This window comes from Ziziphus jujuba, chromosome 1, assembly GCF_031755915.1.
Source record: "Ziziphus jujuba cultivar Dongzao chromosome 1, ASM3175591v1".
Classification (NCBI taxonomy): domain Eukaryota; kingdom Viridiplantae; phylum Streptophyta; class Magnoliopsida; order Rosales; family Rhamnaceae; genus Ziziphus; species Ziziphus jujuba.
In genome coordinates, this window is record NC_083379.1 from 39,648,349 (window position 1) to 39,786,412 (window position 138,064).

At 33.1% G+C, this 138,064-nt stretch overlaps 20 protein-coding genes and 1 long non-coding RNA gene across 42 annotated transcripts; 9 read left to right on the plus strand and 12 right to left on the minus strand.

Moving 5' to 3' along the window:
* The first annotated feature begins 7,669 nt into the window (after positions 1-7,669).
* On the plus strand, positions 7,670-9,086 carry LOC107404270 (uncharacterized). The gene is made up of 2 exons (XR_001580428.4): positions 7,670-8,112; positions 8,581-9,086. It is a non-coding gene; the product is annotated as an uncharacterized LOC107404270 (long non-coding RNA).
* Positions 9,087-9,395: 309 nt separating this feature from the next.
* LOC107408203 (small ribosomal subunit protein eS8) lies at positions 9,396-11,633 on the minus strand. The gene is made up of 5 exons (XM_016014973.4): positions 11,498-11,633; positions 11,245-11,317; positions 10,624-10,960; positions 10,140-10,318; positions 9,396-9,656 (listed from the first exon to the last, which is right to left on the minus strand). Exons 1-5 carry the CDS (start codon positions 11,499-11,501, stop codon positions 9,581-9,583), a joined length of 669 nt encoding a protein of 222 aa, XP_015870459.1. The 5' UTR covers positions 11,502-11,633; the 3' UTR covers positions 9,396-9,580.
* A 159-nt stretch (positions 11,634-11,792) lies between these two features.
* LOC107407678 (probable cytokinin riboside 5'-monophosphate phosphoribohydrolase LOGL10) lies at positions 11,793-14,968 on the plus strand. Of its 4 annotated transcripts, none has more exons than XM_016014972.4 (5): positions 11,793-12,243; positions 13,676-13,804; positions 13,940-14,124; positions 14,209-14,485; positions 14,787-14,968. In XM_016014972.4, exons 1-5 carry the CDS (start codon positions 12,040-12,042, stop codon positions 14,826-14,828), a joined length of 837 nt encoding a protein of 278 aa, XP_015870458.3. In that variant the 5' UTR covers positions 11,793-12,039; the 3' UTR covers positions 14,829-14,968. The 4 variants fall into 4 exon arrangements, 3 of the variants coding, with proteins under 3 accessions (XP_015870458.3, XP_015870456.3, XP_048335353.2); XR_001580671.4 differs by having other exon boundaries at positions 11,795-12,243; positions 14,209-14,666; XM_016014970.4 differs by lacking the exon at positions 14,787-14,968 and having other exon boundaries at positions 11,795-12,243; positions 14,209-14,756.
* Positions 14,969-16,087: 1,119 nt separating this feature from the next.
* Positions 16,088-17,334, minus strand: LOC107404255 (heavy metal-associated isoprenylated plant protein 32). The gene is made up of 3 exons (XM_016011204.4): positions 17,066-17,334; positions 16,869-16,944; positions 16,088-16,752 (listed from the first exon to the last, which is right to left on the minus strand). Exons 1-3 carry the CDS (start codon positions 17,084-17,086, stop codon positions 16,373-16,375), a joined length of 477 nt encoding a protein of 158 aa, XP_015866690.2. The 5' UTR covers positions 17,087-17,334; the 3' UTR covers positions 16,088-16,372.
* Positions 17,335-26,366: 9,032 nt separating this feature from the next.
* On the minus strand, positions 26,367-26,845 carry LOC107435493 (uncharacterized). The gene is made up of 2 exons (XM_016047118.4): positions 26,818-26,845; positions 26,367-26,683 (listed from the first exon to the last, which is right to left on the minus strand). The coding sequence occupies exons 1-2, from the start codon at positions 26,843-26,845 to the stop codon at positions 26,367-26,369; spliced, it is 345 nt and encodes a 114-aa protein (XP_015902604.4).
* A 1,176-nt stretch (positions 26,846-28,021) lies between these two features.
* Positions 28,022-30,820, minus strand: LOC107404257 (chloroplastic import inner membrane translocase subunit TIM22-2). The gene is made up of 5 exons (XM_016011206.4): positions 30,458-30,820; positions 29,226-29,290; positions 29,002-29,074; positions 28,868-28,921; positions 28,022-28,443 (listed from the first exon to the last, which is right to left on the minus strand). Exons 1-5 carry the CDS (start codon positions 30,675-30,677, stop codon positions 28,184-28,186), a joined length of 672 nt encoding a protein of 223 aa, XP_015866692.3. The 5' UTR covers positions 30,678-30,820; the 3' UTR covers positions 28,022-28,183.
* Positions 30,821-31,431: 611 nt separating this feature from the next.
* Positions 31,432-37,838, minus strand: LOC107404259 (kinesin-like protein KIN-12F). The gene is made up of 16 exons (XM_016011207.4): positions 37,374-37,838; positions 37,117-37,254; positions 36,548-36,631; positions 36,325-36,450; positions 36,160-36,219; positions 36,019-36,072; positions 35,802-35,894; positions 35,610-35,705; positions 35,149-35,300; positions 34,760-34,912; positions 34,460-34,589; positions 33,391-34,365; positions 33,204-33,299; positions 32,959-33,108; positions 32,070-32,861; positions 31,432-31,927 (listed from the first exon to the last, which is right to left on the minus strand). Exons 1-16 carry the CDS (start codon positions 37,695-37,697, stop codon positions 31,688-31,690), a joined length of 3,663 nt encoding a protein of 1,220 aa, XP_015866693.3. The 5' UTR covers positions 37,698-37,838; the 3' UTR covers positions 31,432-31,687.
* Positions 37,839-45,220: 7,382 nt separating this feature from the next.
* Positions 45,221-48,156, plus strand: LOC107435507 (uncharacterized). Of its 5 annotated transcripts, none has more exons than XM_060813970.1 (3): positions 45,221-45,579; positions 45,772-45,863; positions 46,608-48,156. In XM_060813970.1, exon 3 carries the CDS (start codon positions 46,629-46,631, stop codon positions 47,907-47,909), a length of 1,281 nt encoding a protein of 426 aa, XP_060669953.1. In that variant the 5' UTR covers positions 45,221-45,579; positions 45,772-45,863; positions 46,608-46,628; the 3' UTR covers positions 47,910-48,156. The 5 variants fall into 5 exon arrangements, with proteins under 5 accessions (XP_060669953.1, XP_060669952.1, XP_015902620.2 ...); XM_060813969.1 differs by having other exon boundaries at positions 45,221-45,565; XM_016047134.4 differs by lacking the exon at positions 45,772-45,863.
* A 434-nt stretch (positions 48,157-48,590) lies between these two features.
* LOC107435506 (protein TORNADO 1) lies at positions 48,591-54,214 on the minus strand. Its single transcript, XM_016047132.4, has 3 exons — positions 51,700-54,214; positions 50,358-51,601; positions 48,591-50,159 (listed from the first exon to the last, which is right to left on the minus strand). The coding sequence occupies exons 1-3, from the start codon at positions 53,210-53,212 to the stop codon at positions 48,771-48,773; spliced, it is 4,146 nt and encodes a 1,381-aa protein (XP_015902618.3). The 5' UTR covers positions 53,213-54,214; the 3' UTR covers positions 48,591-48,770.
* Positions 54,215-57,451: 3,237 nt separating this feature from the next.
* Positions 57,452-61,552, minus strand: LOC107435514 (heterogeneous nuclear ribonucleoprotein 1). Of its 2 annotated transcripts, XM_025067976.3 has the most exons (6): positions 61,242-61,552; positions 60,951-61,072; positions 60,758-60,852; positions 60,419-60,646; positions 58,912-60,109; positions 57,452-58,078 (listed from the first exon to the last, which is right to left on the minus strand). In XM_025067976.3, exons 4-6 carry the CDS (start codon positions 60,638-60,640, stop codon positions 58,065-58,067), a joined length of 1,434 nt encoding a protein of 477 aa, XP_024923744.2. In that variant the 5' UTR covers positions 60,641-60,646; positions 60,758-60,852; positions 60,951-61,072; positions 61,242-61,552; the 3' UTR covers positions 57,452-58,064. The 2 variants fall into 2 exon arrangements, with proteins under 2 accessions (XP_024923744.2, XP_015902638.2); XM_016047152.4 differs by lacking the exon at positions 60,758-60,852 and having other exon boundaries at positions 61,242-61,550.
* Positions 61,553-65,328: 3,776 nt separating this feature from the next.
* On the minus strand, positions 65,329-68,157 carry LOC107404253 (leucine-rich repeat receptor-like protein kinase PXC1). The gene is made up of 2 exons (XM_016011202.4): positions 66,870-68,157; positions 65,329-66,135 (listed from the first exon to the last, which is right to left on the minus strand). Exons 1-2 carry the CDS (start codon positions 68,056-68,058, stop codon positions 65,486-65,488), a joined length of 1,839 nt encoding a protein of 612 aa, XP_015866688.4. The 5' UTR covers positions 68,059-68,157; the 3' UTR covers positions 65,329-65,485.
* Positions 68,158-70,592: 2,435 nt separating this feature from the next.
* On the minus strand, positions 70,593-72,528 carry LOC107404260 (probable serine/threonine-protein kinase WNK11). Of its 2 annotated transcripts, none has more exons than XM_016011208.4 (3): positions 72,318-72,528; positions 71,406-71,909; positions 70,593-71,299 (listed from the first exon to the last, which is right to left on the minus strand). In XM_016011208.4, exons 2-3 carry the CDS (start codon positions 71,907-71,909, stop codon positions 70,895-70,897), a joined length of 909 nt encoding a protein of 302 aa, XP_015866694.3. In that variant the 5' UTR covers positions 72,318-72,528; the 3' UTR covers positions 70,593-70,894. The 2 variants fall into 2 exon arrangements, with proteins under 2 accessions (XP_015866694.3, XP_015866695.3); XM_016011209.4 differs by lacking the exon at positions 72,318-72,528 and adding an exon at positions 72,002-72,307.
* Positions 72,529-78,699: 6,171 nt separating this feature from the next.
* On the plus strand, positions 78,700-83,648 carry LOC107404251 (FRIGIDA-like protein 1). Its single transcript, XM_048465237.2, has 3 exons — positions 78,700-79,692; positions 80,449-80,624; positions 80,734-83,648. The coding sequence occupies exons 1-3, from the start codon at positions 78,795-78,797 to the stop codon at positions 81,319-81,321; spliced, it is 1,662 nt and encodes a 553-aa protein (XP_048321194.2). The 5' UTR covers positions 78,700-78,794; the 3' UTR covers positions 81,322-83,648.
* A 1,931-nt stretch (positions 83,649-85,579) lies between these two features.
* LOC107435508 (probable WRKY transcription factor 20) lies at positions 85,580-91,618 on the plus strand. Of its 7 annotated transcripts, none has more exons than XM_016047137.4 (7): positions 85,580-86,072; positions 87,782-87,946; positions 88,466-89,009; positions 89,125-89,290; positions 89,376-89,534; positions 90,716-91,197; positions 91,356-91,618. In XM_016047137.4, exons 1-7 carry the CDS (start codon positions 85,845-85,847, stop codon positions 91,382-91,384), a joined length of 1,773 nt encoding a protein of 590 aa, XP_015902623.2. In that variant the 5' UTR covers positions 85,580-85,844; the 3' UTR covers positions 91,385-91,618. The 7 variants fall into 7 exon arrangements, with proteins under 7 accessions (XP_015902623.2, XP_015902625.2, XP_015902628.2 ...); XM_016047142.4 differs by lacking the exon at positions 85,580-86,072 and adding an exon at positions 86,155-86,492; XM_025067969.3 differs by lacking the exon at positions 85,580-86,072 and adding an exon at positions 87,274-87,312.
* A 711-nt stretch (positions 91,619-92,329) lies between these two features.
* On the plus strand, positions 92,330-94,438 carry LOC107435505 (uncharacterized). The gene is made up of 2 exons (XM_016047131.4): positions 92,330-92,819; positions 93,702-94,438. Exons 1-2 carry the CDS (start codon positions 92,615-92,617, stop codon positions 94,307-94,309), a joined length of 813 nt encoding a protein of 270 aa, XP_015902617.2. The 5' UTR covers positions 92,330-92,614; the 3' UTR covers positions 94,310-94,438.
* Positions 94,439-101,652: 7,214 nt separating this feature from the next.
* On the plus strand, positions 101,653-104,404 carry LOC107435495 (uncharacterized). The gene is made up of 4 exons (XM_060814258.1): positions 101,653-101,873; positions 102,419-103,059; positions 103,434-103,497; positions 104,346-104,404. The coding sequence occupies exons 1-4, from the start codon at positions 101,654-101,656 to the stop codon at positions 104,402-104,404; spliced, it is 984 nt and encodes a 327-aa protein (XP_060670241.1). The 5' UTR covers position 101,653.
* Positions 104,405-108,786: 4,382 nt separating this feature from the next.
* Positions 108,787-112,204, minus strand: LOC107435509 (scarecrow-like protein 21). Of its 4 annotated transcripts, none has more exons than XM_016047143.4 (2): positions 112,020-112,204; positions 108,787-110,840 (listed from the first exon to the last, which is right to left on the minus strand). In XM_016047143.4, the coding sequence occupies exon 2, from the start codon at positions 110,619-110,621 to the stop codon at positions 108,981-108,983; it is 1,641 nt and encodes a 546-aa protein (XP_015902629.2). In that variant the 5' UTR covers positions 110,622-110,840; positions 112,020-112,204; the 3' UTR covers positions 108,787-108,980. The 4 variants fall into 4 exon arrangements, with proteins under 4 accessions (XP_015902629.2, XP_015902630.2, XP_015902632.2 ...); XM_016047144.4 differs by lacking the exon at positions 112,020-112,204 and adding an exon at positions 111,827-111,958; XM_016047146.4 differs by lacking the exon at positions 112,020-112,204 and adding an exon at positions 111,842-111,955.
* Positions 112,205-116,445: 4,241 nt separating this feature from the next.
* Positions 116,446-117,651, minus strand: LOC107435503 (uncharacterized). The gene is made up of 4 exons (XM_016047129.4): positions 117,239-117,651; positions 117,010-117,059; positions 116,818-116,899; positions 116,446-116,705 (listed from the first exon to the last, which is right to left on the minus strand). The coding sequence occupies exons 1-4, from the start codon at positions 117,471-117,473 to the stop codon at positions 116,659-116,661; spliced, it is 414 nt and encodes a 137-aa protein (XP_015902615.3). The 5' UTR covers positions 117,474-117,651; the 3' UTR covers positions 116,446-116,658.
* Positions 117,652-117,842: 191 nt separating this feature from the next.
* Positions 117,843-121,537, plus strand: LOC107435498 (transcription termination factor MTERF9, chloroplastic). Of its 2 annotated transcripts, XR_001583017.4 has the most exons (6): positions 117,843-118,303; positions 118,977-119,064; positions 119,142-119,314; positions 119,396-120,085; positions 120,297-120,908; positions 121,176-121,537. XR_001583017.4 is itself a non-coding variant. In XM_016047125.4 (5 exons), exons 1-5 carry the CDS (start codon positions 117,962-117,964, stop codon positions 120,612-120,614), a joined length of 1,611 nt encoding a protein of 536 aa, XP_015902611.2. In that variant the 5' UTR covers positions 117,843-117,961; the 3' UTR covers positions 120,615-121,104. The 2 variants fall into 2 exon arrangements, 1 of the variants encoding a protein (XP_015902611.2); XM_016047125.4 differs by lacking the exon at positions 121,176-121,537 and having other exon boundaries at positions 120,297-121,104.
* Positions 121,538-123,027: 1,490 nt separating this feature from the next.
* Positions 123,028-127,773, minus strand: LOC107435497 (zinc finger CCCH domain-containing protein 18). Of its 3 annotated transcripts, none has more exons than XM_016047124.4 (8): positions 127,626-127,773; positions 125,580-126,509; positions 125,318-125,485; positions 125,039-125,218; positions 124,520-124,596; positions 124,127-124,300; positions 123,895-124,012; positions 123,028-123,624 (listed from the first exon to the last, which is right to left on the minus strand). In XM_016047124.4, the coding sequence occupies exons 2-8, from the start codon at positions 126,494-126,496 to the stop codon at positions 123,555-123,557; spliced, it is 1,704 nt and encodes a 567-aa protein (XP_015902610.1). In that variant the 5' UTR covers positions 126,497-126,509; positions 127,626-127,773; the 3' UTR covers positions 123,028-123,554. The 3 variants fall into 3 exon arrangements, with proteins under 3 accessions (XP_015902610.1, XP_048329474.1, XP_015902609.1); XM_048473517.2 differs by having other exon boundaries at positions 127,557-127,695; XM_016047123.4 differs by lacking the exon at positions 127,626-127,773 and adding an exon at positions 127,376-127,550.
* A 5,806-nt stretch (positions 127,774-133,579) lies between these two features.
* Positions 133,580-135,790, plus strand: LOC107435499 (vacuolar protein 8). The gene has a single exon (XM_016047126.4). The coding sequence runs from the start codon at positions 134,222-134,224 to the stop codon at positions 135,629-135,631; it is 1,410 nt and encodes a 469-aa protein (XP_015902612.2). The 5' UTR covers positions 133,580-134,221; the 3' UTR covers positions 135,632-135,790.
* The last annotated feature ends 2,274 nt before the right edge of the window (positions 135,791-138,064 follow it).

The window sequence follows — 138,064 nt, forward strand, 5'->3', positions numbered from 1 at the left end:
AGGTTTGAATTTGATGCCTTAACAACAAACCCTTGTACTGTCCACAGTTTTATTAGATTTTGTACGTAAAATTCATGGTCTTTAGGAAATAAGCTGCAATAAGCAAAACAATGCTTCAAATGTGATGGGAGATGATCATAACTAAATTTAAATGTTAGGATAATATCTTATGCTTCTTGAGATATGTTTGGCAGTTCATTTTCATCAAAGGACCACCACTCTGTTTCTGGATTTTTGAAGTACAGCAAGCTTCCAATTATCTTTAATGCAAAGGAATTCCTCTACACTTACTTTACAATCTTCATCCCAATTTCCATCACGTCATTGTTAGTTGGCTCTTTTCCTTCCTCGAAAGACCAAGATTGGTTTTTGTCCAAAACTCCTAGTTCATATGGCTGCATTGTGCCTCCTATAATCTTCGCAACTTTCTTGCTTCGAGTTGTAACGACTATTCTGCTTCCCTCTGCACCAAATGTCAATCATTTTTTTAGGTCAAGCCATTTTTGACAATTCTCATTCCATATGTCATCAAGCACAAGGAGGTAACGCTTTCCATTTATTTGTTCTCGAACCTCTTTTTGGAATGTTTCCATCTCAATATTTGCTAGGCATCCTATTACATGCAAATTCAATGATTTTCCTAACCAATAGTTTCACATCAAAAACATCAGAGATACACACCCACATCCTCAACTCAAAATGTTGTTGGACTTTTTCATCATTGAAAACGAGTTGAGCAAGTGTAGTTTATCCCAATCCTCCAATACCAACTATAGGAATGACTTGCACATTTCCTTTGACTTCAAAGTCCAACAAAAGTTCAGTGATTGCCATTTTATCATCTTCCCTCCCAATAACCTCATCACGACGTACAAATGAGTGAGTCTGATGTCTCACTCTGCTAACAACACCAACAGTTTCTTCACGACGCTCCATCGAATTGAGCGGATTCTATCCACTGCAGTGACATCTATTTTCTTCTTCAGATCTTTTACTTTGGAAACCATCTTCAACTGAAAAGCAATTTGGAAAGTACGCACCTGCTTGCCCAAATTGTTTCCAGGTAACAGACTTCTTCGCAAAGCTTTAGTTGAGAACACATCCATCAAGTTATCAACATCATAAACTACACCTTCAAGCCTTTTAAGCCAGTTTCTAACTTGATGGTTATCGACCTGCGGCTCCTCTGCATCAAGAAGCACATCCTTGATTGTTGAAATGGTGCCTTCGAGTTCTTGAAGCTCCTTTTCTACACCCCAGAGCGAGCCAATCTCTTGGACTACTGCAGAACCCAATCTCCCAATGATCCAATCAGCAATACCAAAGATGATTGCTTCTGCCATTTGCTTCAAAGAAAGCTAGAAAGAGTTGAACAAAGTTTGCAGGGAGAAGGAATGGCAATGCAATTGCTTTGTGTACAAGATGATTTACTGACACCATTGGAAATAGATACTTTTCCTTTCTCCATTCAATTTTCTTAATGATAAAAGCAACTATTGATTCCCACTGTAGCATAGTGGAGAAGTCACCAGCTTTGGTTTCTTTCAAGGTCTGATTTATTAAATTTCTTGTGTCAAATATAAAAGTAAACGTTGTTGGTGGAGGTAACATGGTATCATGTAATGTGCTAATTAACAAATCAGCCAATGTTCATTTCCGAGTTAACAAATTGCAAAAATCTGAAACAGTCAATCTAAAAGATGGTTCGTTACGGATAAAGGCCCATGGGTGGCCGGAGCACTTTAGATTATATTTTTGAAGTATTAGCGGCGGCTTAGGGCCATATGCATATTATTAACTTTTATAAGTAAATTAGCTCTTGGAAATGGAGGAGCTTTAGCCCCCCATTAATGCAATCATAACCAGGTCTCACCTGACAAATAATAATGCGGTCCAAAAACGTGAAAAAATGACCAGCTATTAGATTTTAACTTATTCAATGAATGGCTCAGATACTTTATTGTCATACCTGAGAAAATTGCAACTTCAAAATTATTTTCTTCAACCTTCATGCTTTAAAATATCATTTTCTTTTCCGTTTGCACCACTGTTTCACATAAATTTTATCATTTCAAAATTCCCAAATAAAATCCACAAATTCTCACCGTTTCAAAATTCCTAAATAAAATCCACTATTTCAACCCCAGATATTATTCTATTGCTTCCACCGCCCAGGTCTTCTCCTCGACAATCCAAAATCCATTTAAAGCTTGGGTTAAAGGTTAGTATTTTTGAGCCATTGGCTTTTTTTTTTCTTTTTTTTTTTTTTTTAAGAGCCTTTGGTGGTTTTTTTTTTTTTTTTTTAATAAGTGTGAACAAAAAATCAAAAAAAAATAAATAAATGACATCGATACCTACAAAATGCCACCGGCTTATGTACCAAACAAGTGGCCATTTTCCTTCAGATTAAAAGATGCTCTTTCTCGGTGGTCCAGAGTAGTCTCGACATGGCCGAGAGCGAAGTCCCAGTTGTGACTGCATCGCTGTCCCGAGTAGAAAGGGCATCTATGGCCTTGATAATTGAGTCTCATTTGGCGGGGTTCTTTTGAGTCTTAAGGCTCCGATCTTAATCGAATATGAGGTTGAGGAGTTCCTACTTGGAGAGTTTTGATTAAGCTATGAGGGATGAGCAGGCGATCATAGAGGAGTTAGAGTGGTAGGGTTTCAGAGAACAAGAATTGAAATGGTAGTGTTGTGGGTTGAATTGAATATTGGAAATAAGGAGGTTTAAGGACGTAGAGTTCTGGAAATTTTCTTTTTTTAATTCCTTTGTAACTTTTTTATACTTTTGCAAGTATTATTCAAAATAATACAATTAAAACATAACAAAAAAAAATTCAAGATCAATTGATAATTACAAAATTGAAAAAATAATTTAAAAAATTAGGGGACCAAAGCCAACGCTATTACATCCCAGCAAAGTTGGCTTTAGTCTCCCAATTTTTTAAAATTTTTTATTATTTTGTTTTTTATTTTTTTAATTTCTTTATAATTTTTTTATATTTTTGCAAGTATTATTCAAAATAATAAAATTCAAACTTTATAAAAAAAATTAAAGACCAATTGAAAATTACAAAATTGAAAAGATAACAAAAAAAAAATATTGGGGGAAAAATTAAAAGCATTAGCTTTGGTCCCCCAATTTTTTAAAAATTTTTATTATTTTTTTAATTCCTTTGTAATTTTTTTATATTTTTACAAGTATCATTCAAAATAATAAAATTCAAACTTAACAAAAAAAAAATTGAGGACCACTTGATAATTACAAAATTGAAAAGATAATAAAAAAAAAAATTGAAAAACCAAAACCAACGCTATTACATCCCAAAAATGTTGCTTTGGTATCCCAATTTTTTAAAATTTTTTATTATTTTCCTTTTTTAATTCCTTTGTAACTTTTTCATATTTTTACAAATATCATTCAAAATAATAAAATTCAAATTTAAGAAAAAAATTGAGGACCAATTGATAATTACAAAATTGAAAAGACAATAAAAAAAAAATTTGGGAGATCAAAACCAACGCTATTACATCCCAAAAATGTTGCTTTGGTATCCCAATTTTTTAAAATTTTTTATTATTTTCCTTTTTTAATTCCTTTGTAATTTTTTCATATTTTTACAAATATCATTCAAAATAATAAAATTCAAATTTAAGAAAAAAATTGAGGACCAATTGATAATTACAAAATTGAAAAGACAATAAAAAAAAAATTTGGGAGATCAAAACCAACGCTATTACATCCCAGCAACGTTGGCTTTGGTCTCCCAATTTTTTAAAATTTTTTATTATTTTATTTTTCTTAATTTCTTTGCAATTTTTTTATATTTTTGCAAGCATTATTCGAAATAATAAAATTCAAACGTAAAAAAAAAATTGAGGACCAATTCAAAATTATAAAATTGAAAAAATAACAAAAATAAAATTGGAAGACAAAAGCTAATGCTTTTACATCCTAAAAGCCTTGGATTTGGTTTTCCAATTTTTTAAATTTTTTATTATTTTTTTCTTTTAATTTTTTTGATGAAAATATGATAATGAACCCAAAAAAAAAAGGGGGGGGGAGGGGAGTTGTGTTTAAAATTGGATTAAAAAAAAGAGAAAAAAAACTTTTGATGAAAATATGATAATAAACAAAAAAAACAAAAACAAAAAAAAAAGAGGGTTTGTTTTCAAAATGGGACCCAAAAAAAAAGGAAATTTGTTTTTATGAAAATAAGAAAAAAAAATTGGACTAGAAAATAAGAAAAAAAAACTGTCACAAAAAGGAGCAAAACCGATGCTATTTTCTTAACAAGTATTGGCTTTGTACGGGATCTAGCGACGCTATTTTAAAATTACATCGCTAAAAACCAAGTATATACTTAGTTTTTAAAATTTATATACTTGGTTTTTAGCGATGCAATTTTAAAATAGCATCGCTAAAGCCTGTACAAAACCAATACATGTTAAGAAAATAGTATTGGATTTGCTCCTTTTTATGATAGTTTTTTTTTTCTTTCCATTGTTTTTCATTTTTAGTCCAATTTTAAACAAAAATCCTTTTTTTTTTCTTTCATTATCATATTTTTATTAAAAAAAAATTCCTCTTTTTTTTGGTCCAATTTTAAAGAGAAGCCCTCTTTTTTTTTTGCCCTTTTTTTTTTTTTTTGGTTCATTATCCTATTTTCATCAAAAGTTTTTTTCTCTTTTTTTTTTTTACAATTTTCACCAAAGGAATTAAAAAAAGAAATAAAAAAGAAAATAAAAAAAATTAAAAAATTAGGGGACCAAAGTCAAGGTTTTTAGGATGTAAAAGCGTTGGCTTTGATTCCTTATTTTTATTTTTATTTTGTTATTTTTTCAATTTTTCAATTTTGTAATTTTCAATTTTTTTTGTTCAGTTTAAATTTTATTATTTTGAATGATACTTATAAAAATATAAAAAAAATTACACAAGAATTAAAAAATAAAAAAGAAAATAATAAAAAAATTTTAAAAATTAGGAAATCAAAACCAACGCTACTGGGATGTAATAGCGTTGACTTTGGTCCCTTAATTTTTATTTTTTTTTCAATTTTGTAATTTTCAATTGGTCTTCAATTTTTTTTGTTAAGTTTGAATTTTATTATTTTAAATGATATTGCAAAAATATAAAAAAAAATTACAAAAAAATTTAAAAAAATGAAAATAAAAAAGAAAATAGTAAAAAATTGTGGGACCAAAGTCAACGCTGCTGAGATGTAATAGCGTTGGCTTTATTATCTTTTTAATTTTGTAATTTTCAATTGGTTTTTAATTTTTTTTTGTTAAATTTATATTTTATTATTTTAAATGATACTTATAAAAATATAAAAAAGTTATAAAGGAATCAAAAAAATAACAAAAAAATTTAAAAATTAAAGGACCAAAGCCAACACTGCTAGAATGTAATAGCATTGGCTTTGGTCCCCCAATTTTTTTTTTTTTATTATTATCTTTTCAATTTTGTAATTTTCAATTAGTCCTCAATTTGTTTTTTTTTTTTTGTTAAGTTTGAATTTTATTATTTTAAATGATGCTTACAAAAATATAAAAAAAAAATTATAAAGGAATTAAAAAAAAATAAAAAAGAAAATAACAAAAAAATTTAAAAGTTGAGGGACCAAAGCTAATGCTGCTGGAATGTAATACCGCTGGCTTTGGTCCCCCAATTTTTTTTTTTTTATTATCTTTTCAATTAGTCCTCAATTTTTTTTGTTAAATTTGAATTTTATTATTTCGAATGATACTTGCAAAAATATAAAAAAATTACAAAGGAATTAAAAAAAAAAAATCCAGAACTCTACGTCCTCAAACCTCCTTCTTTCCAATATTCAATTCAAGCCACAACAGCATCATTTCAATTCTTGTTTTCTGAAACCCCACCATTCTAACTCCTCTATGATCACCTGCTCATCCCTCACAGCTCAATCGAAACTCTCCAAGTAGGAACTCCTCAGCCTCATATCCGATCAAGATCGGGGACTCAAGACTCAAAAGAACCCAATCAAACGAGACTCAATTATCAAGACCATAGGCTCCTTTTCTACTCTGTGCAATGATACAGTCACCACCGAGACTTCACTCTCAGTCACGTCAAGACTATTCTGGACCACCAAGAAAGAGCAGCCCTTAATCTGGAGGAAAATGCCCACTTGTTTGGTACCTAAGCTGGTGACGTTTGTAGGTTATCGATGTCATTGTTTTTTCTTTTTTCTTTTTTTTTTTTTTTTTTTTGATTTTTTGTTCACACTTAAAAAAAAAAGGCTCAAAAAAAAAAAAAACAATGGTTTACAAATACTAACTTTTAACCGAAGCTCTAAATGGATTTTGGATTGTCACGAAGAAGGCCCGGACGGTGGAAGCAACAGAAAAATTTATGGGGCTGGAACAGTGGATTTTATTTAGGAATTTTGAAACGGTGAGAGATTGAGGATTTTATTTAGGAATTTTAAAATGGTAAAGGCTGTGTACAACAGTACTGCTAGCGGGAAAGAAAATAATATTTTGAAGTGGGAAGGTTGAAGGAAATTTTTTTGAAATTGCAATCTTCTCACGTGTGACAGAAAAATATCTAAATCATTCACTGGATAAGTTGAAATCTAACAGCTGGTCATTTTTTCACATTTTTGAACAGCACCATTTTCGTCAGATCGGTCCTGACCATAAAAGGATTCTATGTATATATATCTAACTTTGGTTACATAAATGTGCATTCCAATTAATAAATATAATAATCTTGAACCTTGCATTTTGGTGGAAAACTAGGAATTTTTTTATGTTATAATTTTTTTGTTTTGGTTCAAAGGGTCTAAAAACCATGACAAAACTCTGTATGCATGCACCTGATAATCATTAATCACTTCGTTACTAGATGAGTGAAGCATCACGTCCACCAAACTTGGGACGCAAGGAAGCTGAAGACACAAAACCACAAAGTGTATCAAAAGGAAGGAAAACAAAAACAAATAAACAGATTAATTGGAAACCAGCTTTCTAAAATATACTTCCGAACTTATATAATCTTTCTTCATCCAGTTAGAATACTTAAGAACCTTCAAATACTACAGAAAAGTTCTTCAGCAGCATGCACACTGATCCATTTGCTAAAGAACTTGAGAAACCAGATGGAAATGCCAAAGTCGACGTGTTACTTGCGTCACTTACTTTTGTATAAAGGCATGCCATAGGTTTTGTAATGAGTTCTATTTCAGGCACAGCTATGATGATAATTACTTCAAGGTAAAATTCTAGTCCTGTCATCTTGTTCTTGTTCCATGACCTTAGAAGTATTTAAAAAGAAAAGAGAATTGGGTTCAACTGTCAATGGTAACAAACAGAATCAATTTAATGTGGATAAACGGAGGATAATTAGTTTAGATCATAGTGCTCTAAGCTCAATATAGTTTTTGCATTTCACTAAACCATGCAATGTAAATTAATTAGAAGTTTGTCATTGCAAAGTGATTGACAGTTTATATATAATTTACTCGAACAAGTAAATGGTTTAAATCATATCTATGTAAAAATAACTCTATCTAATAATTAAAAAAAAAAAATTACATGGATCCGAAATTTTATGGTTCTTAAATATAAAAGTATATGAAATCCGCGTATGGATCCACCTAACATGATTTTTTTTTTTTTTTTTTTTGGCTGTTGTCTCGGGACATAAAATCTAAGAGGCCATCCAATATTTGCTCCATTTCACCCAAAAAAAAAAGGGGTAATATTTTCAAACGTGTACTTTAGTGGGTCCTACCGTCTGTTTCCGTGAAGGTGATTATAAAAATGGAGGGGGTGCCGTAGTTGCCTTTCATCAGTGATCTCATCGTCTCTCATCGGCTATTACTCTGTTTTCTCTGATCCCAAAAATCTGCAATTCGGATTGAATAAGAGTGGTATTGGGTATTTCAATTATACGATAATTGGATCGACCCTCGAAAATTTTTAATTCAGATCGTCTGGAACTGAAATTGCTTTTTGAATACGGTTATATATTATATTAATACCCATCTTTTTTCCCACCACTAAAACCCCACCCCACTTGGCTTTTTGGGAGTTTTCGTTCCTCCCCCCCAACAAAAAAAAAAAGCGCATAGCTCTCTTCAGGTATGGATCCTAAATTCTGTTTTACTATTTGTAACTATAGACATCTACAGGCCTGGTGCATGATTAATAATAATAAAATTGCCTGCTATATGTTCGATAAAATGCCACTTAAAAGGCTCTTCTTCCTTTCTCACATTTTGTTGCACATAAGTTCCTTCTTCCGAGTGATGATACTTGATTGTAATATTTTTGAGGCGGTTAATCAGCTCTTAGAGAGGCCAATCACCATGTATTGTGTTATCTTTTGCTATTTTATTCTAATGAAATTACACGGTTGCAATACATATTTGGTTGGTTAAAGAATTGATGAATCATATCTTTTCTTTTTTTTGGGTATATATTTGATGAATTAAATCTTCATTGTTCCTTGTTTACCATGTTGTATTTAGATAATTTTATGTGGGTATTCATGGAATGATGGTTATGTGAAAGACTAATGCAGTTTTGTTTTATTTTTTGAGCGTAAAGAAAACATGGTGCTGTGTTATCCCTCTACACCACAGAAGTTGGCCATGACAGTAGGATGCTTCATCTCTGGTGCTGCCCTCTTTGCCATTGGTGTTCATCTCTCCTATCTCAACGTTGCCCCTCAACAAGCACGAACCAAAGCTCGAAATGATTTTGTTAAAGAGCGGATTAGAAAGAAATATGGCAAACTTTAGAACTTGCTCCTCTATGGACATAATGTTCACATTACATTCTCACTTTGCTTTTGAATGAATTCTTTTCACACGAACAATCTCTCACAATTGATATTTGAAAGAATTCTTTATACAACCTCCCTCTCCTCTAGATGAGCTAATGTTTCTTCCAAGTGTCATCTTCTCCGAGAAGGATTTGTGTATCGTGAAGTTGCATCCTAGGCTTTTAGAGTTGAAGAACCATTGCAACTTCAGTCTTTTAATTTACTTCCCTTATAATTTGGACGGGATTTTCCACTCATATTAAATAGCAATAATCATTTTTGTTTGTTCTATTTATTTGTTAATGTTTTCCAACGAAATGACATACTAAAAAATACACAGTTTTATGTCACAATTACGGACTAAGACATGGCTGTACAAGAACGACAATCCAATTTTACATGATTGTTACATGCAACTCTACATTATCAACCGAACTTTCCAAGACCACCACGCCTCTTGTAAGGATGCAAAGGGTATTTTATGTTAACCGGATTGTTAAATCAATTTTCAAAACATAGTAGGCGTGCTTTCGGTTGCATCACTTTCCAAAACCACCAGGAACATACAAATTCAGGCACAAGTGTTTAAAAACTCCCATCAAAAACAGAATAACCATTTCTCAAAAAGAAATAGTAACTGAAAATATGCTACTTCAAAATTCAACAATAACACAATGAAAGTTTGTTTCAAGTAAACTGATCTTCAACAAATTCATATCAGTACCTTCCAACATTTGAAAGGATAAAAGTAAAAAAATCTCAAGATGAATAAGTAACAAAATTTTAGGCAGCTCCCTTCCCCTTCTTACGTTGGAGCTTCTTCATGTAGAACTCAAGCTCTTTTCCCTCCAAGATATACCTGCCAAAAGTATGTAAACACAAGCAGGTCATATTGTATGACTGAAACAACTAAGCAACAAAATTTGCTACGGGTTACCACTCCCCTTCAGAAGTTGATTGATATGCAAAAACTTATACAGAATCTGAAACATTATCACCACAAATTCAAACTTTTTCCCTATAGACATTCTAAAATCAAGGATTAACTAGCTATAACTTGTAAGTTAGAAAACCATATTCTTAAGAAGCATGCTTTCTCAATTTCTGTACATAATTAATAATAATGAAGCACAGTCTTAGTTAGATCTCGAAGAAAGAAAGTGACAAAACCATCAGCACAAAATTCAAACTTTTTTCCCTATACACATTCTAAATCAAGGATTACCAAGCTATAACTGATACGTTAAAAATCCATATTCTTAAGAAGCATGCTTTATCAACTTCTGAACCTAATTAATAATAATGAAGCGGTCTTAGATCTCAGTGAATGAAAATGACATACCCATCAGCACGACCACACTGACCAGGTCGTGATGAGATGCAAGCCAATAGACGACCGCTGCCAAATTGCTCTTCAATATGTGGGTCAAGTACCCGATTTTGTTGACGCTTCTCCAGCTTCCTCACAACATGGTTACTTTTTTTCACCTCCTCAGTGGCAGGAGCAGTGGCATCACCTTCCTGTCAACCAACACGGTCAAACCTTGTAAGAGGAAACATAACCATAAAGCTGTATCTCATTTGTAAGATCCAATTTTACTCTCCAGTCCACATAATCAACAATGAAAATTGCATTTTCCTCATCGAATGGTTTAACATATAAAAACTTTTCCAAATAACATACCTTTAGCGCGAGTCCGACCTCTGCGCAAATACATTCTACATTGGAGGATAAAACCAAGCCAAAAGAAAAAGATACATATATATACATATATACATATATATATATACACACACACACACACACACACAAACTAGGTCCCTACCTCTCCTTCTTTCTTGGCAGCAGCAGCAGCAGTCTTCTTCTTGCGTCCGATATCAACACCATAGTGCTGGAGATACCACTGCTTGAAAGGTGCAGCATCAACCTGGACGATGGCACTCTTCACCAAAGTTTGAGTACGGACCAGCTCGTTGTTGGATGCATTGTAGACCACATCAAGAATACGAGTCTTACGGGTCACAGCCTCGCTTCCCCAGGAGTAGTTTCCAGTGTCAAGCCTCAAAGCACGCCACTTCACATTACCACCTCTAACCCTAACCCTTCTCACTGTCTTGTTGCTTGACAATTTCGTGTTTGCTGGTTGCCTTCCAAGCTCGTACCTTTACAAAAACAAAATGAGCAACTTAGCAACTAAGTATACCAAGTTCGACTCGGTTTGTCTACCCAAAAAAAAAAAAAAAAAAATTAACAGAAAGATCCAAGTACAAAGCTAAACCACTAAAATTCAAAAACATTTTCTAGCCTCTAAATTTTCTCACCCACCACAGGGAGATAAAAAATAAAAAAAAATAAAAATAAAAATAAAAAACCCTGAAAAATGCCCCAAATACAAAGGAAAAAAAAACCAATAAATGAGAATTTTTAAGGGAATAGAGGGAGTTACTTTCTCTTCTTCCTCCAAGCCTTCTTCTTGCCACCAGTGGCACGCCTCTTATGCATGGAATCCCGAGAAATACCTATCAAACCAAGCAAACACTCAAGATTAGCGTAATGAAAACCAGTAAAAACTATCTAATTAGGAAGATAGTGCTTCAACTAAAGCAAATTCAGAGATACCCATCGCCAAAAAGATATTTGAGAACGAAAAATCAAAACTTTCCGAAGAGAATGAGAAAACAGTTAGAATAGACGAATACCCATTTTGGAACTCTAGGCTTAACTCTCCCAAGGGCTGCAAATCTCGGCAGACGATGCTAAGTTTTTGAGAGAGACAGTGATGAGAGGCGAGCTAGGATTTATTCCAAACCCTAGTTATCGAAAGTACCATCTTGCCCCTGATTTAAGATTTATTTGGGCCGACTTGCTCTCCAGAGCCCAAAACGAGGCTTGATATTGGGCCCATTTGGACCTTATGGCCCAGATTAATGGTAAATCTGTCAAGCCCATAGCCATCGATTTTGTCCACAAGGACGAGAATATCCCTGATTTGGTTAGAAATTCTCTTCTCCTTGCCACCATAGAGAGAAGCGTTGCTCCTTTAGGCAAATTATGGAAGCAAGTTGACCCAAATGGAACCCTATTCGCCATCTCTCCATCTCGTCAAAATCTGCAATCTTCAGTGCTCAACTTGTTTTCATCTTCTATAACTCTCTGCATTGCGTTCGAAAAATCACAATCAGATTTTTCTTCCAAGTCTATCCAATAGAGCTGTTTTGGACACCTTTGGAGGATTTGGGAAATGGGGTTTTCAATGTTGGCTTCACTGGGTTCTCATGTATTAGCTAGAAATTCTTGTGAAGGGATTGTAAAGTTTCAATATTTGCCTGCAATGGAGAGACATAACGTTAGCTTCAAAATTTCGAAGTTCAGGTGTCACTCGGGAAGAATTGTTTCAAGCAAGCATGATCCAATTGATCTTGAAGAAAGAGCAAGCCCAAGTGAGGTAGACCCAGTTTGGCATTTTATTCTTTTTATTGGTTTTTTTTTTTTTTTTTTTTTTTTTTTTTTTTTGTGTGTGTGTGTGTGTGTGTGTGTGTGTGCGCGTGTGTTGTTCAAATTTTTGTGTATGTTTATTTCGTTTGTTATTTTGTCATGCTGTATTTCTGTATTTTACTCTGCGAATATACATTTGCTGGGTTATCTTTACTAACTTTCTAATTCCCCTCAAGCTTTGTAATGTATTCATAGTTTCCCCGCGTTCTGTTTCTTTATTACTTTATTTGTAATGACTTCATAGTCGTGATCTTCTTGTCAAATTTTTTTTTTTTTTTAAATGGAATAGTGAGGTTGAAAAGTTATCCGAAATGCGTTTTATGGTTTTATCATCATCATAATAATTGTTCTTGGACCAATTAATTTAATGATCATTTGAACTGCATTTGGTTTACTAAATCCTGGGTGTTTTATAGTTGGACGTTAACACAGTTTCTAGAGGTTTAAGCATTATAATTGATCATTCGTAGCATCAGGAGAATAAAACAAACATTGGACATGTTGTAGAACAAACATTTTTGTCTCCACAGCGAGGACCTCAAATATATGTGGCAACTTGAGGCTGAGATATCTGTATGATGTTAGCTCTATGAGAGTGAGTGATGCCACGCTTTAACACCAAGCTAACAGCTCAGGCTACTTATTAGAAGCCTTGACTGACACTAATATACAGTGTTTTGGTATGAAAACTATTAGTTAGTGCTCAAGCAACCTGGATTTCATTTCTACTTAACACAATACAATATTTGTCTAGTGTTTGAATTGTAAATGAGTAGATGTAATTTTTGAAATATGAGCACATGCTGCTCTTTATAACCAATTTTTCTTTGAAAGAAAGGCCTATATACATTACATACATATACATATGTCAATGATCTTCAAATTTTCTATACTAATTAAAACATCCCTCAACTGGATTGCATACCTTGATTTGAAATTCTTGTGAAAAGATTCTGAAGTTTCAGTATTTCCCCGCAATGAAGAGGCATAAAATTAGTTTCAAGCTTTCAAAAGGTAGGCTTTTTTCGAGCAAGCTTGCTTTAACTGAACTTGAAGAAAGAACAAGCCCAAATGTGGTAGATGCAGGTTGCCTGAGAATGAGGATCCAGATGTCTGTCTGGAACATGTCCCTCAATGTATCCTATTAAACTAGTCCTACATGTTGATTCTTTTGCCTCACAATTTCATAGCGAATTGTGTCGCTAATAGTTGTTTATTAACCAAGAGTTTTACCAACCTTTTATGCTTTATTTCTGGAGCAAACAGGAAAGCTTTACTTTATTTACTTTGTAGTTCTGTTATGCTAGACTTTTACAATGCTGGAAATATTTGACAATACCATTAAAGAGCTCATATGTAAATTTGGTGTTCATGTTTGAAAGGTTAGAAAAGAAATGGAACAGTGTTATGAACTCATACACAGACTTGGGAGAGGAGTCATTTATTTGGGTTCATCAAGGATGGGACCAACTCATTCCCATTACTTGCAAGCACTAGAGTTGGGCAGAGAGGTGAGTCATTTGTTTCAGCTTTTTTCTTGCTAATTCATATTCATACAAGAATCCTGGCTGTGCACAAATACAAATTACATTATCAAAGTTTGATTATTAAATGAGTAATGAGTGAAACTTTCAAATTTCAAGCAGATTGCAAACCTTTTGGACTGTACTTCATGGTCAGGGGCTGGTCCTGGACTAATGGATGCCGCTACTAAAGGTGCTTTACAAGCAGGAAAACCAGTTGGTGGGTTTAAGATTGGTAGAGAAGCTGGAGAATGGACAGCATCAAATTTTCATCCATATCTACCTTTGGAAGTATATTTTACATGCAGGTAATATATTGCCAACTATAAGAAAATTTACAAAAACAGCATTTAAGGGACTCTTGAGTTGCTCTAGATGCTCCAAAAATGCAGGTTTTTCTCTGCTAGGAAGCACGGATTGGTAGATGCTGTGGTGAGAAACTGTAGTTCTGATAGGACTGCTGTTGTTGCGCTTCCTGGTGGGATTGGAACTCTGGACGAGTTGTTTGAGATATTAGCATTAATTCAACTGGAGAGAATTGGGTCACAGCTTCAAGTTCCAGTCTTGTTGATGAACTATGATTCATTCTATTCAAAGCTGCTAGACTTTCTTGATGATTGTGAGAACTGGGGTACAGTCTCCAAAGGAGAAGTTGCATCTCTATGGAAGGTTTGTGATAGTAACTTAGAGGCTTTAGCTTATTTGGCAGAATTTTACGGTCTGCCTCTTAGTGAAAAAAGCAGGCAAGAAACTGAGTCGCGAAGCGCACATTAAACTGACTTTTGGATGAATAATTTGACTTTGTGAGCTGGTTGCCGAGAAATTCTTCTCCTACCTGATGTAAATTAATGTATAACATGATTTCTGCTGCATAAACTACACATTTTCTTTAAAAAGAAGTTAAAGTTGATTATAGCAAAATGATCTTATATTGGATTCATTATTCCTGATGGAACGTGTTATATTGTAGGAAAAGACAATGCCCTTAAACTCTTCAAGGACCAAGGTGTAGTAGTATTATGTAGCCGATTCATATTTCATCTCTTTGTGGACGATTATTTCAGCAATTGATTTGTATGTGGAATAATGATGCTGAAAAGGTATCTGAAACAAAAGCGAGCTTTGGAATAATAATGTATTCATAGCAAATCAGTAACCGAGTAGGAAAATATAGTGCAAACGAAGAATCACAACATGTAAGAAAGGTAAGGTTGTTTCTAAAAACAGGAACAATTTGATTGCTGCGCAGTAAAAGAAAAGGAAAATAAAATACTATTTTATGTGGAATAATATTTTTATTTGGTCTCAATGGGGATTATAGTCATTCTTGGTACGTACTTCTATCCATATTTGTAAAACCGCATTACAGACTAATCTCTCCATTAGTAGTGTCAGTTCAAATTTGCATATACAGTATGTAGTTCAAATTTGCACATACAATAGATGTTTATATAATATATATATATATATATATATATATATATATAAATTAGAAGAAGGATTTCAGCACTAGATCTTAAACCCTAGACTGTTCCAAGGTGACTAACATAAGTCACCAATATCTCCAAATCTCTCCCAAATAATAAGGAATCTATATTTATTTGTTTTTATACAAAATCAATACAAATTTAAATAAAAAAAACTAATATCTAATACAAATAAACAAAATATAACCTACTATCAGTACAGATATTTCTTTCCTTTTTGAACACTTTTCTTTTTTCTTTTTTTCTTTTTTTTTTTTCTTTTTTTTTTGAAAAGAAAAATAAATAAAACCATGGAAATTTTTATTCTTCATTGATTGAGACTTTATTGTTATTATTTATTTTTAGCCTGCAATCCATTGATTAAGACAGGTATTCAATTTTACAAATTTTATTTATAAAAAATAAAAAAATTAAAAAAAATAAAAAAGAAAAAAAATGTAAGAATTATTTTACTCTTCGGTTTTCCATTTCCTTGTAGAATCAAACTATAAAAGTTCCAAATATACGTAGCCTATAGTTTTCAATTTCAATTGTCGATTTGTCAATTATGATTTATAATGGTAATAAGTTTTTTTTTTTTTTTTTTTTTTTTTTAAGATCTGGTCATTATGGTTACCTTAAGGAAAATGATATCATACAAAAACACGATCACGTTGTTATTTGGCAATAAATTATATCAAGCTAAAAATCTCAACAAGAACCGATAAAAAGAAAATGAGACTTATAAATAACAAATAAATATCCAAAAAAAAAAGTTTATCATAATTAAATACACTTCCACACATTAATTACTAGATAATTCAACTCCAAAACGTCTCCCTCAATGCAAACGTTAATTTCTCCAAAACGTCTCCCTCAATACAAACGTTAATTTCTCCTTTAAAACATGGAGAAATTCAAGCATAAAGTCTTAATTATACTTCTCTCCTTATAAAATATGGAGGAAAAAATAGTATTCAGTATACTAGGCATCATATAACAATACATATAATTATAATATATATATATATATATAGTTCATATATAGAAATACCGTAAGATAAATGATTAGCTTTCATCACCATCATCATCACATAATGGAGCACTGCGCATCTGGATTATAGAAAGGGCTAATGTCCATTGGAGGTGGTGGCTGAGGAAAACCCTGAACAGGAGGAGCAGTTGGCTCATAGTATGAGTAATGATGAGATTGAGGATGGCAATGCTCCATTAATGGAGCTCCATAGAAATTTTGATGATACCCATTTCCATATAAATATGGGTCTTGATAATAACCATAACCAATTTGCCCTCCTCTTGCTGATGCATATTGATGATGTTTTCCAGAATAAACCCTCAGCAATTCAGCATGTTTCCCTGCTTTTGCCAGCATCTTCAGTAGACTGTCTGGGTTGATTTTTCCACGAACATATGCTATTCCCGCTTGAGTATCAATGCTGTAAGATACTCCTAGACAAATTTTAATAAATATGAAAAGAAAATTAATTAAATCTGCAAAAAGAAATATTTGTATATTAATAAAAACATGAATTGAAACTGCGAAAAAGAATGAGAAATATACATACCCTTTACACTCTTTAGCACTTTTGTCATAGTCTTGTGCCATCCAGTTGCTTTGGTATCAAGTTTCAGTTCACAACTCTGCCAAAAAAAAAAAAAAAAAAAATCATGACCCAGAAATTATAAGAATATGCTGCACAAAAAGAAATTAAAAAAAATGAACAAAGAAGATAGATGAGACATATATATGTTGTGGACTAACCATATAGCCGGTGAAATCCATTGAAAAATACAAAGAGATTATTTTTTCTGTTTCTTTGACTAAATGTTTGGTTATTGGAAGGCTAATTTTGTTGCTAACTTGCTTTTGTGATGTTATTAGAAATGGTGGAAAAGGATTTTGTTGTGCCTCTGCTTTTTTTGGTAGCAGAAACCAAAATGGTTACTAAAAGAATGACCGTTTCTTGGGAAAAAATGGATTTGAATGCAAGAGAGAATTATTGTGTTTAATTTTCAAAGTTTTGGTATTGATACAAGAGTAGAGGGCGGGTGATTATATAGAAGAATTGGGCCGGTCATTTTAATCACTTTTGGATTGGATTTGATTGAGGATGGTTGATTGGCTTTGAATATGAAATGGAAAAATAACTAAAAGAACGTATCAACCATAATCAAACGGTTAAGGTAAGCGGTTTTATATTCTTGTGATTTTTTTTTCCTCGCTTTAACATGTTGAAAGGAAGTTCTAGTCTCTGTTTGGCAGGATTTTTTTTTTTTTTTTTTAAGTTTTATTGAAATACTAAAAGCTCTTTTATCCAAAAAATAAAAATGTTGGACAAAACTCAATAAGTATTTGTTAACCAAAAAATAAATTTTTTTAAACTGTTTTAGAAAGTCCGAATTTTGAGTTTCTCTTAAAAAGTTCTGTTTTTTTTTTTTTTTTACCTTATATGAAAATTTAATGAACATTTAATACAGTTTAATGAGCATTTAATGCAGTTTTTTTATTTACAACCAAATACTTATTAACTTTTTAACAAAAAAAAAATTTCAAAAAAATATATTATACAAAACTCTACAGATTAAAGTTTTATTTTCATCAGCTATACCGACGGATCCTATAAATTTTGTCTTCATCATTGGAATACTATTTGAATTTATTTATTTATTTATTTTTTTTTTTTAGTGGAGGATACTAGGAATCTGAGCGACCCGAGATGATCATTTTTTTTTTCTCCTTTATATGCTATTATTTTTGGAGTATGATATCTTTTGGTATATTAGGATAAAATTCAAAAAAGGTCTATACGAAAAATTAATGTGCTGAAAAGCCAACACCCACTTTATTGGTAGTGAATACATTACAAAAGTTATATATCACTGATTTAATTTAATTGTGAATAATGAATTGAGTTTTGCCGAATTATAAGCACAAGCTACCGTTTATATACCAGATTTGCTTTGTTACGAAAAAAAACCTTGATATATATAAAATCAAAAAAAAAAAAAAAAGACTATATATAGGAGAAATTTATAAATAGATTTTTATATATGCCATTGATCTTCAAATCTTCCATATCACTAGTCAGATGAATAATAAATATTCTGGGTTTTTTAATTTTTAATTTTTATTTTGTCCGCATATTAATTAAGTTGAGTTCAAATTTTGCAAATCACCAATTGATTGTATCCTATATACTCTTCCTTCCATAGAAATAGTTAAGGTTGATGTTGATCAAATTCAAGGGACATATAGAAATATCACCATAGTAACCCTCTTTAGCTTACCACCTCTATTTTTTATTTTTATTTTTTTGAGATTTTAGTTGATAATAACCACTAATGATAATTTTTAAATTCTCAATTTGGTGATGAAATTATAACAATTGAAACATCCTTGTTGACAATAACCAATTCTCTATTTAGTGATGAAAACCCCTGTTCCTAATGTTAAAAAGGCTTGCATCTCTATTAGTATTGATTTCTATCTTTTATCTTTTTTTCTTTTATATTGTATATAAAAAGGCTTTCCATACATATAATTGCCATACATAAAAATAACCTTTTGCTAAACTTTGATTTCTATCATTTGTATAAGTAGCATTTTAATATATTTAAAATTTTTAATACCAAAAAAACCATGTTACGTATATGTAATGGACAATATATATATATATATATATATCAACTATGTAATGTGTTATAGTGAATATTTAGAATTAAATCCAAGCATAAAATAAAGAAAATGTAATATATTATATTTTTTAAAAAATATATAATATTATATAACATGAATCTTCAGTTACTTTTATCTTATAAAAATTGGAATATCCCGCAAATTTTGGTTATTTTTGTTCAATTACTTATTTAAAAAATTATTAATTAAGGACCCGCTCCGTTAAGTAAGAATCTTAATTAATTACAACCTTTACTACGACCTTTATTACTGCAACCCATGTGGACAACTTATAGAGTGCCAAATATTAAAATAAAAGGACGAACAATACTTCTTCACACTGATTTATAAGCAATAATATTCGCCTATTATTAATTTTTATAAATATTATATATTTTAATTACAATTATTTATTTATAAAAAAATTATTGAATTTATAATAATAATAAAAATATATTGTATACATTTATGTTGAAAGTACTTTTATAATTATATTCCCAAACACTCAATTTAACATTGACATAAAATTTATATTGCCAAACACTCAATTTAATATTGACACAAAATATTTTTTAAATTAATAATCAAACCGTAATTAACTTTTTAGTAAAAGTTTTTTATTTTTTTTAAAAAGATTTGTTATAAAAAGTTTTGCAAACAAAATCTTAATAACTAAATATAAACCAATAATATAATAGCATTTGTCATACTAAAATGTTTTTTTTGGTATCTTTAGACTTTTATTAAAATGTTCACTTAGTTTACAAAATAATATAGTAAAGCAATCTATAACGGATAATTTTTTTATTTACTTATGCATTGTGTGTGTGTCACACACACGCACACATATGCACAATTAGACTAAAATTAAATATTTAATAATAGGATTAATGTTAGAATTTTCTTTTTCAATATTTAAATGTATTAAAATTGTATTTATTAATAAAAAGAGTGCAAAAAAAAATCAATAATTATTTGTAAATAGGTTTTTAGGATGTAATTAAATTCATATTAATTTTTAATTTTAAATCTTAAACTAAAAGGCATGATTATCAAGCTATCTTGATATAAGCCTAACACTATATATATAGATATATATATATAAGTTATATTAATATTTTTAGTAACGCTATTATTGTCAAAATAGTTATTAAATTTATTTCGTAAATAATGTAGAGAATGTTGTGATAATATTTAAATTTAAAAACAAATCAAATTAAAAGAGAAGAGAGAGAACACTCCAAAGAAAGAAAAAATAGAAGAGAAAACAAGTACTATACTATATTGTTCTATTATTTCTCAATTGAAGATCCATAACATATTTAAAAACTCGGAGGCAAGCAAAAGCAATGAGAAAAACTTAAACATTAAATAGGGACCTAAATCAAAATAAGCAGAAGCAGCGTTTCTTGGGGCACGTCATGATGAGATGATCACCAGCCAGGAAATTTGTACCTTAGCCAAATTCATAATTAAACTGCTGCTAGCTAGTAGTGCTAATAACTGCATCTTTTGCATAGTATGGAAACCCTACAACCAAAAATCATATAAGAAATTAAAACCTAGAGAATAACTAACCCAACGCGAAGGAGAATAGTAAAAAATGTGCTGAAAAAAATTATTAAAAAAATAAACAAATAAACCTGAAAAAACCTTGGATGGTCATTGCCTTACCGAGTCGGTGAGTGAGAACATCTAATTTCATTTTGTTGCACTCATGAAGTATGGTATTAGTACAATGCAAAATACCAGTATCATAACAAAAGGAAAGTAGAGAAAACCAAGAATTATAGCAAGAGGCAACAAAATAAACAATATGTCCATGGAATCAAACATTTTTATGTGAGATAGAGGAGAGGTAGGGTAATTTTGTTCAAATAATGATGATGGAGAACAATACTAACTAGCAAAACGCATATATATATATATATATATATATATACTGACAAAAAAAAAATTTGCCATATATATATAATGATATATATATTTATATAAAGAGAGAGAGTGAGAGGGAAACCCATAGATATATATATATATATATATATTCTCTAACCCTTTATATACGGTGCTAATTTGGTTACGAATAATTTCACAAATAAAGAATTGGAGGTCGAATAAGGAATAATTGAAATAAAATCTGACTAAAATTACCACTTCAATTAATGAGAGATCGTATTCTGCTTCAGTTTCCTGGAAATTAAATCGTCTTCACCTATATATATGCATATCTGCATGTGATTTCTCTTTTACTTTATGCGTCTTTTGAATATACATATATAGTACGTATCGAAGATTAATTTTTTTCACTTTCCATTCCTAGACCGTAAACATTAATTCAAAAATATGTTTAAATTTGACCAAAAAGATCCTCCAAAATCCAAGAACAGTCCCGCTGCATTATATCGTACCATTTGTTGAAGAAAGAGGGTCCATATACCCTATCATTATTACCTCGTGGCTTTTTGTTTTGCGTGGCCTTAACAGTGGTTTCATAGCCAGCCCTTCTGCTCTCTTTTTTTTTTTTTTTTTTTTTTTAATAACCAATTTGTGCTAATTTTCTGCCGAGGGGATGTTTTATAAAAGCTTAAATGAGATGGGAATCATATGAGAAATTAAGTCGCATGTTTTATATTTTCAGTTTTCAAAATAATTATTTTAAAAATAAAAAATAAAAAATTATTTTTATTTATTTTATAAAAATAATAGATATTTAGCCATTAGTATTTAAAAATAATTTTTAAAAATAAAAAATATTATTTTAATATTTTTTAAAATTGATAGCAGAACGAATTTATTTTTGTTTTAGAAATAATCTTCTATTTTATAAAATCAAAAAGTGTTTCAAAATCAATTGGTCAAATAGGATTCTCATAGTATAGGAAAGTAGGTTGGAAGATGATTTTTCCAAAAAAAATTATAATTTTAAAATTCTCCATTAAAATGCTTTTATGTATATTCTGTGACGGACAGTGGCATGGACGTAATTTGTGATTTCGTAATTACTTCTGTCATATTTGTAAAGAGGCCTATATGTATCAGACTACTTACTTCATAAGATTATTTTATTTTAGGGGCTTGCTGGATATAATATGACCCATTTACTTAGCAGGATAACTGATGCCGGGACTGGTTAGTCCTATTCGTTGCCAAATCTCTGTTGTCTTTTTGGGTTAATCTTTGACAATTTTAAACGTTAACATGCCCTTTCCTATCAATAATTTACCTTACCTCCTTGGACCTTGGGATGAAACCTCTTTTCACCTCGATTAACTTAATTATGACTATGTTTCTGTGTTATGAACTTCTAAGCACTGCCATGAGTTCTTTAACAGTAAATACCCATATCAATCTTAAATTTTATAAAATAGTAACGGTGAACTGAATTATATTTTAATAAAGGTTAAATACATTTTTCACCTCCAACTATTATACATTTTAAATTTTACCATTTAAACTTTAAAAAATATCACATTAGCACCTGAGCTATTATTTCGTTGTCTATTTTGGTGCAATTCTTCAATTTTTCAAATAAATTTGGCAAAATTATGCCATAAATATTTGTTAAAAATCAAATAAAATAAAATTGTTTTCCAATAGGATTACATTAGTTATGTAAAATTAATTTTATGAAATCCATCTTTCAAAATAGCATAATTAAAGTAAAGTGATAGAAAATTAAAGTTCATATGGTAATGTAATACTTTTTAAAATTTAGATGATAAATGCAAAAAGTTTAATTGTTTAGGAGGATAAAGTATATTTGATCCTTTTAGAAATTAAAAAGCAAAATAATATTAACCACAAAGTTTATGATAGTGGAATTAATACAATGCCAATTGCAAATTTGGAAATAAATTTGACATCTAACTTGCTTTTGGAAAAATTTGCAATTCCCTATCGGAGGGTCCAAATAAAAGATTATTACTATATTTAAGCAATTGCATATGTCTAAATGGCATCCCATTCTTTGAGTTAATTAGATTTCTTTGTCTTGTTTTTCTCTCAATAAAAGTTTAAAATTAATGAATATATATACATTTATTTATATATACAAAAAAACAAAAAAACAAGAAGACAAAAACAAAAATTTGATTATGGGATCGATTTGCAAAGTGCTTTTATCACTGGGTTTGAACATGTAATTTTTTCTTGACAATCCAAAAAGGTTTTGTAAAAATCATGACTCATGGAGTGTCTGAACTCTTTCCAGGTGGGTATTAATTATGCGAAGGGAGAAATGTACACCCTAAACATAATATAACATAGTTTCACTAAGAAACTCAAAATAAATCATATATGCAATTATCATTTCACATCATACAGCAATTAGTTCGCTTTTTATCAGGAACTTTGTCACCATTAACGTCCCCATGGCCATGATCATGATCATCATTACCCTGCATTTTTAGGTGGTCTCCGCTGGTGCTGGGTTGATACATGGAATCTATATGCCATAGGTCTGCATGTTGCCCTGCTTTTTCCATGATCTTTAGTAGTACATCCGACTCTACTTTACCTTCAACATATGCAAAATCTTGGACAGCATCTATGGTGTATGATACACCTAAACGACAATTATACCCCAACAAATAAACAAGAATTAATAGTCTTACTGAAGGCATTCATGAAGAACAAAAACCACCACACTTTTTTTCTTAAAAGCTTAAAATGTTAGGAATTGGACCAATTATGGCTTACTTTTGGTTGACCAAATAAATTCCCCCCACACACACACACACAACAACAACAACAACAAAATAAATAAATAAAATAAAAAACCTTGAACACTCGTCAACACTTTGATCATGGTCTTGTGCCATCCTGGAGAATTAGTGTCCAACTTCAGAACACATCTCTGTGAAATACAGTTAAAGAGAAAAAGTTAATGACTTAGTCACTTAAAATGAAAAAAGAAAAATAAAATCAAAATGAAAAAGCTGAAAACATAGAGAGAAGAAATGGGTAATTTTTATATGGCGTACCATGTATGGAGGAGTATCCCCCATTGAATCAAAATGTCAAAAACGTACCCAAGAATTAAAAACTCTAAAAATCTGTGAAAGTTTCCAAACGACTGAAAGATAGTGTTTTTAAAGTTGCAATGAAAAATAAGATAGGATTATGTGCATATACGGAAAGTGGCTCTTCTTCTCAATAAATCAACCCAGGCATTAGGATATATAATTTTTTGATTAATTAATATATACGGAAGTTTTAGATTCTACATCAAAGAATGATAACCAAGGGAAAAAAAATGTATTAACCACAATCTCATTATTTCAAGTAATCTTTTCCATCTTTGTTTGGTAAGTTGAGATAATATTTGCTTTATTTGATCCTAAAGTAGCGAGCGATATAAAAAGAATATGATATATCGCAAATAGTAACTATTTGTTTGCATATATATACTCATTAAGATTTATTTTCCACTAATTGCTCCAAAATGAATGGAAGTTGGTGAGAAGAAATACATATATTTGGTATAAAATCCGGCTCTAGCGAGAAAATTGGAGTAATTGTCAATTAGATACATATCAAAGGAGTTCACATGGCATTGCAGATATAAGGCTTTCATTCATCGGTTGGTCCACTTGATCAATTGAAATTGTGTGCAAGAAATGGCACCCAGGTCTTCAAAATTTACTTTCCAACGTTAGAAGAATCAAAACTCACCATAAATATGTAAATTTGAGTATTTATGGATATTCGTCAATTCATCTTTTTCCCCAATTTATATAATCTCAGAAACAATTGAAGGGTAAAAATTAAATGTCAGTGATGTTTACACACTTTAATTATCATATATGCATATTATATTGTCACATTTGACATCTCTTTCTCCGGCTCAACACTATTAATTTCTTCCCGCCGTAAAATTTGTTGGAATTCTACCAAAGTTGACATATCAAAGGCTAATTTTCCAATATCCTTTACGTTTTATTTTTTGTTTTATTTTTAATTTAGTTTCCCTCTTTAAAAAGATAAATAAAGCAAGAACATTAATGTTTTGTTTATTAACATTTAGAATTTTTTTTTTTCCTCTTTAAATTGGGAGTGGCCGCCTGGCCGGAGATTCCAACTACGGATTGTGGAGGTGATAGAATTGAACTATATACAAATATATTAAATTAGTGTTTGATCATGACATGCATGCCCTGTATTTGCACATGCATTGCAACTCTACAAAACTTGAATTTGCAGAACTTAAAATTTCAATTACTTATATTCAATCAGATTAGATCAAATCACTAATGTTTAGGAATGCTATTTAAATAATCAAAGGAGTCATGTTTTATACAGTTTATTATATTCTTGAACGTCTATAAAAATCATACAAGGAAAGGAATACAGAGAAGATATACAATATATGAAAATTGAAGTTCTAAAAAACTTATTTTTACAAATTTACAATACAAGAACAGGAAGCTTTTTTATTTCCAATTGCTGGCTGAGAAATCATTAGAAGCAAGCTTCTTTGATCAAGGAAGATCCTATAAACATATAACAAATATACTAAATATCAGCAAAATTACCAGCAGATCTCTCTATACCAATGAAATTCTTTAGAAAGAGATCAAAAAATGATAACGCACCGTTAAAACTTTTATTGAGTTTACTGGAGAACTCAAATCGAACTGCAGGCGAAATTGGTCCACTTCTGCATTAGTACCTAAGGTAAATCAGTCACAACAATGGCAATGAAAGTATAAATATCTTAACTAAGACTATATACAATATATATGTATATATATATACACACACACATTACAAATTTTGTTGCTGACCCCCCGATCAATAGTGTTAGCTACCAAACCATGAGCGATCTAGATGAAAGTGCAAAAGTTAAGATACCAGCACTATGCAAATATGAACTCACTAATCAAGGCAGAGTACTAAAAGTTAAATGAATATCTCAGTTACGAAAATGTATATAAAAGATCTTCCAATTTCTAGCATTCAAACCAAATTCAACAGTTTCAAGTAAAAGTAATATTCAAACGCTATAAAATGTAAAGGACTCCATATATTTATGACTAATTGTCCAAACAGTCCAGCAAATACAAGAATTAAGAAACCCCACAAACTTAAGTTTTTACCTTGATCCTCTCTTATCATCTATGTGTATAACACTAGCATGTATATATATATATATACATATGTATGTATATATATATATATATATATATCAAAAACATTCAAAAATCTCTAATTCCAAAATAAAAAATGTCTTCTTATGCAACTCCATTTCATGTCCATAAATAGCTAGCTAGCATCCAATTCCAAAAATCGATGGATACTATTAAGCATCTATGTGTATATATATATATATATATATAAGAGGGTCTTCTTAATTATAAGAACCCCTTATTAATCAGGGCAATAATCTTCAATAGTGGTAATTGTGGTGTGGATAAGAGTAAGAGCCATGATGAGGATAGTAATGGGCCATAGAAGGATTGTAGGAATAGTTTCCATGTTGATTGTGAGCAATATCCCAATAGTAAGGATCTGATCCCTTATATGAAGTATGTCTAGGATCTTCATAATAACCATTGCCATAAGTATACTGATCTCCTCCAGTCTTGACCCAGCAGAGTTCAGCTTCTTTCCCCGCATTCACCAGCCTCCTCAACAGTTTTTGAGGGTCTACTTTCCCTGAAACGTATGCTATTCCTTCTTCTGCATCTATGCTATATGTTGCTCCTAAACAATGATTAATTTACATCCAAAACCACATTAATTACATCAATTTCATCATTCAAAGGAAAAAGAACAGAAATTGATTAACATGGTAGTTCAAATGATCTGCACTTTTTAAAGGGTTTAAATCATAATACCTCCGATTTTTTTCAGCACTTTCGTCATGGTCTTCTGCCATCCACTTGATTTGGTATCCAATTTGAATGCACAAGTCTGGAAAAAGTATAATCATCGAGAAATATGTAACAAAATCAAATGCATGCATACAAGAGAATAACAAACAGACTAAAAGGTGTAATAAATGCACAAGTGAATGATAATTTCATATATATATGTATATATTGTTAGTATTCTAACCATGTAAGAATTCGAGCTCATTGTGCAAAATAGGTGAATATAACTTCACAAAGCTAGGCTAGTTAATCTAAAATAAAGCTAGTATTTTCTCCTAGCGGTGAAGAGTTTGTGTTGGCCAAAGAAACAGAGGAGACAATTTGCTTTTTATTTTATTTATTTTTGGGTAATAAGGAGACAATTTGCTTGTTAGGCTAAAAGGGTGTCTTGTCTGATGTTTGGTATTTTATAGAGTTTTATGAACGCTTTAATTATTATTATTACTAATACTATTATGGTATTTTAGGGTTTATTTAGTATTGCAATAGGTCATTTCGTTGAAATGGTAAACAAACGTTAAAAGCGTATTGATTTTAATAATAATAGACCATTAAAGATGGAATCTAAAAAGGCAAATAAAGATATATAAGGTACGTAATATTCAAAGATACACTCTAAGTTTAATAGGGAACTGATCTTCTAATATTTTTCTTCCATTCTTTTTACCATTTGGAGATACGAATGTTTGAGCTTTCTATGGATCTCAACCCCTTTCTGCTGCCATTTCCTTATTTCTCCTCCATATCACACTTTACCATACTTTATGCATATATCCTAGGCTGATTGGCCATACGAGTCCATATGATCGCATTCCCTTTTTTTCTTTCTTTGGACAGTTATACGTTCATACTCATTAATACATATATCAATATATAAATCTTGTTGCTAATTACCAATTAGTACAGTTTATTTTATTATGTATAGCCCAAAACCAGATCATGAACCATATATTGATTTTTTATACTTAAATCCTAACTAAGCCTTTTGGAATAACCACTTAAATTGCCAAATAGTATCCACTAGTGAACGGTTATCAACGTTGATAAATAGTATTTTTATAATTTATTGCTACCCTGGCCACATAGAATTAAGTTAAAATCCCACCAGATGAACACCTTTGGTTGCCGGGCGTTTAATTAAGTTGTACTACTAACAAATTTTGAGACCTTGTCTTACTGATAATGGCCCGTCTTCACCAAAAATGTTATAACAAGCGAGAATTCAACCAGCGAGAGCCATTTCAACTAAAAAATTTACAGACTGTCTTTACCAATCCAAAGAAAGTACATTAAAAGAAGATGGAAAAAAGACAAAAGCATAGACAATCTTCTAGAAGGCTGTGGGAAAAGCACCCTTGTTCTGTTTCTTCAAGGACTCGCGAAATGAAGAGAATGCCCCTTTTAGTTCAGCCGGAAGAGGGAGCTGCAGAGGAAGAGCAAAGGAAGGACGTAAATGAGAATTAAGTTGCTCACTTCTATTTCTTGTGGAAAGCGATTGTGCCAGAGCTGGCTGCTGCTTGTTAAGGCCTTCAATGATAAATGAGAATGCTCCAAAAGTGACGCAGCTCTGTAGAAGAGCCTGGGGTGCACCTGAAAAATAGAATTCATCCATATGTACGCACAAGAAATGTATCTAAGAAATTAAATAAGAAGCTTTGATCACAAATCCTTCATGATGTAAGTATGATTCCAGAAATACTCACTAGCCAAATAACCATAACCATGAACTTGGAAGAAGAAGAGTTTAAATCCAAATAAAAAGATGCAATTATTCAACTCAGTGAAATACGCTTGCTTATGGAAGACGGATGTCATAAGTTGCATGAAACCATAGAGCACTGTGTCTATAAATGCATGATATGAGAAACGACTAACAAGATACTCAAAGCACCTGATAGGTGCACATGCTGTAATTTGGTGGATTTTATATCTCTCTGAGATGGGGGAGGAAGGGGATGCTTGGGTGGGTTACTGGTAAGGCATATCATTAACCTAATGCGAAGATGGTGCATACCTGGAAAACTGAGAGCCAGACCAGTGCAACATCCAGCTACTCCTGCATTAATAACTGCGGAGAAACAAAGCATTATCATCAGATAAATGAATGTATAAGGTTAAAGCATCAATTCCACATTCAAGTTACTATACCATCATCCTTTCCTCGAAGCCTCTTCAAGATGCACACAACCAAACTGTGCACTCCAGATAAAACTGCAAACGTCTGACAAAGAAAAAGTGTGATTTGAATTCGACATAGGCAATTAGTTGTGGAATTTTACCATGTATATCGTACAAAATAAAGGAAAAAAAAACTTAATGAACTCCACTTGTTTAACAAAAATATTTAAATAAGAAGAAAGTCTGTTTCATACCTTGGCAGAGGATCCAGCCTCTGCAAATGATCCTTTAAAACCCTTTTTCTTTACCAGCCCCGCACCTGAAACATAACCATACTTAGGCCCTTCAGCAGCCATATTCCCAGATATGTAAAGGTAAAATAAATTAGCTTATAGGGCCATACACGAGCAGAATCATGTTGAGGAATAGCTTGTCCAATGTCAATTTTTCAGTCAAATGACATCAATTTACTTCAGATATCTCAAAGAAAGCTCAAGTAGGTTGGTTTTCAAGAGTAAAAATTTCAGGCCAAGGGCCACAGACTAGTCACAGTTTGTTAAAGTGCTTACACATTAAGCCTAAATTAAGCCTAAATCGAGTAAGCTTGAGCGGCATGGTTTAAAAATTAACAGCACATCACACACATGCACAACAACAAAAAAGTGGATGCATCCATACTTGATCAACTGACCTTGACTAAGCTTTAATCACCATAAACAACCCAATAAACAATGAGACACGCAAAGTTGCATGTAAAAGTAGCACCACGGTCTAATTTAAATTAAATGTCATAAAACATGAAATTTCCAACCTTTTCAGTTTATTTATTAATACAAAAAATATAAGCATAATTAAAAGCTCAAATCGAATCCAACGGAGTCTTAATGCGTATACAATTAATTAATTCAGTGGTGTCTTTACTTAATACTATCGAGTTCATCCAAAAGCCAGTTCTGGTTAATGAGTTTTACAACCCTTAAATTTTAATTATCAACCTGAAGCCATTTCTGTTACTTTTCAAATCCCTCACTTGCAGCACGCACGAAATCCACACAAGTTATACTCCCTCAAAAAAGGACTTAAGCAGGTTGAACACTCAATTTAAACTAAAAACCACCACTATTCATCCCCAAATTTATAGCATTAATTTACTTCAAGCAGCGTTATAGAACCAAAACGAAACAAAAACAACTGGTATATTAGGGTTTAAAAAAAAAATGAACATAAAAAGAATAAACTATAAGATTAAGTTTTCAAATCTTTGCTTAAATATCCCAAATCACCACAGCCAAACTCAAGACGCGCATGGAAGTTGTAAAGTCAAGAAAATTGGTAGGAAACAACCAAAAGACGCACTTGAGTTCAAATTTTTCTACACAGCCAAAGAAGAAAAAAGAAAGAAAGAAAGAAAAAATTATATGGAAAAGAAAATGATGCAAAAGCACGTATATGTGTAAGCGCGTAGTAGAGGAAAAGAGAAAAAAACCATAGCCGAAAATGGAGCCCATGAAACCGCCGGCGGCGGAATCGCCAGCGAACCTGAGAAGACAGACGGCAGGACCAGAGGTAGGCGTAGGAACCAATGCATTGGAAGGGTTAGGGTTGGAGTTTGTGTTTGAGTTTGGGTTTGGGTTAGGGCTAGGGTTTGGATTGGACTCGGAGTCGGAGTCAGAGTCGGTAAGCGGAGAATCCGACGTCGTTGCCATGTCTGTGTATTGTATCGTATATCTCTTTTTTCCAATCCTTTTAGCTGCTGAATCAAATCCGAAAAAGTCACTGAAAAACCTCTCTCTCTGTCTCTCTCTCTCTCTCTCTCTCTCTCGCTCTCTCTGTCTGCTTCTTCCAATTTTTTATTCTTTTTAATTTTTACGACATTGTTTTCCCGACCTTAAACGACAACGTTCTTCTATATCGCCTTAATGTATTATCCGTATTCGGTTATTCCGTTTTTGGATTCTTTCAAGGGTTTAATATCAATTTACCTCCAAAATTTTGACTTATTTTTCACTTTTGCCTCCTAAATTATTACTTTTTTTTCATTTTCTCTCAAAGTTTTCTTCTTTTGTTTTAATCACTTTATTTATGTAATTATTATGCAACTTTTCTAATGAATTTGATCAAATTAGTCATAAACGCTATGCAAAAGCAAAAATAATGTAATAAAATTGTTTCCAAAAAAGTATGTACAGAGTTTTGATCAAATCATCATTATTTTGTTGGTAAATGGTCAAATTCATCAATAAAATATGATTACTGGACTAAAATGGGACCCAAAAAAAATAATAAATAAATAAAAAAAGATTATGAGGTGAAGTGAGAAAATTTATAATCCATGGCGTAGAGTGAAAAATATCCACGGGTTCCTACGAGAAAGCCAATAATTTGAAGGACAAAAAAATAAATAAAATTAAAAATTAAAAAAAAACCTTGAGGTACATAAATAATTCAAGAAACTTTGGATACATGGAATTTTCAACTATGGTAATTTGAGTAATATGTTTCATTTTTCTTAGATGCATCTTTTATCATAGTTCCAGTATTGAATACTCATTTACAACTAAAGAATAAAATTCATTACATTATTAGTAAGCACACCAAACAAATCATACATGAATGTTTTTAAAGGACCCAAGTAGGGTCATGAAAATCAACAACACTACCTACCTTACCATCATCCAGCAATCCTTCCTTGGCTAATCTCAAAGTTCATTCACAGTCAGTAATGATCTTGGTATATTGCTCCAAATTCAGCTCTCCATGCTTGATCATCATCTGGGATTGTGTTCTGTGCAATGTTGGAATCCTCATGATAGAGTGGTTGCAATGCTGACTCTGGCAATTTGCTCTCTGCCAAGTACTGCTTCATGGTAACCAACTCCATCTTGTGCTTTCGTTTAAGCTTCTCCATTTGCTTCTTCAGTTTTTCATTTTCTTGCTGCATATTTGTGAAGTTCTCCTGTGTAATAGCACAATCAAATAATAAAATTTAAGTTAGACTGCTATAGCACTAAATTGTTACCACCACCAAACTCTAAAACTACAGCAAGATTGTGAAATGTCGTCCTAAGAAATAATAGATTTCTTTGTGTAATATTTACCTCTGCAACTGATGCTGCATGTTCAGTTTCTCTGAGCCTTACAAGAAGTTCTCCAGCAGCATGAACAGCTTCTGCAGTATCCCTCAGTTGAATTCTGAGACTCTTGTTCTCTTTTTTCAAAAGTTCTCTCTCCCTCTCTCTTTCCACTCTCATTGCAGAGAGCTCTGCAGCAAGAGATTTGGCAAAACGAGGTCCATGACCCTTTTTACCAGCCTTTGCCATTGCCTTCTTCACCTCTGCTATCCCTTCCATGATTGCACGGTGCTTTCCAGCCAAGTCGTTATACTTCTCTTGCAGTTCTGCATAATGTTCAACAAATCTAGCATGGCCAAGGACAGATCTTTGAAGTGCATCATCTAATTCTTCAGTACACTGCTTCTCTAATTTCAATTCCATCTCCACCTTCTCTGCTCGTCGACGGTGAGCATCTAGATCAATTCTCAGCTCATCGGTTAATGAAATCCAATCGCTCTCCATTTCTGTCCATCTTTCTCTTTCTCTCTCCAGTTCTTCTTGGCTGAAATTTTGGTATGCACCACTTTTTCGCAGTTGGATGGACCGCGACAATAGAGAGGACCTTAGCTTCTCAGTAGACTTGTTAGGAGATGCATCAGTTTGTGACTTCAACTTGCTCCTTAAAAGTTGGATTTCCTTAAGAAGTTCTTCCTTCTCATTCGCATCAAAAGATATATTATTTCCATACCCCAGAACCGACTCATTCTGAACTTCCTTTATTTCATAGTTCTCTTTGATAACCTCTGGATGCTTATCAAGAGAATTGCATCTGAAATGCTGCACAAAACACCAGGAACATAAAAGAAATTTTCAATATGTGAGAGTGGATGACAAGGTATAATACAATTTTTGCATATATTATATTATTATATACCTTGGTTTCATCCTTCAGAAAATGAATGTCCACATCTTTGGACTCCTCAAATGGTATTATTTCATTCTTTGAAGACAAAAGACAACGAGAGTTACTTTCTTGACCATCTTCAACAATGGAATTATGTTTCTCACATTTGTATTGCTCTATCTACAAATTCAGAAAAATTCAGCATTTTTGTCATGTAAGGTGGACAGACATAACTAACAAATTATTGAGCAAAGTCCAAAATAAGTTTACATTACCAATTGATTTAATTGCTCAATTTTCGCTGCTTGCTCCATACAACGATTTTCAAGCTCCTCTCTCTTGGTAACTTCTGCCATTGCATTCCTTGCATCCTGATTGGGAAACAAAATAACCATACAAATGTAAGAGGACATGTATTTTATGATACAGTTTATTAGAAGATATGAGCATAACGTAGCATGCCTTAGTTGCTTCGTCAGTCATTGGCTTCCCTGCTCCATCAACTGCCACAATCCATGTCTTCAAGCTATCCTGGACTTCATTGGAATCTGTTTCTTGAATCTGTTTTCGGCAAGATGCACAAAGCAATGTTGTAGAAGCATTGGTGTTATCGACTTCAGGACAAGGTTTCAGTGTCAAGTGCTCAAACGAGAAGGCAACTGGAGTTCCATTTGATGCAGAGTTCCTCTGGTGGTAGTCAATTATCTGTAAGCCTCTCTGAAGGCTGGCAGCCAATGACTCTGTGGGGCCTGGAAATATCTTGCTTGACTGCAAAGAAGACCTGATATTTTCACTCTGACTAAGTGACTGTCTTAAAACATCTGAATTAATCTTTGAACTGTCAGAAACATTATTCCTACTAACTGAATGACTTGATGAGATTGTCACACTTTTCCTATGGTTTTTTCCAATTTTTGGAGACTCTGACAACGTTGGCTCTTGGAGAATTGAAGGCCTGCAGGAGCTGATTGAGATGCTGCTTCTAAATCCTGGATTCTTAGCCTCCAAGGTTTTAGAAGAACTTCCGAGATTCTCTGTCAGCGTGATGTTTTCCTTGTGAGGAATTTCATTTTCAGATGTCTCAAGATTAATTTCTTCACACTCTGTTTCTTCTGGATAATTGATATCATCTTGACTCATCAAATCTGTCTCACAACTTTCACCCACCTGGATGGAGAGCCTATTAAGAGATAGGTCCCCTGAATTCTCTTCATGAGAATCACGCAACTCATCTAGCTGTTTACGAAGTTCATTTACATCGTCCTCATCAACATTAACCTCTTCATCAGAATCATGGTCAATGCGAGGCAATATTAATGAGCGATTAAGGCTAACTCTCAATTGATTCAAGCTTTCACGTACATTCCATCCTTGAAAGTGTCCATATTTACCACCAACTGAATTAGAAGCAGTGGACTTTGCTCTAATAAGCTCTTCCTGCCAAAAAAAAAAAAAGTACACGAATTTCCATTGTTCTCAGCCACCATCTAATCAAACAAAGAATACAAATTAAATCCACAGGATTTAGTACCTTCAATTGACGAATTTGATCACTTAGATCATTAACATCATCCTCTGTTATTTCATTTACTACTGGCTCATTTCTAACAGATTTCACACGTTCTCCAAACCGTAGTGTTCTTAGTATTTCACTATTGTTGCTGCATTCAAGAAGCACAATCTTTAACCATTGTTTAAGACAAAATGCACTCTAGCTTAGGGACTGCATTTTAATCACCATGTCACAGAGTATGTACATATTCATGCATGTACATCCAATGGAAAATTAAAGTATAAATAAGAAGAAAAAAAAAATATTAGAGTCAAATACTTTTTGTCTGGAGAGATGGCACAGATGACTGTTAATTTTGAATTGCCACCAAGTGATTCCCGCAACAATTGTGTTAAACAGGAGCCTTTGTACAGACTATCTTCAGATTTTCCAGACTCAGGTCCCTTCGTAGCTAGAGTATTTACCAATTGCCTACAACCAAATGGGACAGCAATGATGAAATTTCATTCCAAAAGAAATATTATGTTATATCCATTTTAAAATTATGATGTTGTGAACCTTATAAGCCACACAAAATTACTTGTAGCTAGCAAGAAAATGTGATACATAAGTTTCAACCATTACATCATAATCACTCCATAATATCAGTAGTCTGCATTAAGGACAACTGATTAAACAAATATGAAATATAAGTTATAGAATCCTACCCAAGCCGTAACAAGGACTTCTTGACATTTTTTCCTTCCCTGGCACACTGTCTACCTGCATCATCGTCAATTTTATTTTTATCTAGACCAGCAAGATCAACAAGGCTGATTCTGCTTGTTTTCGAACTACCAAAACACTTTGATGAGGTCTCCTGCAAAATCAATTAGCAAGACTACTTTTAAGAAAGTCAAAAACAGTTTATATTAGAAAAAATTTAGCTTCCAAAAACTTAAAAGTACCTTTTATCCAAAAAGCACGTTAAAAAAGAGCAAAAATGACCATCATGTCTCACAAGGACAACATGTAGAGTGGTAAAAATATAAGCATAAAACCACATAAAATTGTACCCTAACTACTGCAAAAAAAAATTCCTAAAAGAGTAATCTTATCCAAAGAACTATCATTCTCAAAGCAATTGTTTCTACTAGTAACTGAAAGAAAATCCAATATCCACTCATACCTTACACCAAGATTCAATGAAAAAAGTAAAAACAATATGGGATCTAGAGCTCTTGGAGTTCACACTAGTTGCACCTACTTTCCTACTTGAAAGCCCCTGCATTATATTCAGAGAAATTAAGAAAATAAGCATTAAAAGTGAATAATTTAAGCATTCGTGAACAATTTGGAATAATGCATGTCCATCACTTACCTTGATCAGAATCTGTATCACATCCTCATAGCTAGTCACATATTCTTCTGTCAAATTCTCAACAAACAGTCCATTTTTGGGATCATCCTTAATCTGAAACAGTTTTATCAGACATGCTGTTACCATTATGCATGCACTTATGAACAAAAAGAAAAAAAGAAAGAAGAAAAGGAAACAGACATCAACAGAATCACTCCATAATAAAGTAAATTTCTACCTCAAGTCTTCTTTGGGTTGGATCAAGTAAATCCCCTATTTGTTCATTGTATATCTGTGATTAACAACAAGTAAACAAACATCATAAATGAAGCAAAAGGCATGGATTCCAAAACTTTAGCTCAGAGTGGACATAGTATACCTCAAGAAACGAGCAACGGCACTGATAATTAATCTGTTTCCCTTCAGAGTTTTGCCGCTCCTACATATGACAATCCAAATAAAACATTCACAAACCTTAGTTTAAGACATTAATATTTCACTTGCCACTTCCAGAAGAAAAAACAAATGGAAAAGAGGTTCATACTTTATCAATCTCTGAAAATAGCATTTGGAAAGTGCGAGGAACAATGCCCTGTTGACTATGAGGAGAGGGATCCTCAACCATGGCGCTCGGAGGACCCCACATAGTGTATGTCTTTCCGCTTCCACTCTAGAGAATTCCACAAAGTTAGTTCCATTACTAATTCGGGTCATTATTAGCAGACAAAACGAAGGTATTGGGAATACAACATAATCTTATGAAATACCTGTCCATATGAAACGATTGAAGTGTTGTAACCAGCCAAAGCATTTTTAACCAACGGCACACCCACCAACTGAAAAACGTCTCCCTGATAGGAATCCAAATAACAGTTTAATAACTTAAATTCCCTAACCCTTAGTTTTGGTACTAAGAAGATAAACTACACTACAATAACAGAAATAAAATTTGCTCCTCATTGAGTGTTATTCCAACGAATGTTTACTCCATTTATTTGTTCTAAACTCAATCAAGTGGAAGTCTTAGACTAATTGCTTTGGTACTAAGAAGATAAACTACACTACAATAACAGAAATAAAATTTGCTCCTTATTGAGTTAACAATTCCAACGAATGTTTACTCCATTTATTTGTTCTAAACTCAATCCAGTGGAAGTCTTAGACTAATTGCTTTCCCTTTTTCCAAACAAATTAAATCAAGGAATTATTTCTCATTTCTTTACTCTTATTACATTTTCTGTGCTTCCAAACAGACCATTAATCTACTTGAAAGTTGAAAAAACTACATCTCAAATCTTGCTCATACAGAAATTGCTGAAAAGTTTAGCTATTTTACCTGATTGGCTTTCGAATCAAAAACCGAATCAAACGTAAATCTCCGGTCCCCAACCGAGACAGAATCTGAAGAAACCTTTTTTATGGTTCCATCTCCGTCCCTTGCACCATCATTAGCAGGCTTAATTCTCACCACAACCTAAGCAGATTAAGAGGGAAAACAAAACAAATATATCAATGATAACCCAAAAATCATGAATTATGTGAAAAAAAATGGTAATAATAATAATAAATAACAGAGTTTCTACATTCCAGTACCTTCACCGGTGCATCAGAAGGCACGGTTTCTTGTTGGTCAGCGTACGATCCGGCAATCTCTGGCTTAGATTTATGCAGATCGGAAGGTAACTGCTTGGCTAAAAGAGGCGAGTTGGTTTGGCCGTGGTCGATCTGGATGTTTGGATCGATGGGAGGGGTGTTTTCGATGTTGGACTTAGGGTTTTTAGGGTTTGAGTTGGTCTTGAGCTTAGAGAAAGAGGAAGAAGAAGACGACATGGATCTCGGTAGGAGGTTCCGAATGGATGAGGCCAAGAATCGAGTCTCCATGTTGCTACTATCTTTGCTGCTGCTGAGCTTCCTCATGGTTTTCCAAGCTGCTTTGCTATGCACAGAGAGACACAGAGAGTTTGAACTTCGAATTCGAAAATGAAAGAAGCTCTCGACCGTTGAGAAAGAAGAAGAGAGAGAGAGAGAGAGGCGAAATTTGCAATTGAATGAGCGGTTCTAAAAAACCTGTTTTAAAATCGAATTTTGTAACGTATGTGAAATACCCAGCATGCCCCTGACTTGCTTTCACTTTCCTGCTTTTTCAAAACATATAATAATTATTATGATTGCTTTTCAAAATTGTTTTCGGGCCTTCCAAAAAGTAAAATAAATAAATAAGATTAAGAAAGCGCTCCTTGTTCCTCATTATTATAGGTTTCTTTTTCTTTTTTTTCTTAATTTGGTCCACTTAGATTAGAAGTAAAGGAAAAGGATAGATTAGTCACATCGAAAATATTCAAATAGCTAGCCGTTAGTGGCGGTAGGAGACAAAACGACAAAAGGATTATAAATTGGGAATACTCTAAAATAACGGTCACAGCCAAAGTCATGGTCACGGTAGCTGTCATTGACTTTGGGCTTTTGATAATAAGCTTATGTAGGTGTCACCCTCGTTGAAAATAAAAACTGGATAATTTCACAAACTTCGTTTAAATTTTTTTACATTTATCCTTTTTTATTTTTTTTTTTTCAGAAAATTTCCTTGTAGTTTTAATCTTTTTTTTCATTCTTCATTTACTTTACAATTTCTTCATTTTTTTCTAGAATAAACTATAAAATTGCATTAATTTTTTTGTGTAAAAAATAAAATTCACCATCTCATTGATAGATTGAAATACAAATAATTAGATTTTATAATGATAATATTTAAATAATAAATTCCTATTAAATGAATTTTTTTCACTCATAACATAAGTAATTTGATATTCTACTTTCAAAAAAAAATAATTAATTTGATATTAAAATAAAAAAAAAAGGAAAAAAAAAAAGAAAAAAGAATTCACATAGTTGCGAACCCAATTAAACTGGGCTTGGGTTGAACTTGATGCTACAAAATCTCAAGTATAAAAGCCCATGAACCTAAAATTTGCGTAGTTGAAATGCTTTTTGTGGACCAACTCGAATATGAAACACAGTTTACACATTTATTTTTTTCAACCACGTCCAAAAAGAATGTACACACAACAAAGTTAAAATTAAACTTGTTTATAAATTCGAATTTTTCTGAATTTTTTCTTAGCTCATATTTTTTTAAAAAAAAAAAATTCTAGTACCACACGTTATTTTTCTTTTATTGAAAATTGATAGGAAGAGTTGAGTTTCTACTTAAAGAGTTTTTGTTTTTTACCAAAAAAAAAAAAGAGTTTTCTACTTAGTTGATGGGAATCCTTTTTTTTTTTTTTTTTTTTTGGGGAGGGGGTTGGGGGTGGGGGTAATATTGGATGGGAATTCAATGATTATTGGTACATGTGATTTTAGGACTTCCTTGACTATATAATAAAATAAAATAAAAAATATTGTCTTATTATGTTAATAGTGTTATTCCAATTTCCCAATAGTTACAAATATTTTTCACATCCATGGTCAACAATATGATTACTTTAGATACATGTCGTACCAATCTCTCATGTGCCATGTTTGCTAAAAATGTCTTAATTTGCTACATCCACTAAGCTTTATTAAAGACTTTACCGAAACAAAATAAAATAAACCTTTATTAAAGAGACTTTTTTTTTTATTAAAATTTAGCAGTTTTTTTTGACAAAGCCCAAGGCTGAGGCCAAAAATCCCCTTCAACTGCATTCTGCAACTATAAACTTTTATCAACACAACTCTTTTTACTTTGGTGGCCAAATGAAAAAAATGGTCCGCTAATACTAGCATAAAGTTTTTACATATAAAATATATTAGGTTAAAAATTGAAAAAGAATATATATATATATATATATATGTATGCACACATATATATGGGATAATTATGGTGATAAAATATTATTTATTAATTAAGTCTTTAATTTATGATAGCACTAGGCCTAATCATAAAAACCACTAAATGCATCCCGTTAAATCAAAATTATATATGACTTTATATTATTCTACACTTTTTTCCCATTTAAACCTTCAAAATATTGTGTGATATCTTTACTGCTGGCAGAAAGGTGATTTTTTTTCTTCTTCTTTTTTTTTTTTTCCACACCCGCTAGCATTCAATAGAAAAGTTATTTATTTATTTATTATCCAAGATAACTTCAAATTGTAAAATTCTCATTTTATTATGCCTATAAATGAAATTAAAATTTTATTTTGGCCTTGAGGCCCCTTGGCAATAAAATTGCTCCAAAATTTTGCTTCTTCTTTTTTTTTTTTTAACTCTCTCTTGTGGGGTTACTTCAATGGAGACGTTTCGTTGGAAACAAAAGTAAAAGGATTTTTAATTCTCATATTAAATATCAGTCTCCATCATTGAAATATAATTAGAAACGTTACAAGCTTGTGGCAGTTGAGAAAAGCCACAGCCTCTCAATTTACTCCACAAGAAGAATAGTCTTTTCTTCATCTTCTACAGCCTCATTAATGTTGGTCTGCAGAAGTGCATGCACAGAACCGGAGTTGTTCCATTTTTTTATTCGATGTGAATAAATTGTCCTTGACCTCCCTTTGAATCCATATATCAGGATCCAATCACAAACTAAAGTCACTTTCTGGGTCAGTTTAAAAAAAAATAAAATAAAATAAATACTCTTAGCTTTACAAAATGGTTCCAAGTAATTCAATACTGTTCTAGTCCTTGCGGTTATTCATGGTTGATTTTATTGCATACTTACTCCTTTTAATTGTTGTTAAAATATTATACTTTAGATTCTCTGCTTTTGTTTTTCAAAAAATGTTTCTTGAAGAAGATATCTTTCCATTAGTTTTAACAAAAAAGTCTAAAAACGTTCTTTGAAAAACATGTAAATACTCTTAAAGTTCAATATAGAACTTTAGTTTATCAAACTTCAAAAGTTATTTAATTTAAGAATGAATTTACAGGTTAATTTATCAATTACTTTGTTCGTTAATTCATACTTGCTGACAACCTTCATATGAATGTTAAGAATGAGAGAGGATGTACAGATTTTGTTTATATAACAAGTTTGCTCGAATTTTAAATTTCAAGACACCCTGCAATTTTTTTCAAAACAAACTTTATATAATCACTACTAATCAAACGTAGACAGTGAACTATTTTGTAATAATTAATATGAATTCAGTCCTCCTCTTTATTCACCAATTTCACTTTTTTTTTAATAATTTGGATCATTTTTAATCAATATTCATGTCTTTTAGCCCAAAATTAAAATACCAATAATAATATGATTAAGTAAGGACAAATCTTCTAAATATGTGGGCAGACTACAAATTTGAAAAAAAAAAAAAAAGCAAGCAAATTGATATTCAATTTGCATAGTGGAGGGTGAAACTAAATATCTACATTATATATATATAAATATATAACTCAGTCAATTCTTCCCACCGCCATTACAGCTTGAAGTTTTTCTCCCAGATGAGAATCACAAAAATTAGACAGAGTCTAAAGTGCACAACTGGCACAAACCAAACTAGCTATTTAGTTGAGTGCCACTTAATTATAAAAACCCCATTATAAGTTTGGGGGAATCATAATTTATTAGAATTTTTGTCGCATGCGGAGAAGAACGGGAATGTTCCAAAAAGTTTTTTTTTTTTTTCTTTTCCTAATATAAAATCAATCTGATTAACAAATAAAAACTTGTTTATTATGGAAGAATGTGGGATTAGGTGAGTAATTTAGTCTGAGACACAGTGATTTCAAAAAGTCAAAAAAATACCAATAAATAAAACACCTAAAAGCCCACTTGATTGCCATATTTTTCAAAATAACCTTGTCAATTTTTATTGTAACTTATCTGCAAAATCTGATTTGATTTTCAAAGAGAGTCAAGATTTGCTGACACATTCTTCAGAGTCACTACAGTGTAAGGGGAGGGAAGAACAAGTATTGTGCTTATTTTCTTTCTCTCCTTAATTTATTTTTCTGGTTCTCAATGTGAACAAAGCATAGGAAAGAAGTAGTTGTCATGACCACTTCTGGGCACTATGTATGTAATTCACTTTTGTTATACTAAAATTCTGCTCACCAATATACTTGTTATGATTATTGATGATGAAATGCCTAATGCTAGCTATTATATTTATATGAAATATGGTGGGTTTAACATCAATCTTTTTTAAAATAATAATAATAATAATATTAAAAATTAAATATCTTATAAAAATAATCACATAATGTCTGTTATATCTAGAAAAACCTATCATCATATTATTTACTAAGGAAAAGACAAAATGGATATAGCAAAGATGATGATATTAGAGTTGAAAACTAATGTGTGGATGGGGTGAGAAAAGAAAGAAGGGGGTTGAATGGGTGAATAGAACTTTTTTCTTTTATTTTTCTTTTTGATCGCTTTCTTGTTACAAGTTAGATCACAAAAGAAATATCCTGATCATATTAAATGGGGACAAAACACACCCACCCAAAATGAAAGAAATTTTCAACAAATCAATCTATAGTTTTGGTAGACTGAAAGCAGCTAGTAGTTGTTGGATCACTTAAAGTTATATAAGTGTTGTATATATTACATATACACATAATGAAATCCTAATTAACTAATTAGGCATAATTTAATTAATTTGCATGGGGTTGTTGTCCAAAACTGCACAAAATATACGCCAATTACGCCAATTCATACTCCAAATTCCAAAAGATGGAGATAATATTAGTCCAAAGATAATGGTAGATGGAAAAAAGGTACTCTAATTCATGATTTCTACCCAAAAAGGTCTACTCCATCTAGAAAGAGAAAATAAAAAAATTAAAGAAAAAAGATTAATAATAAATAAATAAAGCTTGTCAATCTCTATCATGGGTGGCTCTTTATAGCCAAGCGTCACACTCACATTAAGAAAAGGGAAAAGGAAGAATTGTTGAAGAGCGTTTTAGTAGGCAGAATCCCACAAAAGTCTACTTTGGATGGATTATATGGTTTTTCAAAGAGATAGTTAAAGGGTCATTGAATAGTTAGCAAACCCGTGCCCTCCCTCCAAAGTCATTTGAATTAAAATGTAATAAAACCCCACTATGCTTAATTTACTCACTGATTTAATACTATATGTTTTTTTTTTTTTGGCTTTTTAATTATAGTGCCTTTAATTTGATTAATAACACAATAGAATCTTTGGAGAATCAAGCTGTTGTTATAGGGTCCATTACAAAAAGTCATACGTAAAAATTTAGAAAACAACATTAAAGCCAGCTACAGTGAGTGCTCTTAAACATTATTGAGCATTTTTATTGCTACAAAATTGAAGTAGGAATTATTCTATATATAAGTTTCACATTACCAACCAAAAAAAACAAAAAACAAAAAGAGAGAGAGAGAGAGAGAGAAAGTCCAATATTCTTTAGTTTTAGGAAGTTTCCTGATCATTTATTAGACCTAACTCACTTTTTCATTTCTTTGGTTTCTTGTATCATTGAAGAATAACAATATGAAGAACGAGATAATTGCAATTCATTATGTTTTATTTTAATTATTATTATCTTTTTTGGTGTAATAATCACTGTGTCTGACTACAAGCAAGGAGATTATACAGGCATCATATCTGTATTGTATCCACACGTTTATTTAACTATATTATCATATTATCATACCAAACAGGACCCCCTACCTTACAAGGTTAATGTATTCTATTTTATTTATTGTTTCTTTATTGTTATTGGATCCATCTGTAGGTGGGTATATACAACTTTTTTTTCTTTATACTTAATTCAAAATAATTTGGTTCTAGATTAAAATTTAATAATATAAAAAGGTACCTAATATTATTTGGTTTCTTGTATCAAAAGCTTACACATAATCCTACAGTGTTGTCTAAAAATACTTAAAAGCTTGGGTTTATAGTCCTTACTCCTTTCGTTCTAAATTAAAATTTAGGGTTGTTAGCTCGTAAAGGAAATTATCTGACTCTTATTTTGCTTCTGTGCTTTAGAGCGTGAAGGGCTTTAATACCATAAAAGATTTTACAATACCTATTTAATCTAGACGCAACACTTCATCTATAATTTAAAGCAACTCTAATAAAATAATAGAAAATCATTGCTAAACAAATACACAATTGGCAAAACACCCTAACGTACTCAAGGAGAAATATGGCTTTTCAACTTCATTTGTTTCTCGGATTAAAAAAGCCTGTAAAAGACAATCTTTCACATAACCTTTAAGCTTGGTTGGTTTTATTACATCGGTTTTTTATTTAGCATATCTATTATTAGGTAAGTAAATGAAGTTCTACTTTGCTTTTATTGATTTTTAAATTATTAATTAAATTGTTTCAATAAGTGAGACGTGGTTCGGGTGGATATTTTCTTATGGTTTTATAAAGTTGTAGATTGGGGAAATATTCATAACTTTTTTTTCCAGTTGCTCATTCAATTCCTTTTTGTGTTTTTCTTTTATTTTATTAGTTTCATTTTTACTTGTTTGACAATTGGTTTATACCGTTCTATTTGAGTGGATAAATCATGAATGACACGTTGGGTTTAGATTAAATAGGTAGTGCTATCTTTTTACTTGTTGATTGTGTTTTAGATTATCTATTTTATATTAAAAAATAATTATTTAAGAGGAAAATAAAAGTATTAGATAAGTTTATGTAAAAATCATAATTATAAAAAATTTTCAAACTACAAAGTAAGTTTTCATAATATTTAAAATAAAAATAAAAAAAAAAACTTTCTTGCCAATTTGGATTTTTCTTGTAAGGACTTATAAGGAAAAATTTTAAATTTAGTTGTAACAATGGGTTTGGATTCTAACGACTTCTGTTTTGTGTGCTATCATCATTATCAAACTCTTCAAATTTCTTTATCTGCTTTATTTAAATAAACAAAATAGTGTTTATAATTTTAAAAGAATTCACTTCTGTCAATGAAGTTTCTGCAGATAGAATTATTTATTAAAAAAAAAAAAAGAGTTACAGATAGAATTCAAACAATGTCAAAATCCTCTAGAAAAAGAGAATAATTAAAATAATATCAGAGATCAACTATTTTTTTTTTAATCAATATTGGGATAGGAAATAATTGTGTGAGGATTATTGTCTATTAAAAAAATAAATAAAATCCCATTAAAATAAAATAAAATATAAACACATGAATAACGAATACTGAAAATTTAAATTAAATTAATATATATATATATATATATGTATGTAAAATTGTAATATTTAAATGGTAAAAAAGAATGTCACAAACACAAAAAAAGAAAAAAAAAAGAAATCAAGAAAGAAAGTGTCAGAAATAGAGAGAAAATGGAAATTGAACTGTAGAATAAAAGTCATATGTTTCATGTCCCACCTACAGACCGCACTCAAATGTTGTCTGATTGGTGTGTTCGAGACCAACGCGTGGGACGGTGTACCTGGCAAGCCCATCCCTTGGGATCAATGAGAAACAAATAAATAAAATATCTGCTCAGGAAGAAAGCAAATATATATCCACACTATACAACACTCTAATACTCCCAAAAATATCCATTAAATACTCCCCAAATACTCATGTATTCATAGGCTTCCGACAAACTTCAGCACACTCACCCTGAAATTTTTCCAGTTATCATTCATACTATAATTGCTTGCTTATATTTATATGAAATCATTATATATAAAATTATATTCTTCACTGTGTAGAAGCAGTTTCTTAGCTTAGTGATCCAGCAACGACCATCACCACCTCGATTCACGAACTGGATTTTCGACAGATCTTGGATAAGAGCCACAGATTCCACGCTAGTTCGCTTTGACTTTTGAAGAAAGAGCCAAAGGCAAGGATAAAAACGTATTAATACCGTGATATTTCTTCCTTTTTTTTTTTTTGTTTGTTTTTATCATTTTTTTGCTTTTTCATGAATACTACTTGAGCTTTTTTGGTGGGGTGAATTTTCTCTGTTCATTTTTTTTTTTTTTTTAAAGTGGTATTGGAGGATTCAAAAAGGGAATTTCTAAGTGGGTTTTTTTATTTTGGTCTTAGAATTCTGCAACTCGATCTGGGTCACTGTGCTTTTTCTCGCTTTCCCTGTTGTTACCTCCTTGGATTCCGGTGGTAGTGTTTCTGTGTTGAAAGTAAGTAGCTTTATTGGAATCTGTTTCATATTTGTCATTACTGGGGATGGGTCTTGCTTGTTTTTAAGTCTGAGAGTCTGGGTTTTGAGAGTAGTCCACAGAAAAAAGTTTCAAAATTTGGGGTTGGTTTTGGGTTTTTCGTCTTGGAGATTTTTCTACTTAATCGCAGTATCAGCTCAGGCTTACTTTTGAAATTGTGGGTCTGACTCTCAGTTTTTCTGCGTGTTGAGGACTTATTAAACCAATTGTAGCTCCGAGTCGGCTTCCTGGTCCTACACCACTAATCGTGTTGGTTGGTAGGTTCTCAGTTTCAGGTTAAGCGCCTGATTTTTAGCTTTGTGTTTGTGGGTTTTGGAAGTAGGTAGTTGTAAGAGGTCCTTTTCGGGTAATTTGGCTTCTGAATCTTGAAAGTTCACATCTTTCAGCTTATCCTAGGGTTTTGTGGTATGGTCTGGTTGGGAGTGTTGGATTTTGAGTTCTAAGCATCATTTCAGTTCTTAATTGGCTTTGAATTTCGATATTAATTCTTGGGTTTTACAAAAGGAGTCAAATATTACTTCTAATTCTAATATAGTTATTTTGATTTGCTAACTGGGCTAAAACCCAATAGCCTTCTTTATTTTGGCTTTAATCTTTGAGCTTCAAGTCTCTGGAACTGAATACTTGAAGTAGAAGCTCTTTAATTTGGGGTTTAATTTGGTTTAAGTTGATTTCCTTCAAAAAGATTTTCTTGTGCTTTGACAGGTTCCACTTTTAGGTGTTATCATGGACTCCCCACAATCTGTTGTTTCTCCATTCAAGAGCTCTCTTGTTGCGGAGCCAGAGAAGCAGAAATCTGACTTTTTCATTCGAAGCTCAGGTCCCTTATCTAAGGGAATTGAGGTCAACAGAGTGGAAGCTGAGGTATCTAACTTTGAGAACTTCATTGGTGTTCTGGAGGTTTACATACATCAGGCTAGAGACATCCATAACATCTGCATTTACCACAAGCAAGATGTTTATGCTAAGCTTTGCCTGACTAGTGATCCAAACAACACACTTTCCACCAAGACCATCAATGGTGGTGGTAGGAATCCAGTGTTCAATGAGAATCTGAGGTTTAATGTTCGGACTATAGAGTCTTCTCTCAAATGTGAGATATGGATGCTGAGCAGGGTGAAAAATTATCTTGAAGACCAGTTGTTGGGGTTTGCTTTGGTGCCTTTATCTGAGGTCCTAATGAAAAATGGCAAGTTGGAGAGAGAGTTCTCTCTTTCTTCTACTGATCTATTACATTCTCCAGCTGGGTTTGTTCAGTTGTCTCTCTCATATAATGGAGCTTCCCCTGACTTGATTGCTTCTCCAGCCGTGCAGTCAAGCGTGCAGGACTCCGAAATATCGGAGTCTCTCCCCAGTGAGTTGGATAAGATAGAGTTCCCAGATCCTAAGATTGTCAATGAAGACCAGATAATGGTCTCGGAATATTTTGGCATCCCTTGTGCTGATTTGGACTCCCAGAGTTCTGAGAGCTTTGTCTCTTGTGATGCTGAGAAAGAGCCTCCCAGAGAAATGGGGGTCCGTGTTGTGGAAAGCTTCTCACCACCTGCTGTCGAGTCTGTTCAAGTTCCGAAGATTGACTCCCCACCGAGCAGTGTCTCAACCAATGGGGTATCATCTCCTTCTGTCCCTGCGAGCTCCGAGTCGTCTGAAGCGCAGGTAACCTCAAAATCTCCAACTCAGGAGCATGCTTCAGTCCCAAAAGAGCCAAAAGAGAAAAATGTGCACGTTAAAGATAGTGAGAGTGAATCATCCGGTGGGGCACCAAGTGATTCATTTACAAAGCCAGTTGTCACTGTGAACATTGAGCCTGAGCAAAATGTGGTGCAGCAGGACATAGTTGACATGTACATGAAAAGTATGCAGCAGTTTACCGAGTCCTTGGCAAAAATGAAGCTTCCTTTGGACGTTGAAACAACCAGTTCAGGAGATTCCAGCACTGATAAGAACATACAGGCAACAAAGAACAGCGGGAATCGAGTGTTCTATGGCAGTAGGGCGTTCTTCTGAGCTTTTGTTTCATGTGGGGTTGTGTGAGAGAAGAAGAAGCACAGGTGACTCTAGATTTTAGAATGGGGACTAATACTAGTGGTGAAGGTTAATAATGTATCAATGTAGTGTGTTGTTTTCCTTTGGTGAAATGCTTTTAGATGACAAGCGAAAATCATGACTGGTACTCTGTTATGAGATTTGATCTATCCCAACTTCTGTTTAGTGTAAATGCACTGTTTCTGTTGCAATTTTCTATCTTTTTCTATGGCTGCTTTTTGGTTTCAACCTTCAATAATTGCAAAATCTAATCCCATCTAACTATAGGCTAATTATGTATTTAATCATATGAATGACTCTGGTCCCACATTTACCTAATGATACAAAGAAAAAGAAGTCTGTTCGGCTAAAGCATCCCAAGTTTTGCTTTCGGCCACTTGACATGATAAAGATTAGAACCCACCATATCTCATATATCAATTTTAACAATTAGATTCGTTAAATTGATCAAAATTTTTACTTTATTAGCTCAGAAGGCTGCTACTTTTTGTCTTTCGGGTTATCTATACAAGTGTAGGTTCTAATCATGTTAAGACAACTACATTTTTGAATTGGTTCCACTAGTTGATTTAGCTAGATTGGCAGAGAACTCCAAACGGCACTAGTTATGCCCTCAATTAGTAAAGAATTGTCTGATCCAAATACAAGGGTGAGAGTTATTTCACTCTAATTTAATACCATAACAAAATTTCCTGAACCCAAAATAGTACGATTGCTGCAGTTTAGACCATTCAAAATCTTTGAAAAATACACTGTATTAAAAGAATTAATAAGAAACTGTTATTTTTATACCCAAACCCATCTCAGTTTGTTTGCATGAATTCAAATTGGTAATTCCATTATTTCATGTGCTCTGAGGCTCATATGCCTCCTACAGATCCATGCAATGTGACCGTCGTCCCTGTACCTCACTCTCCATAACCCAAACTTCTCTGCAATTTCTTTTCCAGTTGAGCATCTCCTGTCCCTTAAGAAGTCCACCACCCACTGCTGTGCTGTTCTTAGATCTTGTTGAATATCCCTCGAGCGTTCTGCAGCCCTGCTTCTGTTCCTTCCCATAGCTGCAGCCCCAACAAACCCGGCAGCAGCCGCCCCTCCTGCCCCATAAAGGAGGGAAGAGTCAGCGAGGTGGGCAACTTCCCTGCTCAAATCGGGTATCATTTCTCCCATTCCAGCTGCTAGATGGGCTCCTATCTTCAGAGCAAATGTTAGCAGTTTCATGAACTTCGTCATGTATGGAGCTAAACTCTTCACAGCCATGTTATCAACCTTCATTAGTTCACAACCTAGCTGATCTTCAACAACGTGCATTTCTTGGCGGAATTCACATAACATGTGCAATCGAAGAGCAGTCATGCCAGAGATGATGTTGGTTACTAATCTCCTCGAGTAGTTTTCTGTCCTAACAAAATAGAACATGTTGGGAACTTTCCTCTCTTCAACTTGGACATTGTAGTTCACTAGGTAGTTCACTTTTCGATGAAGCTCTATAAGGAGTCTATGCTCATAATATCTTAACCCTTGGATCTCCTGTTTCAAGTCTCTGATTTCTTGTTCAATGATCTTCAACCTCTGTAAAACCATTTCCACTCCCTTGGCAATTCCACCAAAAGATGCTTCAACCTTGTCGGGCTCATTGCTGGTGGATAATGCATGCTCTGGTTCATCTGTGTTGCTTTCAGCTGAGACTTGCAGTTCTGAGGCAAGGTTGTACAGGTCATGATATCTCCGGTGTAGTACTTCACGGAAATCATCATCGGATAGAAGGTCACGAGCAAAATCAAAACCTGCTCTTAGAACTGGGCTGCCAGAGTCTAAAACTGTACTCCATGTGTGCTGATAATCGTACATACCATCTGCAGGAACTGATAGTAAGGCATGTTTCAATTGCTGCAATGGAACAAACTGGGTTTTCCTGTATCTAGGAGGTGTGAGATTTTGAACACATTCTGGACGCAGTACACTTTCAGTCAAGGTGATACCATGGCAGAGGCTATGGATTGCAGGTATTATAAGCTGCTGGACAAGTCTTAGAGTTTCTGTCAGGTTTTTGGTGGAACATGCCAAGACATCAATATAGTAACCAAGCTGTCCTCCTAGCTCCACTCTGATATAGATTCCATTGATGCCAATTGAGATTAGGTATTTCTCCAGACTGTAAGTAGCTCCATGCTGGTTCTTTAGCGCCATGATTCTGTTGTGAAGATGCACCTGAAATGTCAAACAAATGAGATTCAAATGGAAAGTGAAACAAAGTGGCTACCATAACCAGTATTTTCGTATCATGATGATGTATGGTTTTATGCTCTATCCCATGATGCCACGCATTCAGTGGTAGAAGGTGGATAAAAATAAAAACTGAAATTTAAAAGAAAAATATAACCAAGTAAATATTGGTAAAACTCTTGCCTGTAATCTAGGAAAGAAGCCTGGGGTGAGAAACATATGGCTTGAATCATCACACTCAAGGTGCCTTCCAGCATAAATGCAGTCATTGGTGGCTAATTGCCATCTCTGTGGCTTTCCTCTGCCTTCTTCAAGAATTGAGGGGATTAATAGCAAGGAATTAGGATCTGCTGGGTCTTGTAAGTAACAAAGTTCAAGTTTAAGCATCATCCTCACAAGGTCACTAGCCTCCAAGTTCTCAAATACCCTTGAACCCATTCCAGGAATCTGGCTCTGTAAACTTCCTCTTAGAATCTTCTCCAACTCTTTCCTGCTGATGAACCCATTCTTATCTGTGGAGCTCCTACTTCTCACATCGAGTTTCATTAGTTGGCCAAGCACCTCACCACAGAACCACTCACAGTCTAAGATTAGAAAACCCAGATCGTCAAAATAAATAACCTCTCCCATTTGATGAAGACAAGTAGCGACAGCCCTCCTCCTCATTTCTACTGTCTGTCTGTTATCATGTCTTGAACGAACTCTTAAGGGTGGAACCTTTCCTTGGCATAGCTCTTCGAACTCCTTCCATCTCATTGCAGGCTTGTTGTAGTTCTCTGACCTCCAATCTGATAATACTTGTATCAGATCATTGCATAGCTGATAGATTCTCGGAACCCTTTGGAGAATCATCTTGCTCGTCTTCCGGAGGTGATGAGTGAGTTTACTGACTGATGCTGATGATCTTGCATCGACTGTGAACACCGTCGGATAGAAATCAACAAAGCCTTGGAACTTGTCTCTCAATCTTTGAATTGAGGTTACTGCTGCTTGCAAGTTTTGTGAAGGTTGATTGATTTTGTCATAGTGTGTGAGAACAATTGTTACATTTGGAAGTATGCATTGTTGTGCAGCTCTTCTTGAATTGGAGACTATGAACCTAAGCCAGTACTGGAGATCCTCTTCGATCTCAATAGGGGTTTTTGGTTCTCTGTTGCTGGGTTTCCTGAACAAACTAGATATGATGATGAAGAAGGAAGCACTTCCATGCCCTGGAAACATGAGATCATGGAGGGAATAGAATTCATGCTGACCAGCAAGATTCCATATTGAGATCTTTGTGTCTTCATCTTTGAAAGTTTTTATCTTCATTCCAACTGTTTTAACTGCTTGCTCAAGCGGGTTCACTAGAGTTCTTACTTGATCCAGGTAAGGAAGCTTTGAAGAGGAGAAACTCTGTGACACAGAGTTGCACAATGTAGCCTTACCTGAAAATTGGGAATACAAGCAACTAATTATTTTAATCTTATTGTCATAGCTAGATTCTTCAACATACACGATAGTCTTATATAGATGATGATCTTACCTGCATATTCTTGTCCACAGAAGAAAACTCTGCAACTCTTTGGTACAGTAAGCGGCATGTCCTTGAGCAAATCCATTTTTTCCATTTCTGGTTCAGTCTTCCCATTCTGGCCTAATCTTTGATAAATCCCATCAGCCTTACCAGAATTCTGCAACGGCGTTCTTGCAAGATCAATGTCTTCAATCCAAGGATTTACTTGTAATGTCTCCATGATGGTTTGCAGCACCAACTCTCCTCGAACCCCTTTGCAGCCTTGGAAAGACAAGTGCCTCAAAGAGGCATTCCTCTCCAAGCTCCTGAAAATTTTCACAAAATCATCTGGCCTCAAGCTCTCATCATCGTATATCCCTAACCGTGTCACACTTTCATTGCTTGTCAGCATCTGTAATATGGCTGCAAGACCATCCCTTCCAATCTTGGTTCCTTCTCCTCCAAATGTTAAACATCTTAAACTTATATTTGCTTGTATTTGCAAGGCAGAGAACCTGCTCAAAGGACAGAGTAAATGCTCCACTCCTACGCCTCTAAACAAGTTTCCATCTAGATACAAGTTCTCCAACTTCTGGTTCTTGAAAAGTCCAGCAGCTACGTATACAACTCCTTTATCTTTCAGGCTAGTTTTTGACAAGTTCACCTCTTTGAGGGTCTGGTTTTGTTCCAACACCCACCTGAACTCCTTAGCCCAACGCGATTTCAGCCGGACTCCGGTCATGTCCAGTGACTTCACAGTTGAGTTCCATCCCAAAGCACAGGCAACCCTGCAAGTGCCTGAAACATTGAGACGATAAATTCGAAGTGTGCTGTTCTCGGGTACAAACTCAACCACCTTTGAACTCCTTTCTCCATTTTCACCACTCCAAATATGAACTTCCATGCTCCTGTTTCTTGCTAAAACTGCAGAAATAAGTGGTGTTGCAGTGATTGAATTGGAATCGAAAATTGTCAGCAGCTTAAGTGTGGAGTTTACTTCAATCATCTTTGAGAGTTCCTCAGCACCTCTTGAACCAATTGAGTCTTCCCAAATCTGCAACTCTTCCAAACTATCATTCACCTTAAGTGCAGAAGCAAGAAGCCCGGAACCAACAGACCCAATTGCTGATTCAGAAAACATTATCTCTTTGATCACTTTATTTCTCTTTAGAATTTCACACAGCTCAGATAGACATTCTCTACTCAACCTGTTTCTTCCAAACACAACTTGCTTTACGCTAGAGTAATTCTCAAGCAATGCGCCAAGGCTTTTCAGTTGCTGTGGTTCCCATTCAACCCAATGGAACTCCAAGTTTCTGAGACATGATTGGGAGGTTTTGGATGTTCCTAAAACTGCAAGGAAGTTGTAAAAGTAGGGAAGGTTTTCGTTAGAGAGGTTTATGTTCATGGAGTTTTCTGTTTCTTGGTAGCAACAAGAAGTGGGCTGAGAAAGGTAAAAGGAAATGCTGTGTAAGCTGAGGCTTTCGGATTTGATGGCATGCAGAACATCTTGAAGATCTCTAAGTTTCTGGTTTGTTGCCATTGTTGAAGATGATAGAACCCTTTCAAGGTTACAGAAAAAGAAATGAAGTCTTCTTTACAATAGATCTCTTTCAAGGTTACGGGGAAAATAAAAAATAAAAAAAATTAAGTCTTCTTTACAAAAACATTTCCCATTACACTCCGATGATTGATGATCAAGAAAATTCAAAATTTCAGCACCTTTTGAAAGTTGGGTATGATCTTTTTGTAAGAAAATGGGCCAAACCTCATAATCTTTTCTGATGGGGTTGTCAAACTTGTACGCTTGTACCTATTCTATCTGATATTTGACAGTGAAGTCCATTTCCATTTGAAGAGGAAAACAGATTGAGCTTGCTGTGAAGTAATGCAAAAATTCTCACCTTCTTTATGAAGGCATTGTTATTCCATCAGGTGACCTCGTTGCAAAAGGTATGAATAACTTTCTCAAGTTTTGGACCGATTCCCTGCACGGTTGTGCATCAGTAATGACTAAGCTTTGACACGTGGGTCAATCTGCAACCTTCGATTATTCAAGATGGTTGAGTTGTCCAAATTAATCATGGGTTTGGAAAAAGGAAGTGGGTTAGTGACTTGGGTCGAGCTTATCCGTACGCAGTAGATTGAAAGAGTAAATGGAAGTATGAAATGAGGGAAAATTTTCTAATACTCCCGCTGCACTGGGAATTGAGTACTCCTTTGATTGATTTAATGCCATATGGACAACTTTATCCACATCGAATAGTTGTCAAAACCACCATAAACAACAAAACTGCCTACCTAATAACCACCAAACCATGACAATATGATCCAATGCCCAAGTAACAGTTTTATCTTTTTGTCTCTGTCTACGAAGCGGCACCGCTCAATCCCCAAACCCAAACTTTCCAACACAACAGTAGAACAGGGCATCATTCCCATCCAAACACTTTTCACTCTCTGAACCTGATTCACAAATAGAAACCAACACATTTCCTTGCCCTTGTTTATCTGACCCCTAAAATTTTTAACTTTTTTTTTTTTTTTTTTTACTGGCTTTTTGAGACCTATCAGTCCAACCCATCAGCCCAAGTAGATCGAAACCGAAGGCCAGGTGTATTTTGTCAGTAACCAAGCAAGTGAATAAAAACCGGTTGATGTGTTATTGTATTATTCTTTAAGTTTCATATCCAACTCTTTTAATCAATTTCTATCAAAATATATATATATATATATATATATATATATATATATATATATATAAGTCTTTCAATCAAACCCAGAAAAGCTTGATCAAAAAAATCAGACCCAAAAAGAAAAGAAGAAAAACCCAGAAAAGCTTGACAAGGGGAAAAAAAAAAAAAAAAAAAAAATGAGACCCAGAAGAGAAAAGAAGAAGAAAAAAATTTTCTTGAAAGAAGAAAAAAATTTGCTTAAGGTTAGTATTCACTTGAGAAAATATAGATATTATGTGTGTGAAAATTTTATTTCAAAAAATATAATTTTGGCAACTATTTGATGTAGATAAAATTGTCCACATAGCACTAAATCTATGGAAGGATTAATGAGTATTCAGTGCAACTGGAGCATTAGAAATTTTTCCTTGAAATGAGGGCGTCCCTACTTTATTGACATTTGGGGGTCTAAGAAAATGCTAGTCTTTTACTTTCTTCCCTTTCCCATTAGGAGACAATAGGGGAATCCTATAAAGCAGAACCCAAAAAAAAAAAGTGTAAAAAGTGTTTGGACAAATCTACCTCTTTTAAGGGATCTTAAAATCATGGAGGTCGGCTGCGTTAGTGTTCATCTTTTTAAACAAGTAAGAAAGAAAAGAAAATTTTAAAAAAAAAAATTACATGTAAAATATAAATCATTTGAAAAACCCCCAAAAAAAAAAAAAAAAACAAAAGTATCCAAAACAGAATAAGTTCGTTTTTAACATTAAAAAATTATTTTTATTTGTTTCATAAAAATAAACAGTATTTGAAGGATATTTGAAAACAATTTTTAAATTTAAAAAAATAAAAAATAAAAAATATCATTTTAATATTTTTTTTAATTTATTTTTTAAAATTATTTTTAAAAATTGATAACTAAATAAATTTATTTTTATTTTAAAAATAATTTTTTATTTTCTAAAACAAAAATCTATTTTAAAATCAATTCACCAAACAAAGGATTCCACACACACAAATCGTACACAAAGACATAGATTAATTTATCCATACATATTAGACATAGACTAATTTATGGATATTTGGTCTAATATCCTTTTTGGTATGAGTTTAATAATATCTGCCTCTTCATTTGCTATAATTTTTTTTGTTGCCTTTCAATATTCATTTTAACTTTAAAATAATAAAAAATAATTTGAGTATCCATTCATTCCACTCCATGTTGATTTTCAAAAAAAAAAAAAAAAAACTCAGATCCTTTTATGTTTGTTTAAACAAACAAAGAACAAAAATTCATTTTTTTTTTTTTAAAAAAAAAAACATTAGGTAATTGTTTTTAATTTTCAATGACGGGCTAAAGCAACCCATTTATTCAATTCTCAATCCCACCTCTATACACTTTCCACAACTTCCCCAACATCATATTCACCCATTCCACCGATTCTTTCCTCTGCAAATCCTTCTCCAAAAACAATGAAAAGCTGGTGGGCACCTGTGGCCAAGCTTCATCAACCCTTGATTTGTTCTTCTTCTTCCTGGAAGTCCAAAGCTTATCAAACGCAACCCCAACAAAGAAGAAGAAGATGAACAGTCCGACAATATTTCGATTCAATGGAGGAGATGGGTTCTAAACTTATCAACAATAAAATCTTCTTAAACAAGGATGATGAAGGAGGAAAGAACGGGTGAAGAAAAAAAAAATAATAGAAAAAAAAATATTTAATTTGAATACAAAAATATTTTAAAATTATTAAAAATTAAAAAAATTAAAAAAATAATAAATAATAAATAAAAAAGTAAAAATCATTAACCTCATCCCTATTTAGGACATTAGGCCAAATTCCCTCTAATTTATCCATACATGTTTCTGGAGGCCCAAACTCGAAATCCCAAATTTTGACCCAAAAATGAAAAAACAAGAAGAAAACCCTTAAATTGCAATTTGCGAGAATGGCTTGGATGACGACAAAATGGACCCACAATTTTCATCAGTATCTGTGAGATCGAAACGGTCTAAAGCAATCTTCAAGAAATTGATAGAAAAGGAAGCACAGCCAGTCTGCTGATTCCATGTAGAACATTTGGATTACATATGGAAAGCATATAAAATATGACAAAAATATGTCATTTTCAGTTTGTACATGTGCTTTTACTCTTTTTTTTTTTTAATTTCATTTTGTTAATAAATGTAAATAAGTATTAATCACATAGTTTTTAACCCAAAACAATGACACCTGTGTTTTCAGCCAAAAAATAAAAAATAAAAAATAAAAAAACACAACGACAGCTGTGCAAAGAGACTTCTTCGTTGCATTATTTGGGAGAGAATCGTTGTGGGTACAAAGGGTAGAGCACAAGGCCCATATTATACGTTGAACCACACAACCAAATAACCAGAACTCAAAATGGTGCACATCTAACTGAGAACTTCTTTTGACCAAAGTTTTGACATTATTGTAAAAGCAAGGTTCTGGTTTTTTTTGGCTCAAGCTGGTCGGACCCAAAATTGTGCTACAAAAGGGAAAGGAAAATAGTACATTCAAAATTCAATCACAAAATTCCTCATAAATTGCCTTGTACAATCTCACTGTATACAAAGCATGGGTCTCACATTCCCTTCTTAGTTCTTAACCCCTATGGCCACATTCTTGTCTTTGTTGTGTCAGAAAGAGAAAGAGCAAAGAGAGAGGACCACATGTAATAAATGCAAAATTTGAGATAGATGTGATAGAAAAAAATCAAATGGAAGAGATATAAAAACCTAAACAAAGAATATCCTAATCTTATAGAAGAAAGGATAAGAGCTCCCTCTGGCCACACAGAAGAGCCTTTATAGATCAGAAACACAAAATCTATTAGCAGATAGAGAGATTGCATTGCTAAACATCGGTGCATAGGCAATCCAATGTTTCAACCAAATTGGGTTTTCCACAACTATAACACTCAAAAAGAATGTTTTTGGAGTTCAAATGTGAATATTTGCTAATGAAAGTGTAACTATATTCAAATGTTAATATTTGCTAAGTATAACTATAAAGAAACATAAGGATAAGATAAAAAATAATCAAACAAACATGATGTATAAGCTTGTTTAATAAACTAATCAATGAAAAAAGAATCAAAATATTTAGTAACTTATTTGATGGGGATCCCATGTGGGCATCCCTCCAATGTTTTCACACTAGTAAATCAAAAACCTCACATACAATTTTTTGAGAGAAAAAAGAAAAAAAAAAAAAAAAAATCCCAGAGGAACAAATAAAAGGAAAAAGCCAGCAACTTTGCCAAGCATTACAGAAAGAAAAGAAGAAAAGAAATTTGAAAAAATTAATAACCTATCTTTTTTTTTAACAGACTAACGCTGGCTCGTCTGGCTGTAGATGCACGATACATTAATTGGAATCATCTTACTGAGTATATATCCCGCAATCTGATTTTACACCTCAATCAACATCCAAGAAAGGAACCTAAGCTTAAACAAGAAAAAAAACAAAATAAAATAAAATTTTTTTCAAACCTTACACAAAATCCCTTGTAACTGCACTTGCTCTCTGAATATGTATACTCCAAATAAAGGAACCCTCGTTAGAACTATATAATCAGTTTCCTCATAAGCTGAATATCTTAATAAGGGAGATGTATAAAATTCACAAATCTTCAAAGTTCGATATGTTTTCTCTTCACCTACTATCACCTCATGATACTCAAACAACAAATCTTCTAAGCAGCAATTCCTGAAGTATTAATCAAACAAAAAGAACAATAAATACCAAGAGATACCATTTCTCGCAGATCATATCAGATAAAACATTTCACTAAAAAAAGCTCAAAAATAAGTGCTGAATCTTGAACCGTTTCATAAGCATGTTGAGCATAATTCTAAGTAAATAGAAACAAAGGGCATCTAACTTCAATGCAAGTGTAGTTCTCCATGCAAGCACTTATAAAACACTAACTTGGAAATTTCAGCAATAGATTGCAGAAAGAACAATTTCTATGTACATATGAAGAGTAAAAGAAAATTGTTCAGGTCACCTTTAACCTGATTAGTTTCTAGTTTTTTCCTTTAAATAGAAAATTCAAGTCCTGACGAACATTTATGTACACCAAGTATTAAAAGATTCAGGGTTCACTGGTAGACAAGGAGTTCAACATATCTGCATTCTAGCATCTACTTGAAAGAGGTATGCTAATAGCCAGCTGAAGACAAGCATCTCATATATAAAATTCAAATATCATAGTCAAATAAGCTTCAAAGTTCTCTAAACCACAATAAATATCATCTTACATGGATATGCACATTATGAGAGTTATCATACCCAATATCACATTGTTGGTTTTGGATTATAACTTATCACCATAGCTGCATAATTTAGAATGAACAATCTTCAATTCAAAAATAAACGTAACAAAATCTTTCCAAATTCAGTCTAAGAATGGGAGCTAAACAAATTTTAATCAAAATTCAATCCCACATTTTAAACTTTTATCTCATCATAGTTTGCATATAAGTTCACTAGGTCCTAGGAAGATAATCAAGATTATTTAGTGAAGTCAAGAGTTTTACCTCTATTAGATTGTCTACTGGTAACATTGTAGCTTCCAATATAATCTTCTGAACCTTTGGATGTGACATCTGAAGCTATACCGCCAAGGCCATAACCAAATGTGCTGGAACCATCTAACTCAGGAGTGGTGGAGCGCCAAGTTGCATCACCATAAACAGAACCATTACGATATAGATCCCCATATGAGCCCTCAAAACCAGCAGTTGATCCAGGATATGATGATGTTGGGGCTACAACTGTGCCACTGTTCCTTCCATATCCTCCCCCTCCCAACCCAAAGCCACTATCTCCACTCCCATAGCTACTCCCACTAGTATAGCCAGAAGCACTGCCTCCACCTGGATTTGAAACAGGAGTAGGGCCCCAGTTGGATCCACTATTTCCAAATGAAACCCCAAAACTCCCACTTCCAGAATTCAAGTAAGCCCCTGGACTTGTAGGATTTGTGGCATTGCTAATGCCTCCATTTCCCCATACATTTCGAGTGGTTGAACTTAACAGAGAATTGGTCCTCCCATTACCTGCATTATATCCAATAGGGGTATTGTATCTGCTTGGATTGGCATTATAATATGGACTAAGCATTCTCGCATATCCTAGACTACTACCAAAGTTGGAATTCCCACCGTAGTTTGAAGTCAACCCTGACTCCAAATTCAAACCCATTCCATAACCAGCAGTGTTAAATGGAGAAAACCCACTTCGACTGCTGGAAATTGGATTGAACCTATCATCCATCCTGACTCCAAAACCTCCAATTGGGCTCAGATTATAACCCTGAGCATAACTATTCAAGAAGCTATTGGTCCTACCCAAACTATAGTTGTATCCTATCAAAGGGCTCCGGCTGGGCGCTGGTGATAGCTCTTTGGGAACTGCCCTCTTGACTTCAACCATTTTACCATTGAGTTCATGAAATGTTTTATGCAGCACTCTGTCCACTGCTTCCTCTGAATCATAAGTAATGAAGCCAAAGCCTCTAGGCCTTTGGGTGTTGTGATCGTACATCACTACAACATCAGTTATCGTACCAAACTGATCGAAGTACTTCTTAAAGTCGCTCTCAGTGACTGTAGATGCTAAACCTCCAACAAAAATCTTTCTGGTGCGTCCAGGACCAGGAGAACCATGAATTGCACCAGTGCTTCTGCTTAAAATATGCTGATCATCCTTAGGAACAGCCTTCTTTGCTTCAACCTAAAATTGGACAGCATTAAATGAATTAATCAATCAGTGTCATCTTTAATTTCCTAACCAGTAAGCTAAGTTTTACCAATGCAGATTCTAAACAACTGATGCTGCATTAAGTTTCAAATTCATCGATTAAAATCTTGAGAAAGAAAAAGTGGAAAATGCTAACTTTCAAGAATTAGAACAGACAACATTCAGTATTTCGAGAAGTTAATGCCATATTTCAATGCTCCAAAACCAAAACTTTATAAGAAAAATAACGGAAACCCAAATTAACCACATGTTGCATAAAAGGATTGCAAAGATGGTACTCACTGCTCGGCCATCAATCATGTGCTTGTCTATAATGACTCTTTCAGCCACAGCAGGATCCGCAAAAACAACAAAGCCAAAGCCACGAGCACGACCCGTTGTCCGATCTCGCATGATCACGGCCTCAACTACCTCTCCATATTTTCTAAAGTATTCTTTAAGTCGTTCTTCATCTGTGTCCCAAGAAATCCCACCAATGAAGAGCTTGCCAAGATCTGGTTCCATCTTTTTCTACAATCAACCATTATAAATTCAACAACCCAATTCAATATAAATGTAAAAGTTGGAAGAAAAACTCTAATCCAATTCAAAATTCAACCATCCACCATAAAAATTCATAACTGAAATCTGTAAGGCAATTCAATTCAATCAAGGCAAAGCTCAGCCCCAGAACCAATCTGGATTGTATTATTTCATGGATGGTCCACAATCGGATACTTTGAACACAGAGGAAAAAAACTCAATCTTCATCAGCAAAAGAAAAGCAAATGGATCAAAATGTGGATAGAAACAATCGAGCAAAAAAAAGCACTACCTTATCTGAAAATTCAGACAGAACCCAGTTGGTGCTCCGATCAAAGACAAAGTGGGAATTGTCAAATTCAATCTAGGAACATCCGATCCTCTATGCAACAATCAGAAAAGGACCCAGATTTCCTAACAAACACAACAAATGAAAATTATTAAGCATACAATTCTTATGGATCAGTGAGACCCATAAAATTAGAAAGAGATCGAGAAGAACAACAAAAAAAAAAAAAAAAAAAAGAGAGAGAGAGAGAGATAGAGAATAGAAAATACACAAATCGGAAGAAATTTTTTTTACCATTTGAAGAGGACCCAGATGAGAAAATGATAGGAACTAAGATCTAAGAAGAGGAATATTTGTAATGAGAACAGAAGACATGCTCATCCTCTCTCTCTCTACACAAAGGCTTCTCTCTCTTCTTTTCTATGTTTCTTGGTTATTCCACTTCCCTTAATTAAATAAAAAGAAATGGAATTTGAAGCTTAGATGGGCAAGGGACAATTTATAAATAGAGAGAGAGAGACTGGCAAAATCCTCTGGTGTAAGAATATTTGGAGGAGCCAAAGAAAGATGACAGGGGATGATTTTTTTTTTTTTAATTCTCAAAATAATAAAAACTTTTTTTACATTTCCATTTTAAATATTATAAAATAAAAAATAGTAATATTACCAGTCAGCTAACTCACCCATTACCACAAGCTTATGCAATTCACCACCTACACCCTGGATGATATATATTTTGTGCATACATTAGCTCTGCACCATTCATCTAAGGGTTGGAGGCACATATATTATACACACGCTTGGAGTACATATAAAAAATTGAACTTTTTTATTTCTTTTATATATTTTTTGTCCATTTATTTTTTTAGTTTTTACAGTGCAAATGGTTACAATGGAAATATATATATTTCTGTTTGTGGAGTGAAATTACTCAATTTATACGAGTTAACCACAACAGTTATGTTGCTGTCTAATTCTTATGGTTTATTTAACAGTGGACCTCTGCTATTTTAGTCTGGTTTTTCTGTGGTGAGCATAATATTAGGAAACTAGACATTCAATTTTCTTAATCATAATATCTAACCCCCCCCAAAAAAAAAAAAAAAAAGAGGCTAACTTTTTGTATAACTGCTTTGGACTCTAAACTTATAGATGGCTAATATATGGTTCCCGAGCCTTCCAATTACCATAAAAAGAAACCCAATTTTTTGGTTTAGATGTCTGTAGTTGAGTTTTGTGATTGAACTTTATGACACAAATAACCATACCGATTAATTTTTGGTTAAAAAGAGTTAGTTATATGTAGTTGACTAATATATGTATATATATAAACTTTACCAATACATAAATATATATATATATATATATATTGAAGAAACTTTAGGAGTAGATGATATTATATAATTGTTTCACAAATAATTAATCTTTAATGCAATAAAAAACTTCAGCCTTATTTGGAGTCAAAAAAGAAGAATTTGGTATGACTTGTCCAAATTAAGCAGTGAAAATTATGAAGAACAATTTGAACCAATCTAACTATTGAAGTACCTGTTCAAACATTAACTTTCCAGTGACCCCTATTTATTTATAGGCTCATATATTAATGCAGCTTGGTTTTGAAAATTTCAGTAAGCACATTTGTCTTATCACATCATTAATTTATCTGTCATTACACAAAAAAATCATTTATTTATGTCCTCAATTGGGCTTTCTTGATTATGTTTTAGGATCTTTTCATAAATAAATAAAATTAGGTAATGTTTCACCTAATTTAGTCTGAAAGAAACATGGATTGTGGGACATCTAAACTAGGTTGGAGTTGTTATTTAAAAAAGAAAAAGAAAAAGGTGGAGTTATGTTTAAATATGAATAAAATACACTTATAATATATTATTAGAAAACAAAACAAAAATAAAAAAGAAGTAAACATGGATTACATTCTCATAGTTGAGGGTTTATAATGAACACTTTTGGGAACATTTTATCCCTCAAATTGTCCTTTGAAGACTGAAAGGCATATGACTTTGAGTGATTGAGTTGTGACAGATATATCATGTGACCTATTTTGATAGTAAAAGTTTGTAAATACATGATAAATTAATTCTGCAAAAATTTGATATGTAACGCAGTTTTTTGGCATCATTTAAGGAGTACATCATGAAAATTAATCTGGTTGAAATTTGAATCAAGGTATAAAATATAATAAAATGAGAGGGTCATGGATATGGATGTGAATGTGCTATGACACAAAAAAATGTACATGAAAAGTACTTGTTTTGTAGTGCAAATTAGTGCCACATATGTTTGAACTTAAGACCCAATAATTTTGTGGATAAGCACTTAACATGCAAACAAAATGAAGTTTCTTAGCCAAAGAAATAAAAAAAGAAAAAAGAAAAATGTTATAAATATATTAAAAAAATGAAAAATAAAAAAGATCCTTTAAAGGGGTTCCCAATCAGCGTTGAGTTAATATATTAGTTAAAAAAAAAAAGAAAAAAGAAAAAAGAGAGAGAGAATGGATTTATATTTTAACGCTTGTATAATTTTAATCCATCATATATATTAGATTTAAAAAATCTAAAATTCCACTTTTAATATGAGTTGGGAGTACCCACTTTCATAGGTACTGAAAATTTTCTCTATTCGATTATATTAATTATGCATGCCATTTGAAAATTTTGTATATCTAATTTTTGGTTTTACTCCAATAATAGGATAATCCTATAACAATGTGACTAGCTACATAATTTTCTCTATTTGGTCTTATATTTGTTTTGTTTTTGTACTTATCAGTTTTTTAATACAAGATGTCAACACTAGGCTATTCAATAATGCAATTTCCCATCCCTTGATATATAACTATATTTTTACAAATTGCGTATGAGAATTTTCCATTGAAAACTTTCAATGGAAAGGAGGAAAAAATAAGATTTGACAACAAATAAATATCTTTGAGAAATGCCACTAAGATGATAAAATTATATATAAAAAAAATATTATTTATCGTAAATTTTAGTAGTAAATTTTAATTGATAATATTTAATTTATTTTTTATATTTAAATAATAAATTATTTAATAATAACCATTTGAATTGTTATATAGAATATATCAATACTAACAAATAGTATATTTTTATATAATTTAATTTTTTTTAAATTTTTTTTTTTATCATTTTTAAAATAAAATAAGGTTGGAAAAAGTAGAGGTAAAATCCGGATCCTTTACTTTCAACTTGCGATAACCATGAGAAGATTCCCCAATTAAGGTAAATGGGTGTAAAAAAAACCTCAAAAAAATCACAATCTAGAATGATGGTTAGATGTGACACACCTGAGTTGGTAACATGTTAAGTAACCAAGCACAGTCTGAAGCTAGATGGAGATAAAGAGATTAGGTCCCATCCATTAAAGCTTATTAGTCAAGATCAAATAGATGAAGAAGATACCTCACCCAATTTTTTATAACACATGCCCTGCCTTCTATCTATCTATCTATTTTCATCTCTAAATCCACCTCTCATCATGACTATTATATTTATTTTTCAGTTGGTGGGTTTGTGGAACAAAAAAACAAGTAAAGAAAGTAGCTTTTTATCCTCAAACCCACCATTCTATTCCTCGGTTTTGCAATAACTTGGATTTTTGCATATTTTCTAGCAAATGGAATATGTTGATAAAAATGTCCTAGCTGTACATCTTAATTTGATTTTTTTTTTCTTCTTTTGGTATATGTTCAAAAGTTTCCTAATTTTTTTTTTTTTCCTTGGTTATTTGCTGGTACAAAATATATGAGATAGGCAGTGATTTGATTGCATACCCACTTCATATTTGCGTGCAGCTTTGCTGTTCGAAGTGCACATTTAACCAGTTTTAATGGATGATCATTAGTGCTTTTGGATTAGTCAGTCCAACCTTATATTATTGCCAATGACTTCGTTTCTTTTAAGAAAATTTCAAATCTCTTAAACATCCTCGCTTTTAGGCTTTCTACGCCGAAATACATATATAAGTATTCTTGATTAATCTGATCCATAATATCTTTAAAAAAAAGTAGCTTTTCAATGCAAGACCAAGAAACAGGCAGGTGGGCCAAGATGACAGTGAAGACAGCACTGTTCTGTATATAAAAGTGGCATTTTGTAAATCTTTCCAGGGAACAAAGGAAGAGAGTAAGAGCAATCTATATAGCTAGTTGCAGTATCAATGAGGGGTTGTTTTCTGCTACACATAAAAACAGCAATGGGGAGAGCTGTCTTAATCTTAATCAACCAAAAAGTTGAAATCTTAGCTTTGCCTGATTGAAGTTGTCCAACATTTGCAGGTACATAGCAATCATAATAAATCATTTCATATGCTTTTTTAAAACACACACGCACAATACACACGCAAAAGGTGTTTTCTGTTTCTGATACAGGAAAATTACAGAAAATTTGCAGCTTATGAACACCAATTATTAATACTCAACATGGTTTTTGTGATCCGAAAAAGAAGAAAACACATGCATAATAAAATACTATCTAATGAGTATTAAAATTTCAATAATTTGATGCAGGAGTATCCCAGGTCTCAGATATGATGGTATGGAGTGGACAGCAATCTTCATGATCATGAGATTCAGAAGAACCAGATGAGACAGAATGGTCTTCTTGTGCATATATAACCTCTTCAATCTTCTCCAAAACCTCTGACATTGTTGGACGATCCTCTGGGTAATGAGAAACACATTTGAGTGCAATATTCAGTACAGGAAATGCCCATTGCTTAGCAGATTTAGCAACCCCTTTGTCAAAAACCTCCCCTGTCCACTCCTCTCTAATTATGGCCTTTACCCATTTAGGAAGGTCTATCTCAGTTTTCTCTACCGTTTTGCCTGTTAGCAGCTCAAGCAGAATGACCCCAAAGCTGAAGACATCTCCTTTCTCCGTCAGGCTTTTCTCAGGAGCTGTGTAGCCTCTGGAAGGGAGAATACAGCCTTTCTCTGGGTCTTGAAATCTTGAAAGACCATATTCACTGATTAGAGGTGAGTTGTTCTCGTCCAACAGGATATTTGATAGCTTGAGATTCCCATGAGGGATGCTTTCCTGGTCACCAAAGTTTTGGTATATGAAATCCAAACCCTTTGCAATGCCTCCTGCTATTGACAACCGAAGTCTCCATGGGACATCCTTCTCTCCTTGAATATGTTCTGCAGATGATATTCTCGAATTAATGAAGTGAGAAGAACATTTCCAAATGTGTCTTTTTTTTTTTCTTTTTTTAACCATAAAGATTAGGTATTGGTAACCTTATTGGCAATTCTATTGTAAGAAATACTTTGAACAAGTACCGTGTGCTTCAAGTCCTATGCTACTTGGAATTCAAAAGGGTTGCCTAGAAATGTCACTATTTTGTATTTAATTGGGTGTTATTTGCATAGAATGAGCATAACATGTTTAATGCTTTACTTCCCACTTTGACATATATGTTTGTGTATAGACAACAAGTTAGTTTGGTCATGGGATCTTACCATATATATATATATGTTACGGAATTGGGAGGAAAAACAAATAGCAACGGAAACAAAGAAAGCGAAGAACAAACACACAATTAACGTGGAAACCCTTGACGGGAAAAACCACGGGCAGGGAGAAGCAAATCCAATATCGAAAGATTGGTACAAAAGGTGAGCCTGACTGCGCGATACCTTCTAAAACCCTAATTTTAGCCGAAAACCAAAAATATATAGTATATAAGAAACCCTAAAATTGAACAGGTCGGCCCGAGACCTCCGCTTCCACCACAGAGCCCCAAATTTTTCTTCAAAATTTAGTTTTACCAAATGGGTCGCACCGCGAGCTTTTCGGATCGGGTCAACAAGAATTCGGGTCACAAACTCTAACAATATATATATATATATAGAAAAATCTGATTTGAACTTACCCTCAAGCAGGTTGAGCAGACTTCCACTGCTTTGATACTTGTAGATCAAAAGTTTCTCCACATGGTTAGAAGCATAACCAACAAGAGGTAAAATATTTGGATGCTTCAGGTTCCCTATCCATCGCATTGTTTCGCCAAATTCCTTATGTGATACCTTAACCTTTTTCAACCTTTTCACTACATACTGGACATTGTCCTTGAGTGACACTTTGAAAAGGCTGCTGCATATGCTCTCCCTTCTCAAATCGGCTGTGGCTTTGAGGAGTTCCTCCAACTGGAACGTCTCATGCTCTTCGACGAAAAACACAAGCTGTGTCTTTTTCTCCTCTTGCTTCAATTCCTCTGATGTATTTCCTGGAGGAGGCGTTTCACTGGGATCGTTTTGGAGCAGTGATGGTTTCAGAATCTCCTTCTCTGTGCCAATTTTTGCTATCCTCTTCCCCACAAAGTAAATTAACACCAAAAGGAAAACAACACCAAGTATCCAGGGTATCCATTTTGTCCATTTAACCTTGTGGGATGTCTGGCCTTCACCAGAGTTGTTGCTTTCTTGGAGCTCCAAGACTTCAAGGATCTTTCTATCCTTTAGTAACTTCCTGGAATGCAAACTCTTCTGATTGAATCCCACACTGTAAAATGGGATGCTATAGTTGGTAGTGAAATTGTTGTTAGAGATGTCTAATCTCCAAAGGTATTGCAGTCTTGTTAGAGCCATAGGAATCCTCCCATTGAGAAGGTTGCTACTTAGATTCCAGTAATCCAGCTTTATGCAGTTTAATATTGAGTTTGAAATAGTTCCTCGAAGCCGGTTTTTAGCTAAGCTGATCACTCTAAGATTTGGTAGCTTGCATAAGGATTCTGAATTCAGCATACCAGTAAGGTCTAAATTTTCAAGCCAGATTTCAAGTATGGTTGAAGCCTGTGAGTTACATTTCAGAAACTTCCATCTTTGCAAGCAGGGATTTGAATTTGAAGCAATTTGATCTCTAACTTTTAGCTTATCTTGAGGATCAACAGCTTTTATGAACTTAAAAAAAGATTCAGATTCTGATGAGTACTCACCTCCCAAAAAGATTACTATCGTGAATGAGAAAAGCACTGCAAAAATCATGAAAGTCTGCCAATTCAAGAACAGATCCTCCTCTGCTTGGCATTCTTTTGGTTTGTGACTACCTCTTTGTTGGATCATTAGAAATGTGTTTCTTTACCACAATTCTCAAATCAAAACATTTATCTTAGGATGTAAAGAACCACAAAACATTATGCTCTTTTCCTCTTTTCATCTTTTTATTTTTGTCAATATGTAGCAGAATTTGGTATATCTTTCTTTCGTTTACTACAAAGTTTTTTTATATTGTTCAATATTGAGATAACCAAAGTTCTATACATAAAACATTTACTCATTTTCGTTATGTTCTATGCGATACCAGATATCATACATTATTAAAATAAATACTAATAATAGTCACCTCCAAAAATGTTATAGGATATATGTCACCTACAAAAGTCCCAATATCATATAATTTTTCACAATTTCGATGGAATGTATCAGCAACATCATAATCAAGGTGAAATATTAAATAATATGTAAGATGATATTCGGCTATCTGTGAAAAGCTATGTACGTCTTTTGGAACTTTATCACACAAGATATGTGGCAGCATCAAAACCGTCAAAAGCATGGTTTTCTTTTTGTTTTTTTTTTTTTTTTTTTTGGGGGGGGGGGGGGGGGGGGGGGGGGGGGGTAAAAATAACTAATAAGAAAACTTTTGAAAAGCACAATACTCGAGCAATTTCTCTAGCATATGCGGCTTACTTTGTTTATAATAAGCACAATACTTTATATATAAGACTATTATTTACAGGTTTCCAAAGGATAAGTCTGGTTCGATCCCAAAATCTAGCCGTAGGGAATATTATTATATTAAATTGAATCATTATGCTCTCACTTTAAAAAATTATTTAATAAACAAGTCCACTAGTCTATATAAATATTTACTTTGTATAGCTTATAAATAAAGCAATGGAACATAGAAACATATATCATATTCACCTGGTTTTTTTAAGACAAATAATCGTGAGCATGAGACCCCAAATAGTTGGTGATCAAGAAATTTTAATTAGAAAATAAACCAATGAAAACAAGAAAATAGTCATTGTAAACATGGTCATACTTTATATATATATATGACTGAGTCAAGAGAAGATGATCAATATTTGATTTGCTCAACTTAAGGGGCAAAATTTTAAATATTTGTTTCTGCCAGTTAGGCCACTTTGTCTACTTTGTTTAGATATATATATTTTTTTATTATGAATTATTTTGATATATTTTTTCTTCAAGGCAAGACCAGCTAAATGGATGAAATAATAGGGCCGAATGATTCATCCTAAATTGTGTATATATATATATATATATATAAATACATATTATTCTGTTGGGAACATAAAGGTTTTAATGTGTAAAATATAAGATGTTACTTTAATTAAAATAAATATAAAATGAAAACTAGATTTCCAACATACTAAAGATGTATATATACAATTATTATGAAGTATATCGATAAGGAGAGGGAAGGCCCATTGCTATTTGTGTGGGGCACATCATAAAGCTGTATATATACATTTATTATGAATTATATCTATAAGAATTGGGTAGGCTCATCTCTATTTGTATAGGGCACATCACAAAACTTTCAATAAATGAAGTTTTAGGATTAGTACTTCATTGTATTAGTTATCCAACTGTTATTTTCCAAAAAGTAAAAATAATAATAATAATTGCTTAATTTTTTATATTATCTGATTATGAATTTATGATTGCATTTAATTTTATAGAATTTGCCATATATTTTTGTTAGAAAACCAACCAGCAAGCATAATGAGATGAGACCCTTTGTTTGCTTTTGGAAAATGGAAGTCTCTCTGCATCTGCATGACAGTGAGGCTACAGAAATATCTATATTTCCCAACAAAATAAAGTGCACCACCATTCAAAGAAAATGCTTCTGCTTCTGGTTCTGAAGTCATCCACCCCACCACTTTTTCCTTCATGATTTCCCTTCCCAACACGCCAAGACTCACTTTTCAAATTTTTGTTTTATTTTTATTTTTATTATTAATTTTTATTTACATATTTATATTTATACTTGCTTGTGAAAGTTGTGATCTTAGGCTGGCACCACCATCGACTTATCAAACACAACATGTTTGTTTCAACATCTTCAACCCTTTGACTTTGATTTATTATATGTCTATTATTTTTTTTTTCTTGGCCGTTACTTCAAATACCACCCAAAGATTTTCTACGTTTTATTCACATTGTTCAGGAAAAAGAGAAAATTCAAATCTTCAATTTTTGACCTTATAACCAAATGGGAGATTTCGGAAAAAAAAAAAAAAAGAAAAATTCTTCATACGCTTACAAGATATTAAGTGTATTTAACCAAAAATAAAAAATAAAAGAATTATGCGCAAACAAACATCAATAGAAAAACATTTAATAAAATTTGCATATAAAATTATATTGAAAAAAAATCTTATAATCCGGGACAATAACATTACCCTTCAAGGTTTTTACTGTTAAATTGAAATGGAATTGTATTCATTAAACCAAAAAAAAAAAAAAAAAATCTTTGTTAGAATATTAGTGGTCTAATAGCTTCCTTTATAAAATATATATATATATATATATATAATTAAATTATTTCTAAAGAAGTGTGATTGATTTTCATCTACAAATAAAACAATTCATTTATGAAGTGAAACTCTATATACAAAAACACCACCACCAACATTTAATCCTTATCTAAAAAGCAAGGAAAAATTGACAAAGAATTCAAAATCATATCCCATCCGATCCACCAAATCACCCTTCAAACCACCACAAACCCCAACAAAGCAGAAAAATGAAGACCATTAAATCAAAAACTAACCCCCAACAAAACCTAATTTAAACTTAACCATTACACCTAGAAAAATTCAAAAAAATATATATATAATAATAACAAATTTATAATTTTTTGTCATGAACTAACACATTCATGATCATTTTCGTCATCATCATCCCTATCAATCTCATCAAAGAAGGAATCTTTTAGGAGCTCAGTTGCTGAGGGTCTTGCTCGTGGCTGAGCCAAACACTTCTCAATGAAAGCCCTGACTTCTTGGTCCTTGACCTTGCTCAAAGCCTGTGGTCTAACTCCAGAGGAGACCTTCTTGTATATCTTGGCAACATTGTCACATTCACTGTATGGAATTTCCAATGTCACCATTTCAAGAACACACATCCCAAATGAATAAATGTCCACCATTTCTGTGTAGTCCTCCTCATAGAGCTCTGGTGCCATGAATTCAGGTGTCCCAAGCACAGAATGTGCTGAATGGCTCTTCCCAACTATTGCTGCCAATCCCAAATCACCAATCTTTACCTATTTTTCAAAAAAACCAAAATCAAAATTATATAAATCAACAAAAGTTCCAATTTCCCTTTGTTTTGTTCGGTAAAAGAGAGGAGTTAAAATTAAGAATTAGTACCTGACCAACATTCCCATTAACAAAAACATTGCTGCAATTGAGATCCCTGTGGATAACACAGGGCTCATGGGTGTGCAAATATTCAAGACCTTCCAAAATCTGTTTGGACCATTTTTTCAACGCTTTCATGGAAACGTGTCTATGCTTCTTCCTGTATTCTCTCAAATTGCCACTGGTACACACCTCTGTGATGAAATTGAGGGTGTTGTGCTCTTCATCCCTCCACACATTGTGGAATGAAATTATGTTATTGTTGGTCAGGGATCTCAGAAGACGAACTTCAGAGTAAAGCCTATCGATGATGTAAGAGTCACCGGAGAAGTTTCGTAGCTTGACCTGGTTCCATGCCACCTCTATGCCTTCTTCTTGGTCAAATGCCCTGTACACCTTCTTCACTGCGCCTGAACCCAGAAGCTCTGTGTACCGACCATATCGGCCGGTGGGATCGATTTCCACAAAGGGTTCTGAATCCCTCTCCGCTTGATCCTGCTCTGCACTCGGCATCTGACAACCAAAAAATTTTAAAATATATATATATGTAAGATTTATAAGAAAGAAAATCACTTTGTGAACAAAGAAATAAAGTATGTTTAAACCTGAGAAAAAAGATGCAATTTTTCTGATAAGAACCAATAGGGTTATGAAAAAAAGTTAAATTTTTTCTTTTATATAATATAGAGTTCCCAATACATCTCTCAGATGGGACCTTGAAATTTAGAAGTCCAAAATGGTGCCTAATCCATTAGTGAAAACATGGGTTTGAAAGAGAAAGAAGAAAACAAAAAGAGGTTTGAACCTTTCAATTGATTCATGTAGAAAAAAGACAGAGAAAAAATGATAGAGAAGAAAAAGCCATAATGGCCATCAACGTAAAACAAAATGAAGAAGAAGAAGAAGACTTTTCAATATTACCTCTTGAAGAAGAAGAAGACTGTGAAGAAAGAACTAGAGAAAAGCAAAGAATTCTAAAGCAAACTGTCAAAAAAAAAAGGCAAAGCAGTTGAGAGAACCACACGCCAAAAGTATGGAAATTGGAGAAAGCAGAAGGGTTTTGGGAGAGTGATATATATAGGGAAAAGGTGGAGTAGGGTTAAAAGGTTAAATAAAAACAGAATAGGTGGATAAACCATGGTTAAAAATATATCAGATTTGTAATTGGTAATTAAAATTTGGAATTAGGAAATTTGTACCGTTTTTAGGGAAACTTAATTAATGGATATAAAAATTTCCATCTAACTGACAGATTGAAAAAAAAAAGTAAAAAATAAAAGAAAAAAAAGGTATTCATAAATTAAATTCCCGATTAAAAATTGGGTTGGAAAAATAGGGTTTGTGCCACGTACGTGTTTTATTTTTGTTTTTGCAGTGTTTGTAAGTGTGTGCGTGTGTGCGTGTGTGCGTGTGTGTGTGTGTGTGTGTTTGTATTATTTAATATACTACCACGTTTTACCGAAAGGATTTTCAATGTAATTATTTGTTTTCTTCCTCATATTTGGGAAAATTTGAAGTCAAAATCTTTGCTATCTATGATTTGCGATCTGGACCGTCCATGTCAGCATCCGTTTTGGTGGGCCCACTGGGTTTTCCCCCGTCCAGATAAAATTATAGCCTTCCAACGCTTCGAAGAATCTTTCTTTATGAGGACCGGTGGCCCACCTACATTGTCATCAGCATTTTGCCATTTTGATTATTACTTTATTTTTTTTTTTCCTTATTTGGTTAATTAATTAGTAAAAACTAAAAAAAATTGTTTATATATTATACTGACTTACTCAAGGTCAAGGTCAACCTTCATTGTTTATATGATATTAAAAAAAAAAAAAAAAAAAACCTATCTTGCTTATTTGTTTATATTTATTTTATCCTTTTATTTTTTTTAATCTAAAAAGAAATAATAATAACAAACCAGTGCTAGGTGCCACTTTGCGTCGCTCTGAATGTATCATCAAGACGGTTTTTTTTTTGGGTAGTAATATCATCGAGATGGGTTTGTTAACTCATGAATGGATTAAACTTTTTTTAAGTATTATTTTTAATTTGCATTATCTTTGCACCAAAAATTTCCCCTTCAACAAAAATATCAAAGATTTACAAAATAAGCTATGCTCTAAATAGTTTTATGTAATTAGTGGTGCAAATTAAAACTCTATCCAAAATCAAATAGTTGCTGTTAAATTAGATCCATTCTTTTTTCTTTATCTTTGCTGCAAAATTAGATCCATTTTAAAAGGTTAAATTATTTGTCAAATATTTTTATCTGTCAATGTATTATGTATATATAATATATATATATATATATATATATATATATATATGAGTTCGGTTATTTATCATCATTGGTTGTTTATCATCATTGATGATAATAACATTTTGTATAATAAATTTTAATTAAATTACTTAATATTATTATTTTTTATTTTAAAATCATAAAAATTAATATTTTTAATAATAATTATTTAAATTATTATTTGACATATAAATTATATTAATGATTATTTATCAATAATAATAAATAATATATATATATATATATGTGTATAGTATACATATTAAATTGTTTACTAAATTTATCTATTAAATAATATGGTAATTAAATAATATATCAAATATAGTATTGGCTAAAAGATTAATACATAAAAATTAAATACGAATAAGTATATTCCAATATCTATATTAATTTGTAATACAAACCAATAAAATATTATTATATAATTACTATATTATTCTGTACATAAATTTGATATACAACTTGGTATTTATGCATTATATATACACATATATTTTCATTTCGCTCAATAATAACATCATCTTGCATTTCTTATTAATTAAAAAAATAAAAATAAAGATGTAATGCCAAGGGCAGTGTTCTAATTAGATGTAATGTTATTATATGATAACATTAATAAATGCATTGGACAACAAAATTTCACAAATATAATAATGGCTCCTTTAACAAATTTCTGTAAATATGCACAAGCAATCGAAAATTATGGAAATTTAACGTAATATGGATCATTTCTGCACCATTGCGTATGTATTTATTCAAGAACCAACATTATAAATCAAATATATCAAAATCCACGTGTGTATATATATATATATATATATTATGGAATCAAAATGCATGTTATTATGCGTACGGATCATTTATGCGCCATTGGATATGTATTTATTCGAGAACCAACATTATAAATCAAATATCAAAATCCAAGTATGTGTGTATATATATATATATATATTTTTTTTTTTATGGAATCAAAATGCATGTTATTATGCGTTTTATATACATATATATATATATATATATATATATATATATATATCAAGTACTAGTTCTTAGTTCAGTAACTTTATAAGATGCATATGCATTTGTAGAATAACAAAATCAATACTGATTTAAAACATGGTAGCATTTATTAATATTAAAACCTTTTTGAATGGAAAAATAATGAGCAACAATTGATTGCCATTTTCTCAAATATGCAATAATATTACTCTAATATTCCTAAAGTAGGAACCTAGCCAATATCGCCAATATCCAACCTTAAATCAGTAAGGCTCCAATTGATCAATTTTTTTTTTTTAATTTTTTTTTTTGGTATCATGGATTTAATCAATTAAAGTAATTTTGATAGCTAGGCCTGCATGGATTTCCTAACTCATATATCACAATATTTTTTTAAAATTCATAAATATAATATTAATTAGGAATGTTAAGCTTTTTTTTTTTTTTTTTTCCAAATATTCTCATAAAATATTTTTTAATGCACCCTATTAGATATTGAAATCCCTAATATATATAGCTAGCGATGTATATAGATTTGTGGTTTCTTGTGATACCATTTTTTTTTCTTGTTTTCTTTTTTTTGTTTTTGCTTAGAATTATTAACACATGAAGGAACATGTGATAGATTAGTCCAAGTTGCTGTGCATGTTGCCTCGCTTCAGCATATATACATGCTGTTTCCTATATGAATGTACATATGCATGTATGTTTTAGGCATGCATGTGGAGCATGTGAAGTCATTAATGCTTCCTTGTATACCATCCTTTTCTTCTTTATCTTTTCCAACTCATTATGTTTATCAAACAACATTAATAGCTAGTCCAGTCCATCGTAATGCTAATCAATAAGCTTTTATTAAAAAAAATAAAAAATCAATAAGCAATATATGCTGGTATTTTTCTATCATATATATATATATATAGGATTTTTATAATATGGATATTTATACCATAAAAATTTGCGAATTCAAACACAAACAAACTATTATCAACAACAATTTTGAGTTTAAAAAATTATTTATCATGTATATCTGTAAATTTTTATGAATTCTTTGAAGAATAAAATTTCTGTATTTATATATATATATATATATACTATATACATAGATGTGTATATATGCATTGAATAAAAACAGGCATTTATTCAAAATAAATAAAATAAAAACAGGCATATTAATATGCATGCGTGTTGTTTAACTTGCAATTAACTAAAAAAAAAAAAAAACAAACTTCCAAAAAATGCTTGTCTTTTTAATTAAACTTCTATGATATCGTTTTGTTTGGGAGGTGCCTTATTAATTACAACAGGAATATATATATAAAGAGGTCGGTTCACCAAAGTAGTCCAAGAATCAAGTCATCAACAATGGAGAAGATATTAAGAAATATATGCATTTTTATATAATAAATAAATGAAAATTGATATAAAGTAAAAACATCAATTATATTATTTTTGGCCAATAATATAAAAAGCTGCAGCAGCAATTATCAGTTATAACACATACACATGACAACAATTTTTGAAGGACGTCCAAATTCAGAAAGTGATCTCTAGATCTAGTTAAAGATCACCCCAAAAAAAAAGTTTTAGAAAAAGTTCATAACTTAAGATTATTATAGGTAGGTAACAAGAAAACCATATACCACTATACCTACATCATTTCTCTCAAAAATAAAAAAAAAGGGAAAAACTATACCCACATAATATTTTACACATAGCAATTCATGACCATGTTAATTGATTTTCAGTTGCCAAAAACAATGTTAATTGATTATTGAGAATTAAGTGGATGAGTACTATTTAATTTGGGTGTTGGCAATGTGTGAGGAAGACATATATATATTTTGGTTGAAACAATGTGTAATTCAGTTGAAATTGTTTGCGATATAAAATATTTAATATTTAATATTAAATTGATTAAATTTTATATGAATATGAATATAGTTCAATACATATGTTATCAAATTTATTTATATCTCAAATGAGATATTTATTTATTTCCCCACCTTTTTGCAGGTTGCTCTTGAACAAGTTTGAAAATTCATCTTTGAATTTCTTGTTGTGGGTCAACAGGAACCTGTAGTACAGAATCCTGGTCAAAAGTAACCTCTTTCAGTTTCCATTCACTTTCTAGTTTCTACAATTCCACCAATATCCAAACATAAAGCCAAAGCCAAATCAAGAAGAATTCATTCTCTTGACCAATTCACCTTTTGATACATTATCATGTCTGCGAATTTGAAATTAACTTTGGAAAATAATAATTTGGCTACTAAATAATTTTTGTAGCAAGAATTATATATATATATATATATTAATATTAAAGAGGAAGCACATATAATTAAAAAGCAATATGTCCACTTGATATTGGCTCAAGAGCATCACTGCCTTACAGCATAATTAGCCAGGAAAGAAGGCACCTCCACGATGCCTCCTTGGCCTTCGGCCTCCCTCAAGGCATGAAAAAATGGATACAGTTGGGTCTGCATGTCCATCAAATTGCTACTTGAAACAAAACATAGATGCCTATAATAACCCCTCTTTTTTTTTTGTTTTTTGTTTTTAAAAAGTGAAACTTAACACTACGTTTGGATTGTTAAAGAACTTAACATTAGATTTTCAACGCATGGCATGAAAGCCTGTATACTGTTGGCTCCACATGTCTATCAAATTGCTAAAGTACTCTTTTCCTACTTGAAACAGAAGATAGATACTTATAATATATATATATATATATATTATTTTTTTTGGTTAAAAAGAAGTCAAACTTAATACTATGTTTGGATTGCTAAAGATCTTAACATTAGGTTTTTAAATCATGAAAACCTGGATTCGCAACCACATGTCCATCAAATTGCTAAAGTACCCTTTACCTACTTGAAACGAAAGATAGATAGCTATGATAACTCTTTCTTTATTCTTCTTCTTCTTTCTTACATATATATATATATATATATATATTTTTTTTTTTTTTTCAGAGAAAGCAAAACTTAACACTATGTTTGGGTTGATGGAATGGAAGGGAATAAGATGAAAATGATTTAAATTCTTCATTTGGATGGTTAAAATAAGGTGGAAAATAAAGAAGAGGGAAGAAAATAGAAGGAATTGGTTATTTGATTTTAATCAAGTTCGTTTTTCCTATTAAGATTGGTAGAAAAGAAAAAAAAAATAATAATAAAGTTTAATATTTCTAAATTACCCGTATTACTCTTAATATTTCCGATACGAAATATATATTGCCTTTAATATTTTTTTTTTCCTTTTCTTTCCGTTTATTAACCATCCGAACAATAATTATTATCGAATACTTTCATTTCATTTCGTTTCCTTTTTTTACTTTTCTTTTCCTTTCCTCGTTAAGGGCTAAAGCTTTTCGTTCTTTTCCTTTTCTCCTTTCATCAAATATAGTGTAAGTGCATTGCATGTGGTGTAAAAATTAATAAATTTTAAGAAACCACTTTCTATATGATTTTTGTTTTTTATGTAAAAATTCCAAATAATATTTGAATTTCAAATCAAATTTAAATATTTTTATATTCAAATTAAATAATTGGATTTACTATATATTTTCTTAACAGACCAAATTTGAAATATTTCCGAGACTAGTTAGTCCCTTCTAAGCTATTTTATTTTTTTTGTATTTTACTATGCCTTTATATATATATATATATATATTGAACTCTCTCTCTTTTTAATTTTTGTACAACTTCCTATTATCCTTGCATAAATTGCTCAGATTCACTGTTTTGTTGAGCAATAATTCCGTGTTCAAACCCTCAAACTCTCACCATAAAAAAAAAAGGAAAAAAATAAATAAAAGACCTCCATTTTTTTTTTATAATGTTTTAATTTTGAAATTATATATCGACAAATTTTAAGGTAGAATTTGGGCCTCCATACATATCTAGTATTGGGGCCTTAAATGAAAAGTCATTTCATGCTATTGTTGAAGGAAAATGGTCGGGTCCAACAAGGATTTATCAAGCCCAAATCGGCCCATCAGGAATAGGTTCGGTTTCCTTCTCTGAGCTCTGCGACTACTGGGTTAGGGATTTTTCTCAAACTCGGTGTTGTTTGGTTTTTCTGGTCTTCTCCGACGAATGGCAGAGACGACGCTGGCAGCGATTTCAGATGCTTTGAAAGAGATCGACACCAAGAAAGAGAAACTGAAGAAGGCCTTCGATGACCTCCAATCCCAATCCACTTTCCTCTCTTCCTTCTCTCTCACCTGGTCCGACCTCGAAGCCCACTTCACCTCCATCCAGAATTCCCTCACTCACAAATTCAATGTCCTCGAATCCCTCGAATCCCATTCAAAGGACCCATCTTGTTCACCAAACCCGCAAACCCACATGCCAAATGACCCTTCTTGTTCTGCGAATCCTCAGACCCAGATACCCAAAGACCCATCTTCGTCTTCCGATCACCCGGCTATTCAGAACCCAGTGACGCAAGTTGTCAATAATGGAGTATCTGAGTCGTCTGTGCTTCCTCGGCCTGAGTTGACAGCCTTTTGTGAGAATATGGACGGGATTGGGTTGAGGAAGTACGTAAACGGGGCTTCAAAGGATCGGACTGCTATTCGGGCTGAGCTTCCGGGTGCAATCCGCCGCGCGCCCGACCCGGCTGCGATGGTTCTTGATGCGATGGAGGGGTTTTACAGAGAGAATGAGAAGAATAAGGGTGATAAGGACCTGCAATTGGGTGGTGTGAGGAGAAGTTGCGTGCTTTTGTTGGAAGTTTTGATGGGAATTTCACCGAATGTTGGAGCTGAAGTGAGGGTGAGAGCGAGGAAGTTGGCTGTTGAGTGGAAGGGGAAGGTGAGTAGGGATGGTGAAAACCCGTTGGAGTGTTTGGGGTTTTTGCATTTTGTTGCAGCTTATGGGTTGAGGTCTGAATTCAACATGGATGAGCTTATTGATTGTATTCTTATTATAGGGAAGTATCGGCAAACGATGGACCTGTGCCGAAAACTTGGTTTGGGAGACAAGGTTGCAGGTAGAAAAATACTGTTTCAGATATTAGATTTTTTCTATTTATTTAACATTGATTTTATGCGCATAATCTGTGCATCAATTGATGTACTGATGAATACTAGCTGACTTTTTTTTTTTTTTTTTTTTTTTTTTTTTTTTTAATTTCTTTGTAAACAATGCATTTAAATAGTTTTAGTTCTGATATTCATAAGCCTAGAAATTGGCAAGATAGTAGGGAGGTAGAAAATTGGAAAAAAAATAATAATAAAAACTCACTGTCAATCTAGATTAAGAACTTGGAACAGACTGGTGGTTGTAGATTTTGTTTAGTTACACTTACACAGTAAAAGGAGATAAGAATATATTGAAATGTTGGTTATAGCCTCTATAGATGAGCTGGACAGATGATGAAGATGAGAAAAAAAGAAGATATAAACAGAATGATTTTGTCTTATGATGGACCATCGCCTACAATGGGACTATGTTGAGTGATAAACTACAGACTAAGTCGTGTCTTATCTGCACAAACTAAGCAAACTTTTAATCCGGAAGAGACTTGCCATGTAAAGCTGGACTTTTGAGGCAGTAATAGTTTTGCGCTGATAAATTCTCAATCAAATAGTCAGTTCCAAACAAGCACGATTGTTGGCTGATGAGGGCATGTAATGCCTAGATCATGGTTTCTATGTAGGCATCAGCATAAAAAAAAAAAAAACATTTTGATTCCTTTATGGTTGATTTTGAGTTAAACTTGTGATCTCTGTGTTAATTTTTGCAGACCTCATTCATAAACTTCTAAGTCAGGGAAAACAACTTTTGGCTGTCAAATTTGTCTTTGAATTTCAACTTACTGATAAATTCCCACCAGTTCCCTTGTTGAAAGAGTATTTGAAGGAGTCCAAGAATCTTGCTAAGAAAGTCTGCCGGGAAGGAAAGAACTCTCTCAAGTCACTGGTAATTCACTTTCTGTTTTGGGGGGGAAAAAAAAAAAAAAGAAAACCCGATTCTGGTTAAGATCAAACATTTGCCTGTGGGTGTTAATTTTCATTAACTTTCTCCACAGAATGAGGCCACAGCTAAAGAAGTTGGTGCTATGAGATCGGTAATCAAAGTTATTGAAGATTATAAGCTTGAGTCTGAATATCCACGGGGGATTCTTGAAAAGCAAATTGAGCAGCTGGAGAAGCAAAAGGCAAGCAGAAAGCGTCCTGCTGCCAAGCAGCAGCAGGTAAAGAACCAGAAGCAGCAACAGCAGAATGGAAGCAAGCGTCCACGGACTGAAGCTTCAGTAGGTCTTGTGGTGGCCCCAAAGAGTTATGGAGCAGCCAATTCTACTGTTTCCTCATACCAACACTCTCATCTACAGTCAACAGGTTTGTTGCCAGATGGTCCTGCTCCACATGTGAGCTCATCAGCTGCACCTTATGGCATGCCAGGTCTCACTCCTCCAATTGCCCCTTATGTGGGTTCATCAGCTAGGCTGTATGGCTTGGCAGGAGCACCAATGGGTTTTTCTGGGAACCCCACCGCTGGTGGTTCCCTTTTATACTCTTCTGAACCATATGTGGAATCTGGCTATTATGATAGGCCAACTGCCTATACTGGGTACAGCGTACCATCTCAATACCATCCAGCTTACTATCCTCAGTAGTGCTCGATACTCGTTCTTTTTGTGATAGTTATCTATGGATGGTACAATAGCATTTGCCACCTTTGCAGTGCTAGTTTTTGGGAAACATGGTATGCGCTTTTGCTAACCATGATTGTAATGCAGCCGCAGATTTGGTAATTAAGGTCTGTGAATGCATACGTTGTGTCAGTTATCTATGCCCATAAATTTTAGGTCAATCATTCTTTAATAAATATTTGTTAAGTGACCATTATTTTTAAAAAGCTCAAGTTGTTAGAAAATAGACTCTATAGTTTATATCATGTCAACACAACTCACACTGCCGTTGTGTATGCTTTCCCAGTAATTGGGAATAATTTCCGGTGGTACACATGTAGGACCAAATAAATTATATAGTTAGGGTCACATGATGAAGATTAAAAACTATAACAAATAATTAATAACAGTTTTCCTCTCATTTTAAGTAACTATTTTTTATCCATAATTTTAAGTTTTTGAGGGAGTGGGCAGATAGTGTATATTGTGTCAACATAACTTGAACTAGCACTCTTCATATGTAGGGCATTCAATAATTAGCAACCGAATATGGAGCTCATATTAACCTAGAATATTATAGGAAACCAGGTTTATCAGAATTCAAACACAAGAATAAAGAGGTGACTGGAGATCTGATAGCTTGTGAAACTTAAAAACTGTCACAAAGTGGACCAATAATGTATTTGAATCATGTTAACATAATTGCATTAAATATAGCATGCTAATACTCCCACTCATGTTTAGATTTGCCGTTATCTGAACAAAATTTAGGTCTTAATACATGCATATCAAAGATATTAAACATATGCCATTAAGATTTTACTGCAAAACTAAATAGGTAATGAGATATCTTATGCCATGTTAAGTGGCTGTTATTCTCAAAAGCATAAACTTTTAATATTCATGTTTTTGGGACATTTGGAGAGTTGAACAACTTGGAGTAGAATAGCCCGTTTAAACTTTTGAATAGTACTTTTGTTTATTCCTATTTGGAAAGTCATTTTTTACCCTTTTTTTATTTATTTAGATTTTCAGTTTAATAATCTATGTTATACTCCATTCCAGATTAGGTATGCTGCCTCTTCCAAAGGCACATGCTGTATCTGAAGGCCTGAATCCCCGATTCTGCTGTTAAAGAGTTCATTTTCTCCAATTCTATAATTAGAATGAGAATTCTATTTAGTTTCAAGGTCGATTAACCTAATTGAAGTATAGCATGTAGTTTAGTCCAGTAATTATGTGTCTATCGACACATTGCTTAACTCCCCGTCTATCGACACATTGCTTAACTCCCCGTCTATTTAGTCCATAAGATTATTTGGTCAACCATGAAGTTTGTCAGTCAATTTCCTTCATTTGGTTCATTAAGGAAATTATACACAGCATGGAAATAGGACCATTATCTTTGTATTTTTAAGCAGCATTTTCTTAAGTTTCCTCAACTGTTAGTCTCATTCTTGTTTATTCTGGACTTCACTGTTTACATAGTTCAGAGGGTGATTGCTCTCAATTTGAACAGTCAGAGTCAGATACACCATAGGCAATTTGAGCACTGCTTCGTCTGTTACTTTCTGCATTTTTTGAAAAAGAATTTCTTGCTTTCTCCAGGACTTCTTTTGGTGGTTTGGGTGGGGGCAGGGGTCTGGTCCTTGGTTTTTAGGCATATGGAAGTACTTCCGTGCCCCTGAAAGGTAGATGCTCCATGATGAAACTGTAGATCCCCTTTCGTGTTTCGTTTAATCTTTGGTAGCTCAAATTAGAAAACAAAATTGGTTTTCAGATTGATTTTCCATCTTCACGAAATAAATATCCATCTGTAGGATGTGTTTTTCTGCGAGTTTGATGCAAACGGGGTTGACTTGTCATGGTCATTGTCACCTTTTTTTTAAAATTTTTTTTTTTTTTTAAATGAAAAAAATCTACCTTGACCTTTTTCATGTCTTTCTCCTGAAATCTTTTGTTTCCCAATCCCCTTTTTTAGATGTATGTTTCACTTGTTATGAAAATCTTTTTGTTTTGGCTGCTGGCTATATTGGCTTATTGGAGCTTTTCTTTCTTCCCCATGTAAGCCACATGTTTCGGTCTATCAGTGTCTGGTCATGGAACTTCAGATCCAGTTCTTTTGCTCATTAATTCTACCTATTGGAATTTTTTCCTATATCGTCGAAGCTTGATCAATTTAAAGTCAGATTATGATGTATGTTCTTCTTGTTCATTTGTATACTATTAAGAATTGTATAAAAAATTAGCTGTCATCTGGATTGTCATCAAAGCACCATTATGTGTATATTAGTGGAAAAATTTTATGAACATATCAGTCTCAAGTGAAAAACTCTGTTTTAAATTGTCATGCTTAGCATTACAAGATAACCTGCTTCATGTGATTATTCAGTTGGTAAAAAGACTGCCAACGTTTAAACATGTGCCTGTTTATATAATTGTGGAATGGTCTTGTTTCAGCAATATATATAAATATATATATATATATATATATATGTATATATAAATATTTTCCCAAAGTAATATTTGCAGACTGGTTTGAATTGTAGTTCGAAAGTTGCAGTTAATGGAGGCAGATTTTTTGGTGAGATGGTCATTGTGGTCCTTAAGTAGCATAACTGTTGTCATATCTATTATTTACTGTGAAGCCTGGAATCACAGCAATGGCAGAGAAAAGAGCTTCTGGATTTCCTGCTTTTAGTCTTAATTCTGCCGTGTCGTTTCAAATTCAATGAACTCAGTGTTGGTACACGTAGGATGGGGTTGGCACTTTAGCAAGTAGAGTGAAAGCATGAAAGCAGAATTCAAACCCTCCATCATAAGTGCGATTTTCTTTGCACCCAAATACCCTTTTTTTGTTTTTTTGGGTATTGTGCAAAATGGTATTCAAAGAATAAAACTCTGCCTTAAAAAGCTTTACATATCGATATGAAACACAGATTCGGCTTAATGAAGGGTATAATTTGTTCAAATTAAATCAAGTTTAAGGTTTCAATTATGGTTTTTTTTTTTATTTGTCAAGTTTGACAAGTTTGATGTGTGAATCATTGTATTTCCTCAAATTGCTGTCTCTGCGTGAGCCTTGTAATGATTGAAAATATTGAAAATGTTGGAATATTCAGAAGAGTAATTGTAAACAGCGGTTTGGTTGTTTTAAAGTCAAGCTTAACTCGAATTGAAGTTATTGGCGGAGAGAAAATGGATGTTGAGAAATCATTAGGCCTTGATTTATGCATGTAAAATATCATTAGTTTATTCAATAGGTGGGCCCACGCTTCTTCTCAAATTTCTGCTAATTTTTTTTGAAAAATTCGCTTATTAGATGCCCTTTTTTTTTCCACTTTTCATATTTTAGCCATTTAGGCATATAATGATGTTTTCAATTTGTTGTGTATATTGGGCAAATTTCTCAATCCATAACAAACTATCAACATTTTAGCAGTTTCTCATAAACTTAAATTCTACAGGACATTTTACAACCCTCTTTTATAACCAAATATTAGTAGGGCATATATATGTACAATTAGTGGGGCTTAGCAAGAAAATTAAAAAAAAAAAGAAAAAGAAAAGAAAATAAACATGGTTAGGAGGAGGAGGAACACGAAAAGGTACAATGTTTTTCTTCTTTTTATCTTATTAGACTTTATTCATACTTGTGGTTACATCCAATAAATTATATATTTTTTTAATAATAATATTATTTTTTGGATGTTTTAAGTGAGAGACATATCAAATAATGAATGGCATTAAATTCCAAGATGTGTAACTTTGTCGGATAAGATTATAGGGAGGTGGCAATAATTTCAAGCCAAAAAAAAAAAAAAAAAGGGAGGTGGCAATAATAATAAATAAGATTTTTAAGCAACAAAAAAAAAAAATCAAATTTTTGGAACTTAAACCCTCATTTAAAAAAAAAAAAAAAAACAAAACATCAACATCATTTATTTGACATCCAAAATTAATTACAAAGTCTTCTGAACATTACCAACAACAACCACAAGATCTCTCATTAACAAAGTGAGATATTTATTTATATTTCAAAAAAAAAAAAAGGATTTATCAAATTTTTATTTATTTATTTACATATTTGTTTTTTTTTTTTTTTGGGAAAATGAAAATGGGGTTGGAAAATTAAATAAGAACGTTGGGATAGCTTAAGAAAAGGGCAAGTAGCTTTTAACGACCGGAAACGTTTAAAATGACAAGCCAATGATTCTCTCTCTCTCTCTCTCTCTCTCTCTCTTCTCTCACTCACTCAGATCCATTCTCATTTCTCAACAAGTCAACCTCTCTCTGTCACAAAAGCAAAAACAAATATCACAAAAAATATTTCACACAAACACAAATATTAGACACAGAGCCCCCTTGGGGTTAAATGACCATTCTGTCCTTGGATCCTTCTTCCTCCAAGAAGCTACTGCTCCTGGTTTGACTCTTTTTTTTTTTTTTTTTTTTTTGGTTTTTTTTTTGTGGAAGGGGCAACTTACAAAGAACAAGCGCTCTTTTCAATGGAGGTCACCACCCTCGACCAGCCCGACCTCCAAATCCGGAACTCTGAGGATGTGGATCCGGGTCGCTCCGACTTTCTCGACCCGGCCACTGGTAGTGGCGGCGCCAAGTACAAGCTCTATTCCCCTGCCAAGCTCCCTATCTCCAGGTCCCCTTGTCTTACTATTCCTCCTGGTCTCAGTCCCACCTCGTTTCTTGAGTCTCCTGTCCTACTCTCCAATATGAAGGTTAGGTTTCGCTTTTGCTCGGATCCGGTTCCTTTTTTCCTTTTTTCTTTTTTTTTTTTTTTTTTTGGGGATTTCTGTTTGGTTGCTGAGAAAGTGAAAGAAGGTTTTTTTTTTTTTTTTTTTTTTTTAAATAAAAAAAAAGAAGAGAAATTGCTCTTTGAATCTTATTAGGCTGCGTTTTGGGTGGTGGTTTTGGAGAGAAGTGAGTGTGAACAGAAAAATGAAATGACCCCTTTTTGTTTATTCTCTTTCAAAAGCTTTTTAGTGCTTGAATGTATGGCTCTGTTTGGTTGCTGAGAAAAGTAGAGGCAAAGAGAAAAAAACAGAAAAGAAAAGAAACGGTGGTCATTGAAAGCCATGTGAAATTTCTTGCTGTTAAGACTCAGTTCATCGGTGGATAAAAGTTTGAAGCTTTTCAAGGCATTTTTATTTTTATTTTTTTTAATTTTTTTATCTCTCTTTATATATATATATATATATATATTCTCTTGCACTTCCTTCGGTGACCAAACGGAGCGGTATATAGTGAACTCGTGTCGTTCAGCTCTTGTTTAGGACCGAAGGTTGTGCCGCGTGGTATATGCTGTAGTAGGGAATTTGTATACTTGGAATTGATGATGTGATTTTTTGATAATTAGTTAGCTAAAGATGCTCTCTATTCCAAGCAAAAATTCGAAATTCCTGTTACTATTTTTGTTTCTAATGTTTGTAGCAATGGAATTCAATATATCTGTATTGTGCTGCTTACAAAACGAGATTTATTATGTGGGTGGTCATGCTGGGACCTGCAGATTCTGATGCTTTCTTTCTTATCAGCTAGACTAGTGCTTGTATCGGATCGTTGTTTTATGTCCGTGTAGATTGTTCCATCGAATTGCTTTGGGAATATGGCTCTTTGCTCTTAGAACTATCTAACTTTCTCCTTTTTTATTGTCAGTGTTGTTTTTTCACATACTGAATCTTTCTTTTCTTTTTCTTTGGTTGGCTCTAAGACCTATTTGTTTGCAATTATTTACTAGTGTCAGTGGGTGTACGGGAAAAAACTTTCCCATTTGTTTATGTAGAATAAAGAATAAATGCATAAGCAATGGGGGATTCGTTTTATACTTGTTAAAATGTGCCATAGTGGCAAGAGGAAGAAGAAGGCTGGAAAAGGATGTGGGTCAGGGTGATCAAAAAAGAATTTGGTCCTTGATTGTGCTGCATACCACTAAAGATGATTTTCCCAGATCAAACTGTGGTGCACTAACTTAATTTATACCAATAATGATTACAGAGATTGTGATTTTTCCTATTTGTAATGGGTTCATTTTATATTGTCTGTTGTTCCTTTATTTAATTTGTTGTTTCTTTAGAATTTGTGCTGTGGCATGGGTTTGTCATGCTAGAGTTAGTTTTATCATGTAAGATGAATACCCAAGTTCGAATTTCTCTCAGCAAAATCAATGAGAAGAATACCCAGACCTTCCTGATTGTGAATGGATATGATTGCCTAAGTAAAACCAAATTGGATTAAATGTCAAAGGGCTTTTGTACGTACATGACTGTTCAATGAACCTGTATCTTCTTTTTCATTTCCCCTTCTATGAGAGTCTGATTCCTGTTTATCTTTTTCTGGTTTTTTGATGAGAAACAATTCTCCTTGTCGCTGTTGGTTGTTCAAAAAGCTTTTCAACAGCAATTTCTGAAATTTCGTTCTGGTCCTGCAGGCGGAACCTTCGCCAACTACTGGTTCTTTTACTAAGCCTCAAATGGCACATGGCTTTCTTGGTTCTACTACATATTCAGCAGTTAGTGTTTGCTCTGATCTCAGTGACTCCAGTAAACGAGATTCCAGCTGCTTTGAGTTTAGACCCCATGCTAGATCAAATATGGTAATTTTTCAATGGGTTGTCTTATTGTTAGCATTTTTACTTTCCAATATATAGAAAGATATGATAAGGTGATCGTGCTAAGCCAGATTTCATGTGTACTGCTTTGATCTATTTTTTTACTTTAGCATAAACTGCATTGTTAGTGTATGAGATTGGATGATTACAGAGATAATTTGTGCTGCAAGATCTTTTTCATTTAAGGTAACATGGTTGGTTGAATCTCTTACTGATATTTGTTGCTTGTTTCCTGTGACGTGAAGCATTGGTTAATGACTAATGAATTTGATGACTACTTGTCAACCCAATACATTTACTGAGCAATTGATTTTACATACATTGTTTTCTAATGATATCTGAAAGATATAACATGTGAAGTGGTGATGAATTCTTTCTTGACCTCAATTGCTATATTTTTATAACTAAATTTCAGAATAGTGATATCTTTATTTGAGTTTATTATGCATCTGCGGATATCATAAAATGGTTATCTTGTTGCCTAATGTTGCTCATTTTTTGAAGGTTACTACAGATCCATATAACCAGAGAAGTGAGCAGTCTGTACAAGTCCAAGGTCAGTGCCAGTCTCAATCATTGGTCTCATTACCTATGGTGAAAAGTGAGATGGCAGTAACCTCAAGTGAGTTGAGTTTATCAGCTCCAGTTAACATTGTTGCTTCAGGAGCCAGTGCACCCGCTGAAAGTGACTTGGATGAATTAAATCAAAGGGGGAATCTCAACTCTGGGGTCCAAACAGCTCAATTTGATCATAAAGGAAATGGACCTTCACCTGTAACATCCGAGGATGGGTATAACTGGCGAAAATATGGACAGAAACATGTCAAAGGAAGTGAATTTCCGCGTAGTTATTACAAATGTACCCATCCTAACTGTGAAGTTAAGAAGCTATTTGAGCGTTCTCATGATGGTCAGATAACAGAGATCATCTACAAGGGCACACATGACCATCCTAAACCTCAACCTAGTCGACGATATAATACTGGTACTATTATGTCCTCCCAGGAAGAACGATCTGACAAGTTTTCATCTCTAACTGGTCGTGATGGTAAGTGAAGAAATTTTGGAGTTATGTCTATTTGTTGTTTATCTTTTATTTTCTGTTCTTTTTAAAATAGTCTTGTTAACTCTATTATTTTTCTTCTTTTTTTGTCCCAATATAGACAAGTCATCAAGCCTATATGGACAGATGACTAATACCAATGAGCCAAATGGTACTCCAGATGTTTCTCCAATCGCAGCAATTGATGATGTTGTAGAAGGTACTGGCTTGCTCTCAAATAGGATAAATGATGAGGGTGATGATGATGATCCATTCTCAAAAAGGAGGTATGATAATCTAACAGAGGCTTTATGTTTTTTCTTGACTTGTACTTTTGGCCTAATGAATGAACTATCCAATATTATCAAACAGGAAGATGGATATTGGAGGGATTGATGTCACCCCTGTGGTTAAGCCCATACGCGAACCACGTGTTGTTGTTCAAACACTGAGTGAGGTTGATATATTGGATGATGGATATCGCTGGCGTAAATATGGCCAGAAAGTGGTGAGAGGAAACCCTAATCCTAGGTAAGGTTTTGCATTAATGGTCTGGCAACAGTTAGCAGTGGGTTCCTTTTATTGATCTGATCTTTTTTCAATATGCAGTTTCTATCATTATTTTAAAGTTTTGGTTTTGTCTCTTTGTGGATAATGTCTGATCTTGAATTATTCGCACAAACTAAAAACTTAAGCATACCTTATCATCAGTTTTTAGTATTTCCATTTTCTTGGATTAAATCTTTGAATGAGAAAAATTCTCAATATCCATTGTACATGTAGAGGGAGTGGGTGAAATTGATTTAGATTAGGTTTTAAAATTACTTTTGATTACTCTAGGTTCCTTTAGAAGGTTGTGGAATTATCAAAAAGTCAAGATTGAGCCCATTGTCTATCTAGCTGAACTTTATCCCAAAGACTTGGCTCTAGATATTAGGTGTTGGAATGCCTCCCAACATTTTTGTTTAACCCGCTGCCTATGATTTTGTTGAAATCGGGTAAAACTATGGTGAAGATACCAGGTAATACAGGCTATAATAGCATATGAGTACTGAATTTTCATCTTTCTAGTTGTTTTGGTCCTAAAAGTAATTTCGTTCATTTAAGGGGTATATGTTGAAGTTCTCTGATTCTCCATTTTCTTACCTAGTTTTGATTGCGTATGCTTTGCTTATTTTGGTAATGACATTTGATATGTTTGTTGCCCACTAATATTAAGGTATTCTTGCTCTCCTGTGGCATTGTCAAGGAGCTTCCTTAACTAGCCATGAGACTGTTAAACAATAAATAAACTCCAGATGTATTGGGCCCTGTTATTTATTTATTTTTTATTTCACAAATCTATTCATAAATGAATCTTTGAATGTAACCTAATTACTCTTACACTATATCATCTGATTCAAAGGTAAAGCTTAAACATAGTTAATTGTTATTCTTAAAAAAGAGGACTGGTTTTAGAATATTGCCCTTGTTGTCCAAATATCACACTTTTCAAATTTATACTTGCATTGAAATCTATTGAGCATGTAAATGTTTTTTTTTTTTGATTTGGATAAGGATGAGAACGTGGAAACCGATTAATATGGACTTTGTACAAAGTTGCTTGTGACTAATCTGGCAATACTTGTATATTGGCAATATCTTATTGTTCAGTAAATTTCTGTTTTCCAACGCCATTAACATGTTCCTTATCGTGTTCGCATGGTGTGCAGGAGTTATTACAAGTGCACAAATGCTGGATGCCCTGTTAGAAAGCATGTGGAGAGGGCATCCCATGATCCAAAAGCAGTAATAACAACATACGAGGGGAAACATAATCATGACGTCCCTACTGCGAGGACTAGCAGTCATGATACAGCAGGACCAATGACTGTTAGTGTCCCAACAAGAATTAGATCAGAAGAAACCGACAACATTAGCCTTGATCTTGGAGTGGGAATAACTTGTGCCGCTGAAAATAGACCCACTGATCACCTACAAACAGTGCACTCTGAACTAGTGGAAAGCCAAAGTCAAAATTCCAATTTAAAGCTTGTCCAAGCAAACCCTGTCTCAACATACTATGGTGTCCTAAACAGTGGATTGAATCAATATGGATCCAGAGAAAATATGAGTGAAGGGCATAGCATTGAAATTCCCGCTTTGAACAGGTCTTCTTACCCATATCCTCAGAACATGGGCAGAGTACTAACAGGTCCATAAAAATTGCTTACTGTTAAAGCAAGCAAAAATAAAATGCTTTTCCTTTATTTTATTATTATTTTTTTCTTGTTCTTGGGTTCCCCATCTTTTTGGTGGATGGTAAAAGGTAAAGTTCTTGATTTCTAAAGGAATTTTTGCTTTCTTCTCTAGTTGTCCATCCCAAAGCTGTTTTGTTTTAGGTGCCACCTTGCGAAATTGGCTTCACGAGTTAAAACTGCTGTTTGATGTAACATTAGCTTCGCTGGGGGATACGCTGTACAAATGTGAATTAAAATACTGATATTATATTCTGACAGGACATGTAACTTGGGTGCATGAAATATGTAATTTATTCTGTAAGGATTAAGGAACACATTGTTTGTTTAGCTTTAATGGACTCTTACAAGTGAAGTAAAACATACTATATTTTGTCACCTTATTTGGTATTCAAAGTTTGTGAAGTTTTTGGTATTCAATGGTGTAAAAAGAAAAAGAAAAATAACCATCCCCATATTTGAACAACTGAACAACTGTGGTGTCGTTCCTGCATCCAAGAAGACAGCACTTTGATTTTTATCAGAAATAAACTGCATAATAAATTAGATAAATTGTAGCATCGACATCTTTTCTAAATTAAATTCAATAATCTAAAATTGTTGTGGTGTTGTTATCTTCTTTAAGATAAAATTTAAGCATTGCTGAACTTTTCCCACGGTTATAACACAATAAAAATCTGTGAATCAAATTTCTGCCCATAAAGATAAAATTAAAAACCAAGAAACAAAGGGATCATTGGAGCTTCAAGGAAAGTCTCAAACTTGGACAGTTGATGCAAGTACAAAGCATTGACTTGTTTTTGAAGATTTGAATCTGGTGTTTGTTTACAAGTAGAGGCAAAAAGACATGCCCTGTTTGATGCTTTTTGAGTGGAATATAGGGTATCCAATATCCGCCTATAGATGCACCTCTAGATAGAATACAAAATTCTTTAAATTCACCAATTTTGTCTTCGCTCCACACGTGGTCTAATACCTTGCAGCCACGTTGTGGTCCATCCTCCACCAGAAGCACAGATTTATTTATTTATTTATTTATTTATTTATTTTTAATTTTCTACTCTACTAGTTTCAAAATTATCTACATTTCCACAACAAACCAAAAAATTTTGGGATGAGGGTCAGGGAATAATTTGGACTATTTTTGTTATAAAATTGAAAGGAGGTTTAAGGAATTGCTATCACAAAGTAGTTCAATTAATATATTCCATAAATATATATATTTTTTTATTATCTAAATTAACAATAAGCAAAAAGAATTTACTCCCCACATAACATGTTGTACCAGTTGCATAAAATATTCCTCGGCGGTGGTTTGTTTGGTTGAATTGCACAGAGAGAGAGAGAGAGAGAGAGAGAGAGAGAGAGAGAGAGATGCATTCAATGTGGTTATCATTGAAGGAGAATGTGAAATGTGGGAATAAGGTAGGGGACGTGATTAGTCGGCCAGAAAGATGGAGAAACAAAAGGAGCTTCATCTGGGAAAAGGAGAATTTGGAAACACAGCTTGTTCATCACACAGCCACTTCAGTTAGAGAACTGATTTACAGGGACAAGTACATTCAAACTTGGCTTTCTGGTTTGTCTCCTCTGCACTCCACCTCTCATTTCACTGCTTTAATTAGTAGTTACCATTTCACTACTAGTCTACTACTATATCTTTAAACCTCCAAATCTTTTGTATTTTGTTAGAATTCTGTCTACTTCTTTAAATTTTTGGCAATGTGCTTAATTCCGAAAGGCTGCTGTACACCATAACTTGAACAGAACAACCTTTTACTCAACCTCACTTAAACATTGCTGAAAGTTTGATTTTAGGCAATAGACCAACAAATTCGGTTTCAACTACTTCTTAAGAACACAGAGGGTTTATTGTAGCTTAGCATTTACTGGATGCATATTGTTAATCTGGCTGGCATTAGGTCTTCAAAGTAACAATTGCATCTAAGTGAGTCACCAAAGATTCCAGTCACATTATAAGCAATTCATATATATATATATATATATATTTAAAAATATAATATTGTTATTGTTTTTTTCTTATAATACATATATTCATGTAATGGCATACGAGATCTATATAGATTATTGGATTATTTGCCAAGTGAAAAAGCCTTGTATTCACACACACACACACACACACACACACACAAAAAAAAAAAAAAAAACTGTGAAAAAGTCTCGTCATAAACTATCGTTTCATTGTCCCATAAAAGGGTGACACTTTTATGCACCTTAAAACCACTTGGTGTTGACTTGTCAGTCAGGAACAAACACCAAACCGCCTGGAATTCCTATTTTGATAGCTATAACCCTCAGAAATCCTATTCTTTTTTATGAATATTACCAAGGGAATCTCATTGATTAATTGTTCTAGTTTACAAGAAATTACCATAACATGTTTGTTTTTTACCCCTGAAAAATTTACGTGTCTTGCTCTAATCTTTCCTGCAACATTTAGAGGTGGAGATTGGAGACCCATCAAGGAAAGTCATTGAGATGATCTTCCAAAGAGCATCAATGAACCCCTCAAAGCCGTCAAGCAGGATCAAAACCATCTTAAGGGTGCATAACTCCATACAAATGGTCGAAAGGTTCGAGAAATACAGAGAGAAGGTGAAGGAGATGGCCCATGAGAGAAACATAAGGTATCCAAGAAGCAAAGTGGATGGAAACGAGCTGTTAAGATTCTATGGAACAACCATAGTCTGTTGCGGTGGAAATTCATCATCATCAAAGCGAGTTTCTGATATTAGTCTCTGCAAAGATCCCTTATGTAGAGTCTGTAGAATACTTCAATCTAACTTCGAAACAGAATACACATTGAAGAATGGAATCCAATTGAGCACAAACAGTGAGGTTTTCAGTGAAAATAATACTATCGCCATTACAAGGATGAGGAAGATAAGAAGGGCAGTGATTGTTTGCAGGACTATTGCAGGGTCTATGATGAATATGAACAGCGAGGAACATAATCATAGATCTTGTTCAGTTGATTGTAATTCAGAATGTTTGACAGTACCAAATCCTAACGCTGTACTTCCTTGTTTTGTTATAGTTTTCACATGACCACTTGTAATATCATTGAAGCAGAGATATTTATATATACGTTGTGCTTATTGCTTGCTACAAGATAGTCCATTAATTTAGTACAGAAACTGTAATCTGTTACAGTGGTCGTAGCTAGTGTTAGAACAAGATCCTCTGTTGTCATAATTGCATGACATTATCAATTACATGTTGGTGTAAATCAATAATCCTTTGGTTGAATTAATGTTGTAGTAAGAGAAACAGGTTTGTATGATTGCTTTGTTAATAATATATACATATATATATATAAATATATACACATATAAGAGTGTGATGGTGTTTGGGCATACTTAATAATACCCTATCTAGCTAGGTGATAGATAGACACCCCATCCTATTATCTCTATCTCTCAAACTCAGATGGGAAAGTTTCAAAATTGGAGCAAACGATCTCATTGATGGGCACTTTCCCCTGCTGTACTACCTCATGTGCTAGATCAGTGCCCAGCCTAACCTATACCAAATAAAACACATATACGTTCTTAAAAGAATAATGTCCCAAAGCAAATTACCTTTAAAAACTATATGTAGCAAGGAAATTGCCTTTGGCTGTGTCTAATTAATTATTACTTACAGTGAGGCTAAAGCACACATGCATGCCTGTTTTGGTACTAGGTCGACCAAGAACATATAAGAAGGATTGCAGGGATCATATATGTATATGCATGGTGAATTAATACGATGGTTAATCTTTTTCTTGTTCGATTTATGATATCACCTCATCCTCAGATTATTTGAATATATATACATATATAAGTCCCAAATTAAAATCCTAGTGCTCTATTTTGCTTCCTTGTTTTGTTGTGTGTATTTTTCACGGCACTAGAATAATTAACACTAATGCTAGAGTTACTAAAATATTCACTAAATTTATTTATCAAATAATGTCATGAATGATGTGATAACGTTTAATTGATTTGTTTTTTTAATCCATTTGTCCATTTAAAGATTCAATTTATCATATTTATGTTATATGAATATGTCAATTGATAATATTCTTATAGGTATCATATAATAAAGAAATTTGGTGAATATCTTTATATGTGTAGCATTACTTGTAGCCTTACTGTAATAATTAATTATCACTTTCACCAACTTAATGATCACTTATAGAGTTGCTGCAGAGAGAACCGATGTGCATGTCTTGGAGTGTACCATCAACTGCCGTTGGCACCTTTTTTGGAAAAAAAAAAAAGGCAAAACATTTACTGAACTTGCACCACCACATGGGCTTGCTCACAGCAATTTCTCTCTCTCTCCTGCCCATCATTCTACCATTTCAATTAAACGGTGCATTGCCACCTTTTATGAAAAAAACAAAACACGTTTCCTCCTTCTCTCCGCCCAATATTGTTCTTCTCTTTTTTCTTTCCTAAATCCCTAAACCAGTACCAGCTCCAGCTTCTCTTCCTTTCTTTCCTCTCACCTACTTTTAGCTTCTCTTTCTCTCACCCACTCGCCGACTAACAGCTCACTGCAGTCACATAGCATTTTCAGATTCCTTCTCTTCCTTTCTCATTTTGCATTTTGATCTGCTTAGATTTTTTATTTTTCAATCTGTAATATGTGTTTGTTCATTTTTTCTTTTTTTTATATGCTTATTTTTTAGTGTGTTTGTTGCTTGCTTATTTTGAGTGTGTTCTTTGCTCTTTTGACATGATATTTCTCATTTGTATCCAACAACAAGAATGATCTTTTCATCAAGAATTTCGATTGGGATCTTAAAATCTTCAGGAAATACACAACAAAGCAAGAAGCGTGACTTTGGTTCCTTTCTAGATAATTGTAGCTCAACTCTATGCATGATAATACATGTTTATGCATTCCAGTAATGTCGATTGGTGCAGATTTTTTAAGCAAAAGAGCAAAGAAGAAAACATGTTCTATTGTTCGAAAGGCCACCCCGAACTTCTGTTGCAAAAGAGCACAAAGGGAAATTGACACTTCTACACTCCGAACTTTATCAAGATGGTACTTTGTGCCATAAAACAATTTTTTGGCAATTTGTACCTCCAATTCACAAAGTCCTTACACCCTTCGTCCTTCTTTTAAATAATAATAAAAAAAATGATGATGCAATGTGTAATTTTATATAGTTTAGGATGTAAATTGTAAAAATTTGCAAATAAAAAATAATAAAAAATTAAAAATTAATTAAAGAGGACAATTATTTTTTTTGATAAGTTGGTAAAAAAATTTAAAAGATTGCAAATGTAACTTAAAGACAAATAAAAATAAAAATCTTTACGTATAATAAATATTCAAAAAGAAAAATAAATAAAAGCCAAGTAAAAATTTGATTATGTAAAAAATGCAAATCTAAAATGGGCGGGAGAGAAAGAGAAATTGTTATTTTTGTTTTTTTTTTTTTTTTTTTCGAAAATGGATCCTGTTTTTAATTTGTGAAAAAGATGCCAACGCACTTAACAGAGAAAAAAAAGCGCAATTAATGGTGCACTCCAAGACATGTGCACCAGTTCTCTCTACAGTAACTATATATATATATATAATGACAAATTTAGCTTTCCCTATGGGAATTGATGTTGAAATTATTAATTAGGAGCATGCATAAGTATTAAACATATGTAATAGGTAGAATCCAGCTGGTGTGTGAAAGTGAAAGGGAATAACTTAAGCCAAGGCCAACCCAAACAAGCTAGTCCCTAGGCAATGCAAGAGATCGTTGTCTAAGATCCATGGATCATAAATACATACAGCTATCCAATTAATTACATATCTACCACCCAATTTCACCACCAGGCAGAGATGGATGGACTGTAGAGAGAGCCTCTACATTTCTCTTATTTATATGCATGAACAGGTAAGTACACTACCCGTCCATCAATTCAAGAGGAGGGGGAGGTGGAGATAAGCTGCAAATGCAATGAATCATTGATCAGAGATGGTAGTAGTAATGAAGGGGAGGCCAAGGTGGAGATACAACACACACATATATCACTGATCACTCCATGGTTGTGTAACATTGTTGTGTTGTAAAATCTCCATTTTGGTCTCCACCTTCTTTACTGCAACAGCTTAATGAAGGATCGATGATGATCTTGTCAATTTTGCAGAGGCAAATTAATTAATGCAGCTTGTTTTACTCTAGTAATGTTGTTTATTTTGCTTTTTGTGTTTTTTTTTTTTTTTTCTCATCTCATTTTTGCTAATCAAATATCCAAGATGATCACCACCCTTTGTCAAGGAACTGTTTCACAACCAGTTATTAGCGGCTAGTTTGGCTAATTGGTTAGTTAGTCGGCGTAGTTAGTTAGCTAGTTACTAACTCGTCTCATCCGGAAGCTTCTAATATATGCATGTATATATTCGTAGAACTGAGACCCCAAAAAAAAAAAAAAAAAAAAAAGTAGTTCATACTTTTATTCTCTCTGTTTTTCGACTTTATTGCTTTCTTCTTTTAACTTTTTTAACCTGAGCTTTTCTTCTAATATATATATATATATATATATATACATATATGGCGATGGAATAAAGTAAATCATATATAAATTATTCTTGTAGTGCTGAAAAAATTAAGAAATTAAATAAATGTGCAGGAGGTCACATTTTGTAGCACCATTAAAATAAATCATATATCTATTTTTGGTGAAAGAAACGAAATATACATTGGTAAAATTAATAAACAAGCAAACAATTAAAAACAATAAACCTTATCAAATATTGGAGCTTCTGAAAACAGCTTCTGAAAACTCCTTAACTTTAAAAAATCATATGAAATATATATATATATATATATATATACATATATGATTCTTGGAAATTGTCATCACATCCTTTATTTTTATGGTGAAACTTGTCATGTTAAATTAAGTTAGATATATGATGAGTAGCGAATACATTTCTTATATATATATATATATATATATATGTATATATATATATAGAGAGAGAGAGAGAGAGAGACACTATGAAGTGTGGCAATTAGGTGGATTGCACGATTATGTAATGTTGAATATTGGTCACTCCTCTAGTCACTTTGGCGCAGTTTACATGCAAAAGATGACTTTCCTTCTTCAATTAGAATACCAAAAGATAGAATAGTTATCCCAAATAATTATTATTGTTACGAGTCAGAGTGAATCCAAGACCTTCTCTCACTTAAAATACCATTTTTCTTTTTTTTAAAAGCTTCTATTTATTTATTTTTTCATAGAAAGAGAAAAGAAATCTCTTAACAGTATTATAGATTTCATGGTCAAAAGCTTTTTTATACGGCATTATGCATTGGTTTTTCTGAGATAAGAAAGAGGTGTACTAAAACTTGTATCACAACATTCGAACCAACAGGCCAGTGAAATGGTTTAATTGGCTTTTTTCCACTAAGTTACTATTTTTTGGTTTTTAAACAAGCTTCTAGAAGAATTGGACTTTAATTTATGCACTTTAATACTCTTCCTTCATGTGGACCTCTATATATATTTGGGATGAACCTTTTATGGACCATATATTTGAATCCCAAACATGAAATTTTGAGATGTACAACATTTTTTAGCTGTTTAATTTTGAATACTATATTGGAATAATAAAGGAGACGCAATTATAAAAGGCAAAAATATTTTATATAAGAGTTACACCATTTTATTCATGCAACTTCAGTTATCACATATTATGCAAACATAGATCGAATAACTTATATGCTTTTATGCAACGCCAAACTTAAACATAACTGCAACTCTGATCTTTGCATATATGTCACATATATGAATATGAATATATTTAGAATTTTGTTTTCGTCTGGCTCCTAGAAATAAAATTCAAGGACAAGCTAACTGCTAGTTCTATGGAGATTTATTAGCTTTATACAGATTGTTTTTGAGTTTAGAATTAGGGCTAATCGGATAGCTAGCTTTAAGTTAATATATAACTTCTATGTTATTCTTAGCTCAAATTTGTAGTCTTGCAGAGATAACAGCCTCAATAACTACTCTGACATTCTCGCACTCAGAAAACTCAAGAGTAAAAGGCAATAGCCAGCCTTCCCTTTTATAAAGTTTCTTATAAAGATTCCAACCATTAAAAAATTATCCCCATGAGAAACAGATCCATCTTAATATCTTTCACTTCCCTTTAATTTGAAAATTAGTCTGATGAAAGCTGCACAAATTAAGACGACTAAAATTGTTGAATTTTAAAAGGAAAACAGATATTTATTTAAATAATAAATATTCTGGAAATAAAAAATAATTATTATTATTTAAGAAATATATATATACAGTTCGTTTATGGTGCGGATGGTTCTTACGCGGATCACAGTATTGGTAACGGTTTTTCATAGTATTAGTGATGATTTTCTAAGAAACCATTGTTAATAGTATAAAAAATCATCACTAATACTGCGATCCTCATACGGACCGTTCTCACCATAGAATTTCCATATGTATATATCCACAGAGAGAGAGAGAGAGAAAGAGAGAGAGAGAGAGAGAGGAATGGTGGAAATTTGGCCCTGTCGCATACAATTCACAAATCAAATCAAAATGGATGTCAGTATTCAAATTGTCACTTATTATAGCGATGGAAGGAACTGGAACGTTAATAGAAGGTAGCAAACAAATTGTTTATTATTTCTAGTGGCCAGTGGGGCTAAAAAGCTAAAGAACATTTATGTCTATATTTGGCTTTGGTGGATTTTAAAAGTTTTTATATTTTTACCTTTTAAAGTCACCTGATGCAGACTGCGAATGGATACCAATTTCTTTAAATTCATCAATTTGTCTTAGCTCAATCATCAATGGGCCAGAGTCTACCAGAAACGTACCCATCAAAATTTAAACAGCTACTTCAACACAAGTGCGCTGCTCCCCAGTGAACCTCAGTATTTGGGTTGCATCCTTTATGGACCTCATGTTTGAATCCCAAAGATGAAACTATTTGATATGTAAAAATATTTTAGGTTGCTTATCTTTGAATACCATGGTGGAATAATAAACAAAACCCCAATCATAAAAACGATTATATTATATTATTTATGTAACTTTCAATTATCACATACAACATAAATTCAATAACCTGTATAATTTTATGCAATGTCAAACTATAACATTTGAACAAAAGCTGGAACTCTGATCTTTGCAGAGATGTCACGTAGATGAATATAAATATGTTTGGAATTTGATTTCGTTTGGCTCCTGGAAAATTTCAAGGACAAACTAACTGCTAATTTTCTGATGGAGATTTGTTACCTTTATGGTTTATTTTTGAGTTTAGATAATTAATGGCTAATCAGAGAGCTCTATATTAATTTATAAATGTATGTAGCTCAAATTTAGTCTTAACTCATAGACAGAAAAACTCACAGTAAAACGCAATATCCAGCACTCCCTTTCACAAAGTTTCCTAGAAAGATTTGAAAATTTATCCCCATAAACAGATCTCAATATCTTTCACTTCCTTCAAATTAAAAATTGATCTGAAGAAGACTGTTTAAATTATATATGATGACTAAAATTGTTGAATTTTAAAAGGAAAAGAGATTTATTTAAATAATATCCTGGAAATTAAAAGTAATTAATCATTATTATTATTATTATTAAAAAATATATATATATATATATATATATATATCTATATATGGCCCGATGGTGGAAATTTGCCCATGTAGCTTTGAGGTTCCCCCAAAAAAAAACAAAAAGGAAAAGTACAATCCACAAATCAAATCAAATCAAATAAAAAAGGACAGCAGCAAAACAATTGTTTAATATTATCTGTGGTGGCCAGTGGGGCTAGGTGGCCATGCCAAGAAATTCTGTTATTTTGTTACTACTTATTACAATGTTGTCACATGACAATAATTTTGTTAGACTTGTTTAAAATTAAAACCCATATAAAAAATAGTAAACCCTTAATTAGTGTAAATCAATTAAATTATTAAACTTTTTCTATTTATCACATTTATCATCATCAGTATTAATCATCAATGAAATTCATTTGATATGATAATTGTTAATTAATTGGATTTAATTATATTTTGATTTGTAAACTAAAATCTAATAAGAAAGAAAACCTTTTGATTCAATAATCAATTAAATTGCAAAATAACAAATATCCATCAATGATGATCAACATTGGCTTTGATGATAATCCACAACGATAACAAATAATATTTTTTAATAATTAGCATGGTAGCTGGCTATGTGTGGCCATTCCCGCCGATAGCTCTAATAATATTTTTCTTTTTACTATTTACAAATAAAAAAAAAACATTTTTCTTTTTACTGTGCCATGAATATATGTATATATAGTTCTACATTGAGGGCAGAGAAAAACATAAATATATATATATATATATATAGAGAGAGAGAGATGCATAAAATATGGTTATCGTTGACGGAAAATATGAGGTGCAGTGGAAACATAATTACCGATGTGATTGGTCAGCCAGAAAGATGCAGAAAGAAAACAATGAGGTTGGCTTTGGCAAAGGAGAAGAAGAAGTTGGACAGTGAGCAGGTTGTTCATCTTCGAGGCAACCCAGCTCGCAATCTCAGTTACCGGGAAAACTACATACCAATATGGTTTAATGGTCAGTTTCCTCCCCTTCTTTCTTAGTTCAGCTTTTAAGACTTTGAACTTGGAAGCCTGTGCGTCGAACTATATATATATATATGTATAATAACTTCTCTCTGGTTTTTAGTAGTAAATGAACGTATGTACTAGTTTCACAAACTTTGCAAAGAATTACATAATTAAAGTAATATTTCTGTCAAAAAAATATTCTATATACTTTTTAATTAGCTATAATCGAAGTTATTTATAAGTATATTATGGATAATAAAACACATAAGTAATGATTTACCCAAAAAAAAAAAAAAAAAACAAAACAAACACGAGTAATGAACAAAAGGCATGATACTTGTTATGAAGGAAAATTTTGAAAGAATGAGAAGTTTTCCAAATTAGAAACAAGTTAAGAGAAATTGAATTTGCATTCTTAGTCTTCAAATTTAAAAATATTTAAGAGATAATTTGTTATAACTTGGGGAGGGAAATTTTATCCAAGTCAAGGTTTGAACTCCAAATGTCTTGGTATAATTTCAATGGTTTTTACCCTTCTTGCTTATAAATCAGAGCTGGACCCTGAAGACATATCAAGGAAAGTGGTAGAGATGATCGTCCAAAAAACATCAATGGAGGCCTCAAAGCCATCAAGAAGCAGGATCAAAAGTGTAATAAGGATACATTATCCTATTCAAATGATTGAAAGGTTTGAGAAGTACAGAGAGAAGGTAAAGATTATGGCATATGAGAGATACAAAAGGCACCTGAGAAGCACAGTAGATGGAAACGAGCTGTTAAGATTCTATCCCACAACCATGGCGTGTTACTCTGGAAATTACTCAAACCGGATTATCTCTCAATATGGTCTTTGCAGAGATCCCAAGTGTAGAGTGTGCACTATACTTGGATGTAATTTTCAAATGGAAAACATGCTGAAGAATGGGATTCCATTGAGTAGATACAGTGATCATCAGGTATTCATGAGGGATGATGATGATGAAAATACGATAAGGAATATTACAAGGTCGTCTGCGAAGAAGAAGAACATAAGAAGGGCGGTGATACTTTGCAGGACAATTGCAGGGATCATAGCCAACACTGTTAATGGTGGTGGTGACAATCTCAATAATGAATCTTTTTCGGTTCATGATAACACTTCAGATTGGTTGACAGTCCCAAATCCTAGTGCTCTACTTCCTTGTTTTGTTGTAGTTTTCACTACTTGATTCATAATCAATCAATAACTTTCAACTAATTCAAATTAATTTATTAGGAGCATTAATGTTGTTTCTTTTTGCTTTTATATATGTGTATATTTTTTTCCCTCATTTTTTCGCTGATCAAAAGTCCAAGACAAACACTTTTTGTTAAGGAAGTGTTTCAAAAACCACTTATTAGCTGTTTATAGTTTGATTAATTAATTGGTTAGTTGTTGGTGTGTTTAGTTAGCTAGTTACTAACCGATCTAGTAGCTTCTAATATGTGTATGCATATCGGCAAAAGTGAGAGGAAAAAAAAAAAAAAAAAAGCAGTTTTGGATTTTCATTTTTTTCTATCTAAATGTTGTAAGTTGTTTGCTTGTTAGGTATATAAACTAATTAGCAAGTTAAAAGAGAGGTGTGGGTGTGTGGAATCACAAACACCAAATTGTATGACGATAAAAAATTTAAAAAAATTGTGTTGGTATTTTATTTTTTTTCTTCAATTTTACAGTTATTTAGATATCTAACAAACTATAATTACCATTTAAAGTAAATAAACCACATACAATTAGATAAAAAAATCAATCATATTATAAAATGATACCATTTTATCTGTTTCTTTGACCATTTGAATTGGAAAGTTTATATATTCCTTTTTTGGATGCATTCATTATTTGCAAACTGATCCCTTGAAAGTATTAAAAAATTAGTGATAAAATTACTGAGCATATTTAGGTCTTAGATTTAATCAAATATGGCTGAAATCTCTATTCCTTTAGTTCAAATATATTGTAACTTTATAAAAGTAAAATAATAAGATCACAATCCACATTTTTTTTTTTTTTGGGGAGGAAAAATCGAGCTTTCTTTGAAACTAAAAGCGTTTAATTCAATTAAGAGGACAAAGCTCATATATAAAAAGGAAAATAGTACATGTATATGAAAAAATTGTTCTTGGAATAAGTTTCATGTATAAAATAGTAAGCATACATTGAAAAAAAGAAAAAAATCCCATAGGAATTGCCTACGCGCTGGGGCATAACCCAATGTGTCTCCAAGGGACCAAAAAAAAAAAAGGAAAAAGCCAAAAACAATAAATAATAGAAAAAAGACGAAAATTATTTGGAGCTTTTCCTAAGGGTAAAATCGTATAAAAATTGTCATGCTCTTAAAAGTTACCCATTTTAGTGGTTTTTGAGTGGAGCTGATTGTTTCCAAATTCTCAAACTGATGATCAAGACTACATATATGATACAAAATTGTTTTAAGTTGACCCATTTGTCTTTGCTCAACAGGGACTTTACAGTCACATTGTGGCCCAGATCTCCTCCGGAGCTCCAATCTTAATGTGTAACTGTATACTAAATTGTTCCATATATTTTTATGAATACTGTTAGTGTATATACTGACCAACACGAATAACAATATATTGAGTCAATTTTATTTTAAAACAATTTGATATTTTTAATATAGATTTACTAACTTTTTTAAAAAATAAATAATATAAAATTTGATAATTAATAAATATAATTTTAAATTTTAAATTTTAATACGATTACATTCCATGCTTTTTAACTCTTTATACAATCCAATCAAGATAGGAAGAGAAATTTCTGATGTTAACTATGATTTTAATTTGATTATATATATGTTTACAGTGTTAGAGCTAAATCAAATGCATGCTACTTTTGAAGCTTTTTTCTGTGTACCCGACAGTTTCAAATTAATATATATATATTTTTTCTTTTTCTTTTTCCTTTAAAGCTTACCCTGCTGGGAATGGTGGGCTTTCCATTATTGGACAAGATATCTTCAACTCCGAAGCAGCCATTTTGTTTGTTTTTGAAAGAGAGATTTTGATGTTGAAGATGTAAGAGAGAATTTAGACAGCAAACGAATGGTGTAGCATTGTAGGTTCGTCCAAGTCTGAAATAAATGGTACCGACAGTTTGTCGAAGTCTTAATCAAATAACCGTTGGAGCTGGAATGTATATAGTAGGCGGTTATGGTGGGTGAATTTTAACGAAGAGAAACCTCAACGTTTAAGAAAATAAGAAATAAAAATAAATAAAATAAAATAAACAAACTACTTCAAATATTATACATCATTAGTGAATTTTATGGAGAACAATTTTCAAAAGATATTCTATCATATAAACATTGTGGAATATCATTCTAATTCTCATGTCACATCGATTTTAATGAACAAAATGATTAAAGATGCTATTACTTAAAAAAAAAAAAAATGAATTACATTTTATCTAAAATTATATAATATAATAATTTTTTAAAAAAATTAACATTTAAAAAATAAAAATTTAAGGATATTTGAATTTTTTAGGTTTTTTTTATTTTTTTATTTTTTATCATATTTGTTTTTTTATAGTTATCAAAATGGTTTAAAAATATTAAGGGAAAAAAATGTCGCACTGCTTCAAATAGGTTTCATCAGTTACCTGCATATAAATACATGTATATTATTTAAATAGAAAAATAAAAAATAAAAAATAAAAATTCAGAAAGCACCTCAGGGGCCCAAGTGTCACGGTCCTACATTTTATGCAGCGGAATAGACCGTGCGGCGCCAAGACTCTCCAGTCATGGCCAGCCTTTTCACTATCCGAGTTCATATATCGACCCATCTGATACCAATTGTATGCTCATGAGGTTCCCATAGTCGTCATGGCTCATGTCGCTCAGCAAGCTAGCCCGATGGCCTTGCGCCCACTCGGTAGCTTGTTACTCAATCTTGTGCCAAGATCTAGCCAGCAACCCATCTCTTCACTCGGGCCTTGGTCCATGCACATCTCGAATAGCATCCGACCCTAGAGCATGCACACCAGCATCATGCCAACATGCCCTCAGGGTAGCAACACAAGGTTGGAAGCCCACATATGAATGTCACCCGATGGCACGGTGTCGCCCCGTCCGTGCCTATTTGGCTTCCGACCCTCTTGAGCGAGGCAGAACCCGAGCCCCCGCTCATTGGCACATTTGCCACAACTTTGTAACAAAGGCCTACGTGTGTTCTTGGCATAGCCGATAGAAAACGGCATAGCGAATGCTACACTTAGCCTCTGACACAGGAGTGACGCGCAATACCAGCTCATAGCGCCTACCGGTACTGTCCTCGGGACTCCCTGTCCCTCGGAGACATAAGACCACCTCCGTGGCACTTTATGTCCGCCCCATGGCTTGCCGTCGCCCATGGGAAGCTCGCTTAGCCCAAGCTCGAAGCCGGAGCCGGGGGCCGTGGAGAGCCAACACGGACCACCCCCCTAAAGAGCTTATTGAGCCATTTCCTTTCTGGCACCCATAGATATCACTTTGTGCGAGGAATCATAATGGGGTTTTCTCTAGCAAACCTTCACATCTTGGCTTGCCATTCGATATGCACCATCCTAGTGACATTCTTAAGAACTTCCCACGGCCCGGGATCGAAGATCCCGACCTTCAAATATTTACGAAAATGCCACTAAACCATTCTAAAGGTGCGGACCGTTACACAAGGCCCCATCCCTTTTGTGTTTGCTCACTATTTTGTCTTCTTTTCTCCGTACAATGGCAGTTCTCCTTTTACAACATCCAAAAAGGGCCAACATCTTTTTTACTGTAATATACTATTAGCTTCTCCTTTTGTCATTTGATTTTTATTTTTTTATTTTTACTGTTACATCATAACCATGTTCACTTAAGGTAATGAGCTAGTTTGAGGCTGTATTAATTATAATTATGTTGAAGTTGGAATATTACTTTGAGGTTGCTTAGGGAAAAAGTGTAACACTAGTGCAACGATTAAAACTGAATGGAGTTTATACCTGTCCAGCAGATTAGAAGCAGTACATGTAGCTTATGTGACAATTTGTTTATGCATAAAAACTTCACAAAGAAAAATTTATTATGACAGTATGGTTTTAATCACTCAACTCTAAAAGTAAATATTAATTAACAGGTGTGAAAAACAAAAGATTGAACCTATAACTAAAAAATGACGAATATAGGGATTTGCATGAAGAAACAGTGAGACAAAATTGAAACAGCTAGTATTCCAAAGATTTGTATGTATGTATGCATGTCAGAGACTTGTGGGGGAAGGGAAATACAACGTTGGACGATAATTCAAAGTATTTCAAAAGATGCCTGAGCATAAGAAATTAGAAAAGGTGGTATTCAATTTATATACACTACTCTAATTTAAAGATATAATATGAGCAGATAAGCTAGAGAGAGAAAGAGAGTGAGTGATAGGGGGAGATACAGATGCATGCAATTTGTTTGTGGTTGAAGATGAGGGAGACTATGAATTGTAACATTGAGGTGGTGCTGAGTATTTAATGTTATAGCCAGTCCAAGTCACCAACTGAGTTTCCCAGAAAACTACACACCAACATGGCTTTATTGTTAGCATTTACTGCTCTGAGACATCGAAATAAACATTCATGAGTTATGTGGAATTACGCTCGGTACTTTCTGGTCCTTTTGGTGCAGTTTGCATAAAGGTTAGCTAGCCCGTTGATTATATAAGTACAGAGTTGAGGAGAAAATATGTCAAACCAGAAGTTTTAGGAGGCCCTGTATATCTGTAACTGAAATAACAATAGTTTTTCTCACCCAGTTGTAATACGAAGATATTGAAAAAGTATACCTAAATAAATGGACATTATTATACATATATGTAATAATGTGTGTATGTGTAGGTGTGTGTGTGTGTGCTGCGCGCGCAAACTGGGTCAAAATGTTTAAGAACAAAGTCTAATTATCAGCATAAATCCTATTTCCACCCAATTCCAGAGGAATGCTTGTTGATCAATTTGTGACATCTAGTTTACAGGGAACTCAATTACTTGTTTCTAAAACTTCTTCTTATCTTTCTTTACTCGTATTCAGAGCTAGAAGGTGGAAATGTGTCAAGGAAAGTCATAGAGATGATTATCCAAAGAGCATCAAGCTGAATCAAAAGGGCCTTGAAGATGCATTACCCAATAGAAATGATTGAAAGGTTTGAGAAGTACATAGAGAAGGTGAAGAAGATGACCTGTAAGAGATGCATGGGACAACCAAGAAGCAAAGAAGATGGATACATGATGTTAAGATTCTATAGCACAACCATAGCTTGTTGCAGTGGAAACTCAAAGCACAACTCTGATCTTTGTAAAGATCCCACATGTAGAGTCTCCAGGATCCTTCGATGCTATTTTCAAACAGAAACACTTAAAAGAATGGGATTCAATTTAGTAGATACAACGAGGTTATCAGTGAAAATACAATAACCTTTACACAGAAAAAATATCACAAGGAGGATGGTTATGGTTTGCAGGGCTATTACAGGGATCGTGGTCAATATCACTGGTGAGGAACTTAATGAATCTTAACTGATTACAGCTCAGATTGTTTAATAGTGACAAATCCCAATGCTATACTTCCTAGTTTTGTTGTAGTTTTCACTTTACATATATCATTCAAATGGAGCACGCATGTTTATGGTTTTAATTTACAATGAGGATAATATGCACATTACGTTTGTATAGAAGTATGTCAAACTTAGATTGCTCTAACACACACTCCCTTTGTTACATATTCTGTAAAAAAAAGTTCTTATGCCATCCAATCCGCAATGTATTTGTCAGCCACTACTGATACTATTGACATTAAATATCACTTTGGAATCAGAATTTTTATATTCATTGCTAGAGTTAAATGAAACTAAGATTTAAAAGCTGAACAACAAAAACAAGATATGGAAAAAGGCTAATTGTCACTAGGTGAAAAGAAAACAACTTTGTAATGTTATTACACTATTAAAAGTAATCTCTGCCAGAAAAGGAGGAAAAGAAAAACTAAAAATAATACTGGAAGACATTTTATAGGATGAGGTTCTACCTCAAGGAACCACCTGAGAACTATGTATATTTGTGTATTTCTATCAGCTTTCACCTCCAAGCACAAGAGGTAACCAGAGCCTTATTCATCCAGCCAAGGTATAGAGCTCCATCCCTCTCCTCAAGTGTAAAGTTTTCACTGTAATTTTTCAGTAGTGCTTTTATAGTAGCATTTACTATGGAGCTTAACGGATAAGGTGTATACCCAGCCATCATAAACCGTGATCTCCATTTTCCGAGAGGCTCATGACGTTCTACTCTTTCAGCTCCCTCACAAGCTATTATGTTGACAATTTCGCGTGCCAGACAGTGTTGTTCAACACTGATTCGCTCCCTTTTATCCCTCGGCATGGCTACATCAATTGATTCAAAAACAGCCATGTAATAGTTCAGTGTCTCAAGAACACGAGGAAAGAAAGGGGCTGTATTGGTATTACATTCTTGCTCAACAAGGGTCACCACTTTTGGTGACAAGCTTTTAACCAGCCTCAACAGCCTGTCCCGATGGTTTTGACTACTTACACTTTCATCTGGCATGTGGTGCAGCATCAAAGCAAAATTCACTGCCAGTGCCTCACCGGGTTGGATTCGAAGATCCTCGAGTTGAACCTCTGAACCAGAAATTCCAACACCATGGAACTCAAATGGTACCTTACATGACTTTGCAATACTTGATAATCTCTGGCCCACAACATCAAGCCCCCCTCCTCGTGCATAAGCTGATGTGGAATCATCAATGCCTGTGATCCTAATCCGTGGGGGACCCCCAGGTCGAGTTGCAAGAGCATGTATCAAAATGATCCACTGGGTGCCCTGAGCAATCTGAAAATCAATTATATGAACCATACTTTCATCCTTCACGGCTTCAGCTATTGCACCATTTGCTGACATATACCCAAATTTGAAGTATGGGCAGACTTCGTAGAGTAAGTGCATGTATGAGAGGAGTTCAGCACCAGCAGGCTCTTTGCATCTTAGGGCTTTATAGATAGAACTCCCTGAAGAGGCCAACCTTGCAACTAGCCCTTCCAATATGTAAGCTCCTAAACGTTGGAGTGGCTCTCCAGAAACTGATACCATCTGACGTAACTCGGTTATCAACCATTCTGTTGTCACCATATCATTGTCAGCTAGTGCTTTCACACACGCACAAAGCACCCCTTTCAAGTCGCCTCTAGTGATCATCTCTGCTATTTGTCTCCAGCTCTCTGCTTGTAATGATTGTGCATAAGACCCAACCTCGTTTGTCACAGTGAATGTGTCAAGGATTTCAGAATCAGTTCCCAGCATAGCTGTTTCCAATTCCCTTATCTTGTGCCTCAGGTCATCTATATCATCTGTTAAGCATGACTGACTGGGTGGAGAGGCACAAGCATTATCAGGATAGTAATGCTTGTCCAAAGGGTATGACTGCGCATCTTGCTGTGATTCTGGGCTGCCATCAGAAGAAAAACTTACAGAAGACGAAGTATTATGAACAGGGTTACAATTGGTTTTAGAGGATGATTCAAGGGTGCAGTACTGCCCAAAAGCATGAGCTGACAGATGGATTCCTTGGCTAACTTCATCAGAGCTTGTGCGGTGTTCTAGATTCTGGATGGGAGGCCAATAATAGGACTCTGGCTCCTCCACTGACTGCTCAAAGGACTTATGAGAGCAATTTGGAATTCTGTGGTTCTTTGATGTATGCATATTGAGGGTTGCCACTTCCTTGATTATTCACAACCAACTGAAAGCTAGTAGCCCAAAGTAATACTCTGAAATTGTCTTAGCACTGTTGTTTCCAAACTTGACTGTCAGCTCTTGTGAATAGCAAACTTTAGCCGATTCATATTATGCAGTACCATCATATTGCTGATTATAGAATAAACTTAGCTTGGCATGTACTGGTTATCAAAAAAGCTGCATATCCTGCAAGAAAAGTAATAGCATAATTAGAAGCTATCATAAAAGCAAGCATTGCACGAGAGATTAGTTATGTGCACATGGTTGTAGGGCCAGGGGACTAAAATCCATGTATGTCAGCCTTAAAACCAACAAATGGATAGCTGAGAATTATAGTTCTGGTTCCATAGGCTACTGGATCTTCCTACGGCCTTAGCATCACTTGGACTTATGTATTCATCATCTCTCTTCTATCCTTTTTATTTTTTTCCTTGAAGAAGGAATAAATCAAGGGAATTATAGTGGATAAAGCTAGTAGGTAGCTCATAAATTCTCTTTGATTTGAAAAGGGGGAAAACCGAAATTTAAATAGTTGTTGAAGAAAAGAAAAGGAAAAGAAGAAAAAAAGGTAAAAACAGAACTTTGAGGGAACGAATTAACAGATCCGAGAATAAAACTCTGCTTTTACTCATCACTTTGACGAATTAAACCCCAAGAATTCATTCTAATTGACAGCCAACTGACTATAAAATCAGTACCCGTCACCTTAAGAAAATAAAAGAATGGAAGAAAAATAAAAATTAGAGAAGAAGAAAAGGAAGCGATACAAGAATTCATTGAAACAAACTCACAAGTTGAATAATCTAAGCCTTGACATTTAGCCTCAGCACAAATTATCAAGAATATATCTCATACAAGCAAACAGTTAAGCAAAACATATAAAAAGACAAATAGAGAGAGCTTCAAGGAGGCTTGGACGTGCTATTCTAGAGTCATCATCAAAGTTTCATTTAATGAATAAAAAATCAGAGCAAAAAGAATGAAAAAAGTCCACCAAGCTGAAACCAAGCAAAAATTTCCCACCTTTTTCACATCTTAAACACTCATCTATCCAACCAACCATGTAAAGATGGTCACCTCTTAATAAACAAATTCATGCTTCAAATACCAGTTCAAAGCTACCAAAACTTTCAAACAAAAAAAAAAAAAAAAACACAGTAAATTGCACTTACTCATACTAAACATACCCACAATCTCATTAAATATAGGCAAATGGTGCTGAAACCTTAAGAAACAAGTGAATCAATCATTGCTTCAAAGAATCTTACTCGAAAACAGAAAAAAAGGATAACATGTGCAACTAGAAATTCGGTGGAAAACCATTTGTATTTAAAAATCAAAATTACTGGGTTTTTTTTGACTTACCATGATGGATGATAATTACACTCTCCAGATTCGTGTTCTTGCTCAGGTGAAAATGCAAGCTGTTGTTGAAACATGAGATCACCCAACCACCTGGAAGATAAATTTGCTTCCGATGATATAAGCTTTTTACAAAAAGAAAAAGACCTTATTCTTTTACAGAATTACATTGCTGCACCTGACATGACATCGGACAAAGATTTATACATCTATTTTTGCTATTATTATTATTATGTTCCACTTACCCTTTTTATTTGATTAATTTAAAAGAGCAAAAAAACCATTAATTGTTGTCAACTCAAGACCCCTAACCCAATATTAAAGGTCAAAAAAAAAAAAAAAAAACGTAATAGTGAGTAGCCGAACCCAAGTTGGAATAACTTGATCAACCCCGTTGTATAATTTCTCATTTGATAATTGTTGACTTGAATAAAGTATTTTAGAGTTCATTTAGAAGATGACTATCTTCTATATATCTAATCAATCTTACATTTGAAAAGAGACAAGGATTCGCATCACAAACAAAGACAGAGTCAACCTCTGAGGTCGGCAAGTTTTGCTTATATTGTCTAACTCATACAACAAATCTTAGATTAATCTTTTTTTTTTTTTTTCATGTATTCCAGTAACCCAAAGTAACTCTTTCAAAATTGATATAGTTTATGGCCTCCAAATCAAAGTTTCACAAACAGAACTAGTTGAAAAGAGCAAAGGCCAAAACCCAAAAACAACTAAAAATAATGCAAATAGTTTTAGAAATAAGTTTTTTTTTTTTTTTTCCTAGATTATTGTTCTTATCTTACTGTTCTATGTCTGATGCCCAAGTTGGTTATATGAATCATATATTAACAGCAAAAACAGGCCTATAAAGCATCTAGTACCTAAAATTTCAGATAGGGGTATTTTAGTCCGAGAAATGTTTTGGCTCAGGGATTGGCTTTCTGGATTGATATGTGACCGTAAAATAAAAAGTTGAGTTCCAACGTGGGGGCTGACCCACACGGTTTAAGCAGTCAAACTCAAATCAAGCTTCTTTTCTTTCCACTTCATATTTTATTTTTCTTTGGTTATGAAATCTACATCAACTTCCACCTCCACTATTGTTTCCTTATACTTCATCACTTTTGTTATTGAATAAATATTACCATGTATCTACTTTCTTCTTATTATTATTTTTATTTTTATTTTTGTATAAACGATAGTTTTATTTTTTTTATTGAACTTGGAATTAGAGGTTGGCTCTCACTATCACTATGAATTAGGTAAAACTCATGCCTCTCCAACCATTTTATGACGAATTATAGGAAGAGACAAACAAAATAAATAAATAAATAAAGTTGTGGCATTTTTTATAGTCTAAGCGTAGACTTTGTGGCATTCTTTATAGTCTAAGCATAGACTTTGTGGCATTTAAGATCAGCTAACCCATGCCTTTGAAAAAAAAAAAAAAAAAAAAACAAAAAAAGGGCTACCCCATATCAATTTGTTGTAGACGTGTAATTAATTACTCCAATTGATGAGGAATACTAGCACCCATTAATCTCTACCAATCTGAGGTTAGGTGCCAGCTTTTTCACGAAACTTTCATTCATGGGTCATACTTTAATTAATGTGTCTTTATAATCATATGTATATATTTAGTTTGAGAGGCCAATGAAAAAAGAGAACCATAATGCTCTAATGTCATTGTTAAGCATCATTCGAGCATATGATGACCATCTCCCTCGTGTTTCCACATACCCCTTTTACTTGTATAAACAAGAACACTTGGCTTCAATACTATCACAAACTAAAACCCAACTCCTTTTTAACATCTTTGTGCAAAATATACAGTATGTAAAACTTGGTATAGCAAAATAATGGGCATAAGAATAATCCAAAAAATATACAGTATGTAAAACTTGGTATAGCAAAATGATGAAGCTTGACTTTCATTTTTCATATTTTCTCTCCCAATGTGGTTTTTTTCCAACCAAACACAGCGCCTTGTGGAGGGGGATTGACATTTTAATTCTCTGGGAAAAGTGACTTCTCTAAAATGCAAAAGGCAAAAGGATAATCAAATTCGCCTTTTATGTGTAGTACGTGAAAATCCTGTTCTCAAACTGTGAAAAGTAACGTTGGCCTTTTCTTTTGCAAAGACTATCAGATTGGGGGAAAGTGGGTTGAACTTCCCCTTTTTTCTTTTTTCTTTTTTTCAAAATTTGTGCCTTTCTTTATGGTTTCAAGAAGCTTGAATTATGCAACTCAAGAGTCATAAAATTCACATCAGTATTGCGTCATGAAGATGTAAAACATAGTTTTTTTTTTTTTTTTTTTTTTGGGGGGGGGCGCTTGGAGACAATTGGTGCTCTGGATTTTTCTTATTTTGTTTGTCAAAAATATGTATCAGACAACCAATTCAATCTTCTAGGCAGAGTTGTGACAATAAATTTTTGGTTAGAATAATATTAATTTTCAAGATAATTTTTGATACAATGCTCCAAACGAGGAGTATGGTTCTCACTTATCAAAAACCTGTTTGTTGAACGAGAAAGTCAAGCCTTTGTGGCCCATTTACGAAAGAAAATCTAGCAATGGCCGTAGTGCTGATCCTCGAGTCTGAAAGAGAAGCAATGTACATCAAGCAAACATTCTATATCAGCCAATGCAAGCCAAAGAGGAAGTCAGAACCTATTAACGAGCAAAAGATCACTTTTTTTCCTATATAAAACAACATCATCTTTGTCTTTTGTTTAGTAAGTCAAATCTCTCTCTCTCTCTCTCTCTGTGCAACGTCCTGATCAAGCGTAAGAATAGCATCAGAAAATTTCTATTAATATTTTTATGAGGAAAAATTGATGCCCTTTTGAAGGTGTCTGTGTAATTTGTTCAAAGTTAACCATATCGAAGACTTTTAGCACCAAGGACCCATTTAATATATTATAAAATTGATTGGGCTTTGCGACTTGCTAAGACTAGAAAATTAACATTCGTTTCAAGAGAGAAAAAAAAAAATTTCCAAATAAAGTTGCAATCTCACGTTGGTGACGTTGATGAGGTTAACTAATTGGACGTGACTGATATTTTACCACATATATTAAAACAATGCAGACGAAATTTTGTCAGAGCAATTGCAATTTCAAGATGACTTTGGAAACATATGATTTTTTTTTAGACTAGAATGTGACAACATCTTAAAGTGGATACAAAATATTGGAAAAAGAGTAATAAGATTTAATTACCAGAGTCATTGAGTCAATATCTCATGGAAAGAGGCCCTTAACATAAGGTGTAATCAAGTCGATAAGTCAAGACAAGAAGTAGATGAACAAAAATATTACAACATTAGGAGAATCTAAATTCTAAAGGAGCTATCCTTGAAAGACCCCAACAATAATAGTATATATTTATTAAGAAAATTTATTATATATATACATATATACATTATATAAAAAAAAAAAAATTATCAAATCCATAATATTTATTGAGAACTCTTCTTATAATGGTTGAATTTTCTTTTTGATGTTTTAATAGAGTTGAATCTATATTTTAAAATTAAGTTTATGGGATTTAATCTGGTTTTTAGTATAACAAAAAGATGCCCTATAAATTTATATGCAACTTCTTGAATATATGACCTTTCGTTCAAAACATGGCGATTTAGCTTAAGACAGCAGTTGACCGTATATTTTCCACCTAGAAAATTGTTATAACGTGAAATATGTGATACAAGGTCAAGGTACCATTCAACTGCTAACGTATTTTAACTTGATAGAAGACTAGAATACTTGTTAAACAAGTCAATCATTTTGTACCCGATTATTATATACAGGGAGGTGAAGTACCAACAACACTAAAGGAACCAATATTTTATCTTAAATTAGTTTCACGTTTGGACTGAATTAAATTGCTTGTCCTTAGCTACTACTAGGCAATAAATCTGTAATTGTGCTTAACATTTATGCTTTGGCCCATGTGGTAGAAAACCCATTATTATCATTTTCTTAAAACAATGACAAGCCCATGTGATGACTGATGAGAATGGTCCACATTCACAAAATGACTACATTCATTTTCTCCACACATATACAGACAAAACAGAAGAAGCAAAAACAGAGGCAGCGTGGAGGTCCAAGACACCACCCGCAGCGAGGAGGCAGATTATCTTGTATCAAATAGTCTTCTGAGTCAGTCAATTATATATTGATTGTTTGTAGGTTGCAGACTCTCTGACTTCTTTTATATTAAATACCTTGCTACGTTTCAATCATAAATTGCTCTTACTGTTCAACTTCAACCAAACTCACACAAAAGGCATTGTAATTCTCCTTCTTACAAGTGCCTGATATCCTGACCATTTTTGTTTGTACACAATACATAATAAAGAAAATGAGATTTGGAGACTTGGAGCTCGATGTATATGTTTTAAGTACAGGAAAAACCAAAATTTGCCTAAACTTGTTCAATATATTTTATAGAAGTCTATAATACAAATAGTCAACATTCCCTTTCCGAATACGCGGGAACTTTTCTAATACAAACTTTATACAACTTCCACATTGTCTTGCATTTGTTCATACATTAAAGCATTAAATTCACTAAGGCTCCTATTTGACTAAACCTTCGCCAAAAACATAATGGCAATGGAAATAAGAGTGACTTAGCCAGAAAAGAATCTCTTCCACGATTGCCATGGTAGAAATCCGCCTAAAACAGATATCAGATCAAGAAACAAATATTAGTGATCGAGTTAAACAAATTAAACAAGATCAAGTACTTCAGACTACGTTGATGAAGCAATGAAATTTTGAATCCACACCACATCCAGGGCACCGCACATAGTACTCGTTCTTCTGAACTAGCCCTGATCCTCCACATACCTCGCATCTTCTCTGTGCTATCTGCCATATATTATTGCATAAATTCAGTTCAGAAAGAACTAGTTTAACACAAACAAATTATCAAACACAATAAACACACAAACAAATGAACTTATACACTCAAGACGTACAATTCTTTTGCTGAATTCAATCCCTGCTACCACAAAAGGTGTAACGCCAGCTGCAAAAAATACCAAAAAAAACAAACCCAAGATAAAATGCAGTTTCGTGGTAAAGATTTGATTTTTAGATTTTGGGTTGGAATGCAAAAGACAAAAGTTTTTCATTTTCCACATATTTCTATCTCAGTTTTCTCAACAACCAAATAGAGTTAGATATCAATAATACTGCAATATATACCTATTGCTCCGACTACAATTTGCCAAGTAAGATCTACCGGAACTGCATCGGTGGCAGCCGAGACATCATTAATCGCTGCAACCCTTCTCGTCTTTAAGCTCTGATTTCCGATCAGAAGGTACCCTTTGGATTTAGAGCGAAAATTGAGAGTGGGTTTCGAGGACGGAGATGTTCTGAAGAAGAGAACCTTTGGGGTTGGAGCTGTGAGTATGGAGGAAGACACCGAGGCGTCCATGGCAGAGCCGCTGGGTTCTGGGTCTGGACCTCAGAGACTCAGAGAGCCTTTGGGATTGTGTTTGGCCGTTTTAAAATGTGCCACGTAGGCCATTGTGGTTCGGGTTCGCGCCAACCACACACTGACTGACCGGGACCGAGTTGAGCCCATGTGGATCAGGATCTCCACCCTACGTGGCTTTGTACGACACCATTTAACTCGAATCCCCACCCACCGTTTACTGATTAATTTATCAAAAACAGTTATTATATCGTTGATTAATTTCAAAATTAAGGCGGATAAATATATCCACATATATATATATATATATATTTTTTTTTTTTTGGTGAAATAATAATATCATATATATATTTCCAAAGGAAGAAAAAAGGAAAATAAAAATACTCGGATAAATAGAAAGAAGCAGATATTCTGGGAAGAGTAGGGTTTTTGAGTATATTCTATCTCCATATTCTGTTTGAAAAAAATGCTTTCAATTTAAATAACAAATGGAGAGGATCTCAATCTTCACTCTTCAATCCTCCAACCCTTTTCTTCATTCTTCTTCTTCTTCTTGTTTAGCTTGGAATCAGTGTCAGACCCACTTGGCTTTAAGCTCTCCCTTAAACCCCATTGGAGGAGGAAGGGTCTGTGTGAAGCCAAGGACAAGCTCCTGCCGGTTTGTGGTGCTATCTACCCACTCCAACCCCAAGATTGTCAAGTCCAACAGGAGGTCACGGTACGGTCAGGCCCTGTCTCCTTATGATACTGATGAAGAAGGTGAAGAAGACGACGAGGACGAGGATGAAGACGATGTTGGTGGGGCCTCGGATGACGATTGGTTGCTAAACGTGAGTTTTTTCTACTCTCTGTTTTAATTGGAGCTGGTAAAATTTGATAATTTTTTTTTTTTTTTTTTTTCTGGGAAGTACTTTTCTTTAGATTTGAAAGCAGAAAGTTTGAGCTTTTTAACTATTTTGGAAGCGTGTTTTAATGATTTTGGTTTGCGCTTGGATAATGGGTCAGTCTATGGTAACCATGTTTGTGCTTCGTGTGTTCATATCTTATTTCCATGTAGTTGCTTCCGTTTCTGGAAATTGAATAAAGTTAATAGCTAGTTTGCTGCTTGAGCTTCTTAAAAGAGTATGACTACCTTTTTGTTGCCAGTGGTTTTGAAAATTTTACATTTTGTGGATTATGTTTTCTTTCTCGGTGTCCTGAAATTGTATGAAGTGTGTTTTATTTTCTAATGTCCTAAAGAATATACTAATTGGAAATTTGAAGCATAAACTTATCAACCTTCCTGTGTGTCGTCTGTGAAGAAAGGCATTTGGTGCCTTCACTTCTGGTTATTAATTTATTTCGTATCTTCAGTGAATTGTTGAATTGGCATGATACATATTACTTTACTCTGGGTTTTCTCGGGCATTTCATTTCCCGGGATATATTGCTTTACTCTGGTTTTTCTTGGGCGTGTCCCAGGATGTGTGGTAACTTCTAATATCAATATGCATTGCTCTTCAGGATGACTTTGCAGAGATTGCCGATTTCAATGTTAAAAATAAGAGTTCTAAGTCAAAGAAGGGATACAAGAGAAGTAGTACGAGAGAAGGTATGCTTTAAAGCATTTCACCAATGATTAAGACTTAAAAGGGAAAAATTGACCGAGAGATAATCTTATTCTCACAGGAAACCAGAAACAAGCAGAGAAACACTGGGGCAGACCATCATTAGGGCTTTCAGCTGACAGAGGTCATTTGAATGACAGAAATGGGAAATACAGCCTTGAAAAAAGTAATGGAAGTTATGGTTATGCGTCAAACAGAATGGAAGTCAAATCCTCGGATGTTCGTAAAGCAAAGGTAGTGTATGGTAAATAACACCAAGTGAGTTGTAACCTGGGATGTGCCGAAAAGGCGATGACACATTTTCTTTTAGTGCAGATTACTAGAAGGCAAGCTATGGAGAAAAAGTATCCTCGACTGACTGAAGAGATAGACTTGGATGAGAAGTGGATGCCCCTTCTTGATTACCTAAGCACGTTTGGGCTTAAGGAATCACACTTTATCCAAATGTATGAGAGGCATATGCCTTCCCTTCAAATAAACATTTGTTCTGCAGAAGAAAGGTTGGAATACTTGTTAAGCGTTGGTGTCAAGCATAGAGATATAAGAAAAATACTTCTGAGACAGCCACAGATTTTAGAGTATACAGTGGAGAAGAATTTGAAGTCTCATGTTGCTTTCTTGATGAATTTGGGTATTCCAAGTTCCAGAGTGGGACAGATAATTGCTGCTGCTCCATCCATTTTTTCTTATAGTGTTGAGAATTCACTAAAACCCACTGTGAGATACTTGGTTGAGGTTGGCATTAAAGAAAAGGATTTAGGTAAAGTTGTGCAGCTAAGTCCTCAGATTCTGGTTCAGCGAATTGATATATCTTGGAATACACGTTATATTTTCCTTTCAAAGGAATTAGGAGCCCCCAGAGATAGTGTAGTAAAGATGGTGACGAAACATCCCCAGCTTCTCCATTACAGCATTGATGATGGGTTACTGCCAAGGATCAATTTCCTTAGGAGCATCGGAATGCGTAATGCTGATATCTTGAAAGTTTTGACTAGTCTCACACAGGTCAGTTTTCTTTCATGTTTGCACATTGATGGCCTAGTTTTCACCTTTTGTCACCGATTTGCTGCATGGAGTTCTATGCTAATTTATTTCCTGTGTTTGGAAATTGGTCATGTTATAGAGGCATAAGAAAATTCATTGTTTGATGGTTATTTCTCAGTTTATATTTTCTATCCTAGATTTCTAAATATATGCATTTACTATATATCTTTAGGTACTGTCATTGTCATTGGAAGATAATTTAAAGCCCAAGTACATGTACTTGATCAATGAACTCCATAATGAAGTACACTCCTTGACAAAATATCCTATGTACCTTAGCTTGTCTTTGGACCAGAGAATTCGTCCTCGGCATCGGTTCTTGGTTTCCCTAAAGAAAGCACCCAAGGGGCCATTTCCTCTAAGTTCATTGGTTCCTACCGATGAATGTTTCTGTCAGCAGTGGGCTGGAACTAGCTTAGATACTTATCTGGCATTTCGGCAGAGATTACTTCTCAAGGAGTTTGCAAAGAAGTTTGAAAGAAAAGGGTAGTATGTTTCCTCAAGTTTGACCAATGTCTAGAGAGACATTTTTGGAAAGAAGAATAGTTTCCAACTTCACCAATCTACATCTCCACTATAATAGAACTGCTCATAAGGTTTCGAGTGAAGCTCATACAATATAACCATAAGCACCATTACCAGGTTGCCATCAACAAAAGGTTCGGTGCACTACTGTGCTAAGCTGCTCCAGTTTTGTACACCCTTGATATTTACATATTTGGATGTATGTTATGAGGTTAATAACCTATTAAGTTCTGGTGATTGGAAGGCAAAAAACGTCAAGGTGAACTTTTATACTTTTACAGCCATTTTTCATTCATTGAACCATAAAGCTAGTGTATCAAAATGAACGTGGCACATAAGTTTTGTTGGTAGGAATATCTTGTACAATTTTGACCGCTTTCATATATGATTTCTCCCCTCATAAATGATAAAAGCTTGATATTATTGAGAACTGAGAACATACAAGATTATGCGTTTGACTCCTGCCACCGGAGTATTCTTCAGATTATTTTCTTTCTAGATCTAATGATAAATTAATACATTGCAGGTTTTGTACTATTTGTAATTGAAGGACCAAATGAGGTAGCTACACGGACTCATGAATGTTTTCACACCTTCTAGGCTTCTACACTAATTCATTTACTCCACTATACAAGTGTGTCACAATAGTAAGATTTCATCTTCTTACTCGTATATTTTCTCATGAGATGCGCTTCAAAAGTTCCATTTCAAGTTGTTTGCGGTTTCCATTTCAAGTTGTTCCTGGTTTCGTGGGAATTTTGTATGCTAAATATGGAAATTGTTTAAACTTATATAAGGGCACATTTTATATGCAGAATAGATATAGGAATAAAATAACTATTCTACAAGATTAATTATTACTATATTTGGTAGATTTTAAATTTTTTATTCCGTTAGTTTAAGGAATACCTATCTATTTCAAAAAGTTCAGAATTATTATTCATTGAAAAATTAAACATTGAATCTAATTCAATATAATAATTAAATATATCAATATGAATATCTATTTTTTTTTTCTTTAAATTCCTATGAATAAATTGTCCTATTTTATAAAATATTAATCATTTTATATACCAAATGTGACCTAATTGGGATTTTTAGTATGAGAGGTGGTCGTTGAGTTGGTTGGACAAATTGAGCTGAAGCATTGGATCAGGGACTAAAAATTTTCATAATTAATTATATTTTATTTTTGGAGTCTTAAGCAATGAATTTTAAACAATATGTTAGAATATTAAATGTGCTACTAAATAATATGAGATTTGGGAGGGATAATCAATTAGTTTGCTATGAATGATGTGGATAATCCTCTTAATATATTTATTTAAAATTTATCATCACACCTTTAGAGTTGTTTAAAATGATATGTGAGAGATTTAAAACTTCACTTCCACTCTCGGTTAAAAAAATGATGTTTTGTTATAGTTTTTATTTCAACTTAGATAAAGCTTTTTTAAATTAATAAAAAAAAAAAAAAAAAAACCTTCAATAAAGTCACTGTTTTCTACATATTGATGTTCAAAAATTTAACCGTATGAACATTTGTTTAATTTATATTTCTGTAAGTTGTTTTTTTTTTTTTTTAAATAATTGATTTATTTTTAGCATTTTCCCCTCCTTTGGAATGTCCAAAAGAGGGAGGGATTAAAGACACTCTAATTGGGGTACTAATGGCGAGCTTAATTTACTTTTGGACAACCTTAAAAAAGAATTTGTGCAAATGCAAGTCCTAGTTCTAGATGTTTTATGTTGGTTGTGAGGTCAACCTCAACTGTTCTCCACCAAGACATAATTAATTTTCCGGAAATTGCGGGTTTCTGATCCAGTCGGTAGACAGAACATTGCCACATCATCCATGGCAGGTTAACTAAGGTGATTATTTGAAGCAATACACCCCATTGGACACCTTATAATTTGCAGGTTTCAATTGGAAAACAGATTATGAATGAGACAAACTTGGCCAACCCATTTTGTCTTTTAGTGATCATGTACTAAACTTTACTAATACCACCACCACCACCACCACCAATATTTTCTTTCTTCAAAGACATTATTTTAATAGTCATTTCTATTTTAGACAAAAACTTAGTTTAAATCCCTATCATTAATTTTCATGTCCATTTTAGACAAACACATTTTTAAATCCTTATCATTGTATGTAACGTACCATGTCAAGCTCAAGCCATTCCACAATTAAAAGAAATAACATGTTTTTAAGAATACCAGTGAGTAAACCCCGTATCATTGCTTTTACATTAGATTCCAAGGCTGAGAATCATAGACATATGATTTAGGCGAATCAACAAGAAAGATTCAATAATTTACAATAAATACAAGGAACATAAAAAATAATGTGATAATGCATATGATACTTCAGATAAGAGTGGAATTCAATAATATAAAAGTTCATACTTGATGAACTGGTATAAGCTCTGTGCTAGTAAACCATTTTTGCAGAAGTTATTTCCATCTAATGCTCAAGTGTTACAGAGAGTTTAAACATTATTTAAACCTTATCTGGACACTGCATATTATATATTATAATATATTTATATAAATATATAATATATATATTTATATCACTAAAAGTCTCTGCTACATCAGCATCTTTCTAAAGATTCAGACCTCTTTAAGTCTTTCTTTTCTGTGATTAACATTAGAAACTGTAAATCTTTCTTACATATACTTGTCTTTCTTTATGTATTCATATTCTTCTTTACTACGTCCATCGACCCGACTAACGGGGAGGAAAATACATCAGACTTTTCTTGTTTAGCCAGTATGTACTTGCAGGAAACTTTGATTGATAAAGGGAAAGAAAGGTAATTGTCATTGTGTCAAACCAAATATGTTGCCTTTGAACCGGTACTCTAACTCTATAATTCTTCTGTATGGTTTCTGGACCCTATATAACTGTTGAGATGCCGCTAGCTATAGAAGATGCAAATGGGCTATCCGGGAGATTAAGTCCTTGACTGCAGTCATAATTGAAGAATAAAGGAAAAGCCTTGTCAGAAAATGTGATAATATGATAATCTAGAACAATGTTTAAATCCCAAGGAACAAGGTGAATCTTAGTTTTGCAGAATGCAGGGTCGTTCATCATTCTTTTGCTTGGAAGAAGAATGATTAATTTGATTTGTATCAGTTTAACACCAATGATATATAACTGAAGTTGAAATATATGATTAATTTGATTTGTATCAGTTTAACACCAATGATATATAACTGAAGTTGAAATATACCTGTCTTGGTCAGTGTAATTCATGTCTGTATGCTTGTGGTTATCATCACTTGTGGAGCCACTATTTAAAACGTTCAGCAAACGATCGAACTCCTCAGCAGACTGGAGAATAAAATGATCTACACAAGCCATAATTTGAATTAAGTATGAAAATGAGAAACATATAAAACAAATAAAAAAAAATGAGAAAACTGAGAGCATCTAAGAGAAGAAAAAGAAAGCACTCTACCAACCTTCTGACATTTTAAGCCCATCCATGGAGTAGCCGAGATAGGGCTGATTGTTCACAGGCTTTCGCGTAAGCTGCAGCTCAGCTAACCTCCTCCTCTCGAGTTCAAGAGCATGTTGAGGATCTTCCATAAGCTGCTTCCTTACCAACATTCTAGAGCTCTCATAACATCTTGACACTGAAGCCATTAATTAGACAAAAAAATCCAATAAATATAAGATTAATTTTAAACACAAAAATAAAAAATAAAAAAATCACTTTGAATGGAAGAAAGAGGCATATCAGCAAACATTGCAAGGGAATTTGAAAAGCAATTTTAGGAAACAGTAGGCATCAACATCATAAGATGATGTAATCATAAAGTATTAATAATTGATTATTTTATAGCCATACTCACTTGAATGAAGATCAGTCTCGATGTCAGAATAGTGTGGAGAATAATACTGAGGATTCTCAATTCTATCCGGGTACTTTCTGCGCAAAGTAAGAAATAAATGATTTTGAGAAATAGTCATTGCAGTACCTCAGTTAACAGAAGCATATGTAACAGCAAAAGGTTCTTGGAAGAAGAAACACATTGTCACCAAAAGGTAATAGCCAAGCTTCACATAATAGAAAACTAGATGTACAACCTCTTGAAAGCATGACCAAAGTTTTAAATACGCCAAATTTCAAGAAATACATTAGCATCATGGACAGCTCCGTCAAAAAGAATGTATAGAACTTTTTCTAGTTTAACTGGAAATACAGCCTCAAAAGATATGTGAGAATGGATATGAGATATTCTGGCCATAGTCATGTTATCCCTATAACATTCATGTTAGGGAAGTTCAAATAAGCCATGTAACACAAAATCTGTAGACAGGCAAATGTCCATCAAACTAGCTTTTACTAAACATAATGCTAGAAAATTTACCTATCAACAAGCTTTGATTTTTCCCTGTAAGGTTTCACAAGAACACGAGCTCCACAAACGAAATGAGGATTTCCCTTTGCCAATATCATTTTTACAGTATCTGCACTGACAAAGGTTACAAATCCAAACATCCTCTTCTGCTGGCAAGGAATCCTTACATCTTCAACAGGCCCAAAGGTGCTACAAGAAAACACAGAAAATTCGACAATGTTAGAACACTACCAATCCCTAAAAGATGATTATATGCAGAGAAGAGTCAAAAGAGATTAAACTTTTTACTTGAAGTAGTTGGAAACATCATCTTCAGTAAAAGTGCTCTCAGCTGGAAATGTTAGATATATCTGTCGAGAGCCGCTAACAATTGGACCTGGATCACTTTTTTCATTCCTACTTTCCATGTATTTTGGAGCATCTTCTGCTAATATCACTGCATGCTGTCCATGAGGCCTGTAATTCAAATAGTAGAATAGCAAAGTTCACTACTTATAAATATTGAAATATTAGCTGCAAAAACTCTAAACAAACACCAAAACATATATACCTGTCAATCATCCGGATACTGTTTTTCAATCGAGCAAGAAGTTTTGTTAGGCTATAACCAGCTTTTCCATGTCTCTGGCTCTCGGTGAGGTAGCCTTGTGCCTGAAGACTTCTTCCATACTTCTCATAATACATTGCTGGCAGGGAAGCAATTGAAACAGGATTTCCTCTCCTTGATTTCAGAAGCTCAATGATCTCTATCTCCAACTTCTCAAGTGAACCAGGCAAGAAAAGATGTTCATCATTGATACCATCATTTCCATAAACCTGAGAAAAGCTCTCAGGAACCACTTGTCCATGGAAATATCTGCAGCTGCTTCCATGTTTACAAAACCCTTTATTGAAATAGTGACAAGTCTTAACAGGAAACTCAGAGAGGCTTGAAAATCTTCTACTTGCTCTAGCATTCAAGTTCCCCATTGCTGAAGCATCTGGGTAGTAGTAATCACTAGAGAATCCAGAAATTCCTGAATTCAAAGGTTCCATTTGGTCCTCTAAAGTTGAGAACTGAGTCTGGTTTTGAAGTTCCAAGGAAGAATCTGAGAAACCCGCCGGTAAAAAATCCGAACTGTTCTTGGTAACAATTTGGGGCTCCCAATATGCAGAAGAAGGCCGAAAAGTTGCAGGGGATGAGTAAGGCCTTGAAGAAACAGGCGCGAATGGAGTAAAAACAGGAGTTGGGTTCGTGGGAGGTGAGACTGGGGATGAGACTAATCTAGTTGGTAAAGATTGAAGTTCAGTTTTGGCTTTGTGTATGACTTGGTGAATCAAATGCTCTGGAGCCTCAGCCAATCTTACTAAATCTTGCTCATCAAGGTCTCCTAGAAGAAACCAACCTATTATCTTTCTACCATCTTCTGGTTCTAGTTTCTGAATTCTATCAAACACTCGCTTTGCAGTCGGTGAAAAATCCATCATTCATCTACTCACACTGCAAAATGAACAAAATGTTTTGGGAAAATTAGAATGATATTGCAATACCCAAATAGGACTAAGAATTGAAAAAAAAAAAAGAAAAGAAAAGAAAAACATTCAAATATAGAAAGATACCCACAGACAATATATTCAAATATATGAATATATAAAAAGTAAAAGAATATATGAATGAAAGGGAGATTCCAGAAGTATAGAATCTTTCAAATCAAAGAAAAAAGTTGCAGATCCAAAATTATAAGGGAAATGAGAAACCAAAAAAAAAAAAAAAAAAAAAACTGAAAAAAAAAATTGACCTTCTATTCAATTATATACCAGAATCACATAAAAAAGGGAAAAAGAAACATGTCCTTGCAGAGTCTGCTATCTTTTTTTCTCATTCTTGTTTCATTACAATCCAAAAAAGGAAACAGCATAACAAATAAAAAGCTGTAAGGATCTGCCAGAACATTATCAGAACCAAAAATGGAACATTTTCCAAATCTGGGATAAACTGTAACATTCCTTTATGTGCTCAAAGAAACTCTTTATTATTAATATATATTTTTCCCCCCAAATAATTCAAAGAGCAACAATGAAACAAAGATAACAGAAAAAACAAAGGGCAAAAAAACCTCGAACAGCTTTTGACAGAGTAAAATAAAAAAAAAAAAAAAAGAACAGAAGGAAACCACAAAGAACATTCTTATACGAAACTCTACAAAACCATATGGCGCAAAGTTCAGTTAACTTAAGAGATTTCTTTCTTTTTTCCTTTTTTAAAAAAAAAAAAATCAACTTTAAATTCAAGGAATTTGAATATCTTTCAAACTCAAAAACCCGGTTGAATAACACAAAGGGAAAAACACTAAAGGGTTATCTTACTAATTGAGTATGAAGGCAAAACTCTTTCCTTTCAAGTCATTTTGCATAGAAACCAACATCTTAAAGAACACATTATCTCTGAACAATCTCTAAGAAAACACTTCTAAAATACTTGTATTTCATTCACTTCACCAAGAAAAAGAAGAAGAAGAGCAAGCAGTACACAGTTTCAAATACCCACCAGGAAAATTACAAGAAAGAAAAAAAAAAAAAAAAAAGGTCAGAAAGACTAGCACAGAGCTTTAAGCACCATATCAATGACTCTTCTCCCTTCTACAGCTCTCTCTCTAAGCCATCAATTATCCAGAAAAACGACATCATGTTAATCTCAAAGGAAAAATTGAATACTGACAGATATGCTTTTAAAGTGTACTTCACCTTCTGTTCATATTTAAAAAAAAAAAAAAAGTAATAATTAATAGGCAAAAATACCACATTAATTAATCAATAATTAGAAAATTATTAAAAGTGTCATACATACCAATTAAATCACCATATACGAGAGTTCAGATTTTTTAGTTTTTATGCTCAAATATTTTAAATTAGAAGAAAGATTTTTTTTTTTTAAATCACATATAACTAAAACAACAAATTATCCATAATTTTCGTATTTGATAATAACTGCTCCAACTACGTGAATTACACAAACACCCATGCTTAAAATACAATATAAAATTTTAAACAAATTTAAATAATATAACAAATATAAAAATAAATAAATAACTAGTTCGGAAAAACCAATGTGCTATATTTAGAACTTCAACCTACACATGTCGGCAAACATCACCTCTTGAGTGGCACAGATGTCGATTATATATTGTCTTTACAAGGAGAGGTGGGCCACCCTCTCATATCTCCACCGTTCGATCATCCCTCGAGATTCACAGTCACAGATCACGAGGTGTGGAGAATCATAAGGAAGGTATACAACTTAGGAGTATGTAGCAACTTTCTCCTACTCCATGCAAAGCTTTTTGTGTTTTCTGATCATTAACCATGATGACAAAGCCACTTGCATCAATGGGTCCCCTTTTTTTTTTAAACATTTCCTTGCTGTAAGTTTTGGGCCCCCAGACATTCTTTGTTTTGTGGTGTGTACAAAACTACAAATACAAGACCATGTATATGACATATCTAATACATATATATGTATGTATGTATGTTGGTCTAAATTAATCCTAAATTCTTGATACAAAATCTTTTTTTTTTTTTTCCTGGTTTCCTATGATTTTTTGTAATTCATAATGTCTTGCCCTTTCATATGTCTCATAGGATAAAGCTCATTTCCTTATCCTTTTTTTTTTTCTTTTTTAATAATATCTATCCTTCATGGGTTTGAACACAATCTCTCACTCATTTCAATTTTTATAATATGTGAGATGCTATTGAAATTCAAATTCAGTGGCACAAGTTCTAAGCTACTTTTTAACTTCCATGTAGGTTAGCTTGTAAAATCATATCTTAATCATTGAATTCTGAAAAAAAAAAAAAAAACTAAAATCCAATATATCTTTATTTATTATTTGAACCCAATATTCCATTTGGACAAACTAAATTAAAAAAAGTGACGTACTAGACAGAAACCAAATTTGAAACACATATATACATATATATCATTATTATTGTGCATTTCAATTATTCCTTGGATAAGACTAAATCATATATAGGTTCTCCTTTTTTAATCTTTAGTTTTTATAATTATTTTTAAAAAATAGTGATAAAAATAAATTAAACGAGGGAAATTAGAGTCATTAAGAGAGTGGTAAGGGGTATTTGTGGTAAAAAGAAAGCTTATTATGAAGGAGGCTGAACGATTCAAGAGGCTAAATTGGAGGGGTTTTGGGTCAACGTATCAAAGAAAGATCTCCGGGGAGAGAGATTAAAGGGGTTAGTGAATGATTAATCTTACAACTTATAATTATATAATTATTATAAAAAGAATTTGTTATAGAAAAATATAGAATATTCTTTTAGTTTTAGTTTTAGATAACACATATGACTATGGATGAGTAAGAAGCGGGCTTTCGGTTGATCATTATCTCCAGCCTCCTTCCTTTATTAGGACTTCTTATCAGGGTTTTGACTTTACCACTTTTATTTTATTTTGATTTATTTTCATTCAAGTATTTGTGCATACGTGTTTTTTTTTTCTTTTTTTTTGTTGTTATTAAATATGTCAAAATTAATATAAAAATAAAAAATGCACATGTCCAAAAAGAATTTGAAATACATTATCTAGAAAAAAAAAATCAGATTCACTTTAAATAAATCTAATAGGCTTAAAATAATTTTAAGATATGATAATTTTTTTTATTTATTATTTTGATACCAAGATTTATATAGATTAGGTGTATGGGGGTTATCTTATGTTATGTAATAGGATTATTAATTAAGTTATGCTAAAAGTTGAACGCATGAAAAACCTATGCTTCATATTGGGACACATGAGAGAGAAAATTAGTTGATACTTTCACTTTCTAATATCTGAAAAATGAAAGATTGCAACGATAAACAGCAAGGGATGTATTTTATTTATTTATTTTTCTAAATAAAATGGATATTGCTAAAATTGGCCCTGCTAATTTTATTAGATTGGGGTTTAATTAAGTATATAGGCCGTTACTCATCAATACTTACCAACCAAGAGTAGAGAAAAAAAAAATGTATATATATATATATATGTATGTTGTTAGGAAAAAGAATAAAAAAGGAATTTTCTTTCATTTTGTTGTGATAAAAAGAAATTAGTTAATTTGACAAAGTGAGTGATTCTCTCCATATATATATATATATATATATATATATATAAAAATTTTATGGTGTGGAGGATTTGTATACAGATCGCAGCCAAAATCAAGGTTTTTATTAAAAAAAAATTGATTTTGAATGCGTCCCTATGCGAACTGTCGAAATTCTCTATATATATATATAATATTATATTATAATCCTACCATTAAACTGAAAGAAAAAATTAAGAAAATTTTTAAAATTCACATATTTCTTCAATAATTGATTGAAGTGATTAAGCTAGACCAATAATAAGCTAAGCAAAAGGAATAAGAAATATAATTCAAGTTTTCCCACTTTTCCCTTGGATTAAACTATAATTAAAAGATAATGGTAGGGTACAAACAAACTAGCTGATGGAACCTACCTTTGTCGCCTCGCACCCAATAATACATCATTATATATTTAAAAAAACAAAAAAGCTTCATGGTTGTCATGTATGTGAACAAGCTTGTGACTTACCAAAAACCATGTCACTTTCTAGGCGCCTAAAATAATCTTATACTACTAATTGTATTGGAGAAGTGGTTGTGATCATTTCAGCAGCTTGTAGTGGTCTTAATCAAGTGGACAAACCTCTCTATTACTTAAATTACATATCATTAGATAAGATATATTGGACCACAGACGTTTCCACATTGCTTGATGGTGATGGTTCAAAGTTCACACACACACACATATATGTGTGGGCATAGCATGAAAAAAAGTTCACCCTTTCGGATCGGTTAAAACCAATTAAACAGCACATTCTTTTTCAGTAAAACTGCAATATAAAAACATATTTAATTTGTCACTGCTAAATGATTAGAAATTAATCTATATATTTTATAAATTTATTTTTCATGGATTTTTTCTTCCCCTTTTTCTTTTTGGGAGGGTTTGGGAGGAAGACGCTTATTTAAGTGATAATGAAGGTTAAACAGAAACCAAATGGTGTATATATATTTCAGATAGGTTTATGGGAGTTTCATGCTGAAGATCTATAAAAATAGGTGCAAAGTCTTTACATTTGATGGTGCATTAACCAATCCATGAAGATGTGGTTATCATGTTCTCTTCATAATCATAATCTACATTAAAATACTTCTATTTGGGTTTTAATTAATTATATATATATATATATCTCTTCAGCAGAAATGTTGAAACCCTAATTTTCTGTTTGTTTGCTTTATTTGTTTCTAAATTTGTTTAACTATGTAACCGTTGAAAAGAAATTAAAGTGGATTTTGGAAAATAGATTTTGGATTATAGTTTGAAAGGGAAGATTTTCAAGAGAATTTAAACTTTATAATGGAAATGTATTCTCAATTGTTTTAATATTAGGCTGAACCAACAAATACAATGAGGAATTTATTGATGTTAGGGGGATATTTTCGACGAGAAAATGAAGAACCAATCACACCTAACCAACGTCCAAATGAGGATGAGACTTTAAAATGTATAGATATGCTTTTTGCCATTTTCTTTGAATCCAAGTCATTTTTGCTTAAATTATCAAAAAAAAAAAAAAAAGAGTGAAGAAGAAGTCCTTTTTGCTTAGCTGCTTCACATGATTTCACCTAATCATTTTTAGCTTTCCAGACCATGTATGGTGCATGTTGAAAAACCAAAGCCCTAAAAAAAAGGGAGAAAAGCAAAGGCAAATCAAATGAGAACTCTTTATTATTATTATATATATTTTTTTTCCACATATTAATTAAGGTGTGCCTATCCGTCTATCTATCATCTGGCATCCAATGTGAGCATTTGATGCCACAGTCATTGTTTCCACAGTGGTTTTTTGACCCAATGACAGGTATATGATGAGCGACGCCATTTACATATATCTTGAAATGTAACTTTAATTAATTCCTAGTTCTAAAATTAGGGCAAACATCTTAAACTTGTCAACTGATTGGTTGAGTGGTTTCTTTCATTCTTTCTTCACTTTTTCTATTAATTATTATTTTAAATCTTGGAGATGAAAAAATAGTAATAAGAGTAAGGAAGATGTTTCTTAGAACATATGGAAAAATTTGTGAATTTATGAGTACATTTTAAAACCAAATCGCTTGAGAATAAGTTTCCTATAAAATATGCCATATCACTCCATTGCAATCATGAGTTCAAGCACGTGTAAATTTCATTGAGTATATACTTTCAGGTAAACAGTTCAAATTTTAATTTGAGACAAATTCTCTCTCCCATTCTAATGAGTTGAAATGTTGATTAAAAAATAAAAATAAAAATTCGTGTCAAACCATCTTTTGCTCAGTGACAACGTTTACTTTAGAATTAATGGATAGCACTGTCCTGAGCAGTCTACTTAATTGGCTGATAAATGTTTTCAGTTTCAGATATCTATACATAGACGACAATAATATGCATTGATGACTGAATTACTAATTTCAATAAAGAGCTGGCAGTGGTGTGAATTCATAGTGCTATTGACTGTCTGAAGCAACCAGTGCCAAATTTATGGCCAGGTGAAAAATGGGTCGTTGGCACCATATATAAGATAAATCATAGTATATATAATATTACAGGACTAATGCCCTAAGCATTGAGAAACCCAAAAATTAAAGATATATATGTAAAATCTGGGGCAAAATCTGAGGCTGAAATTAAATTGACAGACAAGAGAGGAATGAATGTTTAGGGGATATGGAAAAGAGAGTTAGTGAAAGCAAAAGCAAGTTTAGGAAACAGGTCGGATAAGCCACAACTTGTGGTGAGCTGCAGTTGTCAGACAGAAGGAGGTAAAGAGATGATGTATGGATATGGGGACAATTGGGATAGAAACAAGCAAAGCCAAAGTGACATTACATCCTCTACACTAAACTAATTTATATTTCCCATTTTCATTTTATTTCCATTTTCCTATGGCCATTGCTCTTCCTCTTCCTATAACGATATTTTTGTGGGGCGTGACAATACCCTGAAAACCATAGGCCCACTACATGTGCCTGCACCTCTTATACTTATAGCAATCAACATTGCATGGATTTCAATCTTCTGCCTGTAATAAGGTATATGAAATTGACCAGCTGTGACAAATACTCTTATGACTTTGACCTTTTATCACATATATATACATATGTATATTATTAAAATATAGATATCAATATATATGCCTTGAGACAACTCAATATGTGGCTAAAAATTAGACCAAATATTGCCAATAAATAAAAACAATGTCATGATCATGTAAAGGTATTAAGAGTCATGATCACGTTGATTTATCCCAATTTAGATAACAGATTATCTAGCCTTTATTTATGCATAATTTTACTTTAATTTTTGTAACGATATATCTTTTAGCAATTAAGATACTATTGGTATCTACAACATAAACTTCCATATGAGGTCCGAGTTTGAATAACCATAAAAAAATAAATAAATAAATAAAAAACCTATAATATTGCATGCTCATTGGACTGGTGATTGGGTATTAATGGGTCTATGTCGAACTAGTTCATTTTTGTGTTGAATGTTGATGGGTCTTGCGTCTACGGCCCATTGAGATTCAAATGGTACTGAACCACATTGATTATACCGATCCCATACCATCGAGGCCATTTTTGAGTTCTGGGATTCCGACATACGCCATGCGCTTTTTGGTCATGCCTCGTGCGCCGCCCTGTCCGTACGGTTCTTCCCTGGTGTGGGAAACATTACGTTGTTCGAATCGGAGGTAATGTCTGGGCATCCAGACAATCAATCCAAACTGTAGACTGTCTGATTTCTCAATTCAAACCCTGCATGTGAAAGCGTCTGCTCCAAAAGGGTACTGACTATTAGCTCTTCTCTTTTTGCCAATTGCCAATTCGCTTTTGTGTTTCTGATTGTTTGTGGAGAGACCCACTTTCCTAAGGCTTTGGTTTTGATCATCATATGTTATACAAAATCCAATTGTTCTGTTTTCGTTTGTGTTTTTCTAAAGTCCAAAGTAATCGATTTTTACATGTCAAAGTAGCCTATTGTAATTTGAGAGCTGTCTACACACTTGGTGTTGTTCTTTTGAAACTTGAAGATTGAGTATAAGACGTTAATTTTAGAACCAAGATTGGATTTTGAATAATGGGTCACGCTCAGGTTGAAAAATTCCAAGAAAACGTAAATCCGGATTGGGAACAAGCATTCGACCGGTTTGAAAGTGTTATAGCCTCTGGTTCCGAAGCTATGCGTTTGCAAGTTACAAAAAGGCTAGCTGCTCTATGTAAACGTGCCCCTGAACATGTATTGGTCCTCACAATACCAATCCTTGCCGGACTTCTTGGGGATGACTCTTCAAATGGTAGTAGTTCCATCCAAGAAGCCGCTGCTTATTGTTTATATCGTATAGCCTGTCAAGGTGAGGATCGAATAGCAATAGAGATAGGTCAGTCTGGTGCTGTGCAATCTATACTGAGGTTACTGCCACGTTCTGATAATGGTTTTCAGAGAATTCTAATAAAATGTTTATGGGGTTTTGTTACTTTTGGTAAAGGGAATCGTGTGATTGTAGCGAGGAATGGTGGATTAGAGATCATAATTGGCATGTTGAACTCATATACAGATGATACTAGAAGGTACTTGTTAGAGATTCTTAGTGCATTGGCATTGTTGAGCGAGGTTAGGAGGGTCCTTGCTAGTTTAGGTGGCCTTGGCTTTCTTGTTGAAGCTGCTAGTTATGGTAGTGTGGTGTCTAGGGAAAGAGCTTGTCAAGCAATTGGATTACTTGGTGTGACAAGACGTGGTCGGCATATGCTTGTTGAATTGGGGGTGATACCAGCGCTTGTTGAGTTGTTTCGTGATGGAGATGTTACAACGAAACTTGTAGCAGGTAATTCGCTTGGTGTTATCTCGGCTCATGTTGGTTACATCAGACCAGTTGCTGAAGCTGGAGCAATCCCTTTATATGCCGAGCTTCTTCAGGGTCCTGAACATATTGGTAGGGAGATTGCAGAGGATGTGTTTTGTATATTAGCTGTTTCTGAATCAAATGCAGTTTCCATTGTTGAACACTTGGTGAGAATTCTTATAGAAGGTGATGATGAAGCTAAAGCGGCAGCTGCTGATGTTCTGTGGGATCTATCGGGGTACAAACACGCTGTGTCTGTTGTAAGGAACTCGGGTGTGATACCAATTCTAGTTGATCTTCTGAGTGATAGAAATGTTGAAGTTAAGGAAAAGGTCTCTGGGGCTATTGCCCAGTTGAGTTATGATGAGGCAGATAGATTGGCACTTGCCAATGCTGGGGCAATTCCAGTTCTCATCGAATTGTTACATGACGATTCTGAAGAACTAAGGGACAATGCTGCTGAGGCTCTTATAAATTTCTCTGAGGATCCTTTGCAGCATGACCAAGTATCAACAGCATTTGATGCTCCTTCTTTCCAGAACATGCAGAACAGGTTGGCTCATATGCGTGCTTCTGATGAGCACACAGTCAGATCCATGAGGCGGATGAGCATTGAGCAGCTTGCATGGAACCCAGATCTTGTCTGATTGTTTTTTGATATAGTATCCCTTTAAGGTCTAGAAATAGATTGTAAAACAGCTTTTATGAATTTTACATATTGTGCAATGTAAATTTTAGCCTTCCTTGATAAATTTTTATGTGCACTCACCTTTATTGAATATTGATGCGTGAAATGCAAGAGGACATTTAGTGTGCCTAATTTTAACAAAATTAGTTCGGTTAATTGGTGGGTAGAGGATATCATATTGCATATCTTCTCTGTTAGCACATGCTGGAACTATATATACGGTGAAAATAGTTGGTACTCTTTTCCTGCAATTGTTTTCTTTACTTTCGAAGGCTATCTGCTAACTAAAGTTTCTGAATGAATTAGTTTTGGGGTCCCATACGAGCTTCTTTTATCATTTGAGAAATCAGCCATAGAAACCTGAAAGATTAATATATTCAATGACAAACACTAGAACTTGACGACAGTATCCTCAATCATATTCTCTCGTTTCACAAATTAATAACTCATCGCATAAATGTGAAGCCGAGTTGCATGTACCAAGGAGAGAATATTTATCGTTAAAACTCATCAAAAAATACAAAATTCGGTTGATGTACTGGTCAGTTCTAGAATTAAAGTCAGTTGTCATGTAAGAAAATAAGGTATAAGCAACAGTTTTGGGAGTATTATGCCCATTAGTATGTGGGCGGGAAAGGGTGTTTAGATTCATTAAATAAAAGAAAATTAGGCTGCTATTAATTTAATTGTAGGTCAAGAGTTGCATATTTAACCTACACATGGGATTCTAGTACTCCTCTTTGACATGCAAACTCAATGTTATACCCAGCTTCATTGGATGTTTAACTCTGAGGGATTTGGACAATAAACTACTTGTAATTGTAATGATAGAAGACAGGTATAAATTTGTATTAATTTGACAATATATATTAAAAGGGGTAACTGTCAGTCAATGAAGCTCTAAAGGGGTAATTGTCAGTCAATGAAGGTCTAACAATTTCTATGAAACATCACTAACTTAGAGGAGAAAAATCCCGTTTGTCAAATACTAATCGTGTTGTTATATACATTAGATTCCTGACCATGAACTCTTAATTAATATGCTGTTGGGTAAATTTGTCGGGAGATTATATTTATAGGGAAATATTTTCAATACTCCCAGGGTATCCATCCCTATATTAGAAGGGAGCATGTTCTCTGGTTGTAACGTAGATATATATATATATATATAAATTTTTTAGAAGGGATGCTAAAAATATTTTATTTGTTTACTAAGTTTAATTAGATATAAAATTATTTTAGAGTCTTTATTTGTTTTATATTTTGATACTTTTGGTCAGTTGATTCTCATTTATTTTTGAAGAACAACTAATTTTATAACTAATTAATTAGCATATGCGCACGTGCATATAGAGATATTAATTAATTAAGAGGATATTAAAACTTTTCTTTTCTTCGCTTTTGAGGATATCCCATTTACTTGTTATTCCAAGGAAAAGCTAATCGATTAATTATATATTATTAGGAAGAATTATTAATTAATTAAAGCTCGTTCAGTGTTAATCGTAAGGATTCAGCTCTGCTTCGTAGTTCACATCTGCAGGTTCGGAAGTTGAGATTCGAATCTTGGTAAATTTTATTATTGTCTCAGATAGTCCCATACTACAATGTCATATGGTACAGAACTACGGTTTGATGCCTATGATATTATCGGGAGGCATATTTTATTTTAGCCAAAAAAAAAAAAAAAAAGAGAGGAAGAATTCAGCCTGCTTGAAAGAGAAACAATACTGATTAGGTTTGAAAAACATGCAGAATCTCGTACATGATTGCTTATCTTTATTTATTATTCATATGCAACTAACACTCAATCTTTGTTTATCATAAATATGATTGTTAAACAAGCTGGGAAAAAAAAAAAAAAAATCACAGAACCACCAAATTCACCTATAACAATATACAATAAGATCATTATTAATTATTCATGGAATTCTAATTAAATGGAATCCACTTTGCAGGGCATCCAATTGGCAGAGACAAGGCTGATAATCCAATACAAACTCACACAGTTTTGCACATCCAATACCTTCTCTTTTTGATTGACAAATATAGTAATTTCAATAGCCGCCATATGTAGAATCACAATGGCCACCACCATCACCACAAACATACGGCTCTCAGGCTTTGTTATCCCCTCAAACACATTCCGTTTGTCAATTTCTCTGGCACATCACGAAGTTGCAGAAGATCATGGTTTCCAGTACTGTCTCAACTTCATGGAGAATATCTTTTCCGTTGAGTTGAATTATGACAAAAACCATTAGCTGGTATACAACTTGAACAATTATGTTCTTCCACATACTTTTGGTCCCTATGGTTGTTTTCAGTACTGGCAAGCTTTTGGAATAAGACTCTGATGGCACTGCCAAGGCAAAAGCTACAAGGACATCTG

Excerpts from the sequence above, each read along its gene's own strand:
- LOC107408203 (XM_016014973.4), bottom strand. Across the intron at positions 10,319-10,623 it reads CTGCCAAGAAAGAAGGAGAG|GAAGGTGATGCCACTGCTCC; the intron begins GTAGGGACCTAG and ends GTTGGTTGACAG. Across the intron at positions 9,657-10,139 it reads CAGTGTGGTCGTGCTGATGG|GTATATCTTGGAGGGAAAAG; the intron begins GTATGTCATTTT and ends TACTTTTGGCAG.
- LOC107407678 (XM_016014970.4), top strand. The coding sequence starts at position 12,040 with ATGGGGTTTTCAATGTTGGCTTCACTGGGTTCTCATGTATTAGCTAGA. Across the intron at positions 13,805-13,939 it reads CACTAGAGTTGGGCAGAGAG|ATTGCAAACCTTTTGGACTG; the intron begins GTGAGTCATTTG and ends AATTTCAAGCAG. Across the intron at positions 14,125-14,208 it reads GAAGTATATTTTACATGCAG|GTTTTTCTCTGCTAGGAAGC; the intron begins GTAATATATTGC and ends CCAAAAATGCAG.
- LOC107404255 (XM_016011204.4), bottom strand. The coding sequence starts at position 17,086 with ATGGATTTCACCGGCTATATG. Across the intron at positions 16,945-17,065 it reads TGGATTTCACCGGCTATATG|AGTTGTGAACTGAAACTTGA; the intron begins GTTAGTCCACAA and ends TTTTTTTGGCAG. Across the intron at positions 16,753-16,868 it reads AGTGCTAAAGAGTGTAAAGG|GAGTATCTTACAGCATTGAT; the intron begins GTATGTATATTT and ends AAATTTGTCTAG.
- LOC107435493 (XM_016047118.4), bottom strand. The coding sequence starts at position 26,845 with ATGACGAAAGTGCTGAAAAAAATCGGAG. Across the intron at positions 26,684-26,817 it reads AGTGCTGAAAAAAATCGGAG|GAGCAACATATAGCATAGAT; the intron begins GTATTATGATTT and ends ATCATTGTTTAG.
- LOC107404257 (XM_016011206.4), bottom strand. The coding sequence starts at position 30,677 with ATGGCAACGACGTCGGATTCTCCGCTTACCGACTCTGACTCCGACTCC. Across the intron at positions 29,075-29,225 it reads AGGCTGGATCCTCTGCCAAG|ACGTTTGCAGTTTTATCTGG; the intron begins GTATGAAACAGA and ends TTTCTTTGTCAG. Across the intron at positions 28,444-28,867 it reads TCTGGCTCTCAGTTTTCCAG|GTGCACCCCAGGCTCTTCTA; the intron begins GTATGCACCATC and ends TCTATTTTTCAG.
- LOC107404259 (XM_016011207.4), bottom strand. The coding sequence starts at position 37,697 with ATGAGGAAGCTCAGCAGCAGCAAAGATAGTAGCAACATGGAGACTCGA. Across the intron at positions 36,220-36,324 it reads TATTTTCAGAGATTGATAAA|GAGCGGCAAAACTCTGAAGG; the intron begins GTATGAACCTCT and ends TGTCATATGTAG. Across the intron at positions 35,301-35,609 it reads TCATTGAATCTTGGTGTAAG|GAGACCTCATCAAAGTGTTT; the intron begins GTATGAGTGGAT and ends TTGATTTTGCAG.
- LOC107435507 (XM_060813970.1), top strand. The coding sequence starts at position 46,629 with ATGGACTCCCCACAATCTGTTGTTTCTCCATTCAAGAGCTCTCTTGTT.
- LOC107435506 (XM_016047132.4), bottom strand. The coding sequence starts at position 53,212 with ATGGCAACAAACCAGAAACTTAGAGATCTTCAAGATGTTCTGCATGCC. Across the intron at positions 51,602-51,699 it reads CTGTGGACAAGAATATGCAG|GTAAGGCTACATTGTGCAAC; the intron begins GTAAGATCATCA and ends CCCAATTTTCAG. Across the intron at positions 50,160-50,357 it reads GCTTCTTTCCTAGATTACAG|GTGCATCTTCACAACAGAAT; the intron begins GCAAGAGTTTTA and ends TTGACATTTCAG.
- LOC107435514 (XM_025067976.3), bottom strand. The coding sequence starts at position 60,640 with ATGGAACCAGATCTTGGCAAGCTCTTCATTGGTGGGATTTCTTGGGAC. Across the intron at positions 60,110-60,418 it reads ACATGATTGATGGCCGAGCA|GTTGAAGCAAAGAAGGCTGT; the intron begins GTGAGTACCATC and ends GTCCAATTTTAG.
- LOC107404253 (XM_016011202.4), bottom strand. The coding sequence starts at position 68,058 with ATGATCCAACAAAGAGGTAGTCACAAACCAAAAGAATGCCAAGCAGAG. Across the intron at positions 66,136-66,869 it reads TCTGCTCAACCTGCTTGAGG|AACATATTCAAGGAGAGAAG; the intron begins GTAAGTTCAAAT and ends TATCATCTGCAG.
- LOC107404260 (XM_016011208.4), bottom strand. The coding sequence starts at position 71,909 with ATGCCGAGTGCAGAGCAGGATCAAGCGGAGAGGGATTCAGAACCCTTT. Across the intron at positions 71,300-71,405 it reads TTAATGGGAATGTTGGTCAG|GTAAAGATTGGTGATTTGGG; the intron begins GTACTAATTCTT and ends TTTGAAAAATAG.
- LOC107404251 (XM_048465237.2), top strand. The coding sequence starts at position 78,795 with ATGGCAGAGACGACGCTGGCAGCGATTTCAGATGCTTTGAAAGAGATC. Across the intron at positions 79,693-80,448 it reads TTTGGGAGACAAGGTTGCAG|ACCTCATTCATAAACTTCTA; the intron begins GTAGAAAAATAC and ends TAATTTTTGCAG. Across the intron at positions 80,625-80,733 it reads AGAACTCTCTCAAGTCACTG|AATGAGGCCACAGCTAAAGA; the intron begins GTAATTCACTTT and ends CTTTCTCCACAG.
- LOC107435508 (XM_016047137.4), top strand. The coding sequence starts at position 85,845 with ATGGAGGTCACCACCCTCGACCAGCCCGACCTCCAAATCCGGAACTCT. Across the intron at positions 87,947-88,465 it reads CCCATGCTAGATCAAATATG|GTTACTACAGATCCATATAA; the intron begins GTAATTTTTCAA and ends CATTTTTTGAAG. Across the intron at positions 89,291-89,375 it reads GATCCATTCTCAAAAAGGAG|GAAGATGGATATTGGAGGGA; the intron begins GTATGATAATCT and ends ATTATCAAACAG.
- LOC107435505 (XM_016047131.4), top strand. The coding sequence starts at position 92,615 with ATGCATTCAATGTGGTTATCATTGAAGGAGAATGTGAAATGTGGGAAT. Across the intron at positions 92,820-93,701 it reads CATTCAAACTTGGCTTTCTG|AGGTGGAGATTGGAGACCCA; the intron begins GTTTGTCTCCTC and ends TGCAACATTTAG.
- LOC107435495 (XM_060814258.1), top strand. The coding sequence starts at position 101,654 with ATGCATAAAATATGGTTATCGTTGACGGAAAATATGAGGTGCAGTGGA. Across the intron at positions 101,874-102,418 it reads CATACCAATATGGTTTAATG|AGCTGGACCCTGAAGACATA; the intron begins GTCAGTTTCCTC and ends CTTATAAATCAG. Across the intron at positions 103,060-103,433 it reads TACTTCCTTGTTTTGTTGTA|GTATATAAACTAATTAGCAA; the intron begins GTTTTCACTACT and ends TTTGCTTGTTAG.
- LOC107435509 (XM_016047143.4), bottom strand. The coding sequence starts at position 110,621 with ATGCATACATCAAAGAACCACAGAATTCCAAATTGCTCTCATAAGTCC.
- LOC107435503 (XM_016047129.4), bottom strand. The coding sequence starts at position 117,473 with ATGGACGCCTCGGTGTCTTCCTCCATACTCACAGCTCCAACCCCAAAG. Across the intron at positions 117,060-117,238 it reads AATTGTAGTCGGAGCAATAG|CTGGCGTTACACCTTTTGTG; the intron begins GTATATATTGCA and ends TATTTTTTGCAG. Across the intron at positions 116,706-116,817 it reads TGTGCGGTGCCCTGGATGTG|GCGGATTTCTACCATGGCAA; the intron begins GTGTGGATTCAA and ends TATCTGTTTTAG.
- LOC107435498 (XM_016047125.4), top strand. The coding sequence starts at position 117,962 with ATGGAGAGGATCTCAATCTTCACTCTTCAATCCTCCAACCCTTTTCTT. Across the intron at positions 119,065-119,141 it reads GAGAAGTAGTACGAGAGAAG|GAAACCAGAAACAAGCAGAG; the intron begins GTATGCTTTAAA and ends TTATTCTCACAG. Across the intron at positions 119,315-119,395 it reads CGGATGTTCGTAAAGCAAAG|ATTACTAGAAGGCAAGCTAT; the intron begins GTAGTGTATGGT and ends CTTTTAGTGCAG.
- LOC107435497 (XM_016047124.4), bottom strand. The coding sequence starts at position 126,496 with ATGATGGATTTTTCACCGACTGCAAAGCGAGTGTTTGATAGAATTCAG. Across the intron at positions 124,301-124,519 it reads CGAGACTGATCTTCATTCAA|TGTCAAGATGTTATGAGAGC; the intron begins GTGAGTATGGCT and ends TAATGGCTTCAG. Across the intron at positions 124,013-124,126 it reads TGGGCTTAAAATGTCAGAAG|ATCATTTTATTCTCCAGTCT; the intron begins GTTGGTAGAGTG and ends TGGCTTGTGTAG.
- LOC107435499 (XM_016047126.4), top strand. The coding sequence starts at position 134,222 with ATGGGTCACGCTCAGGTTGAAAAATTCCAAGAAAACGTAAATCCGGAT.